The sequence below is a fragment of the Bufo bufo genome, chromosome 8, assembly GCF_905171765.1.
Source record: "Bufo bufo chromosome 8, aBufBuf1.1, whole genome shotgun sequence".
In the NCBI taxonomy this organism is placed as follows: domain Eukaryota; kingdom Metazoa; phylum Chordata; class Amphibia; order Anura; family Bufonidae; genus Bufo; species Bufo bufo.
In genome coordinates this window covers 26,655,268-26,776,578 of record NC_053396.1, presented here as the reverse complement: position 1 = coordinate 26,776,578, position 121,311 = coordinate 26,655,268, and the positions used below count along the sequence as shown (strand labels likewise).

The following is a 121,311-nucleotide window of genomic DNA, read 5'->3' as shown; positions in this document are numbered from 1 at the left end:
ATGTCACATGACCTAACCCCTCAGGTGAACGTTGTAAAAATAAATAAATAGAAACTGTGCCAAAATTACCAATTTTTTTGGTCACCTTGCACCATAAAGTGTAATAATGAATGATAAAAAAAAATCATATGTACCCAAAAATGGTACCAATAAAAGTAGAAACATAAGGATTGATTCACATATATCCACGCTGTGGCGTGTTCTATTGTATTTGGTACATGCAGTTTTATTGCCTCGTATGTTGTGCAAAATGCCACAAGGGGCCCACTGAGGATTTATTGCCCACATGAATCTGGAGCCGGCCCAGGTCACCATCCCTTGTTCCGGATCCAGTGGACATCACACCAGTGCCAGTGACACCCTGGATGAGGTAGGACCAGTTGGTTCTTTTGTTTATTGCAAGGAGTATTAGTACCGCCGTGTACCCTATGATAAATATTATTAGATGGGACTGGGTAAGTATAGTTATGCATTGGGCAGAGTTAGGCCTCTTTCACACGGGAGAGTTTTCCGCGCGGGTGCAATGGGTACTTCAATGGGGCTGTGCACATGAGCGGTGATTTTCATGCATCACTTGTGCGGTACGTGAAAATCGCAGCATGCTCTATTTTGTGCGTTTTTCATGCAACGCAGGCCCCATAGAAGTCAATGGGGCTGCGTGAAAATCGCAAGCATCCGCAAGCAAGTGCGGATGCGGATGCGATTTTCACGCATGGTTGCTAGGAGACGATCAGGATGGAGACCCGATCATTATTATTTTCCCTTATAACATGGTTATAAGGGAAAATAATAGTATTTTAGGGATAGTAAATTAGGGATGGAGGGGTTAAAAAATAATAAACAAATTTAACTCACCCCATCCACTTGGTCGCGTAGCGGATCTCCTCTTGTTTCTACTTTCTTCAGGACCTGGCTAAAGGACCTTTGATGACATCACTGCGCTCATCACATGGCCCATTACATGATCCAACACATGGTCCATCACCATAGTGATGGACCATGTGATGAGCGCAGTGACGTCATCAAAGGTCCTTTAGCCAGGTCCTGAAGAAAGTAGAAAGAAGAGGAGATCCGCTACGCGACCAAGTGGATGGGGTGAGTTACATTTGTTTATTATTTTTAACCATTCAATGGACATTTTACTATGCATTCTGTATTAAGAACGCTATTATTTTCCCTTCTAACCATGTTATAAGGGAAAATAATAAAATCTACACAACACCGATCCCAAACCCGAAGTTCTGTGAAGAAGTCCGGGTTCGGGTCTGGGTACCAAACATGCCGATTTTTCTAACGCGCGTGCAAAACGCATTAAAACGCTTTGCACTCGCGCTGAAAAATAGCGCATTTTCCCACGACGCACCCGCATCCTATCCGGCCCTCACACGCAACACCCGTGTGAAAGAGGCCTTAGAGGAGCGCAATGTTGAATCCTTGCCCCAGGTGCAGGAAAGCCTACATACATACAGCCATACAGCACACATAATACTGTCATACAGTCAGTACCTAAATAGTAGCTCAGCTGGTCCCATGGCATAAATTCAGAACTGCATGTGGCGGGAGTGACGGGATGGTACTGTACATAGCGAACACTCCACGGCAATTGTACCTTGTGACCCTGCATGCTATAAGTCAGCCCCGAGGACCTACAACTGCAGGATTAACCCGCACAAATTACCGTATGGCGCATGATCCATCATGGTAAATCTCACGTGTCATTGTCACAGTCTGGAGACGGCGGAGGACGCCCAGCATGTGTTCTTCGAGGACTGAGCACAATGTCTTCACCTGTTTGTGGATTAATTGAGTTACTTTCTAGCGGGCGTCACCTCCATTAGTGGTGACTGGTTTCTGTCTTGTCAGTGACACCTTCACTGCCCAGCCGGGCCGCACAGGCCACGGACAGCATGTGAGCGGAGCAGCTGCGACTGGCGAAGAGGTTGGATTTAAAGGTTGCTTGAAGTGTCTTTTTTTTTTTCTTAAGACCTTTTTTTTTTTAAGAGTGTTTGATTTGGCCAGATGTTAACTGAAAGGAGACCTGTCCCCTCTCCTGACAAGTCACTACTCTCATCCCCCGTGTAATAACAATTCTGGAGCATCTATTCTTATGACTCTATGGCCTCTTTCACAAGGGCGTCGCGTGTGAGGGCCGGACAAGATGCGGGTGCGTTGCGGGAAAGTGCACGATTTTTCCACTTGAGTGCAAAGCGCGTGAGAATAAATCATCATGTTTGGTACCCAGACCCGAACCCGGACTTCTTCACAGAAGTTCGATTTTGGATCGGTGTTCTGTAGATTTTATTATTTTCCCTTATAACATGGATATAAGGGAAATTAATAGCGTTCCTAATACAGAATGCTTAGTAAAATGTCCATTGAGGGGTTAAAAATAATAAACAAATGTAACTCACCCCATCCACTTGGTCGCGTAGCGGATCTCCTCTTCTTTCTAATTTCTTCAGGACCTGGCTAAAGGACCTTTGATGACATCACTGCGCTCCCAGGTCCTCAAAGAAGAAGAATGAAGACGTGCCAGGCTTCGCGAACAAGTGGATGAGGTGAGTTTAAATATATTTTTTTTAACCCCTCCAGCGCTATTGTACTATGCATTCTGTATTCAGAATGCTATTATTTTCCCTTATAACCATGTTATAAGGGAAAATAATAATGATCGGGTCCCCGTCCGGATCGTCTCCTAGCAACCACGCGTGAAAATCGCACCGCATCCGCACTTGCTTGCGATTTTCACGCAGCCCCATTCACTTCTATAGGGCCTGCGTTGCATGAAAAACGCACAGTATAGAGCATGCTGCGATTTTCACGCAACGCACAAGTGATGCGTGAAAATCACCGCTCATGTGAACAGCCCCATTGGAATGAATGAGTCCGGATTCAGTGCGGGTGCAATGCGTTCGCCTCACACATCGCACCCGCGCGGAAATCTCGTCCGTGTGAAAGGGGCCTATGTTGTGCTGTTTCTCTATTATTCCTGCTAGAAGTTTACAAATAAATTGGCAGCAGTCTGCAGTATAGTTACTGCTGGGTGTGTCTGACTCTGTTCAATCAGACTGTGCAGGGACCCCCCCCCCAACCAGTAACACCCGTCTGGACCACTACTGCAAGCTGCTGGAAATTCATTCATAAATTTCTAGTAGAAATAACGAAAAAATGGCACAACATAGAGTCAGAATTGTTTTTGCAGCAGTTTTCTATACTGACAACCTGTCCCCAGGATAGGTCATCAGTATCTGATCCAGGGGAGTAACTAGAAGTGCCTGGGCCCCACAGCAAATTTTTGCATGGGCCCCCCGCCCAATTTTTGATATATTATTTTTACCCCCACCTGTCCTTTTTATTTTTGATAAAAATCTTTTTTATTTATATGCAATTTACCTTCCTAATGTGCCCAAAGGGCTGTCCCTCCGCCCGTTTGTGCCCAGCTGCGTCCATTATCGCCAAGCCCGGTGCCGTCCCGCCATTAATTATTCAATCATTCGTCTTTTTTTTTCTTCTAAGTGTGCCGTAGTCTCGCGCATGCGCCGATGTTACTCACGTGCGGGCCCGCGCGGTGTCCTGACAGCAGCCTCAAGTAATGTAATCGCGCATGCTCCAGAAAGCGGAGAAAGCTGGCGCATGCGTGATTACCCTACTTGAGGCTGCTGCCAGGACACCGCATGGGCCCGCACGTGAGTAACATCGGCGCATGCACGAGACTACGGCGCACTTAGAAAAAAAATAAAAAGACGAGGACAGCAGTGAATAATTAACAGCGGGGCGGCGGTGGGCTTGGCGATAATGGGCGAGGCTGGGCACAAACGGCCGGAGGGACAACCTCTTGGGCACTTTAGGAAGGTAATTTGCATGTAAATAAAAAAGCTTAAACTTGACTGACACGCTGGAAGCAGCCGCTTCCCCGGTAGTTACGCCACTGATCTGATCGGTGGCGGGTCGCTTACCAAGAACAGCGTCATCCGTTGTATATTGGTTGCGCTTAGTATCGCAGCTCAGCCCAATTCACTTGAATGGGACTCAGCTGTGCCTAGGCCACATGGCTGATCAACGAAGGGTGTAACTATAATAGCAAAATAAGTTTGGGGCCCCGACCACCTAGTGAAAGAAAATGAAAACAGCAGCAGAAGTAGCAATAATAAAGGGTATGTATAATAGCACCATATTGCCTCATTCACACGTCAGTGTTTGGTCAGTGATTTCCATCAGTGATTCTGAGCCCAAACCAAGTGCGGCTCTAAACACAGAGATCAGCAACCTCCGGCACGCCAGCAAGTGTGCATGGTGGGAGTTGTAGTTTCACAGCAGCTGGAGTTCCGCAGGTCGATGATCACTTGTAAAACCCCTTTAATCATGCCATGCATCCAATGTGACTGCACAGGTCGCACAGTCCGGAGGTCAGAGCCGTAGCTAGGCTTTCCTTCACCTGGGGCGAAGGTTCAGTTCATTGCCTTCACCCTTTATGTAAATATGCTGGCACCCCCCCCCGCTGGCACCCCCCAGGTGACCAGCCCCAATTGCCCCTCCGGCTATGGCCCTGCTTCAGGTCATTTCTGGCTTTCTGTTTGCAATACAAATGTATTGACCTAAAACTCACAGCTGAGGGTTTGCTGCATTTGTTTCCAGTCTAGACAAATACACCTGCAGTGCAAGTCTTCCTCCTGTCCTGGGAATATGATACAATATATCTGTAAAAGGGCTCATTCAGACGGAGGTATGCTGCCCGCAAAAATGCGGATCCCTTTTTTTGCAGACAGTTCAGCATGTCCGCAAAAAAAAACAACGGATTGCATTCCGCATTTTTGTGGACCCATAGACTTCCCATCCTGGTTTTCACTGACAAGTATAGGACATGTTTTATTTGTTTTGCGGAGCCGTAGAACGGAGGAAAAGGGCCCCATAGAAGTAAATGGGTCTGCATCTAATCCACAAAAAAACGGATCCCCATGAGCCCCCTAAGGGCTCTTGCACACGACCGTATGTATTTTGTAGTCCACAAAAAACTGATCCACAAAAAATACGGATGACGTCCGTGTGAATTCCGTATATTTTACGGAACGGAACAGCTGTCCCCTAATAGAACAGTCCTATCCTTGTCCGTAATGCGGACAATAATAGGACATGCTCTATTTTTTTGTGGAACGGAAATACGGACATACGGAAACTGAATGCACACGGAGTAACTTCCGTTTTGTTTGTTTTTTGCGGACCCATTGAAGTGAATAGTTCCGCATACGGTCCGCAAATAACACGGAATGGACACGGAAAGAAAATATGCAGCTCGCAGGGTCTGCAATATATGGGCACCGGCCGCTTGTGCACCGCATCCTGGTTGCGGACTCATTCAATTGACTGTGGGGAACAGAGGCATGGAACCCCACGGAAGCACTACGGAGCGCTTCCGTGGCATTTCGGTCCGTGTCTCCGCACTGCAAAAAAAGTAGAACTGGTTCAAGTTGAATGAGTCCGTGATCTGGTCCCCAATGCATGGAACGGGCGGCACACAAGCCCTAAGTAACATATATTAGGATTGCCTTAAAGAGGTTTTCTGAGATTTTGATATTAATGGCTTATCCTCCGAAAAATCATCAATATCAGATCAGTGGGGGTCTGACCTCCGGCCCCCCCGACAATCAGCTCTTTGGAATGGCTGCAGCACTGACCGGAAAAAAACATGGCTACTTCAGCGATACATCCTAAATATTCCCTGTAGATACCATATATTATTTTTTATTTTTTTTTACTTTTACTTTTTTACTGGTGACCTATCCTCAGCATAGGACATGAGTACCTGATCGGTGGGGGTCCACCAACCTGCACTCCCGCCGATCAGCTGTTTGATGAGGCCACAGCGCTTCGGTGAGCTCTTCCTAGGCCAGTGACGTCACATTCATCGGTCACGTGGCCTAAGTGCTGATCAGTCCCATTCAAGTGAATTGGCCTGGGCTGCAATACCAAGTATAGCCACTAACCAAATAGGGTGGTGCTGTGCTTGATAAGCTGCGAGGAGTCCGCGGCGCTCACCAAGAATAGTTTATTAAGGCTAGGTCTACACGACGACATTTGTCGCGCGACATTTTATTGCACTAATGTCGCGCGACAATTTTTATAATGTTGCGCCCTATTTGTCGCGCGACAATAAGTCAAATGTCGTCGTGTAGACCTAGCCTAATATCCATATCTCAGAAGACCCCTTTAAGTATCTGGATGTGGTACTTAAAGTGGTTGTCCACTTTACTAAATCCATTTTCATATCCCTTATTAGACCTTATTTACACGTCAGTGATTGTGAACCAAAACCAGGAGTGAAAACTACACACATATAAGGTATAAGGCCTCTTGCACACGACAGTATGTCTTTTGTTGTGTTTTGCAGTCCGTTTTTCACGGATCTGTTATTCCGGTTTTACCGCAAAAAAATCTCTGTATGGTTTACGTATGCGATCCGTTTTTTGCGGATTGCAAACGGAAACATAACATTTGCAGTCATTGCTGTAATGTACAGTGATGTTTGTAAACAGTAAACACATGGGCAAAGTGGGCATGGATCCGCAAAAAAAACTGATGACATACGGATGTGTTCCGTATGCATTCCGTATGTTTTGCGGACCCATTGACTTGAATGGAGCCACAGATCGTTATTTGTGGACAATAATGGGACAAGGTCTATCTTTCAGCGGAACTTATATATGGGAATACGGAAACGGGATGCATACGGAGTACATTATTTTTTTTTTTGCGAACCATTGAAATGAATGGTTCCACATATTGACCGCAAACGGAATCCGCAAAAACTGAACGGAAAAAAAAACTTTGTGTGCAAGAGGCCTAAGGGAAAGATCTGCACCTGTTCTGTGTTTAGACCTGCTCACAATAACTGACCAAACACTGACTATGGGGCAACCAAGCATGTCAGCAAAGTCTGTCTTCAATTTGCGCCTCATTTATTATCCTTTCATAAATCTGGTTTGTCTTTTTTGGTTTAAGTCTGACATCTAGTGGTTGTTTTCTTGTAAGACAGATTCAAATTCACGAAACTGGTATCAATAGTATACGCACGAAGGGGGCCATAACCGTGAGCCATAACTATTTTATTTTTCCGGTCACATAGCTGTATGAGGGCTTACTTTTTGCAGGACAGGTTGTACTTTCTAATGCCACCATTAACTATGGCATAAAATGTTGTGGGCAGCGGTATAAAAATTCCAAATGGGGTGAAATGAGCAAAAAACTGCAATCCCTCCACAGTTTTACGGGTTTTGTTCCCACAGCGTTTTGTTTAAGGCATGTCCTTCATTCTCTGGGTCAGTACGATTACAACAATACCCCATATATATAGGTTCTTTATGTCTAAATAGTGTAAAAATAAATGTAAACTTTGAGTTTTTTTTATTTTTTATATCACCATATTCTAACCCCCATAACTTTTTTTTATACTTATGTCTACTGAGCTGTTTAGGGGCTCATTTTTTGCAGAACAATCTGTACTTTTAATTGATACCATTTTGGAGCATGTGTGACTTTTTGATCACATTTTATTAAAAAAATTTGGGTAAGAGAAGCAATGAAAAAATGGCAAATTATACAGAAAGGGGGGTGATTTAAACTTTTATATATTTTTTTACATTTATTTTTTGTGATCATTATGTGCCTCATATAAGAGCTTATTACATTTTTTTTTATTTTGGTTTATCAGGAATTTATTACTAGCTTATTTTCGCTCACTTTTGCTTATTTCTTATCTTGGTCTGCCATCTGGTGGCCAAAATAAGAATTGCAGTTTAAATACTGCTAGCTTTCTCAGTAAGGCCTCCTGCATACGACGTTTTTTTTTTTTTTCCGTTTACAGGCTGTTTTTTGCGTTCTGTATACGGTCCGTATATGGAACCATTCATTTCAATGGTTCTGCAAAAAAAACGGAATGTACTCCGTATGCATTCCGTTTTCCGTTTTTCCGTTCCGTTGAAAGATATGTCCTATTATTGCCCGCAAATCATATTTCGTGGCTCCTTTCAAGTCAATGGGTCCACATAAAAAAACGGAACACATACGGAAATGCATCCTTATGTCTTCCGTTTCCGTTCCGTTTTTTTGCGGAACCATCTATTGAAAATTTTATGCCCAGACCAATTTTTTCGATGTAATTACTGTATATGCCATACGGAAAAACGGAACAGAAACGGAAACACAATGGAAACAAAAAACGGAAAAACGGATCCGTGAAAAACGGACCGCAAAACACTGAAAAAGCCATACGGTCGAGTGCAGGAGGTCTAAAGCTAATAGAATTCAGCTCAACTATCTATAATATCTATAAGATCTATAATAATTTACGATTCAGAGGCATACCCGAGACGGTACCCCCAGAGCATATCCCAGAAACCATAATACAAATTTGCCTAAAACTACGAGGCCCTGCTACTATTCACGAGGTAACCCTGGAACGCGCTCACAGGGCCCTCCGCCCCAAACCGCAACCGAAAGAACCTTCGGGAGACATTATCTGTACGTTTCTGCACTTCCCAGTCAAGGATGCGATTCTTTCTTGCGCAAGAAACAACCCACAACTTGCATGGGAAAATAACACCATCACCATATACCAAGACTTAGCGCGTCTAGGGCTCATTCAGACGGCCGTATGCTGTCCGCAAAAATACTGAATGCTATCCGTTTTTTTGCGGATCCGCAAAAAAACGGATAGCATTCAGTATTTTTGCGGACCCATAGACTTCAATGGGGCCATGTCCTGATTTTCACGGACAAGTATAGGACATGTTTCATTTTTTTTGCGGATCCGCAAAAAAACGGATAGCATTCAGTATTTTTGCGGACAGCATACGGCCGTCTGAATGAGCCCTAAGTCTACTCTGAAGACACGTAGGGCGCTGAAGCCACTCACGGACTGGCTACGCTCTCATAAAATCCTATACAGGTGGCAATTCCCATTTGGCCTGACATTTATCCACGAGGGTACCCGCATGTCTATTTCCTCATTCCACGACCTGGACAGGGTCTATGAGAACTTGCAAATCTCTTAACTCCCTTTTGCTAATTGGGAAGCGATTCAGGGAATTCCGGTTTTACCTGCTGAATCACCGTGGGACACCCCTAGAGCTCCAGAACCACAAAAGGTCCAGAGGAAGAACATCCAAGAAGGCTCCCTCTGGCCGAGGACTGATGGGGAACTTGTAACTTCCACATAAGGTTCACTTCTAGCCCCCTAACAAAAACCAGTACATTGCATGATTTACAGGGCGACGTCTAAACAAACTTTAGCATATAATGTTCAGCCATAGCTTCTTCAACAAGTGTCACTTCATCCCCAACACTCATTGTGATCTATAACGTTCCCCGATGCAGACACCAGACGGATCCCATCGTTTGCATTATAGGAGCAGATCCGTCTGTGCAGACACCAGACGGAACCGCTCCGAACGCAAGTGTGAAAGTAAAAGAAGGATGAAGTCCTCGGTCTTGATGCTACAAGAGACACACTATAAATTTGATAAATATCCTAATTTATCAGACTCAACATTTTCGCAGTGGTTCCACTGGTTCCAGCGGTGTGAGCATTGGATTTCGAAAAAATCTCCTCTTCTCATATTTATTTCACATCCAAGATTCAGACGGGAGATATCTCTTATTGAAGGGAACAGTAGCTGACCAAACCTACACTTTCATCAACCTATGTGCCCCAAATGACAAACAGGTTGCTTGGCTGAGTGAACTACTCTTCAAACTAGAGCTTTATAAAGGTGGTGTCCGGGGGGAGCCTGTCCTGGACTCATCATCCAGGAAATCTGCTATCTCCTTTTAAGGCCCCTTTCACACGGGCGTTGCGGATTGGGGCCGGATGCGTTCAGGGAAAATGGTGCGATTTTGACACTAAGGCGTCTTTCACACGGGCGAGATTTCCGTGAACGCATTGCACCCGCACTGAATCCCGACCCATTTATTTCTATGGGGCTGTGCACACGAGCGGTGATTTTCACGCATCACTTGTGCATTGCGTGAAAATCGCAGCATGCCTTATATTCTGCGTTTTTCACGCAACGCAGGCCCCATAGAGTGCGGATGCGGTGCGATTTTCACGCACGGTTGCTAGGAGACGATCGGGATGGGGACCCGATCATTATTGTTTTCCCTTATAACATGGTTATAAGGGAAAATAATTGCATTCTTAATAGAGAATTATATAGTAATATAAATAATATAACTCACCTTAATCCACTTGATCGCGCAGCCCGGCATCTCTTCTGTCTTCTTTGCTGTGCACAGGTAAAGGACCTTTGATGACATCACTTTGCTCATCACATGGTCCGTCACATGATCCATCACCATGGTAAAAAAAGATAATGTGATGAACCATGTGATGAGCGCAGTGACGTCACCACAGGTCCTTTACCTCACAGATGAAGACAGAAGGAGATGCCGGGCTGCGCGATCAAGTGGATTAAGGGGAGTTAAATTATTTTGTATTTTATTTTTAACCCCTCCAGCCCTATTGTACTATGCATTCTGTATTAAGAATGCTATTATTTTCCCTTATAACCATGTTATAAGGGAAAATAATAAAATCTACATAACATCTAACCCAAACCCGAACTTCTGCGAAGAAGTCCGGGTTTGGGTCTGGGTACCAAACATGCCGATTTTTCTCATGCGCGTGCAAAACGCATTACAATGTTTTGCACCCGCGCGGAAAAAACGCAAACATGGAACGCAATCGCGGGGAAAACTGACTTGTTTTAGTGTCAAAATCGCACCATTTTCCCTGAACGCATCTGGCCCCAATCCGCAACGCCCGTGTGAAAGGGGCCTAAATCACCAAAAAATCAATTAGACTCTATCTGGGAAAGGATTAACATTAAATAATCAAATAGCTACAAACTGACATCCTCTCTTGTCCCAGATATTAAAATATAACTTTTAATAAATTGATTAAAATAGTATGAACAAGCCTATTAAACTATTACAATACTAAAAGTGAACAATATTTATGTGGGTTAAAAGTAGCTGATCCTCATTATCGGTGCCATGTAGCTGCGTGATCATACACCGTTGTTTGTAGAGGGTGGCTGGGAGTGCGCTCCCCCACACCACCACTCTGATTGTGGTGCACACCGGCACACACTATCCACTCTTTTTAACATGCGTGTGTCAGAAAATATTTCCTAACTATCTAGAGAACATTTCCATGAGAGATCAGCTTCTAAAACCTAAGTCTGCCCCCCAACATGTTTCACCAGTGATCTGGCTTCATCAGGGGTTTTGGGCAGCATTGTTGCTCCAGTCCTGGTGGAGGGAGATATTTGAGATTTCCAACAAAATATGCGACCTCCGCGTACAAATGTCGCCACAAATAGCCCTTCTATAAGGATGCACCCTCCACCCCCTGGAGAGATGCCCTCACATCTCTTTATGTCCCTATTGACTGCAGCCCGCCTATTGATTCCCAAGTTCTGGTTGTCCACTGATCTCCCACATACCAACCAATGGTTAAACTAAACGGATCAGATATATAGATTGGAAGAAATAGCAGCTTGGGAGGTTCCTCAGAATTTCCCAATTTAAAACTGGATGGCAAAAGTGGATCTCCTATCGAGGATACAAATAACACTAAAATTAAGAGATGTAATAAGTGGATCGACCTATGTTCAGAATATTCGCGCAATACCTGTTCTTCCCCTTTCCTTTTTTTTTCTTTCATTTTCATCTTCCTCATGTTGTTAATTGTATTATGTTTTTATTTCTATTTCCATAATCGTACCATGTTGGTATTTATATTTGTATACTGTTTGAAAGTACAATAAGACAGTTGATTATTAAAAAAATAAAAAATAAATAAATACATTTGTACAATGCAATAATAATAAATTAATTAATTGTCTCCAAAACGTAAAAAAATAAAAATAAATTGTATACGCATGAAAATGTGGCACAAGTAAGTTGAATTTTGGCGCACGTCTCCATGAAAGTAGGCAAATTGTGGGGCAACTCACGACTCAAAATAGAGAAAGAAAAGTACGCCAGCCCTGGGGTGGCGTTGTAACGAGGGCTCATGCACACAACCATATTTTCTTTCCATGTCCATTCTCGGTTTTTTTTGCAGCCTGCATGCGGAACCATTCACTTCAATGGGTCCGCAAAAAACCCAGAAATGACTCCGTGTGCATTCCGTTTCCGTATGTCCACAAGTCTATTCCGCCAAAAAATACAGCATGCCCTATTCATGTCCATTTTTTGGATCTGCAAAAAAAACAAACGGTTGCAACACGGATGTCACATGGATATCATTAGTTTTTTTTTTTGCGGATCCGTGTTTTGCGTACCGCGAAATACACACGGTCGTGTGCATGAGCCCTCAGTCTTTTTGCGCAAAAATGGTTAGTAAATGAGACTAAGGCCTTATGCACACGACCGTACCGTGGTGTTTTGCGGATCCGCAAAACACGGATATCAGCCGTGTGCATTCCACATTTTGCGGAACGGAACGTCCCACCCTATGATTGAAATGCCTATTCTTGTTCGCAAAACGGACAAGAATAGGACATGTTCTATTTTTATTTTGCGGGGCTGCGGAACAGATTAACGGATGCAGGCACCACATGGAGCGCTGTCTGCATCTTTTGCGGCCCCGCTGTAATGAATGGGTCCACATCAAACCCGCAAAAAATACATTTCAGATGCGGACCAAAAAAACGGTCGTGTGCATGAGGCCTTAAAAAATAAGACAGTTGTAAACAGGCTTTTTACTTTAGTAAATGTGCCCCTGTCTGATTAACGCCTTAGGCCGCATTCACACTACCGTGAAAAACAGACGGACGTTTTTAGAACCAATTGAAGCCAATGGAGCTATATTGATGGCTGTATTTTTGAACGGCCAATGAATAGCGGCCGTCAAAAAATAGGACGTCCTATTTTTGGCCCTTTTCACGATCAGACGGACCCCATTGAAATCAATGGGGCCATTTTTAACATCCGTTAGGAGTGCATCCATTTAACAGCTGTTAATTATGGGTATACTAGTGCAAAATGGCAAAAACACTAAATCACTGTTACCCACCTCATCCACTTGCAGGCGCACAGAGACAGTCGCTCCTCTCTTGATGCTGAAGGACCTGCAATCCCAGCGTGATGACATCACCATGCGCTCCCTGCAATCCTCCTGGGAGTAAAAGGCGATATCATCATGCTGGCAGCGCAGGTCCTTCAGCATCAAGAGAGGAGCGACTGTCCCTGCACAAGTAAATGAGGTGCGTAATGTTGTATTTTTTACTCTTTCACTTTTATGGAGCCATGCACATATCCTTGGCCACTATGGTGGGACATTATTACTGCTCAAGGCCACTATGGAGGACATTAATACTGCTGGAGACCACTATGGGGGACATTACTACTGCTCATGACCACTATGGGGGACATTATTAATGCTGGGGGCCACTATGGAGGACATTATTACTGCTGGGGCCACTATGAAGGACATTATTACTGCTCAGGACCACTATGGGGGCATTATTAATGCTGGGGGCCACTATGGGGGGCATTATTAATGCTGGGGCCACTATGAAGGAGGACATTATTACTGCTGGGGCCACTATGAAGGAGGACATTATTACTGCTCAGGACCACTATGGGGGCATTATTAATGCTGGGGGCCACTACTACTGCTCAGGACCACTATGAAGGACATTATTACTGCTCAAGGCCACTATGGAGGACATTAATACTGCTGGAGACCACTATGGGGGACATTACTACTGCTCAGGACCACTATGGGGGACATTATTAATGCTGGGGGCCACTATGGAGGACATTATTACTGCTGGGGCCACTATGGAGGACATTATTACTGCTCAGGACCACTATGGGGGCATTAATAATGCTGGGGGCCACTATGAAGGAGGACATTATTACTGCTGGGGCCACTATGAAGGAGGACATTATTACTGCTCAGGACCACTATGGGGGCATTATTAATGCTGGAGACCACTATGGGGGACATTATTACTGCTGGGGGCCACTATGGGGGACATTCTTACTGCTGGGGGCCACTCTTACTGCTGGGGGCCACTATTACTGCTGGGGGCCACTATAGGGGCCATTATTACTGTTGAGTACCCCGAAGTGTAGGAGAGTGTACCACGCATGCGCAGCGTGCTCTCCATTCACTGCCATGGGTCTTTAAAAATTGCAGAGCGTATTTGCAAAATTGCATGATTTCAAGAAAAAAAAAAAAAAGATTTACATACATTTTGTATAAAACATGGCATCTATTGATATTTGTAATGTGGCTGCCATAGACGCAGAAAATCCGGCTATAGCATTCGTCCTTTTATGTGCGGCCTCTTATAGAACAGCTGCTATACCAGAAACTGCTCCGAATGCCAAGCGGTAAAAGTGAAGGGATGTGAAGAAGCTGTAAAAGAGAGAAGAGGCAGAAGAGGGGCTGACGTCCCCCCACAAGCAGCTTCTCTCCCGCTCTGATCAGGGGGAACAAATGTCCCTCCCAACATTCGTTCTCAATCAAGGCCTCTTGTAAACACGGCCGGCGATCAGATGGTATACAAGCAAACGCTCGTTTGTCGGCTGGTCGCATCTTTTATGGGGGGGGGGGATAGAAATCCCCATTTGTCGTCAGCAAATCTTAACTGCGCCTCCGACAAACACAAACTCTTGTCAAACTTGTTGGGGTGCCTTCATACGTTGCGGAAAATTCTGCCAGGATTGTTGCAGATTTTTCGGTCGTTTTTTTGCGGACCCATTGAAATGAATGGTTTCGTATACGGTCCGCAAAAAAAAAAAAATGGAACGGACACGGAAAGAATATACGTTTGTGTGCATGAGCCCTAACATGGTGGAAGTCTGGATGCAACATGTGAAGGCACCCTTATGGGTATTTGATTTCTATTCCACCAGCGCCAACGGACCCCATTGACCTGTCGGGTTCTGCTGAGATGTCCATCATGCGACAGGTCTGGCGCTGCATTGTGGTTTCTAACTGCATATGTGAACAGAGCCTAATATACTGTGCTTTCCACATTCTCAAAAGCAGTTCCTGTGCATAACAAATATCTATATTGTCATCTGAGATACACTATAAGAAACAATAAAACACAAATATTTCATTTTTTTCTAAACACAGGAGGTTATTATAATTTATTATATTATAATAAAAGTTGTCATTTAAGATCTGACCACTAGAGGGAGGTAGACACAAAGCCATAGAAAGATGTACAATCAGTCTCTTCTGTAGCACCAAGGCTGTAATTTTAAAGGATTTTCCTTGCTCGGACATTCATGGCTGAGAATAAAATACCTAAACTTCCATGTATGCCTCATACACACGACCGTAAATTGTGGATCCGCAAAACATGGATAGAGGCCGTGTGCATTCTGGATTTTGCGGAACGGAACAGCGGGCCCCTAATAGCACAGTCCTATATTTCCTTGTCCGTAATGCAGACCATAATAGGACATGTTCTATTTTTATTTTTTTTGCAGAACGGACATACAGAAATGGAATGCACATGGAGTCATTTCCGATTTTTGCGGCCCCATTGAAGTGAATGGTTCCGCATACGGGTCACAAAAAAAAATGGAACGTCCAAAGGAAAAAATAAAAAATACATTCATGTGCATAAGCCTAAACCCTTACTAGTTTGCATAATCTGGCCGCTATATTAGAGGTGTTCCAATTATTTAGCTAGCTACAGAACAATGCGAGTGCACGTACTGTGTAATTTGGCCCATTTTTTTTGCGTAAGATGTGTCATTTTTCACCAATTCCACTGAAAAGTAAGCCAATTACCGCACAGCGTGTGCTGTCCACATCCGTTGCTCCGAGGCCCCGCAGAAAAATAGAGCATATCCTATTCCTGTCCGCATTTCTATTATGGGCTCCCCGTACCGTAAATTGTGGAACGCACATGGGCGGCATCTGTGTTTTGCGGATCCACAATTTGTGGACCACAAAATACGGTGCGGTCATATGAATGCGCCCTAATTGGCAAAGTTGTGATGTCATAGCAGTTATCTGCCATACACTCATGTCATAGTAGTTTACATGATTGAAACTTGTGATGTCACCACAGCTTACCTGGGTGAAACCCACTTGTGATGTCACAGCGGTTTATTTCAATTAGACCCACTTGTGAGGTCACAGACGTTGCCTCCTATTGGACTAAACATTGTCACAATAGCTAATCTGACTGAAATATTTGTGATGTCACAGCAGTTACCTGACAGAAGCACAGTTGTGATGTCACAGCAGTTACCTGACAGAAGCACAGTTGTGATGTCACAGCAGTTACCTGACTGAAGCACAGTTGTGATGTCACAGCAGTTACCCGACAGAAGCACAGTTGTGATGTCACAGCAGTTAACCGACAGAAGCACATTTGTGATGTCACAGCAGTTACCTGACAGAAGCACATTTGTGATGTCACAGCAGTTACCTGACAGAAGCACAGTTGTGATGTCACAGCAGTTACCTGACTGTAGCACAGTTGTGATGTCACAGCAGTTACCTGACAGAAGCACAGTTGTGATGTCACAGCAGTTACCCGACAGAAGCAGTTGTGATGTCACAGCAGTTACCTGACAGAAGCACAGTTGTGATGTCACAGCAGTTACCTGACTGAAGCACAGTTGTGATGTCACAGCAGCTTTCAGATAGCACAGTTGTGATGTCACAGAATAACAGAGCAGCACTTCTGGAATCCTCCAGCTGCAATTTCACAACAGCTCCCCTTCTTGAAACCAATGTGACATTACAGTAGCTTATCTAGAGGCAGACACCCCTGTGCAGGATCAATGTATGGGCTCCTCGATTCCCAACTGCTGATTGGATGAGGGGTAGTAAATTAGACCATCTCAGTCATCGCGCTCCAGAAAATAGACCGTCATGGTTGATAGAGAAAGAAACACAATGGGCAGATTTACCAAAGCCCAGTGTTTCACGTTTGGTATCCCATGCTTCAATGGAAGATGCACATAACTCATGATGAGGCACATGCCTCGTTATAAATTAGGCGCTTCCTCTGTCCATGCGCCTAACTGAACTCCATGCCAGCTCATAGCGGACAGATTTCAGTCATCATTTATGGCAGAAAACTGGTGTTGCATATGTCTGCAGTATAGGATCGCCAGTTCAGAGCACAAGGGAAACCACTAAAGGGACGTTCTTCTTGAGATCCTCCCTCCCCAATCATAATGCAAATAAAAATCTTTTTTTTTAAAATAAATCTGGAAACTGTTTTAATATCAGAATAAAAGCAAATGCCAACAAAATGTCCAAGTAAAGAAAATAAATAAAAGTGAATATTTTATTGAACCTTTGTGGCAGTGTTAGGTGAAGCTGAACGCTCAGTAGGCGCTAGGGATCAGCGGTGCACTTTTTTTTAGATATTCTCTCTGCTTGGTCCCACTAGATGGCGTGAAGCCTGCTCCATGTGGGAGCGTGAATTCCTGTAGTGAACTCTGCTGCTTAGACCGGATAGCAGTATCATTTACAATGTTATAAATCATTATAATGCCATGCGGTCTGGTTAAAAGGAGCAGAGTTCACTACGGGAATTCATGCTCTCACATGGAGCAGGTTTCATGCAGTGACCACATTCGTCTGCAACTGGGGAGCAGAAGAAAGAAGAAGAAAAAAAACACACTTCAAACTTTTTATAGATCTTGGCCATCCCTATTTTGGGACTGTCTGACAGATGGCCCTCCATGACGTTATTTGTAGCTCTAAGCTTTCCTACCATAACTTTACTCTCTGACAATCTAGTTGTGTCAACGATGGAACTTATGTGGGAAAATTGTATGTAGGTTATAAGACTAACCTATTAACAGATAGGCGCACTTTAAATTCTAGATCAGCAACTTGTATTATTAGTAATTACCTAAAATATTGGCATTGAACAAGTAGACTGGCATCTTAAGACTAGTTTCACACAGGATAGTGTTGGGTCCGGGTTAACAGTCTCCGTGTTATGCCTCATTCACACGTCAGTGATTTATATCAGTGATTTTGAGCCAAAACCAGGTGCGGCTCTAAACACAGAACAGGAGCAGATCTTTCCCTTATACCTTATGTCTGTGGAGGCTCATATCCTGGTTTTGGCTCACAATCACTGATGGTAATCACTGAACAAAACACTGACGTGTGAAAAAGGCCTTATGGTCACATTTCCAGGACTGGGCAAACTGACAGCATTATAATGATTTAGGTTGCTGTGAATTCCTGCCTGTCTACTGTACCCACACAATGCCGTGAGTACAGTACATTAGACCCGTCAGAGGAGCAGTGTTCGGTCCAGGAAATGCAGCCGGTGCATGGAGCGGCACTCGTGAAACCATAAGTGCAGGTGAACACATAAGATTCACACAAATATCCGTATGGATTTATGTGCGTTTCAGCACCAGAAAAAAAAAAAAAAATCTGATCTCATACACTGGTACTGTACTACGCTGCGGTTTTTCTGTACAGGAATCTACGGCAAAACTGCATGTATTCTGCAATGTGTGCAGGTGACCTTTCACCTTTTTTTTTGTTAAACTAAGCACCTTTAGGCTGGGTTCACACGAGCGTGTCCGGATTAGTTCCGGATGCGTCCCGGTGTGTTGCGGCAAACCCGCGCGAGTAGGAATGCAATTGCAGTCAGTTTTGACTGCGATTGCGTTCCGATGTTCAGTTTTTATCGCGCGGGTGCAATGCGTTTTGCACGCGCGTGATAAAAAACAGACTGTGGTACCCAGACCCGAACTTCTTCACAGAAGTTCAGGTTTGGGTTCGGTGTTGTGTAGATGTAATTATTTTCCCTTATAACATGGTTATAAGGGAAAATAATAGCATTCTGATGACAGAATGCATAGTAGGTGATCAGTTGAGGGTTAAAAAAAATAAAAAAATTAACTCACCTTCTCCGTTTGTTCGCGTAGTTCTCCCGGTCTTCAGTTCTTTAAAAAGATGAACTATGGGCTAAAGGACCTTTGGTGACGTCAGATCACATGCTCCAATCACAGGGTCCATCACCACGGTGATGGACCATGTGATTGGAGCATGTGATCTGACGTCATCAAAGGTCCTTTAGCCCATAGTTCATCTTTTTAAAGAACTGAAGACCGGGAGAACTACGCGAACAAACGGAGAAGGTGAGTTCATTTTTTTATTTTTTTTAACCCTCAACTGATCACCTACTATGCATTCTGTCATCAGAATGCTATTATTTTCCCTTATAACCATGTTATAAGGGAAAATAATACAGTGTATAGACAGTCACCTAGCAACCGTGCGTGAAAATCGCACCGCATCCGCACTTGCTTGCGGATGCATGCGATTTTCACGCAACCCCATTCACTTCTATGGGGCCTGCGTTGCGTGAAAAACGCAGAATATAGAGCATGCTGCGATTTTCACGCAACGCATAAGTGATGCGTGAAAATCATCGCTCATCTGAACAGCCCCATTGAAATGAATGGGTCCAGATTCAGTGCGGGTGCAATGCGTTCACCTACCGCATTGCACCCGCGCGGAAATCTCGCCCGTGTGAACGCAGCCTTACAAGCAGGGTACGCACCGCTGATGCTGCTATAACTTTTCTTTTTTCCCCCCCCAAATATCCCTAGGCTGCCCATATGCTAATAAAGAGCATCAGTACAGGGAGGAGATGCCAGCGCTTCTCAGTGGGTGTGGCGCAGTCCAGTCGCAGAGGAGCGGGTCACAGCCAGGGAGAAGATGACGCCCACTGAGAAGCACTGGTCTCTCCTCCCTGTACTGATGCTCTGTATTAGCATATGGGGCGCGAAAACAGAACGGGGGCACAGCAGGGCAGCCAAGGGGAGTTTGGGGAAATAAAAAATAATTATTGCAGCTTCAGCAGAGTGTTCCCCGCTTGTAAAAGGTACTTAGTTAAAAAAAAAAAAGTGATAGATCCATTGTCAATATATTCGGTAATTACCAATAATGCAGCCTTGGGAGGACCTACCATATCGGTGCATTACATAACCTAAGGGCTCTTTCACATCAGCAGTTCCCGTGCGGGTAAGGCTACTTTCACACTCGCGTTTGGTGCAGATCCATCATGGATCTGCACAAACGCATCCGTTCAGATAATACAACCATCTGCATCCGTTCAGAACGGATCCATTTGTATTATCTGTAACATACCCAAAACCGATCCGTCTTGAACACCATTGAAAGCCAATGGGGGACGGATCAGTTTTCTATTGTGCCAGTAAAAACTGATCCGTCCCCATTGACTTACATTGTGTGTCAGGACAGATCCGTTTGGCTCAGTTTCGTCAGACGAACACCAAAATGCTGCAGGCAGCGTTTTGGTGTCCGCCTCGAAAGCGGAATGGAGACTGAACGGAGGCAAACTGATCCATTCTGAGCGGATCCTTTTCCATTCAGAATGCATTAAAGGCAAAACTGATCTGTTTTGGTCCGCCTGCGAGATACCTGAACGGATCTCACAAACGGAAACCAAAACGCCAGTGTGAAAGTAGCCTAATCCCCTGCATGAAAGAATGCCAAATCCCGCCCCGGACAGCAGAGACACGGAGCATTAACATGATTGATAATGCCCTTTGCCTCTCTGACTTTTTTTAATACAAAATCGCGGTGACAACTTTATCTCACTGTGATTTTGTAGTAAAAAGATCACAGAGACAAAGAGCGTTATCAATCATGTTACTGCTGTGTCTCTGCTGTCCGGAACGGGGCTTGGCACCTTTTCACACAGCGGATTACCTGCACGGCCTCCGCTCATGTGAAAAAGCCCTAAGGCTCTGATGGGCACTGTGCAATGTTTTATATTGAACACATGATATTACTGAACTCTTGCTGTGGGGTTCCCCCACAGATTACAGCCAATCACTGGGGGTCATGCAGATTCTGTTCATTAAAAAACAACAACGCTGTGTTAAATTGTAATTGAGCAGAGCCCCACCGAACTCTGAGGTTGTACAGAGACCTAATACTCTCTGGCTGAATGCACACACAGAGTTTTCTATATAGTCTTTGAGCCAAGTATAGCAGTAACTGCAGAGAGAAAGGGCTTACACTTCTCTATTCTGTTTCCACTCCTTGCTCAAAAAAATAAAAAAGTGTGAATCCAGTCTTACTGGTATAGCTCCTTTGATAGCAAAGACAAAAAGTAGCTGTAATATCTTAAAACATTGAAAGAGTGCACTTGCTTCCAATATCATGGCTGCCCTGAAAGGAGTGCTCCATTTTTTTCACCATTAATCTGTTTATATAATCGGAAATCATATTTCTAATATACATTAAAATTCTGCATACAGTTGTGTTCAAAATAATAGCAGTCAGACATCACTAACCTGATCAATCAATGTTTTTGGTAGAAATTATATTTCTACATGGCAAATAATTTGCTAGCAGGTGTAGTAGAGTAAGGGCTCTTTCACACTTGCGTTCTTTTCTTCCGGCATAGAGTTCCGTCGTCGGGGCTCTATGCCGGAAGAATCCTGATCAGTTTTATCCTAATGCATTCTGAATGGAGAGAAATCCGTTCAGGATGTCTTCAGTTCCAGAACGGAACGTTTTTTGGCCGGAGAAAATACCGCAGCATGCTGCCCTTTTTGCTCCGGTCAAAAATCCTGAACACTTGCCGCAAGGCCGGATCCGGAATTAATACCCATTGAAAGGCGTTAATCTGGATCCGGCCTTAAGCTAAACGTCGTTTCGGCGCATTACCGGATCCGACGTTTAGCTTTTTCTGAATGGCAGTATACTTACTGTCCGTGCGGCTCCCGGGGCGCTTCAAAGTGACGTCAGGGCGCCCCAAGCACATGGATGACGTAATCGCATGGATCACGTCATCCATGCACATGGGGCGCTCTGACGTCATTCTGGAGCCCCCCGGGAGCCGCACGGACGGAAAGTATACTGCTCCCCCGCTCCCCACTACTACTATGGCAACCAGGACCTTAATAGCGTCCTGGGTGCCATAGTAACACTGAACGCATTTTGAAGACGGATCCGTCTTCAAATGCTTTCAGTTCACTTGCGGTGTTACGGATCCGGCGGGCACCTCCGGAAAATAGAGTACACGACGGATCCGGACAACGCAAGTGTGAAAGAGGCCTAATAGAAATCCAACAGACCCACCAGTCATGACATGCATGCTGCTGATTCTCTAATTCAATCACTTATTGAAAGGGGCATGTTCAAAATAATAGCAGTGTGGAGTTCAATGAGTGGGGTCATTCAGTCTTTGAAAATCAGGTGGCAATTATTGCCCTTATTGAAGGAAGGCAGCAAATGTTGTACATGCTGGTTACAGTGCATTTCTCTCTGAAATTCTCAGGAGTATGGGTTGTTCCAGACATTGTTCAGAAGAACAGCGTACCTAGATTAATAAGTTGATTGGAGAGGGGAAAACAAAGAAGAGCAGAAAATGATCACAAATGCTTTAAAATGGCAACCAAAACCTGAAAGACGTGGAAGAAAGCGAAAAACTACCATTCGAATGGATAGAAGAATAGCCCAAATGGCAAGGACTCAGCCAACAATCAGCTCCAGGAAGATCAAAGTAGGTCTAAAGTTACCTGTGAGTCCTGTTACAATTAGAAGACTCCTATGTGAAGCCAAGCTATCTGCAAGAAGCCCCCGCAAAGTCCCACTGTTGGAAAAAAGACATGTGCTGAAGAGGTTACAATTTGCCAAAGAGCACATTGACCGGCCTAAAGAGACATTTTGTGGACTGATGAAAGTAAGATAGCGTCATGATATGGGGATGTTTCTCAGACTACGGTGTTGGGCCTATTTATCGCCTACCAGGGATCATGGATCAGTATGAATACATCAGAATACTTGGAGGTCATGCTGCTTTATGCTGAAGAGGAAATGCCCTTGAAATGGGTGTTCCAACAAGACAACGACCCCAAACACACCAGTAAACGTGCAACATCTTGGTTCCAGACCAACAAGATTGACGTTATGGAGCAGCCAGCCCGATCCCCGGATCTTAATCCAATAGAAAACTTGTGGGGTGACATCAAAAATGCAGTTTGAGGCAAAACCAAGAAATAGAAGAACTGTGGAATGTAGTCCAATCATCCTGGGCTGGAGTACCTGTTCACAGGGGCCAGAAGGTGGTGACTCCATGCAACACAGATCTACAGCAGTTCTCAGAAACAGCGGTTATACAACTAAATATTAGTAAAGTGATTCAAAGGAAAGCTACATCTTCAAACATTTTTCAGTTTATATAGTGAATGTCTAATATTCCCTTTTCTTCAAATTTTCTTTTTAGAGGAACACCACAAATTTGATATATTTTTATTCATGTTTTGATTTGGAATAGAACGTGTAGTGTTCCCAATGCATTTGTGTGTATGGAAAGAAAAGCTATTAGAAGGATTTTGAGCTTTATTCACTTTTTTAAACACCCTGCTATAATTCTGAACACAACTGTACATACCTTACTTCTATCAGACAGATGACCCCTATATGCACAATACAATGTAGTCCTGGGTAATGTATCTGTGGCCTAAGTGGAACATTCCACCAGTCATGTGACACTTCACATCATATAATCCCTGACATTCAGTAAGCAGCAGCGTTACATGACGTACCTGTGCTGGGTCAGCACACGGGACATGTTCATTTGATGAGTAAATAGGACTAGTGGTGGAATGCAGATTTTTATTGTAGTTACTGTAGTAACCAAATTACTGTGTATTTACATGGCCGCCTGGCTCTAGGTGATTTGTAAAATGGTGGCCTGTCTTTAGGTGATGTTGTCAATAACATACATACACTCTACATGTTCTGCTCCTTAATACGCTACTATTCACTTGTTAGATACATGGGCAGTTAACTGAAAGAAAGGTCATATGATACTTGTAAGGGTCACATGACGCCATGTTTAGTCCTATCCAGCTCTCCTAGAGACGCATTTTAAAAAGGACTAAAATGGGCCAGACCTCTTTAGGGAGAGGCAGCTGTATGGATATAATAAAGGTATGCGAGCAAAATTTTACATAGATTTATATTAGAAAATTGTTCAACATCCTATTCTTTAGATAAATAAATGTAATTAGGGATGAGCGAACTTCATATTTTGAAGTTCGGGTATATAGTGAATTGCGTTATGGATTCTGTTACCACGGACCATAACGTAGGCATTCCGTGGTAATGGAATCCGTAACGCAATGCAGCATATTCCCCAAACCAAACTTCAAAATATGAAGTTTGCTCATCCCTAAATGTAATCATTAAAACCAGAATACATGTTGAAGTCTGGTGATGGCGTACGCTTCTGCTGCACTTGACCGAGAAGGTGGTCCTTTGTCTGAACATGACGCTAGAGTCATGCTTTACAGGGGCTGGTTCTGTAACTCCATGCAATAGCTAAGCCAGACCCATCTCTATTATGGCTGTTGCAGATGAGAGCTGGCTTAGCTATCGCATCGGGTCACACAGCCAGTACCTTTCATACAAGGCACTACACAGAGAAGGAGGAGAAGATTCCTATATGTGTTGGAAGACTCGGAAGCAGCAGGACTGGAGTTTGTAGTAGGACTTCAGGACAACTGTGCTACTGAAAGCAGATTAGTAGTTGCACTCAATTTCAATTTTAATTTTGTCTGGCCAGACAACCCTTTCACAGTACAGAAATAGGGAAAAAATACTGCAGTTGTCAAATACATTAAAAGGGGCTCCAAACAGCGGTGATTTACAATTAGCCAATACTATCAACCGTTATTACATTTCTGAATGTCAGGTTTCCAAAAGAGTTTTTCAGCAATACGGTCTTTAAAAAAAAAAAAAAAAATTATATATATATTTTCTCGCCAAAAAAAAAAAAAAAAAAAAATTGCAAAATTACATGGAAACCGTATGCGATTTTTTTTTTTTAAGACTAAAATAAGTTAGTAGACTTTTAAGCATTTTAAGGCACTTTTCAAAATAAAAACTTTATATACATACTTTTTTTTTTTAAACTGATAAAATATTTCAAGTTAAAAAATTACAACTTTGTCTCCCAAAAAGAGAATTTCCTGCTAGCAGATCAAAAATCTAGAAGTTAGTAAGAGGTATAGGAATTATGTGCTTCAAGCAGGACGCTGGGGCAGCTTGTTACTGTTGGGCATGACGTCTTCAAAAGTCCTTTATGTGGGAATGTGGCTGTGGCTCCTGGCCCCGTGCAGAGAAATGTGGAAAGTCCAGGATGGTGGAAGCAAATTTACGGTCTGTGGGGAAAAAAACAAGACAATCAGACTGCAGCAGCTGGAACAAAACATACTGTAAGGAGATTATACATATAGAGGGAAATAAAGCAGTCACATTTCCATGATGGAGGACAGGCAGGGCCGATGGGGGACATAAGTGCATATTGAAGTCATTGCCAAGGACGCCTCGCTCTATTATCCAGAATGATGGCTCTTGCTCTCAATGAATAAGGGCAACCATGATCTACTTATCCCCAGGACTGTGACAAGAGGACCGCCTCTATGTCGAGGGGGATTCTTCCACATGCCACAAGGTTTTATTCCTGTACCTCTTTCCCCTACCTCTTTTTTTATTTTTATTATGTTCACCATGTGGTATATGATCACTTTATTCTGCAGGTTGATACGATTATGGCGATACCAAATGTATATAGGTTTTTTTTTCTTCATGTTTTGCTAGTAGAATACCTTTTTTTAATTAAAAATCTGTTGTATTTTACAGCAGTATACTATGCTGTACAGCCTCACTGCAGGGGTTATCACGGTCTCAGGAAGACCCGACAGCTCCTGCACTCTCTCAGCCCTGGTGTTCACATGACCGTCGGGCCAAAACAGGAAGCGGCATAGCGCTTTCTTAGCTGTATAGACAGCGCTCATTCAGTGATGTGTATACAGCGTTCTAGAAGGCAGGGACACCCAGGAACGGTCCCTGCCTTCTCTCTGAGGTGCCCTGCTGGCACTGACAGCTGGCCACCAGCTCAGCAGCCGCATGATTCGTGTGCAGCTGCAATCTCTGAATGGAGCGTGCCAGAACGTCCATTCAGAGATGAGTCCCGACCACCAAGGACGTTTTTAGTCTATGGGCGGTCGGGAGGTGGTTAAATATGTGCTGCACTACTACATTTAGCCTGCAGCACAACTGAGCTGTCGCAGATGGTTTCACTTGCTGGACCTGCAGCAGTCAACACATCAACACTGAGCAAAAGGAGCAAGTGTTTCTCTAGGCCGAGTCAGAAGTGATGAATCAACCCCAATATCTTGAGAATAAAAAAAGTGATCCACGGCAAAAGAGAAGCACATTCATCACAATTTCTGTGTACAATTAACTCTCGCTTAGCATTTAATTTATTCACTCATTACGCACCAGTTCACTTTAGATTTTGATGATCGAGTTTTCGACTTTGTCGCAGATTTTGACCGACTTGACTTTGAGGTATCTTGAGCTGCTTCTTGTCCCTCCAGGCGCTGAGTAAGGGCCAATTTCTGTTGGATAGCCATCCGCAGTAAGGCATTCAATGTCTTCTTTTCATCCTCGGCTACCACGAGCTGGCGCTGCATGTCCTCTAACTGGTTAACATACTGGTCACATCTAAAAAGAGAGTCAGTTTTAGTGAGACTGTAGGTAGCCCCTATTAAGCTGCAGGGGAGGCATTTTTGCGCCATGCATCTATTGTAGAGGGGTACATTATTGTAGACACTCCAGGAAAAAACATGAGTAGAAGAAAACACTTACATAAAAAACTTTGGCTTTGTGGTGAACCTAGAAGTATTTATTAGAGAGCTGCTAATGCAAAGATGATGTTCGCCATTTTCATTCACTATAGAGAGTCTTTAAAAGGGTTTTTGAGACTTATATACTGATGACCTTTACTCAGGATAGGTCATTAGTATCTGATCGGTGGGGGTCCGACACCTGGGACCCCCACCGGTCAGCTGTTTGAGAAGGCACCGGTGCTTGCAGTAGCGCTGAAGCCTTCTCTCAGCTTCCCCTAGGCCAGGGATGGGCAAACTGTGGCACTCCAGCTGTTGTAAAACTACAACTCTCAGTATGCCCAGTCTGCCTACAGCTATCAGCCTACAGCAGGGCATGATGGGATTGGTAGTTTTACAACAGCTGGAGTGCACAGTTTGCCCATCCCTGGCCTAGGCCAAGTAAAGTCACATTCATCAGTCACGTAGCCTAGGCGTAGCTCAGCGCCATTGAAGAGAATGGGGTAAACACCTAACGGTCTACAACTATGGTAAATGTGGCAATGACAAGAAAACATTCCCGCTCTACCTGCTTGCAAACACTGAGCGCATCGATGAAAAAGTAGCAGCGTCCTCCTTCAGGGCCTTCAACTCCTGTCTCAGCTTCAGCATCATCTCCGATACCAGTGCCTTCTCATTCTCATACTTGCTCTTCAAGTTTGACATGGCCACCTCCGCTGTCTAAACAGAAGCCAAGTCCACATTAGATACACAGAGATAGAATAAATCATGTGAAGAACAGCTATGGCCTGTCCCGTCTAGAATGTACCTTAATTGCAGACTGCTGTAGATTCATTCATAGACTTCTAGCAGGAATAAGAGAGGAATGGCACAACACAGAGTCAGAGTAGATGCTTCAGAATTATTATAGGGCAGTGATGGCGAACCTATGGCACGGGTGCCAGAGGTGGCATTCAGAGCCCTCTCTGTGGGCACCCGAACCCTGAAAAAAGTCTATGGTGTACCAATATGCCTTAGACTTTTCCTGCCATTCATCAGCGCAGGGCGCACTATGAACATCACAGGCAGCGCACTGAATGCAGGCAGGCTATTATAGCTAAATGATAAAGTACATGGAAGATATACTATATTGAACTGTGGTATTCAGGGTAGTTGTGGGAGTGAGGCGCTGCCAATACTCACCTCTCCCTGCGTACATTTGATCTGAGGTCTCACATGGGGGTGGGGGAAGTCTGATCTAATATGGGGGTCTGATCTGAAGTCTGATGAATAATGAAAGTGTAGTTTTTTTTGGGGGGGGGGTTCTTATTTTCCTCCTCTAAAACCAGGGTGAGTCTTATAAAGCAAAATATACGGTATTTAAATGGTCGCCCAATCCCACCAAAATCAGAGGGTTCAGTCTACATTAATTTGGGATCTATTGCCAGTCTAAATGAAAGGGGGGTCCACGTATCTGGCAATATTTCAGTCTGGTAAGGCCTGTAATTGGACATCACATGGAGGTACGACTCCCACCCCACACACCGTACAGCTCATAGTGGGTGTGAGGAACTGAATGGATCTAATGGCACTTAGGCTCCTCTGACGGGTGTTACCCTGGTTATTCCCCACTCAAATTTATGGACTTATAAAAACTGGTGCAAAAGAAAAAGTAGAGAAGGTAAGTGTACCAACGTACGTACTTCACTTCCTTCATTTACCAAAGGGGCTTAAAGGGGTTATCCCACAAAATATTCTACATTTTTTCAAACCAGCACCTGGATCTGAATACTCTTAACTGAATGCAATTAAAAGCTTAGTATAGCCACTGAGCTATTGACTGAAATCTGTTTAGCGCCATATGCTGTTTGCTCATTTTCTAATTTCTGTGTCCGGCTCACCAAGATGGATCCACATGCTCAGTTCATCCTTCAACTGGCTCGAGCTGCCACAGAAAGGACACATCCGACCCCCGCAGGAAGGACACGCCCCCGCCGGAAGAACATGCCACCCCCCCACAGCTGTCAGCTTGATATAAATCTAGCAGAGCAATGAATGGGGAGATCTCTGGATCCATGTGAGGTACAGGGCTGGTTCTAGCTTTGTTAGAGATAATCATGTACTATATGATGTCTGATTTTAATTTTTTACTTTAATCATAGGATAACCCCTTAAAGCAGGGCTCGACAGATTTCCTTGGAATCTAGGAGTCAGCTAAAAAAGTTAGGAGCCAGGCAGAGCAGAGACATAAAATCTATATTGCAATATAATTTTAAGCATGTGCGATATATATTGTTTTCTATATTTGGGAGAGGGGGGGGGGGGTTTAAACTTTTTTTTTTTTTTACTTTTTATTTAATAACTATTAGCCTCCTTAACCACCTCCCGTCTCGCTGACGCCGAAAGGCGTGATTGCTGCAGCGCTGCCAGGTCACACTAACGCCAATAGGCGTCATCTCGCGTGAGCCGAGATTTCCTGTGAACGCGCGCGTTCACAGGAACCGGAGGTAAACGAGCTGATTTACAGCCTGCCAGTGGCGATCGTTCGCTGGCAGGCTGTAGATGCGATTTTTTTAACCCCTAACAGGTATATTAGACGCTGTTTTGATAACAGCGTCTAATATACCTGCTACCTGGTCCTCTTGTGGGCCCCGTCACTTATTAACCCCTGATCACCCCATATAGACTCCCTGATCACCCCCCCTGTAAGGCTCCAGTCAAACGTCCGTATGTGTTTTGCGGATCCACAGATCCACAAAACACATACGGGCGTCTGAATGGAGCATGACAGGGGGGTGATCAGGGAGTCTATATGGGGTGATCATCCCCTGTCATTGATCACCCCCTGTAAGGCTCCATTCAGACGTCCGTATGTGTTTTGCGGATCCACAAAACACTGACACCGCGGATCCGCAAAACACGGACACCGGCAATGTGCTTTCCGCATTTTGCGGATCCGCACATTGCCAGAACTATATAGAAAATGCCTTTTCTTGTCCGCAATTGCATGCCCATGCTGGTTGAGAGAAATCTCTCTAAAATGACAACTTTGTATAAAGAAAAAATGGGAAAAGTTGACTTTTAGAGAGATATTTCTCTCACCCTGCATGGGTATATGTAAAAAGACACCCCAAAACACATTGCCCAACTTCTCCTGAGTACGGCGATACCAGATGTGTGACACTTTATTGCAGCCTAGGTGGGCAAAGGGGCCCACATTTCAACGAGCACCTTTAGGATTTCACAGGGCATTTTTTACACATTTTGATTTCAAACTACTTCTCACACATTAGGGCCGCTAAAATGCCAGGGCAGTATAACTACGCCACAAGTGACCCCATTTTGGAAAGAAGACACCCCAAGGTATTTCGTGAATGGCATAGTGAGTTCATGGAAGTTTTTATTTTTTGTCACAAGTTAGTGGAATATGAGACTTTGTAAGTAAAAAAAAAACCAAAAAAACCCCATCATTTTCCGCTAACTTGTGACAAAAAATAAAAAGTTCTATGAACTCACTATGCCCATCAGCGAATACCTTAGCGTGTCTACTTTCCGAAATGGGGTCATTTGTGGGGTGTTTGTACTGTCTGGGCATTGTAGAACCTCAGGAAATATGACAGGTGCTCAGAAAGTCAGAGCTGCTTCAAAAAGCGGAAAATCACATTTTTGTACCATAGTTTGTAAACGCTATAACTTTTACCCAAACCATTTTTTTTTTAATCAAAGACATGTAGAATAAATTTTGAGAAAAATATATATAGAAATGTAGTTTCGTTTGAAAAATTTTACAACTGAAAGTGAAAAATGCAATTTTTTTGCAAAAATTTCGATTAATAAAAAAAGTAAAAATGTCAGCAGCAATGAAATACCAGCAAATGAAAACTCTATTAGTGAGAAGAAAAGGAGGTATTCATTTGGGTGGTAAGTTGCATGACCGAGCAATAAACCGTTAAAGTTGTGGAGTGCAGATTTGTAAAAAAGGGCCCGGTCACTAGGGGGGTATAAACCTGTGGTCCTTAAGTGGTTAAGGGCTAGAACCCTTGTCATATTCACCCTAATATAGCTCTATTGGGTGAATAGGACTTTACACTCTCCCTGCTGCCCTGTGCTTTGTGCACACAACAGCAGGGAGCTGACCATGGCAGCCAGCCTCTCATGTGCCCCCCAGCCTCTGATCCGCCCCCCCAGCCTCATGTGCTCCCCAGCCTCTGATCAGCGCCCCCCCCACTCTGATCAGCACCCCCCCCCCCTTCCTTCTGGTAACAAGCCCACCCCCCCCCCCCCCCAGTATTAATCATTGGTGGCAGTGGCCACAGGGTCCCCCTCCTCCCCTCCCATCATTGGTGGCAGTAGGCAGTTCCGATCGGAGTCCCAGCAGTGTAATGCTGGGGCTCCGATCAGTTACTATGGCAGCCAGGACGCTACTGAAGTCCTGGCTGCGATGGTATGTTAGTGAGCAGCATTATACTCACGTGCGCCGTGATCTCCTTCTCATAGGTCTGTGCGGCGCATTGCTAATGCTATAAGCATTAGCAATGAGCCGCACAGACAGAAGAAGGAGCGCCCGGCAGCCACGGCGCACGCGAGTATAATGCTGCTCACTAACATACCATCGCAGCCAGGACTTCAGTAGCGTGACTCCTGGCTGCCATGGTAACCGATCGGAGCCCCAGCATTACACTGCTGGGACTCCAATAGGAACTGCCCACTGCCACCAATGCAGACAAACATTCCCGGCACCCGACCTCTGACAGGACGCTGTGATCCGCGCGATTAACCCCTCAACTGAGGGGTTAATCGCGCGGATCACAGTGTGCAGTCATAGGGGCCGGGATATGGCCGGCACATTGGTATTCAGGCATTCATTGGTGGCGCAGAGGCCACAGTCCCTCCCCTCCTCCTCCTACTCTGTCCTCATTGGTGGTCAGCGGCAGCCGAGCACAGTGGGGTGGGAGGGACTCCTCCTGCTCCACTGTGCCGGCTCAGGAAACCATGGTGCGCGCCGAGAGCGCATCTTTGAAAACGGGCTGGCAAATACCCAAGCGCAAGGACCAAATTCTTGGTCGCCATGGCGACCTGGGATTTGTCGAGCACTGCCTTAAAGAGAACTGCAATCTGGGTGGGGGCAGAGGCCGCGCTACATTTTTTTTTCTGGAAGAGTAAAAATACTCCTTACCATTTTTGAGGAGTATTTTTAGCCGATGAGGAGTACGAAAGTTACAGTAATTCAAGTAGTTAATACGAAGGCCTACATAACATTAAGGGATTGCTATTTATGCAGGGAAACCATTACTAGTATCTAGAACTGTCTTCCATGCATAAATAGTACATTTGGACAATTTAAAAATTTAGCCGACATCATATACTAAACATAAAGACCACTGCCACATGACTGTGTACATTACCCTGCATTATTACATCACTGGGTGTACTATCCCTGCACTGTGACATCACTGTGCACATAACCCTGCCATTATTATTACATCACTTGTGCCCTGTTCTGTGACATCACTTTGCTTAGTTGAGATCTCATTTTTGCTGTGCATCAAGCAGAAAAAACATAGAAAGTATAGCTCGAAGTAATCAGACTATAACTGGGAAAACTTTAGTTCAAAAGTGAATACTTTTGGCACGGTAATGTGCTTCCCCATGGTTACTTGATACACCCTGACTTTACTGGTAGCAGTGGTGGAGCGGTCATTGCTCGGCTGGCGCCTTTCTGAGGGTTGGCGCGGCTGGCGCCTTTCTGAGGGGTGGCGCGGCTGGCGCCGTTCTGAGGGTTGGCGCGGCTGGCGCCGTTCTGAGGGGTGGCGCGGCTGGCGCCGTTCTGAGGGGTGGCGCGGCTGGCGCCGTTCTGAGGGGTGGCGCGGCTGGCGCCGTTCTGAGGGGTGGCGCGGCTGGCGCCGTTCTGAGGGGTGGCGCGGCTGGCGCCGTTCTGAGGGGTGGCGCGGCTGGCGCCGTTCTGAGGGGTGGCGCGGCTGGCGCCGTTCTGAGGGGTGGCGCGGCTGGCGCCGTTCTGAGGGGTGGCGCGGCTGGCGCCGTTCTGAGGGGTGGCGCGGCTGGCGCCGTTCTGAGGGGTGGCGCGGCTGGCGCCGTTCTGAGGGGTGGCGCGGCTGGCGCCGTTCTGAGGGGTGGCGCGGCTGGCGCCGTTCTGAGGGGTGGCGCGGCTGGCGCCGTTCTGAGGGGTGGCGCGGCTGGCGCCGTTCTGAGGGGTGGCGCGGCTGGCGCCGTTCTGAGGGGTGGCGCGGCTGGCGCCGTTCTGAGGGGTGGCGCGGCTGGCGCCGTTCTGAGGGGTGGCGCGGCTGGCGCCGTTCTGAGGGGTGGCGCGGCTGGCGCCGTTCGAGGGGTGGCGCGGCTGGCGCCGTTCGAGGGGTGACGAGGCTGGCGCCGTTCGAGGGGTGACGCGGCTGGCGCCGTTCGAGGGGTGACGCGGCTGGCGCCGTTCTGAGGGGTGACGCGGCTGGCGCCGTTCTGAGGGGTGACGCGGCTGGCGCCGTTCTGAGGGGTGACGCGGCTGGCGCCGTTCTGAGGGGTGACGCGGCTGGCGCCGTTCTGAGGGGTGACGCGGCTGGCGCCGTTCTGAGGGGTGACGCGGCTGGCGCCGTTCTGAGGGGTGACGCGGCTGGCGCCGTTCTGAGGGGTGACGCGGCTGGCGCCGTTCTGAGGGGTGACGCGGCTGGCGCCGTTCTGAGGGGTGACGCGGCTGGCGCCGTTCTGAGGGGTGACGCGGCTGGCGCCGTTCTGAGGGGTGACGCGGCTGGCGCCGTTCTGAGGGGTGACGCGGCTGGCGCCGTTCTGACTTATGAACACACTGTGGCCGCTTCCTCTAATTACAGAACAGGCCGTCTCCGGTTGCTATGGGTAACAGCTGTGCTCCTCCCGCTGCCTGCACTATAGGAGCTGTACTACAGATGAGCGCGGGACACTGAAACGTTTACACGTGACACAACACTCACCATGCTGCCGGCCGTCATTTATGGGTTACTGAACAGTTACTACTAGCAGGGCTGGTCCCTAGGCGCACACCGCAGATGAGCACCGCTATAGCTCACATGTGTGTTCATAGGGATCCGGCTCATACAGCATGTGAGGCTGGACAAGGAAAAACAAGGCGCTCAGATCTGGGAAAAACACTACACAGCAAGGCCACTTACCCCGCCAGTGACGACCGCGCACCTCCTTCCTCACTTCAGAGCGGTGTGCCATAAGCTCCGGCAGCCCGATCAAGCTGACCAATAACAAAGCTCCTTACTGTAAGGAGCCTTGTGATTGGTTGTTTCCGGTAGCAGCAGCATCGCTGCGCTGCCCTTGCTGTTCACAGCGCTCACAGCACTGATGAATGGCAGGGAAAAGTCTAAGGCATCTTGGTATGCCTTAGACTTTTTCCAGGAAGTAAAATGGCCTGAACAGGTGTCTATGACGCTTGTACAGGCGTTATTGCGACCTCTGGGTGGCGCCACCTCCCATTAGCTTTTCTACAGAATGCCATGAACAACAATCCTGACTTGTAGAATGCATTTAGTCACCATTATATTAGAGACATCACGATATAGAGGAGCAGTAATCCTCGTTAACGCCCAACACACCCGCCATAAAGGAGCCTTATTGTATTCTGTAGCGAGACACAAAGGTGACTTCAGTTTTAATAACCCTCTTTGGGGTCAGTCATATTATACAGGTGCTATATATCCGTATGACAGAAGCCACGTGATGCCCACAGGAGGAGACACGGCTGTCGATATAACAGTTTTTGTAGTTAATATAATAAAAGAGCTCTAAAAGGATCCCTGAAGCACCAGACCTGCTTGTATTTTACAACTAGGGCTACTATCACACTAGAGTTTTAGTTTTCCGGTATTGAGATCCGTCATAGGGGCTCAATACCAGAAAAAAAACTCTTCCGTTTTGTCCCCATTCATTGACAATGGGAAGAAAAATGAACAGAATAAAGCGCTCCAAAATGCATTCCGTTCCGTTTAGTTGCGTTCTCATACTGGAGAGCAAACTGCAACATGTTGTAGTTTGCTTTCCGTCCTGGGTGCGGAGGAAGACTGATCCGTCATGGCCCCCAATGCAAGTCAATGGGGACAGATCTGTTTTCTCTGCCACAATAGAAAACGGATCTGTCCCCCATTGACTTTCAATAGAGTTCATGATGGATCCGTCTTGGGTAGGTTACAGATAATACAACCGGATCCGCTAATAACGGATGCAGACGGTTGTATTATAATTAACAGAAGCGGTTTTTTTTTATGAACCCTGCCGGATCCATTAAAAAAAGTAGTGTGAAAGTAGCCTGAAGCTAGCCACACTCTTCAGATTAGAAGCCAACTCAGTTTGGTATGGTCACCATCTGAGGAAAGCCTTGAGGGCTGTAAATCTGAGACGGCCTGTGAAGATAGATGCCACCATGACTGCGGCACGTTCGTCCCCAGGTGCAGTGCTGCCTGCTATAAAGTATGCCGATAAGGAACTTACATACCATATAAGAGGCTGGTAATATTATTTTACAAGGTCTATCCCAGTTGTTTGACATTATCCCCCATCCACAGCGGTAGGGCCCCCACCTATCATGAGAATGGGGGCCCTGTACCCCCCCCCCCCCTCCTGAAATGAATGGAGCAGCCGGCCGCTCCATTCATTTCTACGAGTATTCTGGAGACAGCCGGGCACTGAACTCTGCCATCTCCAGAGCTCCCATAGAAATGAATGGAGGGGCCACACAAATTCCCAACAGGCCACTCCATTCATTTCAGGGGGATTGAAGAGGGTACGGGGCCTCTGTTTTTGGGGATAGGGAATAACGTCAAACAACCAGAATACTCTGCAGGACAGATGCAATGCCACCGTGGATTTGCATGTCGGAGATCCACAGTGTATTACAGTATCGATGACATTTCTTAAAATATCAACTACATCAATATGCTGCTTTTTTTTAAAAAACTTTAAAGTGGTTGTCCACCTTTGGGGGCTTTTCATTCGGACCTCCTCACGTTGCTGGACCTGGGGAGGGAAGCACAGTAATCTGCTCCTCAGCTCAGGGATCCGGCTTCTTCAGTCCGCCACTGCCGCCGCGCTGCCTCATTTGTCAACATCCGCTTTGATGGGAGGCATGTATGCCACCGCAGCCAGTGATTGGCCCACCATGCCTCATGTGACCCATTCAGTAAAAGAAAGAGCAGGTTTCTGCCTCGGCGCAAAATCACTGGAGAAGACCATCTTAGGGTCCATTCACACGTCCGTTTTTTCTTTCCTGATCTGTTCCGTTTTTTCAGGAACAGATCTGGACCAGATCTGGACCCATTCATTTTCAATGGGTCCTGGAAAAAAAAAAAAACAGACATTGAGCTGTCCGTTTTTTTCCAGGACCCATTGAAAATGAATGGGTCCAGATCTGTTCCTGAAAAAACGGAACAGATCAGGAAAGAAAAAACGGACGTGTGAATAGACCCTAAGTGCAAGAGTTATTCTTGGTTTAATAGAAACTGCGTTTCGGGGATTACAAACTCCCCTTCATCAGGTTTCATAATACCATGTGACCCATTGACGTGATGCATTGGGGGGGGGGGCAGGTCACTGCTGTGGCCAGACATTGGCTCTAGGGGCACCCTTCAAGCTGGATGACGACAAGTTGGACCAGAGTTGCAGTGGTTGAATGATAGAGTCGGGGCCTGGCATCAGCGAGCAGCTAAGTATGCCTCTGCCCTCAGGTCTGGCGACGTGGAGGATTCTCAGGATAGGTCATCAGTATCTGATCAGGCACCACCTTCTTGCAGGTTAGCCTAGGCCATGTGATATCACGTTGATCGTTCACTTCTATAGGGCTTGAGCTGCTCCTAAGCCATGTGAATAGTGCTGAGCTGCAATATCAAGCACAGCCAGCATACAGTGTACAGCGCCGTGCTAGCTGAGCGAAAGCCATGGCGCTCACCGGAGCACCGCTGTCTTCTCAAAACAGCTGATTGGTGGCAGTTCCGGGTGTCTGACCCTCACCGATCAGATACTGATGACCTATAGAGAGTCTTAGAAATAGTGTTATCACATAGGAGGTGCCCCTGCCAATCAGTGTTTTCATAAGCCCAGGCACTGGAACTACAGGGGTTAAGCGAGTGGGAGCGGTGGTGCAGTAACCAGGCACGGCCACTGTACCGATCTACATAGTTCTTGTGAAAACAGCTGGTCTGTATGGGTGCCAGGAGTCTGACCCTCACCGAGCCCTGGAAAGCCCCTTTAACTCTGCAGATGCATTGCTTTACATCTCGTCTATTTCCAGTAACCAGAGCTACATTCTGACGCTCCGTTTCCACGCCCGGACCACTGGTACACAGCCAAGCTGCCGGGTCACGTGCAGCACTGAAGTGGAGATAAGGCGGTCTGCTTCCTACAGCAATTTTCGAGAAAAGAAAATTACAAAAAATAAAAATAATGGTCATAAAACAGTAAAGCAAGATATCTCCAAAAGTCTTTCCATGTAGATTTTAAGGCATAAAATTCTGAATAAAGTGCGATTAGTCTTAAAAGTCCAGTATAAGTAAAGAGGAATAAGGCCTGATTGTTAAAGGGATTGTCCTGGATTAGAGAAATTGCCCTGAGCTGCAATACCAGACCCAGCTCATGGGCAAGAATGGCGCTATTACCAGAGGGATAACAAAAAAAAATAAAAAAAAAATATAATAATTTGTAATTCTGGACAATTCCTTCAAAGGGGTTGACCGGGCATACTGTACTCTCCCATCTGACATCCGGTGTGGAGAAAGACAACTTCACAACTGTCTGATGCCCAGCAAGTACTGAGCACAGGTCCTATTCTAAGGGTTGTGCCAGGATGGGGGCCAAGTATCTGATCAGAGAATGAACGGAGCGGCAGTGTGCATGCCCAACCAGTTGGCCCATTTAGATGGAAACACAGGGCCCCTGTTCTTGTGATTTGACCACCGATCAGATACCTGACCCCAATGATGAACCTTGCAGTTCCATCTCCGAGCCCAGTGTCAGACTGGACAACCTACAGACAGTATTTGAGGGGGGGTTTTCAGAGAGTCAGATACTGACGACCTCTGCTCAGGACAGATGCAAGAACTCACGTGTAGAGCAGCCCCACCGTACCTCACCGACCCCTGCAGGAACGGATCAGCTCACCCACAACCCCGGATCCACCGCAGTTGATCAGTAAGTATTCAAGCATAGGTTGACAGCAGCATGTCCATGCTAATTTATACATTATTTTTTTTTAAATTATAAATAAAGAAATTTGCATGGACATGCTGCCTATGCTTGAATACTATGCTCAGGATAGGTCATCAATAGCAGACTGGCGGGTGTTAGACACCCAGGACCCCCCCGCCGATCTGCAGTTTGTGGAGGCCAACGTGCTCTGGTGATCTATACGAAGTACAGCACCATCCAATGGATAGTGGCTGTACTCTGTATTGCAGCTCATTCCCATTCAACTGAATGAGAATAAGCTGCGTCTAGGCCACGTGAAGTCACCGGCCTAGGAGGAGGCCACAGTGCTCCTCTTCAAACAGACGATTGGACCCCTGCCGATGAGGATAGGTCATCAATATCAGAATCTCGGAAAACCCCTTTAATATACAGAAACTAGCCACAAGCAGCCCAAGGGTGTATATATGTATACAGTCTGTACACAGGAGCTGGGAGAATGAGTAAGTGACCCAATAGTCCATGCAGGGAGCAATTACCATCTAAATAGGACTTGTAGAAAACCATTTACATGCAGCAGAAGCAACCCTAATTCAGATGTATGGAATGGACTGTGAACAAACATGCCACGTGTGAATGTACAATAAGGCTCCATTCACACGTCCGGCACCCCCATAGAACTGCCTATTCTTGTCCGCAATTGCGGACAAGAATAGGACATGTTTTATTTTTTTTCCAGAGCCGCGGATGCTCTCCGCATCTAGTCCTGTCCCATAGAGAATGAATGGGTCTGCAAATTGCGGAACGGATGCGGACCCATTCTGCTGACGTGTGAATGGACCCTAATACTACAAAAGTCTACTTAAAGGGAATGTGCCATGAAAAAAATTAAAATAATTTTTTATGTTAAACGTATTTAGTTTTTGTGAATTTTCCATGTCGCTATATTTTACTATAATATATGACTAGTATTAATAAAATAGTGCTGTCTTCGCACTGGCCACTAGGTAAATAAGGTTGAGACTCCCTGTTCAGTAGCAATTGCGTTATCACCTCTATATAGACGACACAGGATCCGACATTCACAATAGGCGATATCACAGCTTGTCTGCTCCCTCCTGACCTCCGGCACAGAGCATGCCTAGAAAACTCTCCCATAGAAGTCAATAGGGTCAGCTCCTGTCTATTGTGTCTATGGCCCCTGGGGCTGCTCTTAAAGAACCTGGAGTTTGGACATATATTAAGCCTACAGGCCGGTGTGAAAACTATATTCTAAAAATAATCCTAAGCAGTTTACGAAATAAAACTACCCAAAAAAATTAAAATAAAAAACTTGATTTATGCAACAGGTCACTTTCTGATGACATTTCTTTTAGAAGCCGTGAACACCTTTGGGGGCATTTTTTTATAATCCCATTTTACTCATTTTGGGCTAAAAATCATTTATTAAAATTTTCAGCAGTCCCCCCCCATAAAGGGTTAACTCTTTGCCTCTGAGCCGTTATCTGCCAGCTATGCATATCCCTCATCTCTGAACTACCAACAGCTGGTACACTTATGTAAGCCATATCAGTAAGATAAGAACTGAGCTATAATGAATGAGGTCAGAGTGCAGAGATAAGGAGCTGTCTGACAGGAAACAACCAGAGCCTGCTACTAGAGAATCTCAAGGCTGTACAGAGAAAGGAGCTCAACATTTTTAACCACCTCAGCCCCCAGTGCTTAAACACCCTGAAAGACCAGGCCACTTTTTACACTTCTGACCTACACTACTTTCACCGTTTATTGCTCGGTCATGCAACTTACCACCCAAATGAATTTTACCTCCTTTTCTTCTCACTAATAGAGCTTTCATTTGGTGGTATTTCATTGCTGCTGACATTTTTACTTTTTTTGTTATTAATCGAAATTTAACGATTTTTTTTGCAAAAAAATGACATTTTTCACTTTCAGTTGTAAAATTTTGCAAAAAAAACGACATCCATATAGAAATTTTGCTCTAAATTTATAGTTCTACATGTCTTTGATAAAAAAAAAATGTTTGGGTAGAAAAAAAATGGTTTGGGTAAAAGTTATAGCGTTTACAAACTATGGTACAAAAATGTGAATTTCCGCTTTTTGAAGCAGCTCTGACTTTCTGAGCACCTGTCATGTTTCCTGAGGTTCTACAATGCCCAGACAGTACAAACACCCCACAAATGACCCCATTTCTGAAAGTACACACCCTAAGGTATTCGCTGATGGGCACAGTGAGTTCATAGAACTTTTTATTTTTTGTCACAAGTTAGCGGAAAATGATGATTTTTTTTTTTTTTATTTTTTTTTCTTACAAAGTCTCATATTCCACTAACTTGTGACAAAAAATAAAAACTTCCATGAACTCACTATGCCCATCAGCGAATACCTTGGGGTCTCTTCTTTCCAAAATGGGGTCACTTGTGGGGTAGTTATACTGCCCTGGCATTCTAGGGGCCCAAATGTGTGGTAAGGAGTTTGAAATCAAATTCAGTAAAAAATGACCTGTGAAATCCGAAAGGTGCTCTTTGGAATATGGGCCCCTTTGCCCACCTAGGCTGCAAAAAAGTGTCACACATCTGGTATCCCCGTACTCAGGAGAAGTTGAGGAATGTGTTTTGGGGTGTCTTTTTACATATACCCATGCTGGGTGAGATAAATATCTTGGTCAAATGACAACTTTGTATAAAAAAATGGGAAAAGTTGTCTTTTGCCAAGATATTTCTCTCACCCAGCATGGGTATATATAAAATGACACCCCAAAACACATTCCCCACCTTCTCCTGAGTACGGAGATACCAGATGTGTGACACTTTTTTGCAGCCTAGGTGGGCAAAGGGGCCCATATTCCAAAGAGCACCTTTCGGATTTCACTCGTCATTTTTTACTGAATTTGATTTCAAACTCCTTACCACACATTTGGGCCCCTAGAATGCCAGGGCAGTATATCTACCCCACAAGTGACCCCATTTTGGAAAGAAGACACCCCAAGGTATTCCGTGAGGGGCATGGCGAGTTCCTAGAATTTTTTATTTTTTGTCACAAGTTAGTGGAAAATGATGATTTTTTTTTTTTTTTTTTTTTTTCATACAAAGTCTCATATTCCACTAACTTGTGACAAAAAATAAAAACTTCCATGAACTCACTATGCCCATCAGCGAATACCTTGGGGTCTCTTCTTTCCAAAATGGGGTCACTTGTGGGGTAGTTATACTGCCCTGGCATTCTAGGGGCCCAAATGTGTGGTAAGGAGTTTGAAATCAAATTCTGTAAAAATTGACCTGTGAAATCCGAAAGGTGCTCTTTGGAATATGGGCCCCTTTGCCCACCTAGGCTGCAAAAAAGTGTCACACATCTGGTATCTCTGTATTCAGGAGAAGTTGAGGAATGTGTTTTGGGGTGTCATTTTACATATACCCATGCTGGGTGAGATAAATATCTTGGTCAAATGCCAACTTTGTATAAAAAAATGGGAAAAGTTGTCGTTTGCCAAGATATTTCTCTCACCCAGCATGGGTATATGTAAAATGACACCCCAAAACACATTCCCCACCTTCTCCTGAGTACGGAGATACCAGATGTGTGACACTTTTTTGCAGCCTAGGTGGGCAAAGGGGCCCATATTCCAAAGAGCACCTTTCGGATTTCACAGGTCAATTTTTACAGAATTTGATTTCAAACTCCTTACCACACATTTGGGCCCCTAGAATGCCAGGGCAGTATAACTACCCCACAAGTGACCCCATTTTGGAAAGAAGACACCCCAAGGTATTCGCTGATGGGCATAGTGAGTTCATGGAAGTTTTTATTTTTTGTCACAAGTTAGTGGAATATGAGACTTTGTATGAAAAAAAAAAAAAAAAAAAAAAAAAAAAAAAAAAATCAGCATTTTCCACTAACTTGTGACAAAAAATAAAAAATTCTAGGAACTCGCCATGCCCCTCACGGAATACCTTGGGGTGTCTTCTTTCTAAAATGGGGTCACTTGTGTGGTAGTTATACTGCCCTGGCATTTTCCAGGGGCCCTAATGTGTGTTAGGTAGGTAAATGACCTGTGAAATCCTAAAGGTGCTCTTTGGAATATGGGCCCCTTTGCCCACCTAGGCTGCAAAAAAGTGTCACACATCTGGTATCTCTGTATTCAGGAGAAGTTGAGGAATGTGTTTTGGGGTGTCATTTTACATATACCCATGCTGGGTGAGATAAATATCTTGGTCAAATGCCAACTTTGTATAAAAAAATGGGAAAAGTTGTCGTTTGCCAAGATATTTCTCTCACCCAGCATGGGTATATGTAAAATGACACCCCAAAACACATTCCCCACCTTCTCCTGAGTACGGCAATACCAGATGTGTGACACTTTTTTGCAGCCTAGGTGGGCAAAGGGGCCCATATTCCAAAGAGCACCTTTCGGATTTCACAGGTCAATTTTTACAGAATTTGATTTCAAACTCCTTACCACACATTTGGGCCCCTAGAATGCCAGGGCAGTATAACTACCCCACAAGTGACCCCATTTTGGAAAGAAGAGACCCCAAGGTATTCGCTGATGGGCATAGTGAGTTCATGGAAGTTTTTATTTTTTGTCACAAGTTAGTGGAATATGAGACTTTGTATGAAAAAAAAAAAAAAAAAAAAAAATCAGCATTTTCCACTAACTTGTGACAAAAAATAAAAAATTCTAGGAACTCGCCATGCCCCTCACGGAATACCTTGGGGTGTCTTCTTTCTAAAATGGGGTCACTTGTGTGGTAGTTATACTGCCCTGGCATTTTCCAGGGGCCCTAATGTGTGTTAGGTAGGTAAATGACCTGTGAAATCCTAAAGGTGCTCTTTGGAATATGGGCCCCTTTGCCCACCTAGGCTGCAAAAAAGTGTCACACATCTGGTATCGCCGTATTCAGGAGAAGTTGGGGAATGTGTTTTGGGGTGTCATTTTACATATACCCTTGCTGGGTGAGAGAAATATCTTGGCAAAAGACAACTTTTCCCATTTTTTTATACAAAGTTGGCATTTGACCAAGATATTTCTCTCACCCAGCATGGGTATATGTAAAATGACACCCCAAAACACATTCCCCAACTTCTCCTGAGTACGGCGATACCAGATGTGTGACACTTTTTTGCAGCCTAGATGCGCAAAGGTGCCCAAATTCCTTTTAGGAGGGCATTTTTAGACATTTGGATACCAGACTTCTTCTCACGCTTTGGGGCCCCTAGAATGCCAGGGCAGTATAAATACCCCACATGTGACCCCATTTTGGAAAGAAGACACCCCAAGGTATTCAATGAGGGGCATGGCGAGTTCATAGAAATTTTTTTTTTTTGGCACAAGTTAGCGGAAATTGATATTTTTTATTTTTTTCTCACAAAGTCTCCCGTTCCGCTAACTTGGGACAAAAATTTCAATCTTTCATGGACTCAATATGCCCCTCACGGAATACCTGGGGGTGTCTTCTTTCCGAAATGGGGTCACATGTGGGGTATTTATACTGCCCTGGCATTCTAGGGGCCCTAAAGCGTGAGAAGAAGTCTGGAATATACATGTCTAAAAAATTTTACGCATTTGGATTCCGTGAGGGGTATGGTGAGTTCATGTGAGATTTTATTTTTTGACACAAGTTAGTGGAATATGAGACTTTGTAAGAAAAATAAATAAAAATTCCGCTAACTTGGGCCAAAAAAATGTCTGAATGGAGCCTTACAGAGGGTGATCAATGACAGGGGGGTGATCAATGACAGGGGGGGTGATCAATGACAGGGGGGGTGATCAATGACAGGGGGGGTGATCAGGGAGTCTATATGGGGTGATAACCACAGTCATTGATCACGCCCGTGTAAGGCTTCATTCAGACGTCCGTATGCGTTTTGCGGATCCGATCCATCTATCAGTGCATCCGTAAAAATCATGCGGACATCTGAATGGAGCTTTACAGGGGGGTAATCAATGACAGGGGGGTGATCAGGGAGTCTATATGGGGTGATCACCACAGTCATTGATCATGCCCCTGTAAGGCTTCATTCAGACGTCCGGATGCGTTTTGCGGATCCGATCCATCTATCAGTGGATCCGTAAAAATCATGCGGACGTCTGAATGGAGCTTTACAGGGGGGTAATCAATGACAGGGGGGTAATCAATGACAGGGGGGTGATCAGGGAGTCTATATGGGGTGATCACCACAGTCATTGATCATGCCCCTGTAAGGCTTCATTCAGACGTCCGGATGCGTTTTGCGGATCCGATCCATCTATCAGTGCATCCGTAAAAATCATGCGGACATCTGAATGGAGCTTTACAGGGGGGTGATCAATGACAGGGGTGTAATCAATGACAGGGGGGTGATCAGGGAGTCTATATGGGGTGATAACCACAGTCATTGATCACGCCCCTGTAAGGCTTCATTCAGACGTCCGTATGCGTTTTGCGGATCCGATCCATCTATCAGTGCATCCGTAAAAATCATGCGGACATCTGAATGGAGCTTTACAGGGGGGTAATCAATGACAGGGGGGTGATCAGGGAGTCTATATGGGGTGATCACCACAGTCATTGATCATGCCCCTGTAAGGCTTCATTCAGACGTCCGGATGCGTTTTGCGGATCCGATCCATCTATCAGTGGATCCGTAAAAATCATGCGGACGTCTGAATGGAGCTTTACAGGGGGGTAATCAATGACAGGGGGGTAATCAATGACAGGGGGGTGATCAGGGAGTCTATATGGGGTGATAACCACAGTCATTGATCACGCCCCTGTAAGGCTTCATTCAGACGTCCGGATGCGTTTTGCGGATCGGATCCATCTATCAGTGCATCCGTAAAAATCATGCGGACATCTGAATGGAGCTTTACAGGGGGGTGATCAGGGAGTCTATATGGGGTGATCACCACAGTCATTGATCATGCCCCTGTAAGGCTTCATTCAGACGTCCGCATGCGTTTTGCGGATCGGATCCATCTATCAGTGCATCCGTAAAAATCATGCGGACATCTGAATGGAGCTTTACAGGGGGGTGATCAGGGAGTCTATATGGGGTGATCACCACAGTCATTGATCATGCCCCTGTAAAGCTTCATTCAGACGTCCGGATGCGTTTTGCGGATCGGATCCATCTATCAGTGCATCCGTAAAAATCATGCGGACATCTGAATGGAGCTTTACAGGGGGGTGATCAGGGAGTCTATATGGGGTGATCACCACAGTCATTGATCATGCCCCTGTAAAGCTTCATTCAGACGTCCGGATGCGTTTTGCGGATCGGATCCATCTATCAGTGCATCCGTAAAAATCATGCGGACATCTGAATGGAGCTTTACAGGGGGGTGATCAGGGAGTCTATATGGGGTGATCACCACAGTCATTGATCATGCCCCTGTAAAGCTTCATTCAGACGTCCGGATGCGTTTTGCGGATCGGATCCATCTATCAGTGGATCCGTAAAAATCATGCGGACGTCTGAATGGAGCTTTACAGGGGGGTAATCAATGACAGGGGTGTAATCAATGACAGGGGGGTGATCAGGGAGTCTATATGGGGTGATAACCACAGTCATTGATCACGCCCCTGTAAGGCTTCATTCAGACGTCCGGATGCGTTTTGCGGATCCGATCCATCTATCAGTGGATCCGTAAAAATCATGCGGACGTCTGAATGGAGCTTTACAGGGGGTTGATCAATGACAGGGGGGTAATCAATGACAGGGGGGTGATCAGGGAGTCTATATGGGGTGATCAGGGGCTAATAAGGGGTTAATAAGTGACGGGGGGGGGGTGTAGTGTAGTGTAGTGGTGCTTGGTGGGACTTTACTGAGCTACCTGTGTCCTCTGGTGGTCGATCCAAACAAAGGGGACCACCAGAGGACCAGGTAGCAGGTATATTAGACGCTGTTATCAAAACAGCGTCTAATATACCTGTTAGGGTTAAAAAAAAACACATCTCCAGCCTGCCAGCGAACGATCGCCGCTGGCAGGCTGGAGATCAACTCTCTTACCTTCCGTTCCTGTGAGCGCGCGCGCCTGTGTGCGCGCGTTCACAGGAAATCTCGCGTCTCGCGAGATGACGCGCCGGCGCGTCCAGGAGGAATGAATCAACCACCTCCAGGACGCGTCTGTGCGTACAGCGGTCCGGAGGTGGTTAATAAAGACCAACTGAAAAATTATTTTTCCGGCTCCAAATGAGTAAAATGCAATTATAATAAAAAATTGCCCTAAAAAAAAAAAAAAAAAAAAAAGTGCCCATAGCCATCAAAGCAGGCTTCGTCCACACATTCAAACACACCTAGGGGACCTTGTGGGAATAAAAACAAAAAACCCCACAAATCTTAAAAGAACTATCTTAATTTATTAAATAAGCAAAAAGTATAAAAAACATATACAAACACTAATAAAAAGGAAAAAAGACGGGAACACTTAAAAGATAAACAACATAAAACCGGGAGCCTTGATTAAGACAAAATGTACCTGCTTGTTAGCCTTCAGAACAGTCCTCAGAGTAGCTATCTGTTCCCGCTTAGTGCTCAGCAAAGCTTTCAGTTTCATGACTTCTTCCACCAAAACCTCTTTCTCCTTGTCCATTTCAGACGTAATTGATTCAAGTGACGTGTGGTGCCAGGACACTGACAGGGCACCCTGCAGATGCTTCAATTGGTCTTTCACAACTGCAATAAGGTGGGTGATGCTGAGAGGTTCTCTAGCAGGGTCTCCAAAATCAGACCCGATGGAGGAGTCTGGACTACTCAGTGGAGAGTGGTCACCACTGCGAAGGTCAGTTATCTCCAAGTCAGGGTTTACCAGAAGTTTACCAAAAAAATCGGAAGACTTTCTCTTTCTAAAATGCAACTTGGCCCCTTTGCCATCTCGGAAGTAATCGAGCATGACTCTGTGGGGCGTCAGGTTACTGCGCATACAGACGTGATTATAAAGATGGGCGAGCTCTTCTATGAAGGATAGTAGCTCGTCCTGTGCCAAGTTCAGCTTGCTCTGAAAGTCACAGTGCAGTCTCCTTGCCGTCCTCAACTCCTCCTGAAGAACAGACAAGAGTCCTCGGTCATCATTTTCTGATCTGGCAGACGTATGGAGCTCCTTGGCCACCACCTGCCTGTTCACCTCCCACTCTTGTTTTTCTTCTTGGTACCTCTTTTCAAACACTTCATGTCTCTGCTTTACTTCTTTCAGTTCCTTCTCCAGTCTTAACATGTCTGCCCCTTCTTGTCCACAGGTACATGTTGAAATTTCATCTGCATTGTCCATTTGGTGTCTACGATTACTGTCTTTCTGGAGACTCTTCACTTGTTCCACCAGTTCGGTATTTCTCTGTTGCTCATTACATAGGTCCATGCGCATCTCATCCAAGTTCCTCCCGATTTCTTGAATGTTAATCTCCATATCGGCCTTCTCCTGATCGACCTGCAGAACAGCAAGGAGTACATTTAGGATAGAGCAGAAGTAAGGAGAACATTGATTGAGGCTACTAACGTTAGCTTAAAGGATATATCGAATGGATCCCCTGCATCCTATGGGTGACATACACCACTGCATACCTATAGAGGCATCTGCTGGAGGTCAATGCTCAGAAATCCTAATTTATACCCTAGATCAGAGATCAGCAAATGGCAGGCGGGGCGAGCCTCCCTAGCGTCACCTGCGATGCTAGTCCCCATTACTGCCTGCCATTGGCTGTTTCAACCCCCCCACATCGGATGTTTTCATCCGCCCAGGGAGAGAAGCAACCGCGGTGGCGTGGGAAGTAGAACATTTTTTTGTCTCGGATAACCCCTTTAAGTGCACCAAGGGTGGGCCTAAGGTACTCTGCACCCTTATTCCTCCTGCTTCCACTGCCAGCCCCTCCATCTCCTTCAGTCTTGACAGGGCCAGACTAGATGAATATGCAGGAACCTGACTGTCAATCGAGGAGAGGAGGAAGTTGGAGGAACAAGGGTGCACAAAGTGACCTGGGCCCACCCTTAGTGCACTTAAACACTCGTTTGCATATGGATTAAAAAGTACTTTTTCTTCAGATTTCTTTCCTACAAGGCATTGTGCCTGGATTAACAGTCAATTTCCTGGCGATCGCTTCCCTTTAAGCATAGAGTGTTAGGTGTAGGATGCGAAAAGGGGCCTAAAAAGTTGTCAGGTGGAGTTTGGTCTCTAAAGACTATTAAATTTTTTTGTCTAATTCCAGATCACGGGCGATAAAGTGGTATTCGGGTTGTTTAAAGTTATCCTCTAGCCACAGGATAGGTATAATAGCTATTAGATTGGTCCCCCACCAGTCAGGAGAAAGAGGGCCCCCGTACCCCCTCTGAAATGAACAGAGGCCAGACGCATATGGGTGCGGCCGCTCTGTTCATATCTATGGGAGTTCCCTGCACACGTGTGACCGGCTGCTCCGTTCATTTCAGGGGGGCTGCAGGGGGTACGAGGCCCCCATTCTTGTGATTGGTGGGGTTCCCAGTAGTAGGACCCCCAACAGATTTAAGAATTATCCCCTATCCTGTGGATAGGCAATAACTTGAAACAACCAGAATACCCCTTTAAACTAACGTCCAAAGAGATGGGGGAAGGGGGGGGGGGGGGTCCTTCAACATGAGATTTCTCTTCTGCTTATTAGCATAGGCCAGGGATGGCCAACCTGCGGCTCTCCAGCTGTTGTAAAACTACAATTCCCACCATGCTCTGCTGTGGGCTGATGGCTGTAGGCAGTCTAGGCATGCTGGGAGTTGTAGTTTTGCAACAGCTGGAGAGCCGCAGGTTGGCCATTCCTGGCATAGGCCATTAGGATTACAGATGTCTTCGTTGGCTGTGTGGAGAATATTGTATACAGGATCAGGGAGGGCCTATAGCTTACATCATGTCTCCCACAGGAGGCAATGCGCACACAGACATTATGGTTTCCATCACTACTTATTTGCAATGGGAAGACGATTATTTGCATTGAGATAACGGAGCTCCATGGAAGAATGACAGCAGCTGAGCATACACATGAACAATCCTATGACAATACAGCGGCAGAAGAAGGTTGCTTCAGGCCAGCTTTGTCATGGCCGTTGAGGTCCAGTTACTTCTATAGTCCAAAGATATCAGCAATCTATGGATTTATCCAGGCTCCGTCTGGACACTGAGCAAAAGTGCAACGCTATGTGAATATGTGGTAGCTTTCCATGTGCACCAGGGCAAACCACCTCTGATTCAATGCCGCTTCTGATGGGTGAAACAATAGGGGTATGCTCACATGGCTGATTTTTCCATTGGAAGAATCTGCAGCAGAAATCCCAGGCTGACCCTCCTATTCCTGGATTTGCACCGGTGCATGCCGTGGATCCACACATGACTTATTCAATATTCAATGGCGCTAAGGCCTTATGCACACAACCGTATTTTGTATCCATGTCTAATCAGCTTTTTTGCAGATTACACATGCACCCATTCATTTCTAAGGGTCTGCAAAAAACAAACAAAAAAAAAAAAAAAAACAGACTGCACACAGAGGTCATCCGCATCTCCCTTCTGCAAACAGATAGAACATGTCCTATTTTAGGCTGAAAAATGAGCGCCATGGACACAGGGATGCAACAAGGACATCAGTGTTTTGCCCCCCATAAAACAGATCCAGTTGTGTGCATGAGGCCTAATTCATGTGCGGCCACGTAGCCACGTTCTGTGTACTGAGGAAGGACATTGTTTTTTTTTTTTTATTTACACTACAGCGTCAATTTCCCACTGAAAACAGATTTTAAGAACACTTGCCAAAATCAGCATGAAAAGTCATGTGTGTGAACATACCCTGGGGGTGCACCCTGCCGGTTTTGTTGCCCTGCAATTTTGCATGTGAATATACCCACATGCTTTCACAGTGAAGATTTAGTACTGAATTACGACTCATTCATATGAGTATGGCGCCGTACCAGTGTTGTGGACCGCAAACAGAGGGGTCCGCAAAAGATAGGCACTGGCCGCGTGAACGCCGTGCTGCGGACCTATTGACTTGAATAAGTCCGCGATTCACCACATACGGAGGCACAGACCCAAAAGCCCAAGAAAGGGCTTCCAATCCGTGCCTCCTCACTACAAAAGATGGGACATGTCCTTTCTTATGCCGTATGTTGCAGACCCATTCAAGTCAATGGGCCCACACCACAGCACGGAATTCACACAGCCTTTGCCAATGTATTGCAGACCAGCTGTTTGCGGCCCGCAAAACTGGCACAATGGGGGGGGGGGGGGGGGAAATAAAATAAAAATCAGCATGCTTTGAGAAATCTTAAAGGGATTCTGCCAGCTAGTTTGGGCCTATAGTGCTGCGGACAAGCGCGTCCGCAATATACATTTTCCATAACTGAGTGCTTTTATTCAATCAATATAATAGTTTTTTTGATTGAATAAAAGCACTCCGTTATGGAAAATGTATATTGTGGATGTGCTAGCGGCGATCTAGCAGCACATGTCCTCTGCTCTATAGGCTCAAACTAGCTGACAGAATCCCTTTAATGCATTTAGTTCTCATCATTGATCACATTCAACTCCATTTTGCCTCTACACATGGGTACAGACCTCTTCCTATAACTATTTGGAGTGAGTAGTACAACCCTGCTGTGGTCACTGGAGGAAGGGGAAGCCTGTAGTGACCACTAGGGAACGTTATAAATAGATAACATCTATCATCTCTGGAAAGCCTGTCCATTACACAGAACGTTTAGTATCCAATGCTTAACCACCTCCGGACCGCTGTACGCACAGACGCGTCCTGGAGGTGGTTGATTCATTCCTCCTGGACGCATATACGCGTCCTCTCGCGAGACGCGAGATTTCCTGTGAACGCGCGCACACAGGCGCGCGCGCTCACAGGAACGGAAGGTAAGAGAGTTGATCTCCAGCCTGCCAGCGGCGATCGTTCGCTGGCAGGCTGGAGATGTGTTTTTTTTAACCCCTAACAGGTATATTAGACGCTGTTTTGATAACAGCGTCTAATATACCTGCTACCTGGTCCTCTGGTGGTCCCATTTGTTTGGATCGACCACCAGAGGACACAGGTAGCTCAGTAAAGTCCCACCAAGCACCACTACACTACACTACACCCCCCCCCCGTCACTTATTAACCCCTTATTAGCCCCTGATCACCCCTGATCACCCCATATAGACTCCCTGATCACCCCCCTGTCATTGATTACCCCCCTGTCATTGATCAACCCCCTGTAAAGCTCCATTCAGATGTCCGCATGATTTTTACGGATCCACTGATAGATGGATCGGATCCGCAAAACGCATCCGGACGTCTGAATGAAGCCTTACAGGGGCATGATCAATGACTGTGGTTATCACCCCATATAGACTCCCTGATCACCCCCCTGTCATTGATCACCCCCCTGTCATTGATTACCCCCCTGTAAAGCTCCATTCAGACGTCCGCATGATTTTTACGGATCCACTGATAGATGGATCGGATCCGCAAAACGCATCCGGACGTCTGAATGAAGCCTTACAGGGGCATGATCAATGACTGTGGTGATCACCCCATATAGACTCCCTGATCACCCCCCTGTAAAGCTCCATTCAGATGTCCGCATGATTTTTACGGATCCACTGATAGATGGATCGGATCCGCAAAACGCATCCGGACGTCTGAATGAAGCCTTACAGGGGCATGATCAATGACTGTGGTTATCACCCCATATAGACTCCCTGATCACCCCCCTGTCATTGATCACCCCCCTGTCATTGATTACCCCCCTGTAAAGCTCCATTCAGACGTCCGCATGATTTTTACGGATCCACTGATAGATGGATCGGATCCGCAAAACGCATCCGGACGTCTGAATGAAGCCTTACAGGGGCATGATCAATGACTGTGGTGATCACCCCATATAGACTCCCTGATCACCCCCCTGTCATTGATTACCCCCCTGTCATTGATCACCCCCCTGTAAAGCTCCATTCAGATGTCCGCATGATTTTTACGGATCCACTGATAGATGGATCGGATCCGCAAAACGCATCCGGACGTCTGAATGAAGCCTTACAGGGGCATGATCAATGACTGTGGTGATCACCCCATATAGACTCCCTGATCACCCCCCTGTCATTGATTACCCCCCTGTCATTGATCACCCCCCTGTAAAGCTCCATTCAGACGTCCGCATGATTTTTACGGATCCACTGATAGATGGATCGGATCCGCAAAACGCATCCGGACGTCTGAATGAAGCCTTACACGGGCGTGATCAATGACTGTGGTTATCACCCCATATAGACTCCCTGATCACCCCCCTGTCATTGATCACCACCCCTGTCATTGATCACCCCCCCTGTCATTGATCACCCCCCCTGTCATTGATCACCCCCCCTGTCATTGATCACCCCCCTGTAAGGCTCCATTCAGACATTTTTTTGGCCCAAGTTAGCGGAATTATTATTTTTTTTTCTTACAAAGTCTCATATTCCACTAACTTGTGACAAAAAATAAAATTTGACATGAACTCACCATACCCCTCACGGAATCCAAATGCGTAAAATTTTTTAGACATTTATATTCCAGACTTCTTCTCACGCTTTAGGGCCCCTAGAATGCCAGGGCAGTATAAATACCCCACATGTGACCCCATTTCGGAAAGAAGACACCCCCAGGTATTCAGTGAGGGGCATATTGAGTCCATGAAAGATTGAAATTTTTGTCCCAAGTTAGCGGAACGGGAGACTTTGTGAGAAAAAAATAAAAAATATCAATTTCCGCTAACTTGTGCCAAAAAAAAAAAATTTCTATGAACTCGCCATGCCCCTCATTGAATACCTTGGGGTGTCTTCTTTCCAAAATGGGGTCACATGTGGGGTATTTATACTGCCCTGGCATTCTAGGGGCCCCAAAGCGTGAGAAGAAGTCTGGTATCCAAATGTCTAAAAAGGCCCTCCTAAAAGGAATTTGGGCCCCTTTGCGCATCTAGGCTGCAAAAAAGTGTCACACATCTGGTATCGCCGTACTCAGGAGAAGTTGGGGAATGTGTTTTGGGGTGTCATTTTACATATACCCATGCTGGGTGAGATAAATATCTTGGTCAAATGCCAACTTTGTATAAAAAAATGGGAAAAGTTGTCTTTTGCCAAGATATTTCTCTCACCCAGCATGGGTATATGTAAAAAGACACCCCAAAACACATTCCCCAACTTCTCCCGAGTACGGAGATACCAGATGTGTGACACTTTTTTGCAGCCTAGGTGGGCAAAGGGGCCCATATTCCAAAGAGCACCTTTCTGATTTCACTGGTCATTTACCTACTTACCACACATTAGGGCCCCTGGAAAATGCCAGGGCAGTATAACTACCCCACAAGTGACCCCATTTTGGAAAGAAGACACCCCAAGGTATTCCGTGAGGGGCATGGCGAGTTCCTAGAATTTTTTATTTTTTGTCACAAGTTAGTGGAAAATGATGATTTTTTTTTTTTTTTTTTTTTCATACAAAGTCTCATATTCCACTAACTTGTGACAAAAAATAAAAACTTCCATGAACTCACTATGCCCATCAGCGAATACCTTGGGGTCTATTCTTTCCAAAATGGGGTCACTTGTGGGGTAGTTATACTGCCCTGGCATTCTAGGGGCCCAAATGTGTGGTAAGGAGTTTGAAATCAAATTCTGTAAAAAATGACGAGTGAAATCCGAAAGGTGCTCTTTGGAATATGGGCCCCTTTGCCCACCTAGGCTGCAAAAAAGTGTCACACATCTGGTATCTCCGTACTCAGGAGAAGGTGGGGAATGTGTTTTGGGGTGTCATTTTACATATACCCATGCTGGGTGAGAGAAATATCTTGGTCAAATGCCAACTTTGTATAAAAAAATGGGAAAAGTTGTCTTTTGCCAAGATATTTCTCTCACCCAGCATGGGTATATGTAAAAAGACACCCCAAAACACATTCCCCAACTTCTCCCGAGTACGGAGATACCAGATGTGTGACACTTTTTTGCAGCCTAGGTGGGCAAAGGGGCCCATATTCCAAAGAGCACCTTTCGGATTTCACTGGTCATTTACCTACTTACCACACATTAGGGCCCCTGGAAAATGCCAGGGCAGTATAACTACCCCACAAGTGACCCCATTTTGGAAAGAAGACACCCCAAGGTATTCCGTGAGGGGCATGGCGAGTTCCTAGAATTTTTTATTTTTTGTCACAAGTTAGTGGAAAATGATGATTTTTTTTTTTTTTTTTTTTTTTCATACAAAGTCTCATATTCCACTAACTTGTGACAAAAAATAAAAACTTCTATGAACTCACTATGCCCATCAGCGAATACCTTGGGGTCTCTTCTTTCCAAAATGGGGTCACTTGTGGGGTAGTTATACTGCCCTGGCATTCTAGGGGCCCAAATGTGTGGTAAGGAGTTTGAAATCAAATTCTGTAAAAAATGACGAGTGAAATCCGAAAGGTGCTCTTTGGAATATGGGCCCCTTTGCCCACCTAGGCTGCAAAAAAGTGTCACACATCTGGTATCTCCGTATTCAGGAGAAGTTGGGGAATGTGTTTTGGGGTGTCATTTTACATATACCCATGCTGGGTGAGATAAATATCTTGGCAAAAGACAACTTTTCCCATTTTTTTATACAAAGTTGGCATTTGACCAAGATATTTATCTCACCCAGCATGGGTATATGTAAAATGACACCCCAAAACACATTCCCCAACTTCTACTGAATACGGAGATACCAGATGTGTGACACTTTTTTGCAGCCTAGGTGGGCAAAGGGGCCCACATTCCAAAGAGCACCTTTCGGATTTCACTGGTCAGTTTTTACAGAATTTGATTTCAAACTCCTTACCACACATTTGGGCCCCTAGAATGCCAGGGCAGTATAACTACCCCACAAGTGACCCCATTTTGGAAAGAAGAGACCCCAAGGTATTTCGTGATGGGCATAGTGAGTTCATGGAAGTTTTTATTTTTTGTCACAAGTTAGTGGAATATGAGACTTTGTAAGAAAAAAAAAAAAAAAATAAAAAATCATCATTTTCCGCTAACTTGTGACAAAAAATAAAAAGTTCTATGAACTCACTATGCCCATCAGCGAATACCTTAGGGTGTGTACTTTCCGAAATGGGGTCATTTGTGGGGTGTTTGTACTGTCTGGGCATTGTAGAACCTCAGGAAACATGACAGGTGCTCAGAAAGTCAGAGCTGCTTCAAAAAGCGGAAATTCACATTTTTGTACCATAGTTTGTAAACGCTATAACTTTTACCCAAACCATTTTTTTTTTACCCAAACATTTTTTTTTTATCAAAGACATGTAGAACAATAAATTTAGAGCAAAATTTATATATGGATGTCATTTTTTTTGCAAAATTTTACAACTGAAAGTGAAAAATGTCATTTTTTTGCAAAAAAATCGTTAAATTTCGATTAATAACAAAAAAAGTAAAAATGTCAGCAGCAATGAAATACCACCAAATGAAAGCTCTATTAGTGAGAAGAAAAGGAGGTAAAATTCATTTGGGTGGTAAGTTGCATGACCGAGCAATAAATGGTGAAAGTAGTGTAGGTCAGAAGTGTAAAAAGTGGCCTGGTCTTTCAGGGTGTTTAAGCACTGGGGGCTGAGGTGGTTAAAGAGGGTTTCCAGGAAAAATCTTTGAGACTTGAGGCGGATTTACACTACACACGTCGGGCAGACTATCGGGAACGAACATTACTATGAGAGCTCGCTCCCGGTAATCTGACAGTGCATATGTGCTGCTAAAATGATCCTTAAAGGGGTTCTCTGGGAATTAAGAAAACGAAAATAATTAAAATATATTACTTCATTTTAAATATATTCCCATATACCTTACATTAGTTATAATTAGGGATCGACCGATTATCGGTTTTACAGATATTATCGGCCGATATTCAGGATTTTTAACAGTTATCGGCATCTATTTTGCCGATATACCGATAACGTATTGGGAACACAGAACGCGCTGCTCTCAGCGCTCTCTGTGTTCCCTCCGCAGCACAGGGGAGAAGGAAGCAGTGTCTCCTCCCCCTGTGCTGCCGCCGCCAATTAGAGGAGAGAGGACAAAAGAAGGGGAGGGGCTATGGCCACTGCTCCACCAATGAAGATAAGTCTTTCATTAATTCATATACAGGAGGCGGGAGCTGGCTGCAGAATCATAGCCGGCTCCCGACCTCTATGACAAGTAGCTGCCGTCCGCGGTAGTTAACCCCTTAGGTGCCGCGGATCGCAGCTACCGCTCATAGAGGCCGGGAGCCGGCTATGCAATTCTGCAGCCAGCTCCCGCCTCCTGTATATGAATTAATGAAAGACTTATCTTCATTGGTGGTGCAGTGCGCCCCCCCCCCCCCCCCAAGTATTAATCATTGGTGGCACCCCCCACCCCCATATTAAAAACGTTGGTGGCACAGTGTGAATAGGACAAGGGTTCTAGTCCCTAAGGGGGCTAAAAGTTAGTGTAAAAAAAATAAATAAAATTATATTAAGTATAAATGAAAAATTTGCAAAAAAAATTACACGTTAACAATAAACATTAATTTTCAGCAGATTTGTGTAGGAATTTTTTTTCTTCAAAAATGAAAATTCCCAGAATATAATCGGTATAAATTATCGGCCATCGGCCTGAAAGTTCACAAATTATCGGTCCTAAAAAATCAATATCGGTCGATCCCTAGTTATAATGGCTCGTTTTGTTTAGGGAGCAATCATTAGGAGAAACAAAATGGCCACTGACCTATTAGTACACACAGAACCTGTCCTAATCACACAGCAGTACAAGTTACTTCACAACACTGAGGTAAAGAGCTGCCTCATCCTCCTCTCCTACTTGTTAGGAATCTCTGTAGGAATGGAGTTCATGAGCACATGTGGCTAATGAGCAGCACTTGTGTGCAGTCTGTCCTGTTCATCCTCTCTGTACTTCAGGTCTCCTCATGGAATCAATTCCCACAAAGATTCAGCTAAATATCATATTAAACTGTATTCAGGATCATAATCCCTGACAGTCAGAGCAGAGGAGGATGAGGCAGCTCTCAGTGTTGTGAACTTGTCCTCCTGTGTAATTAGGACAGGTTTTGTGTATACTAACAGGACAGCGGCTGTCTTGTATTTCCTAATCATTGCTCCCTAGACAAAACGAGCCATTATAACTAATGAAAGGTATTTAGGAATATATTTATAATCAAGTAATATTTACGTATTGTCATACTTCCCGAAGAACCCCTTTAATGAAGCACAAAATCACTGCTTATGGCAGCAGATCGTGCTGTGTGAACAAAGATCTGCTGCCCAGAAACAATGAATCTGAATGAGGACAAATGATGGCAATAGCCATCGCAGGTCTCCATAGTTGACGTGTTCACTGCACGTAAAAGCAGTTCACCTCCACTGATGATCACGCAGTTATCTGGAAGGAAAAGTCCCTTCCTGATCATTGCCTGCTTGCGGAGGGTCTAAATGCACCATTATCCTCAGGATGGGTCAGCTGTTGGAAAGTTTCTTCATAGTATACCAAGCACAGTGCCATATGGTGTACTATAGTTGTGCTAGGTATTGCAGCTCAATCCCATTCACATAAATGGGCACGTGACTGACATGAGGTCACAGGCCACAGTGATTGGGCAACCTCCGCAGACCCTTCCAACTGCTGATCAGTCGAACCCCCACTGATCAGATACGGATGTCTTATCCTGAGCATGTCCTCAAAATGTAAGTGTCAGAAAACCCCTAAAAACTAGACATACATTTACACAGATAATTGTTGGCAGACGCGACAACTTTGTAAGGGCAGGCCAGTCACCTAATGTGTGGGGGCCTCCCACCTCTCCAACAGCAGATGGCAGGCAAGATAAAGATTGGGCAGCTGGACTTCACCTTCCCGATCCTTTTTTATTTATTTTTTTGGTGAGAAACTCCTGCCAGAGGCTCTCTGATTCCCCCCCATTCAGGACAAGCATGCTCCACCAATAACAATTTTAAGCGCATTTCCATCCAGATTCACAGACTTTAATCACTTTAGATTAAAGGGGTTCTCTGGAATTTTCATATCGATGGTCTATCCCTGTAATGGCTAACCTCCAGCACTCCAACTGTGGTAAAACTACAACTCCCAAAATGTACACTTCTTCGGCTGTTCTCAGAACTCCACAGAAATGAATGGAGCATGCTGGGAGTCGTGGGGGGAGGGAGGGGGGGGGGCGCGACTCCCCGCACCTCCACAGATCAGCTGTATGAAGAGGCCGCGGAGCTCAGTGAGCGCTTAGGCCTCGTTCATCAGACATGTGACCTAGATGCAGCTCAAGTGAATGGGGCTGAGCTGCCATACAAAGCACAGCCGCTGTCCAAAAGGACGGTGCTGTGCTTGGTAAACTGTGATGAGACCGGTTGGCTAAGGCAAAGAGCTGACCCCAGCCAATCTCATATTGATGACCTATCCTGAGGCCATCAATATGAAAATCCTATAAAACCCACTTACATTATAAAAGTTACACTCTGCAAGGGACTAAAGAGATTTCTGCTATGCCCACTGTTTGCAATACAAAACTGGGCTACAATGATGTCAAGTACTTGGAGCGGGGCAATGTAATGTAGTCCTTATCACTAACATGTGACGGTCTCCAAATCATTATTTCCTAGACACAGAACATTCAGATGTCCTAATCGGAGACGCCCACAGACCTTAAGACTTACACTGCAGTGCTAAAACTCTTTATTGGAAAAGCACAGAGACGTAAATATTTCTGGCATTAGCACATAGTATACAACACAAATCTGCTCATAAGAGGGCTACAAAGCCTTCATCCGCTTAAAAACATTGAGCACTGTACATTTGGCAAGGGAGGAGAAAATGAGAAATACCTGCAGTAATTGCTGCTTGAGTTTCTGAATTTCCGTCAGACTGAGTTCAGTGAAGAGATCGGATGCCAGGTTAGGGCCGGGATGGAAGATGTCGCTGTGACGTGGAGTGGACATTAGGATTTCTCCATTTGACTTGTTCAGGCCACCAGAGTTATATCCGCTGTCAAACTCTTCGTTTTTGTCTTCAAAGTTGGTCTGAAGGTTCCCTATGGAATCATAGCTTAGGTATCCCGATATCTCTCGCCGGAGTTCATTTTTCTGTTCTCTTTCGCTCTTCAGCGACTCCAGGGCTTCCTCAAGCTGACGCTCGGCGATATCCTTCAACCGCACCAGCTCATCTAGCTGACCATTCAATATATCAATTTCTTCATCTCTTCTTTTCAGTTCATGTTTCATGCCTTCATAATCCACCTGTGGAAGACAATGTTATTAACCAGTGCCACCATGAAAATCAGGTCCCTGTTCACAGATCTTCTGTTGGCCTTTTGACAGTACGCAACTTTACACATGGCTAAAGCTTAAAAGTAGGTCAATGACCAAAGAAGTGAGGAAAATACATCGCAAACGTAGGTTGCGGCTTGTCTATAGCACGGATGCCCAACCTGTGGCCTTCCAGCTGTTCCAAAACTACAACTCCTAGCTGTAGGCTGTCCAGGCATGCTGGGAGTTGGCTTTGCAACAGTTGGAGGGCCGCAGGTTGAGCATCCCTGGTCTATAGCTTTGAAAGGGGTGTCATTATGACAACTTCTCCCCTATCCACAGTATAGGGATATGTTTCTGAACACTGGGGCCCCCCCTTCAATCAAGGGGCCTATGTTTCCCAGCATGAATGGAGCAGCAGTACTGCCAGAGATAGATATGCACTTGTACTCAGTTATCACTAGCAGTCCCATAGAGTCGAATGAAGCAGCAGACACATGTCTGCTGTTCCACTTAAACTGTGAGCATGGGCCTGTGTTCGGAGGAGGAATCAGGGGGTCAGACACTAAACAAACAGACCCTCATCCCCTGAAGGAGGGGATGAGTTGTCATAATGAAACAACCCCCTGAAAAAGAGAACCTGTCTGGGAAATCCGTCTGTCTAAACCAAGGGCTCCCTGGTTACAAACAGCTATGTTTACTGTGACGTGCTGCGGCCTTCCAGAGCAAATAGTTTAAAATTGAGCTGGAGAAGAGTTACTAGAGCAGCTTCCCTCCACCAGGCTTGATTGGCAGGTTTGTGTATAGAAGGAAAAATTGTCAATTAGCCTAGCTTTTTATTAGACTATAACCAAAAGTTATTTGCTGAAACCAGAATTAAAAGGGGTTGTCAAGTCCCCCCCCCCCCCCCCCCAATTTCTACTTCATGCCGATGTACCTGTGGGCAAGGGGATATTTACCGGCTTCCCGCTGCCACTCCAGCTCCCTTCACTGGTCACAGTCTGCAAACTTCCAGATGGACGGAGTCATGCGTGCCTCTGCAGCCAGTGAGCGGCCTCAGCAATGACTGTCTACAAGCGGCACGTCACTACCAGGTCACGTACTGCTTGGAGATACTGCTGGGGCCAATTGTTGGACGAGGTAACTTGCAGCTGAAGCCATCTGGACGTTTACAGAAGGGAACAGGTCGTAGGGTGAAGAGAACTGCAACAGAGCGGCAGGGGGCAGCAAGTGTGTCTTTTCCCCACAGGTAAAGTAGCATAGAGTTAAAATGTAATAAAAAAAAAAATTATATATCTTTAAGATCACTGCATATCAGAAGTCAGCCCCCTCCAGTTTTTAGATAATCACCTGGTTTTCCTTCAATACGGAGACTTGTTTCAGCAGAGAGATATTTTCTTCTTCCAGCTCAGAGAAGTCTTGGAGGTGTCTCATTTCCCTAATTTTGCACTGTTTCATTTCCTCTCGCAGTGGAACTTTCTCCTTCTCGGTGTCTTGACACTCCTATAGTATTTGTAGGAAAAATAAAATACAAGGGGTTACAATGATTATACATTTTGAAAATATGAGTATTTATTGTAAATTATTCATTTTTTGCTTAGCCCCCCTCCCCCACATAGGCTGTGTTGAAGCAGCTGGTATTCTTCCTGCAAGTGAAAAACAGAAACCTACCCGACTGATTTACAACAGTTTAGTCATTGCTCCTGCAGTAAGCGGTCGTGACATCAGTGTGACCAGAGCCGTAGAGACACTAGTAACTAATATACAGCTAAATACACTGCTCAAAAAAATAAAGGGAACACAAAAATAACACATCCTAGATCTGAGTTAATTAAATATTCTTCTGAAATACTTTGTTCTTTACATAGTTGAATGTGCTGACAACAAAATCACACACAAATTAAAAAATGGAAATAAATTTTCTCAACCCATGGAGGTCTGGATTTGGAGTCACACTCAAAATTAAAGTGGAAAAACACACTACAGGCTGATCCAACTTTAATGTAATGTCCTTAAAACAAGTCAAAATGAGGCTCAGTAGTGTGTGGCCTCCACGTGCCTGTAGGACCTCCCTACAACGCCTGCGCATGCTCCTGATGAGGTGGCGGACGGTCTCCTGAGGGATCTCCTCCCAGACCTGGACTAAAGCATCTGCCAACTCCTGGACAGTCTGTGGTGCAACGCGACGTTGGTGGATAGAGCGAGACATGATGTCCCAGATGTGCTCAATTGGATTCAGGTCTGGGGAACGGGCGGACCAGTCCATAGAATCAATGCCTTCGTCTTGCTGACACTCCAGCCACATGAGGTCTAGCATTGTCTTGCATTAGGAGGAACCCAGGGCCAACCGCACCAGCATATGGTCTCACAAGGGGTCTGAGGATCTCATCTCGGTACCTAATGGCAGTCAGGCTACCTCTGGCGAGCACATGGAGGGCTGTGCGGCCCTCCAAAGAAATGCCACCCCACACCATTACTGACCCAATGCCAAACCGGTCATGCTGGAGGATGTTGCAGGCAGCAGAACGTTCTCCATGGCGTCTCCAGACTCTGTCACATGTGCTCAGTGTGAACCTGCTTTCATCTGTGAAGAGCACAGGGCGTCAGTGGCGAATTTGCCAATCTTGGTGTTCTCTGGCAAATGCCAAACGTCCTGCACGGTGTTGGGCTGTAAGCACAACCCCCACCTGTGGACGTCGGGCCCTCATATCACCCTCATGGAGTCTGTTTCTGACCGTTTGAGCAGACACATGCACATTTGTGGCCTGCTGGAGGTCATTTTGCAGGGCTCTGGCAGTGCTCCTCATGTTCCTCCTTGCACAAAGGCGGAGGTAGCGGTCCTGCTGCTGGGTTGTTGCCCTCCTACGGCCTCCTCCACGTCTCCTGATGTACTGGCCTGTCTCCTGGTAGCGCCTCCATGCTCTGGACACTACGCTGACAGACACAGCAAACCTTCTTGCCACAGCTCGCATTGATGTGCCATCCTGGATAAGCTGCACTACCTGAGCCACTTGTGTGGGTTGTAGACTCCGTCTCATGCTACCACTAGAGTGAAAGCACCGCCAGCATTCAAAAGTGACCAAAACATCAGCCAGGAAGCATATGAACTGAGAAGTGGTCTGTGGTCACCACCTGCAGAACCACTCCTTTATTGGGGGTGTCTTGCTAATTGCCTATAATTTCCACCTGTTGTCTATCCCATTTGCACAACAGCATGTGAAATTGATTGTCACTCAGTGTTGCTTCCTAAGTGGACAGTTTGATTTCACAGAAGTGTGATTGACTTGGAGTTACATTGTGTTGTTTAAGTGTTCCCTTTATTTTTTTGAGCAGTGTAGTTCTTGTCCATAAAATTACTTTATGGTGTGATGGCCTTTATTCTGCTTCCTCAGCAACTAATCTTTCCAGATCTCCAGCATATAAACTAATGGCCAAGAGAATAGTATTTAAAGAAAGAAGCCACGCAGAAATTACCAGACACGGATCATTAAATCCAAATGCTGCCGTTTTAGCTCCTACTACACAAAGGACTGCACCTGACTATGTGAGATTCTGCAGGGAGTGATCTGTAGCCCTGTGGGTGCCTGCATACTGCGAGGTCCGGCCGCAGGATCCTGGAACACTGTACCATCTATGGGCACCAAGTTATTATTGAATCACTGCTGCAGATACAGAGACAAAATCCTACAATTCAAGGGCCTGTTTTTGCCCAGAAGGGGCTCCACCGTCTGGTATTGCAGCACATTCCTAGCGAAGGTGGCTAACCCAGCAATACTGAATTATACCCACGGACATTATGAAAATAAAAGGAGTAGATCCTTTTTCTAAAACATTTTGGGCCGAGTTCACATTTTTCCGGCAGGCTTTTCCGTCACAAACCCTCTACTTCACCACCGGATCCCCATTGACTGCAATGATGTCCAGTGGTGATCCAGCTGCTTTCTGGCATAGGCCTGTGCCTGATGCGCCCGTGCGGACTTCTCCGTTCGGCTTCATGGAGCGAAGTGCGCATGCGCCGGCACTTCGCTCAACCTCCCGATGACCTGAACACTGGCGCCAGCCTGTCAGAGGCCTGTGCGCACGCGCGGGATGTTAGAGAAGAAGGAGGGGGGAGTGAGGGAGAGCCGGAGGCGTAGCAAAGGATTCTGAGGCGGCGCTGATGACAGCAAAGGAGGAGCTGGGCACGAACGGCGGCGGGTGCGGGCGGCATCTGGAAGACATGAGCATCCCCTTGGGCACCTTTGTGAGATGAATGACAGGTTAGTTGTAATGTTTTTTAGACAAAATGAGCCTATTTCGGTTATAAGACCACATTAGGAATCGCTAGAGCTCCATGAACATAACCATATTTTTAAATGGGGGGGTAAAAAACTGGTGACAGAATCCCTTTAAGGAAATGAGGCACAAATGTCGGCCGTGCAAAAAAAAAAAGTTGCATGAAACTGGTTTTGTCTGGCTGAAACCCACATTTATGCCAGAAAGCAACTTTTTTTTTTTGCACGGCCGACATTTGTGCCTCATTTCCTTAAAGGGATTCTGTCACCAGTTTTTTACCCCCCCCCCATTTAAAAATATGGTTATGTTCATGGAGCTCTAGCGATTCCTAATGTGGTCTTATAACCGGAATCTGTAGGCTCATTTTGTCTAAAAAACGTTACAACTAACCTGTCATTCATCTCACAAAAGGTGCCCAAGGGGATGCTCATGTCTTCCAGGCGCACCCGCCGCCGTTCGTGCCCAGCTCCTCCTTTGCCGTCATCAGCGCCGCCTCAGAATCCTTTGCTACGCCTCCGGCTCTCCCTCACTCCCCCCTCCTTCTTCTCTAACATCCCGCGCGTGCGCACAGGCCTGTGCCTGATGCGCCCGTGCGGACTTCTCCGTTCGGCTTCATGGAGCGAAGTGCGCATGCGCCGGCACTTCGCTCAACCTCCCGATGACCTGAACACTGGCGCCAGCCTGTCAGAGGCCTGTGCGCGCGCGCGGGATGTTAGAGAAGGAGGGGGGAGTGAGGGAGAGCCGGAGGCATAGCAAAGGATTCTGAGGCGGCGCTGATGACAGCAAAGGAGGAGCTGGGCACGAACGGCGGCGGGTGCGGGCGGCATCTGGAAGACATGAGCATCCCCTTGGGCACCTTTGTGAGATGAATGACAGGTTAGTTGTAACTTTTTTTAGACAAAATGAGCCTACAGATTTCGGTTATAAGACCAGATTAGGAATCGCTAGAGCTCCATGAACATAACCATATTTTTAAATGGGGGGGGGGTAAAAAACTGGTGATCCCTTTAAGGCCCCATTCACACATCCGTGTGTGTTTTGCGGATCCACAAAACACAGACAGCGGCAATGCCTGCACTAAGAATATGCCTATTCTTGTCCGCCGTTGCGGATAAGAATAGGACATGTTCTATTTTTTTCGGGATCGGAATTGCAGACCCGGGAGTGCGGGTCCGCATTTCCGGATCCAGGCGCACATCGTGCGGCCACATAGAAATAATTGGGTCCGCAATTCCGTTCCGCAAAATATGGAGCGGAATTGCGGATGTGTGAATGGGGCCTAACAGATGTGAACGAGGATTACCCATTTTCTGACATACATTCGAGACATGTGCGCAGGAAATCTAGAACTGGGACCACCACTGATGGCTAGCCTGAACGGGCCAATTAAAGACAACAGTATTTTGTTTAAATAATTCCTTTTCTTTGCAATCATGCATTCACTATATGCACAAACATGATACAGCACAAACACTGTCCAGTGTCTATCTAACAATGGGCAGCTTGTCTTTCAAGAAAAAAATAAATAAAATGATAGCGCTAGGCACAGCCAACATCTCTGGGCAGCACAAAGCATACAATTCTTTCATATACTGACTTGAGATCTACACAACGTTCAGCTGACTGCAGCATTAATCCTCAACAATTCTGCATTCTGTCAATTGGTTTGTCTAGTATAGACAGGGCCGATGATTGCTGGTACCCCCACCATGCTAGAATGGGGGTTCCTCACGTCATGAGCAGTATATGGAGCAGTGGTCTCTGTTGCTCTACTTTGCTCTCAGTTCCAAACACCTAGGATGAAGCTAAAGGACTCCTGTTCGAACTGCATCTCCATTCAAACTCCTCCTTGCCGCACTTATGAAGCGAAACGGGGGACGTTGGACTCTCATTCTTTATTTTTCTTTTCAGATAAATTTGTATCATTATTTTGTAAAAACAAACTATCATTTTACAAAATTTTTGTCTCATATATTATGGGGACTCCTTCTAGTTAATTGTGGGGCTCCCGCCACTGGGACTCCCAAAGATCTCACATTTATCACCTGCCATGTGGCCAAGTGGGAAAGATTCCCTTGTAAAACACATATCCTCAAGCTTAAAGCAGCGGCATTGGAGAGTGAAGCAGCGGCATTGGATTCAACCTCTCTACAGCCTGTCGGTACACACAGTCAGTATTTTACATTGGCTTCTGTTCATCACCTATGCTATAATAGGGGATTCTTTACATATGCTGGTTTTATGGCACCAGCGCTTAAAGGGTTTTTCCAGGGGTACCTAAGTACCGGATGATTTCACCCAAGCAACGGGGAAATGCAGGGGTGCGGGCATCAAGAGCGACGCAGGTACCATTGTAGGGGTTGATCACCCCGTTAAAATGTATCCCCTATTTACATACTCAACCATTGCTCCATTCATTCTGGGAACTCAAGATTTCCATTCTTGTAATCTGGGGTAGGGGTGGGCGATATGGCCTAAAATCTATATTGCGATATAATTTTAAGCATGTGCAATATATTCTATTTTACAGGGGGGTTAAACTTTCTTTTTTTTACTTTTTATTTAACTATTAGCCTCCTTAGGGGCTAAAACCTTTGTCCTATTCACCCTAATAGAGCTCTATCAGGGTGAATAGGACTCCACACTCTCACAGCTGCCCTGTGCATAGTGCACACAGCAGCAGGGAGCAGACTATGGCATGCAGGGCTTCGATAGCGTCCTGGCTGCCATGGTAACCGATCGGAGCCCCGCGATTACACTGCTGGGGCTCCGATCAGAAGCTGCTACCCTGGGGCCACTGCCACCAATGATTTAATCGTGTGGAGGGGCGCAATTAATATAATACTTCGAAGAGGGAGAGTAGAAGGGAGGGGCTGTGGCCACTGCGCCACCAATAAATATAGTTAATATGCCCGAATACAAAACGTAGCCTGCATATGCCGGCCATAACCCATACCTGGCCTCTGACTGTGTGCCGTGATCCACCGCAATTAACGCCTCAGGACCTGAGGGGTTAATTGCGGCAGATCACAGTGTGCTGTAATAGAGGCCGGGTATGGGATATGGCCGGCATATGCAGGCTACGTTTGTGTTCAGTCCCTCCTCGTCTATTCTCATTGGTTGTCAGCGGCAGCCGCACACAGTGGGGAGGGAGGGACGCTCTTCTTCACTCTGTCGGCTCAGGAGAACATTGTGAGTGCCAAGAGCGGCGCATGCCGATATAAAACTAAATCTATATCGTTGGCCAGATTTATATCGTTTATATCGCATATAGTCTATATCGCCCACCCCAAATCTGGGGTATTGGTGGTTGCACCCCCACCGATAAGACACTTAACCCCTATATTGTGGATTACAGATTGGTTTATATCTTGAGACAACTTCTTTAAAACTATGGTATGTAACGCATGTAACCCACCTTCCAGTTTCTTCTCCATCTACAGAGTATCGCTATATACTCCTATGAATTTAGAGGGCTGAATGAATGAAAGTTGAATGCACTACTTCACCTGCTTCTCTAGGAGATCACTATGCTGGCACTGAGCATGCCTGTCCATCACTGAATGCAGAACATGGACCAGACCTTCTGGCCAAAGGAGAAATAGCAGAAAGCACTACCAGAGGGGAAATATACAAATTACATAAAAATCCTAACAATACTATTATTGCATGTATATTGCAATAATACTTCACTTGACACGCTCAATTCATTGCACATTAACACTTGTCAGATAACCCCTTTAGGCCCCATCCAAACACAACTGTGGTTTTGGTCCACATCCAATCCGCATTTTTTTGCGGATCGGATGCAGACCCCTTCATTTCAGTGGGACAGCAAAAGACGCAGGTCCACAATTTGCAGACCGCCAAGATGGCTACGGCCGTGTGCACGAGGCCTTAACAGCTACATAGCATTACCTTCCTCAGGTTCTGTATGACAAGGTTCAGACGCTCATTGTCTGCCGAGGTATTAGTCAGGAACAACTTCATCTGCCTTAGTTCATTCTGCAGCTCATCAATCTTTCCCGTGAGCTTTGCTTCCTTGGAGGCAGTTTCCTTTAGCAGACTTTCTTCTCTATTTTCCCCATCGGCAGCTGTTCTTTTCTGGTTGCTGTAGGCTTCTGCCAGCGCCTGACAAATATACATACAACAGGTCATAGACTGGTCACAACGGCCTATTAAACAGTGATTTTTTTTTTAGGCCAGTTATTGGGAACAAGTGTTCAGAGAAACACTACTTCCCAATAACTGGTCTGTGTAATCGTGCTTCAGATCGTCCGGCAAACGAAAAGCCCCTTTGGCTTTATGTTTGCACAGCCGAGCTCCCATCCCAATGATGTGCAGGAAAGTAACGTGGCTCCGTTCAGATGGGTGGACAGGAGACCACTGTGAAAAACAACGAAAGAGCAGCAGCGTTAGTGCTGTGGCCCCTTAATTCTCAGGATGAATTCACAAGCAGAGTTGCTGCAGAAGTTTATGCGGATATCCAATTCAGCTAAAGGGGTTTTGCATAAACCCACGTACTTACCTCCAAAACACAACCCCACTGGGATAAATGGAACAGATTTACAGTCACAAAAACTTCTGCAAACAGATCCACTGCTTGTGGGGATCAGATACCCTGGACCCTCCCCACCTCGATTAGTGGGATTAGACTACCTGTACCCCAATCAGTGGGGATCAGATTACCTGGACGCCCCAGGGATCACGAAAATCCAGGCAATCTGACCCACTAATAAGTAGGTCATCACATAAACAAACGCAAAAATCCTATTAACGTCTAGGAGCAGCTTAATCAGTTCAAGACCGGACCATCTCCCCCAGTTGAAGACCAGGAACTTGGTTTTGTTTTTTTTTTATAATTTTTTAGTACATATGGGCTTGAATGCCACAGTTTTTCCCAATTCAGGTACTTAAATAGTCTTTATGTTGTTTCAATATTTCAGTATTATTTTTTTTGTTTGGGAATACATACAAGTTTTTTTTTTTTGTTATTTTACACATGACCTTATGGGGGGGGGGGGGGGGGGCACGAAGACCTTTGACAGGAATTTTATCATTTTTTTTTAATTTTTGGGTTATTGCTCATTTCTCCTGTAACTGGCGCTGACATCTTGGTGCCAGTTACAGGGGCAATACAGCCTTCAAAACATGCCCTGCAGAGCTTACCTGGGCCTGCCAAGACCCAAGGGCTTCCACAACTACCCGGCAATCAAGTGACCCCTGTGACGGGAGCAGGAAGCATTATAGCCTCTTCCAAAACAGTATGCACGGCATGCAATCAGCACCATTTACCATCAGGAAGACCGGGAGGGTAATAAACCACCTCTGTCTTCTCTATGGCGAGCATGGCTATACTGAAGCAGGCTCACCTCTCCACACACTATAAAGTAACATCTAAGGCTACATACACACAACCATACTTTTGGGCCTCGTCCAATCTGCAAATAGACCTATTCATTTCTACTGGTCAGCAAAAAATGCTAACAGCACACTAATTTCATCCACGTGCAGTCCATATCCATGTGTTCGTTACAGAACACGTCATTCTTGCCACCAGTTCTAGCGGTTTATCCAGTAACCACAACTTGGGGAGGTCAAAACCAATACCATTGTGTGCATCTAGCCTAACTGTACTTTTTTGGAGAGAGGAAGAAAAAAAAAAAAAAAGTTAGTTAAAACCGCAGAAAAATGCTAGAAAACAATGTTTGCATGTCCAGCCTTAGGGCTCATGCACACAAGTGTATTTTTTTCATGTCTGTTCCGCTTTTTTTGCGACCCGTATGCAGAACCATTCACTATGGGGGCGGCAGGGAGGAGGAGCCAGCAGCTTTTCTCCATGGGTGTGTCCTTCTCCAATCGCTGTGGACCGCTTCACAGCCAGGGAGAAGAAGAGAACAGGCTATGTAAGCGAGCACAGAACTTGCTGTACTCGCATACATTGCCGCGTCACAGTCAGGGAGAAGGAGATGCCCACTGAGAAGAGCTGATGTCTCCTCCTTGTACTGACGCTATTAATTAGCATATCAGGCGCCAAAAGCAAGCAGGGATCCGTTCAGATAATACAAACGTCTGCATCCGTTCGTATTATCTTTAACATATCCAAGAGCCCAAGACGGATCCGTCTTGAACACCATTGAAAGTCGGATCCACACCAAACATGGAAGCTGTAAGTGTATTACACTGGTCATACACTTACAGCCAATGCATTACCATACAGATGTATGGTAATGCATTGTACAGGGGTTCAGACCCCCAAAAGTTATGGGAAGGGGGTTAAAATATTTTTTTTTTGTTTGTTAGGTTTTTTTTATGCAAAAAAAGTTTTCCCATAATTAAAGAGAACCTGTCAGACCCATGTCCTCAGCTCTATGCACAAAATCCCGGTGACCGGTTCCCTTTAAGTAATACAAAAAATAAAAGAAAAGTATACATATTAGATATTGCAGCGTCCATATCGACTGGCTCTATAAAAATATCACGTGATCCACCCTGCCACCCGATTCTTGTGAGCTACGGCAGGCTGCTCAGTGCCAGATCAATGTGAAAAAAGCCTATCGTTTTGCACCCCAGATATAGCTTTATAAAACAGCCAGCATTCCTCCAGCTACTCCATACCTCCTTCATCTGCTTTAATTCCAGCTTCAGCGCGTCACATTCAGCTTCTAGGTCACAATACTTCTGCTTTAGCTCTGCATTCTCCTCCAACACGGCCAGCCCGTACTGAGCAGCCTGGAACTTCTCCTCCGTCGTCTCCTGCAGCTCGGCTGACACACGATCAAGCTCTGCCCGCAGCGCTGCGACATCTTCAGTGTCCATCGTGCTCCTTCCAAACGAGGAAAACCCGCAGACAAACCTGTCGCAAAAACAGAAGTCCCATTAGATGTGCGGCCGACAGCATAACTTTCTGGTGGAGAAACTGAAAAGAGGGAGGGGAAAGAGAACCGCTTTCCCTGCCAACTAATCCAGCTAAGCAGGAGGGGAAAGAAAGGTTTAAAGTTAAACGGCAGCGTGACAGTAATCCTGTGACCTAGTTATCTGGCAAAGCAAAGAACTAAAGCAGATTCTCCTGCCGGGTGACGATTAACTGCAACCTGGACCATCAGAAGGCCCTGTACATGTTCGGGTTCAGAGCCTCGGACAGCATACCCGTCACCCTTATGGTTTATCTGATGACAAGGGTAGCACAGTAACAAAGCATACAATGACCACGATGCACCCCCATTAAGGTTAACGGGATCCATTTGGTTTGAAGGCTGATCCAGCATGGTTGTCTTGGCACTATAATAAACGGACGGCATAGGGTTAGTGTGAACAGAGCCTATACCGTGGCTGAGGGAGACAACTTACAAAGTTGTAGTTTAATGCTGGCCATAGACATGAGCTGTCGACCAAATGCTCTCTCTCCCGTTCCCCCCCATACACATGCATGCTTGGCTGAACATGCACGTGTTGCAAATGGGAGAGGGGAGAAAGCAGCTGCACTTCCACAGCAACTCTGCTTTAAAATCTCATTGTAAGACACACGTTTTGCGCACAGTGGAAAATTACAGTATACCTAAAGGCACCCTTCGATATATAGGCAGCATAAGGCATCCCATACGGCTAGAGCCAACATCAGTGCACCAGTCACCAATCCTACAACTCATTGGGGGTCATTTACAAAGACAGATGTTTTATGCCGATCCTCGTTTCCCCACATGCGCTGGCAGAAAATGGGCCTAATTTATGACAAGGCTCAGGCCTAGTTATAAATTATGCGCACTGCTGGCAGTAAAAACTAAAACAGGCCTTAAAATATGGTAACTGTGTTGGGCCCAATGCCAACACTCCTAAGTGGAGATAAACATAAAGTGGAGATAAAGAAAAAAAAAAAAAAAAAAAAAAAAAAAACACGCGCAACACCTGGCACAGCGCCTGTTGTAAATGACCCCCAATGTATTTCTATGGAAGCTTTAAAGGGCATCTGTCAGCAGATTTGTACCTAGGACACTGGCTGACCCATTACATGTGGGCTTGGCAGCTCAGGGCATCTGTGTCGGTCCCATGTTCATACAGTGCCTTGCAAAAGTATTCACCCCCTTGACTTGTTTTGGTGCCTCACAACCTGGAATTAACATGGATTGTTTGTAGATTTGCATCATTTGATTTACAGAACATTCCCACAGCTTTGAAGAGTTTTTTTTTATTGTGAAGCAAACAAATAACAAAATAACAGAAAGTCAATGTGCATAACTATTCACCCCCCTAAAGTCAGTACTTTGTAGAGCCACCTTTTGCGGCAATCACAGCTCTAAGTCGCTTTGGATAAGTCCCTATGAGCAGTTGCCACATCTTACCACTGGGATTTTTGCCCATTCCTCCTTGAAAAACTGCTCCAGCTCCTTCAAGTTGGATGTTTGCGCTTGTGAACAGCAATCTTTAAAGCGAACCTTTCACCTCATTTTCACCTTATAAACCATCAACAGTACCTTATAGATTATCCTGAGTGTGTTCTTATCCATGTTAGTGCCGCTTTCCTGGGCTCTTTATACTTCCAAAAATCGTCTTATAAACTTGACATTCTGTGCTCCAACAGTCATGCAAACAGTCAAGGGGGTAGCCCTTCCATCTCCTCTGGCCGTACCGCCCCTGCCCTAACCCCTCCTCTATGCTCCTAAACTGACAGCCGGCTCAGTCGCCGGGACGGCGCTTCTGTAACCTGCGCATGCGCCGTGCTCCTGCTTCGCCGCGCGATCCCGTCTTTCTTGATGTCAAAAGCGCGGTCATGTACGAGAATCGCGCATGCGCCTTACGCAATGCCGGCCTGTCTGCTCTCCCTCCCGTGCGCTCCACTATTGTCAGCAAGAAAGACGGGATCGCGCGGCGAAGCAGGAGCACGGCGCATGCGCAGGTTACAGAAGCGCCGTCCCGGCGACTGAGCCGGCTGTCAGTTTAGGAGCATAGAGGAGGGGTTAGGGCAGGGGCGGTACGGCCAGAGGAGATGGAAGGGCTACCCCCTTGACTGTTGACATTCTGTGCTCCAACAGTCATGCAAAGTTTATAAGACGATTTTTGGAAGTATAAAGAGCCCAGGAAAGCGGCACTAACATGGATAAGAACACACTCAGGATAATCTATAAAGGTACTGTTGATGGTTTATAAGGTGAAAGGTTCGCTTTAAAGGGGTTTTCAGAGTTATGGAAAAGATAGCACTGTAAATCTGATGATCAGCGATATATAACTAAGCTAAGCAAGTTTTGGCAAAAAAAAAAAATGAATAAAATATCTATTTCCTCATTTCCCTGGTACTTTTCTGGCCCTTTGTTTACTTGCAATAAAAACAGTCTCTGCCCCTCCCCCTGCTCTGCTAAGGGAGTGAATACAAGAGCTACCCTGAGTGACATGTCTGCCTGCTGGGAGACTCAGCAGCATGTTGTATGTGTAGAACTACAAGTCCCAGCTGTACAATGACACTGCTAATACACACAGGATCTTCCCCCTACCGGCAATGCTCTGCAGAACTTCCCTTTCAGCTCCTGTGCCCAGCATTTGTCTCCTCACTGCCTGCAACTACACAATAAACACTTCAGCTGCACAGACTTGGGGCTGAAGGGGTTAAGAATCCTGGGAGAGGGCAATAAGTAGCAGCTGGCAGTGTAGGGGGCGTGGCCAGCACAGTGTCTCTGCACAAACATTATCAGAGCAGGGAGAGAAGCTGACATCACAGGTCATGTGACCCTCAGTGAAATATGAGAAACCAGCCACTGGAGATAAAGGGAGTTATTTGGAAAACTGTTATATTTGCCTAGTAAGGCTACTTTCACACTAGCGTTCGGAGCGGATCCGTCTGATGTTTCATCAGACGGATCCGCTCCGATAATGCAGACGTTTGCATCTGTTCAGAACGGATCCGTCTGCATTAAAACTTAGAAAATTTTCTAAGTATGAAAGTAGCCTGAGCGGATCCGTTCAGACTTTACATTGTAAGTCAATGGGGAACGGATCCGCTTGAAGATTGAGCCATATGGTGTCATCTTCAAGCGGATCCGTCCCCATTGACTTACACTGTAAGTGTGGACGGATCCGCTCGCCTCCGCACGGCCAGGCGGACACCCGAACGCTGCAAGCAGCGTTCAGGTGTCCGCTCACTGAGCGGAGCGGAGGCTGAGCGCTGGCAGGCGGATGCATTCTCAGTGGATCCGCCTCCACTGAGAATGCATTGGGGCCAGACAGATGCGTTCGGGGCCGGTCGTGAACACCTTCAAACGGAGCGCACGAGCGGACACCCGAACGCTAGTGTGAAAGTAGCCTTAGAAAGATAGAAAGAATAAAAAAATAACTCAAACACCCTTTTAAGGCTACTTTCACACTAGCATGCTGCGGTTTTCTCTTTTGCCTGATCAGTCAAAACGACTGAACTGAAGACATCCTGATGCAAACTGAACGGATTACTCTCCATTCAGAATGCATGGGGATAAAACTGATCAGGTCTTTTCCGGTATAGAGCCCCTGTGACAGAACTCTATGCCGGAAAAGAAAAACGCAAGTGTGAAAGTAGCCCAAGTCTGACCACAGATTTTCTATTGGATTGAGATCTGGGCTGTGACTCGGCCATTCCAACACATTTACATGTTTCCCCTTAAACCAGTCAAGTGTTGCTTTAGCCGTGTGTTTGGGGTCATTGTCCTGCTGGAAGGTGAACCTCAGTCCTAGCCTCAAATAGGGTTGGGCGATATACCGGTATCACGATATACCGCGCTATAAAAAAAAAAAAAAACGGCGATATCGCCGTTTCCTAATTACCGCTGTATTTTGTGACATCATCAAAGCGGTCATGTGCGCTGACCGCTTCTAAATCTGCGTCCGCCTGCCCCTGCACCTTGAATAGCGCGGAGAAGTACAACACATTACTTCCTCTCGCTCCTTCTTGCTCCGCCTCCCTTACTCAAGTCTCCACCCACCATCTGACATCACCGTCCGTCACCCACCCGTGCCGGTTCTATGTGGCGACCTCTGTGAGTACTGGGTGTCTCTGGAGAGACTTTTCCTGCGGCTGCCTCGCTCGTGTGCTCTAGTGACAAAATTAGAAACGTATTACTTCCCGCAGTGGGCCGCCCCCGACTCTCCCTCCTCCCATATTCAAATCTCCGCCCACCGACATCTGATGTCAGAATCGGAGAACACAAGCGAGGCAGCCGCGGGAAAAGTATATTGTAAAGTATTATTGTACGTATGGAAGCCTGTGGCCGCAAGACTTTAGTAGAACGTCTCCTTGTGGCTGCCCCCACTACTTTAGTAGAACGTCTCCTTGTGGCTGCCCCCACACAGTAGAACGTCTCCTTGTGGCTGCCCCCACACAGTAGAACGTCTCCTTGTGTTTTTTTTCTTTTAAACGGGTATTTATCGCGATAAATTTCTCATATCGTGATCTGAATATTTTTGATATCGTCCAACCCTAGCCTCAAATCACGCACAGAGTGGGACAGGTTTTGCTCAAGAATATCCCTGTATTTAGCACCATCCATCTTTCCCTCAAGTCTGACCAGTTTCCCAGTCCCCCCAGTATGATGCTGCCACCACCATGTCTCACTGTGGGGATGGTGTTCTTTGCGTGATGTGATGGGTTTGCGCCAGACATAGCGTTTTCTTTGATGGCCGAAAAATTGGATTTTTTGTACTCACCGTAAAATCCTTTTCTCGTAGTAGGCATTGGGGGACACAGCACCATGGTATATGTCCAACTACCACTAGGAGGCGACACTAGACATAAAAAGTGTTGGCTCCTCCCCGTTGGGCTATACCCTCTCCACAGACACTAGGCAGCTCAGTTTGTACCAAAAGCAGTAGGAGAGAGAAGAAAGGCAAGGAACCAACAACTCCCGTACCGGGAAAGGTCAAGAGACCAGCCCGGAGAAGCTGAAGTAAAACATAGGGAGAGATCTGTGTCCCCCAATGCCTACTACGAGAAAAGGATTTTACGGTGAGTACAAAAAAAATCCAATTTTCTCGTGCATGGCATTGGGGGACACAGCACCATGGGACGTCCCAAAGCAGTCCCCGAGGGTGGGAAGAACAACCATGCCACCTGTGGGCATACAGGTGCGGGAGAACCATGTGACCCAACAGGAGAAAAGCACGGAATAGGCAGGAAGCCTCATAACAAGGGAGAAACTCCAAGGAGGCCACAGTGACGACTGTCAGCACCCCAGGACAAATGCCTGGGAGAAGGTCCCAAATGCAAGAAGAAGGCACCCGGACCCAGAAGGAACACCCAGCTCAGCCGAAGGCTGGAGGGAAAGTAGGACAGCGTCGCGTATCGGATCTACCCAACATCCCAATTGCCTCAGGCGAAAGCACAGACACCCTGAGGAGAACCCCTGAAGGGCCAGGGGAGCAAGGGAAATTGGAATCACTGAAGGCCAAACGAGAGAGTGAAGCTATAGTAAGGCTCACATGTGAGTGGAGCGGGTCTCCTCTCACCTCAAAGCAGGTGAAAAAATTAAATCGCCCTATTGAAAGGAAAAAATCCTAAAAGGCGCTAAGGGAAACCGCCAACCCCTGGAAGGGGAGGGGGTTGAAAGTAAAAACCAGGAAAAGAGAAAAGACAAGACCTGCATCCCCAACCAGGAGACGAGGAACGAGCCTCTGAAAACAAAATATCGCTGAGAAGCGCAAGACCGGAGAAATTCTGGCAAAACTAATTATCAGGGAAGAAGGGAACCAGATGCAAGCCCAGGAATCTCAGCAGGGGCACACTGGAGTGAGGGAAGCCATAGCAAGGCTCACATATGAAGGGAGCAGGACTCCCCCCCCACTGCAAAGCAGGTGATGAAGTTAAACGTCCTATTGGAAAGTGGAAACCCCCAAAGGCGCTAAGGGAAACCGCCAACCTTTGGAAAGGGAGGAGGTAGGAAGTAAGGGCCAGGTAAAAAGAAAAAAAAAATAAGAGAAGACCTGCATCCCAAAATCAGGAGATTAGGAACGAGCCTCTGAAAACAAAATATCGCTGAGAAGCGCAAGACCGGAGAAACTCTGGCCAAATGAAGTATCAGGGAGATGCAGGCCCAGGAAATCTCAGCAGGGACACACTGGACTGAGAGACATGGAAGGAGAAGGAAAGTACTCCCAACAGTCTAAGGAGGAAGGCTCTACAAACAGGAGGAAGTCCCTCCCGAAGGAGACCATAAGGTGGAAATGCAAACCGTAGCACTAAACCACTCAATACCAGGTGCTTGAAGTGGAAGGATGGGAAGACAGACATGAACCCCATGAGGTCCAAAAGGCTATTGGAACCCGCAAGGGGAACAATCAACCCAGGCCCCTCCCAAACAACGATAATCCTACAGAATCTGTGTGGTCAAATGAACGGGGACAGGGACTCCAGAAAGGAGTACCTGCAATGGGCTCACAAGGAACCGAACCACCAGAGGACAACAAAAACCAGAATATCCAAGAAAAAATGAAAAGAACCACCCTATGGGAAGGAATTGGCCATCGACAACTAGCCATTCAAAGAATAGTGGCTAGCAATCAGCATACATTGTCCCGGGGAGGGCAAATACAGCGGCTTGGGTTGTACCACTAAAACAACAGACGCCCATATGCATAAGGAATGGTGAAGTCGCTATAAAAGAAGCGGGAGTGACTACACGAAATGTAGAAACCAGCTGCGACCGACATACAGAAGGCTCCCAGGGGGAGAGAGTATCGGATGGGTGCAGACAATAGCAAGGTCCCAATGGACTGCCCTCTGTTAGATAGTTCAACTAAGCAGAGAATATAAGGGAACACCCGGACCCAGAAGGAACTACGGAACCCTGTCCTATGTCAGAGCAATCAGCAGAAAATTCACCTACCAGGCAGGTGTGTGGCGCTCAGTGGTTCTGTCCCCGACTCATCAGGGAGGACGTCCAGCGAGGATATGTCACTGACCCCAGGAGGATTCCGTGTGGCGGAGGACATCCAGTGATGGCCGAAAACTGCTGCAGCGGCCGGTGCTCAGCAAGCTACGTATCCCAACAAGGAGAAGATCCAGTGGAGATCACTGTACTCCACCAGGAATGGTCCGCCCTGTAATAGAAAACAACGCGATGCTCCTTTATAATATGGGGAACGCGGAGTGCAGCCAAAAGTAGTATTTGATAGGGATGGCAATAGCAACCCGAGCACAAAAACCAACAACCACCAGGCCATGGTGTAGGGAGCGTGGTTGTATGTGGACCACCCACCAGATCAGAACAGATCAGTCATATACAGTCATGTGAAAAAATTAGGACACCCTTTGAAAGCATGTGGTTTTTTGTAACATTTTTAATAAATGGTTATTTCATCTCCGTTTCAACAATACAGAGAGATTAAAGTAATCCAACTAAACAAAGAAAACTGAAGAAAAGTCTTTTCAAGATCTTCTGTAAATGTCATTCTACAAAAATGCCTATTCTAACTGAGGAAAAAGATAGGACACCCTTGCCCCTAATAGCGAGTGTTACCTCCCCTTGGCTGAAATAACTGCAGTGAGACGGTTCTTGTAGCCATCTACCAGTCTTCGACATCGGTCTGAGGAAATTTTACCCCACTCCTCAATGCAGAACTTTTTCAGCTGTGAGATGTTTGAGGGGTTTCTTGCACGTACAGCCCTTTTCAAGTCACCCCACAGCATCTCAATGGGATTCAAATCTGGACTTTGACTTGGCCATTCCAGGACTCTCCATTTCTTCTTTTTCAGCCAATCTTTGGTTGATTTACTAGTATGTTTTGGGTCATTGTCATGTTGCATGGTCCAGTTCCGCTTCAGCTTTAATTTTCTAACTGATGGTCTCACATGTTCTTCAAGCACCTTCTGATACACAGTAGAATTCATCGTGGATTCTATGATGGTGAGCTGACCAGGTCCTGCTGCAGCAAAGCAGCCCCAAACCATGACACTTCCACCTCCATGCTTCACAGTTGGTATGAGGTTCTTTTCTTGGAATGCTGTGTTTGGTTTACGCCAAACATGTCCTCTGCTGTTGTGTCCAAATAATTCAATTTTGGACTCATCTGTCCAAAGAACATTATTCCAGAAGTCCTGGTCTTTGTCAACTTTATCTCTGGCAAATGTCAGTCTGGCCTCGATGTTTCTCTTGGAAAGCAAAGGTTTCCTCCTTGCACACCTCCCATGCAAGTTAAACTTGTACAGTCTCTTTCTGATTGTAGAGGCATGTACTTCTACATCAACAGTAGCCAGAGCCTGCTGTAGTTCTCGAGATGACACTTTAGGGTTTTTGGAGACCTCTTTTAGCATCTTGCGGTCTGCTCTTGGGGTGAACTTGCTGGGGCGACCAGTCCTGGGCATGTTGGCAGTTGTTTTGAAAGCCCTCCACTTGTAGACTATCTTCCGGACAGTGGAATGGCTGATTTCAAAATCTTTTGAGATTTTTTAAATCCCTTCCCAGACTCATAGGCTGCTACAATCTTTTTTCTGAAGTCCTCTGACAGCTCTTTTGCTCTCACCATGGTGCTCACTCTCACTTCAACAGTCAGGAGCACACCAAACTAAATGTCTGAGGTTTAAATAGGGCAAGCCTCATTCAACATGCAGAGTAACGATCTACTAATTATGTGCACCTGGTGTGAGATCTGAGCCAATTTAAGAGGGAATACATGTGAGGGTGTCCTATCTTTTTCCTCAGTTAGAATAGGCATTTTTGTAGAATGACATTTACAGAAGATCTTGAAGACTTTTCTTCAGTTTTCTTTGTTTAGTTGGATTACTTTAATCTCTCTGTATTGTTGAAACGGAGATGAAATAACCATTTATTAAAAATGTTACAAAAAACCACATGCTTTCAAAGGGTGTCCTAATTTTTTCACATGACTGTACTGGGTACACCAGAAGCAGTAATAGACCGACAAGGAGGAGGTTGGGCTGGCCCACCCCTGCCAGATATGGCTACCATGTTCGTGCTGAACCAGGATGGCCGAAAAGGGAAGTAACCAATCAGCAGGAACTCTACCTGCGAAAGTAACAAGGCAGCTGGAAACAGACAGATGTAATCGCCACGGCATAGAAGCCGGCCTGTATTCTCTGGTACAGGCACTACAAAAGAACCTTTAGAGGCCGAGAAGGGGAGCCAACCCTACAAGTGGCGTTTGCCTGAAAGATCAGCTTGCCTAGAACATAGCCCCTGGATAGGGGAACCAGGAAGGTCTGTCGTGCACAGCCTACGAGGGCGTACATACCAGAGACACCGCGTAGGTGTCCCAGTTGCTAAGCACGGTGACGGCTGCCTTACCTGTGCGATAATTACCTGTGCAGGCAGGAGAGCGCCATCCGAAAGTCCACTAGGAGGGGCACCAAACCTGGGTAGGGTAGGTACCACCATGCACGTTTGACTTGACGACGCAGAGGGATTCTGCACAGTGGAAGACCGCCTGATGCTCTGTTCCGACGGAATCTGTGCAGAGGTGTCCCCAGAGGCAACTGACAGAGAAGGCTTCGTCACCAGCCTCCAGCCTGTCCTGGGGGGCCCGAGGATGCCGAGGAGGGGTGGAAGCTAGTTGAGACCACCCGAGGTTGGTCCATGGGCTACTCCTTGCGTGACCCAGTATCTGAGCGTGAGCGTGGCTCAGGGGGGGGAAGGAGACCGCAATTTGTAGGTAGCACTCCAGTGACTCCGCCAGGGATTGGGCGAGTCAGGCAAGGTTCCCATGGAACGACATGGAGGAAGCCCACTCAGGGGGGACCTACACACAAAAGGGTGGGAGGGGGGACAAGGCGACCACGTGGAAACCTCTGAAGACAACGGATGCACGTAAATACGTGGCGATCCGATAGGGAGGCTGGGAGAGGAGGCCCCATAGAGCAGCAGGGCTGTCCTATCTGACCCCGGATGTCACGTCCCCCAAGAGGTGCTGCAGCAGCTATAGAGCAGTGGAAGGGCTGCAGGAAAATGCAGCAAAAGAGGGGAGGGAAGGAAAAGAGCCTGTGGAGAAATTCAGCCAGATGCTGCCTACCAGACCCCAGTAACTGTGCAGCGCACCCCAAGCTGGAGACCAGAAGATGGCGACCGGAGAGTGCAGGAGCCGACAGCCGGAGGAAGAAACGTCCCTCAGAGAGAGAAAAGGAACCTGGGGCTGGACTGGCAGGCAGGAGAGGCCCCTCCCAGGCTCCCCCCACGGAGGGGAGGTGATAGAGTAAGCCCGGGAAGGTCAGAAAGTGGGCGGGAAGTTGCGGCCTAGTAGGCCCGAAAAGCCGGGGACTAAATTAAATTAGTGGAGCGCGGCCCGAAAAACGGCCGCAATCGCGATAGTGCCCCAGAGAAGCCGCGACGAACGGGGGCCAGGTGGAGGGGAGAACAGAAGAAGCGACCCCCAGAGAGAGAAAAACGGAAGGCCAGGGGGCTTCTGGGGCCAGGATACAGCAGAGAGTTAAAAGTGACTGTTGGGGCCTGAACCTACAACCTGCTGTATCAGAGGTAAGGCACTATCAGAGGCAAAGGCACTTATCAGAGGCAAGGCTCCCACACAGCAATGGAGCTGTATCAAATATGGGGGAAGGGGGGAGAGGAGGGAACGCACCCAGGCCCAGGAGGGAGGGAGACCCTAAACTAAAATACTCACCCTCAGACGTCTTCAGGCGCAGCAGTAACCACCCCCTCGGCGGACTCAACACGGGAACCGTGGGACTACCGGAATTCCACTGCGGAAGCAGATTTGGGGACTGGGTGGCTGCCAGGTACCTGAGTATGCGCCCGCAGGGGGGCAACTAAAGTGGAACACGATGGAGCCACCCCTGCCGCAGGCCAAAACCTGCAGAGAAAGAAAAAATGATTAAAGAAAAAAATAAAAAAGTAGCAGGATGACCTGCACAAAAAAGCAGGTCAGGTCTGCCTCCTACGGACACTAGAACAAAACTGAGCTGCCTAGTGTCTGTGGAGAGGGTATAGCCCAACGGGGAGGAGCCAACACTTTTTATGTCTAGTGTCGCCTCCTAGTGGTAGTTGGACATATACCATGGTGCTGTGTCCCCCAATGCCATGCACAAGAAAGTTCAATTTTAGTCTCATCAGACCAGAGCACCTTTCCTCCATACACTTCGAGAGTCTCCCACATGCCTTTTTCGCAAACTCTCAACGTGCCTTTTTGTTTTAGCTGAAAGTAATGGCTTTCTTCTGGCCACTCTGCCATAAAGTCCAACTCTATGGAGCGTACGGCTTATTGTCGTCCTATGTACAGATACTCCAGTCTCTGCAGCTTCTTCAGGGTTACCTTAGGTCTCTGTGCCGCCTCTGATTAAATGCCCTCCTTGCCCGGTCCGTGAGTTTTGGTGGGAGTCTGTCTCTTGGCAGGTTTGCTGTTGTGCCAAGTTCTTTCCATTTTGTTATAATAGATTTGATGGTGCTCCTGGGGATCAAGGATTCGGATATTTTTTTGTTTATTTTTTATCACCTAACCCTGACTTACTTCTCAACAACATTGTCCCTTACTTGTTTGGAGAGTTCCTTGGTCTTCATGACAGTATTTGGTTTTAGTAGTTTTATTCCGGCCGCATCGCTGCACGTTTGCCGTGCTGCTGCCGAAACTCCAGCCCGTCCCCACTATTGTCAATGGAGCGGCAGCACGGATCTGGCAGGCTGCTGCTAGTGTGAAAGTAGCCTCAGGTGTTGCAGCCTCTGGTGTGTGTATGTAATGACAGATCATATGACACTTAGATTGCACACAGGTGACATCATTTCACTAATTATGCGACTTCTGAAGGTAATTGGTTGCACCAGAGCTTTTTATGGGCTTCCTAACAAAGGGGGTGAATACATACACATGTCAATTTTCTGTTTTCTATTTCTAAAAAATAGTTTTATTTATACATTTTTCTTATTTCACTTCACAAACTTAGACTATAGTGTTCTGATCCATCACATAAAATTCAGATTAAACAAAACATTGAATTAAAGACTGTAATATAACAAAACAAAAAAATAAAACTCAAAGGGGTGAATACTTTTGCAAGGCACTGTATGTGCCCACATTGCTGAGAAAACTAATAATGAAGTTTTAATCTATGCAAATGAGCCTCTAGGAGCAACGGGGGCGTTACCATTACACCTAGAGGCTCTGCTCTCTGCAACTGCCGCCCCCTCAGCAGTTTGAGTAACAGGGGCAGGCAGTGAAAAAGTCACCGCACCTAGTCCTGTCAAAGTGCAGAGGGTGCGGCAGTTGTAGAGAGCAGATCCTCCAAGTGTAATGGTAACGCCCCCGTTGCTCCTGGGCACATATGGACATGAGACAAACACAGATGCCTTCAGCTGCCAAGTGCACATGTAACAGGTCAGCCAGTGTCATAGGAACAAAACTGCTGACAGATGCCCTTCAATCACACTATGTAGCTATATCTGACTCGCTGTATTGCTATGGACTCCAAAAGTCGCCATCATAAAATGAGAACTCTGCGGGACGCCTCGTACAGACACATATTGCAACATTCAATAGCACAAACTCTGATGTTACACACGGAGCCTGTGGGATTTTACTGATCTGAGCAGCAGTGTGAATGGGGCCCAGCTCGAGTATCTTCAGTTATTCTCAGCCTCCTTATATCTACCACGCATCACGACCGCTACAATCTCAAACCCCATTTCTCGTATCACGTATTGTTGAATGGATTGGGCAGTGGCTGAGGGACAGACAGAGGGTTGTAGTCAATGGAGTATATTCAGACTAGGCCTGCACGATATATCGCCAAAGCAATCGTATCGTGATAATCGACTATTGGGATATGGCCGACCCAAAAATGGCTGGGGGCCGGCATCTGGATTAGGAATGACAGCGAGGATTGGTGCATTCCCTGTATTCTAATGCACCGGCCCCGATTACTGTTGTAATAATCTTATCTAACCTGTATGCATTGTTAAAATATAATAATCATGTGTAATCCAGCTGTATTAGGCCTCTTTCACACGGGAGTTGCGGGAAAATGTGCGGGTGCGTTACGGGAACACAATCTGTGGATGGCACATAGCATAAGATGTTATATATGTGTCATCCACAGATCCCCCCCATAGCAGTGCCATCCACAGCAAATAGACCTCTAGCACAATTCCCTTAAAATATCGCATTGCATATAGTTATCGCAATTTCTACGGCCCTAATCACAATCGCACAAAATTCCCATATCGTGCAGCCCTAATTCAGACCAAGGTCTTGTTACCAGTGGGGTACCTCAGGGATCTGTTCTGGGACCCATATTGTTTAATATCTTTATCAGCGAAATTGCAGAAGGCCTCGATGGTAAGGTGTGTCTTTTTGCTGATGACACAAAGATTTGTAACAGGGTTGATGTTCCTGGAGGGATACACCAAATGGAAAAGGATTTAGGAAAACTAGAGGAATGGTCAAAAATCTGGCAACTAAAATTTAATGTTGATAAGTGCAAGATAATGCACCTGGGGCGTAAAAACCCAAGGGCAGAATATAAAATCTGTGACACAGTCCTGACCTCAGTATCTGAGGAAAGGGATTTAGGGGTCATTATTTCAGAAGACTTAAAGGTAGGCAGACAATGTCATAGAGCAGCAGGAAATGCTAGCAGAATGCTTGGGTGTATAGGGAGAGGCATTACCAGTAGACAGAGGGAGGTGCTCATGCCGCTCTACAGAGCACTAGTGAGACCTCATCTGGAGTATTGTGCTCAGTACTGGAGACCAAATCTCCAGAAGGATATAGATACTTTGGAGAGAGTTCAGAGAAGAGCTACTAAACTAGTACATGGATTGCAGGATAAAACTTACCAGGAAAGATTAAAGGACCTTAACATGTATAGCTTGGAAGAAAGACGAGACAGAGGGGATATGATAGAAACTGCTAAATACATAAAGGGAATCAACAAGGTAAAAGAGGAGAGAATATTTAAAAGAAGAAAAACTGCTACAAGAGGACACAGTTTTAAATTAGAGGGGCAAAGGTTTAAAAGTAATATCAGGAAGTATTACTTTACTGAGAGAGTAGTGGATGCATGGAATAGCCTTCCTGCAGAAGTGGTAGCTGCAAATACAGTGGAGGAGTTTAAGCATGCATGGGATAGGCATATGGCCATCCTTCATATAGGATAGGGCCAGGGGCTATCCATAGTATTCAGTATATTGGGCAGACTAGATGGGCCGAATGGTTCTTATCTGCCGACACATTCTATGTTTCTATCACAAGGTTTGTGGTTAGGCGCGACTCCTGTTCATTACACGCCTCTGCCCGTCATACAGGAAACCCTCACAAACTTCCCCATCACCAGTCCACAGACCGCCCGGCCTCGCTGCAACAGTCAGAGGCCGCAGCAACATCCCCTGCAATTTTCTGAATGCATAAAGTATGGTATAGACCAGGGATGCCCAACCTGTGGCCCTCCAGCTGTTGTAAGACTACAACTCCCAGCATGCCCTAAAAGCTGTAGGCTACCCAGGAATGCTGGGAGTTGTAGTTTGGCAACAGCTTGAGGGCCTCGGGTTGGACACCCCTTGTGTAGACTGTAAGGCCTCTTGCACACGGCCGTTACGATTCTCAATGCACGGGCCACGTCTGTGCGGCAGCAGTTCAATGGGTCCGTGATCCGTCCTTTCAGCAAAAAGATAGAACAAGTTCTATTTTTTTGCAGAACGGAAGCACAGATTGAAACCCCACGGCTTCCGTTCCGCCGGATTTGCCGACCTAGTCAAGTGAATGGGTCTGCATCCATGATGCGGAATGCACACAGCCGGTGCCCCGTGTATTGCGGAACCACCGTATGTGGCCTGCAACACGGCCATGGGAGCAAAACGGCCGTGTGCAAGAGGCCTAAGTACCAGCAGGTGCACCCACTAACTGCAACACTACCGACACCTGAACAGTTGGACTGCTTTCACACAGTCAGTGATTTTCATCAGTGACTGTGACCTAAAAGCAGGTACAGATGCAAACCTTTCCATTCCTGGTTTTGGCTCACAATCACTGACGGAAATGCTAATCATAACCTACGGTATTCTCTCCCATAACTGATGCCTTTCAGACAAGTATGGAGGAGATACTGTACACATCAGGATATAGTCATACTAATTTAGGATCAAAGGTTTTAGTGGTACAGCAAAAATACCATAAAAGTCAACAGGGAAGTGACCCATTTTGTAAGGTTTTTAAAGTTTCAGTGGTCTGGGCTTATTAGGATGCGTGTCCGGATGTGTTGCGTCTGCGATCAGGGAAACTCGTGCGAGTAGGTACGCAGTTGGTCAGTTTTGACTGTGATTGCGTTCAGATGTTCAGTTATCGCGCGGGTGCAATGCGTTTTGCACATACGGTACCACAGTCAGTTGATAAAAAACGATTGTGGTACCCAGACGTGAACCCGGACTTCTTCACTGAAGTTCGGGTTCGGTGTTCTGTAGATTTTATTATTTTCCCTTACACAATGGATATAAAGGGAAAATAGCATTCTGAATACAGAATGCTTAGTAAAATGTGGCTTGAGGGGTTAAAAAATAATAATTAACTCACCTCACCCTTTTCGCGCAGCCGGCATCATCATCTTTCAGGACCTGCCAAAGGACCTTTGATGATGTAATCGCGCTCACCACGTGGCGAGAGCGGTGACATCCGCGCAGGTCTGCTCAATGAAGATAGAAGATTTCTTTCTTCATTCAGCAGGACCTGCGCTGGCGTCACCACGTGGTAAGCGCAATTACGTCAAAAGGTCCTTTGGGATGTCCTGAAAGAAGAAGAAAGAAGACGAGGCCGGCTGCGTGTAGAGTTGTTGCGATACCAAATTTTTGATTCGGTTTCGATACCATGAAAAAGTATTGCGATACTCGATACCATTCGATACCACGCGAAAAAAATAAACAAAAAAAGCCACGTGCATTCCTCATTTTTAAAAATGGCGAATCGCGCAGTTTTTATTTCATTTTTTCTGTTCCGGCATTTACCACCTAGATTTTTTTTTTATATTTTAATAGTTTGGACTTTTCTGACGTGGCGATGTAATATGTTTATTTATATATTTTATATGTGAAATTGGGAAAAGGGGGGTGATTTATACTTCATATTTTAGTGTTTTTTTTTTTTTTTCACTTTTTATTTAATAACTATTTCCCCCCCTTAGGGGCTAGAACCTGGGATCTTTCATCCCTTTTCCTATTCACCCTGATAGATCTCTATCAGGGTGAATAGGACTCCACACTGTCCCTGCTGCTCTGTGCTTTGTGCACACAGCATCAGGGATGTTACCATGGCAACCAGGGCTTCTGTAGCGTCCTGGCTGCCATGGTAACCGATTGGAGCCCCAGGCTTACACAGCTGGGGCTCCGATCAGAAGCTGCCACTGCACCACCAATGAGGGGGAGTGGAGAGGTCCCTGTGGCCACTGCCACCAATGATTTTAATACTGGAGGGTTGAGAGGGGCCGGCGCACTGTGCCACCAATGATTTTAATGGGATGGGGGGATTGAGGGGGGGGGGGGGGGGGGGGGGGTGGGGGCACACTGCACCACCAATGATTTTACCCCTTTATACAGGAGGCGGGTACTAGCAGATCAGCGGCAGTTAACTGCCGCTGATCGCAGCTCCCTGTCAGGGGCAGGGTGCCGGCAATGCGATTCTGCTGCCGGCACCCGCCTCCTGTATGTGTTAAAGACTGACTACTGTATATGAGTCCAGACTTTCACTATTAGGCCACACAGAGCGGCGCCCAGCGATGTCTCAGCACTCACCATTTAGTCCTGGGCGCCGCTCCGTTCGCCCGCAGTGCCCCATTACTGTCTCCTCTCCTGCTCCACATGCTGCTGATTACTATCGGAGCGATGGGAGGAGACATCAGCTTCACTAGTGGGCGTTCCTTCTCCCTGGCTGTAGCGCTGTCCAATCGCAGCGCAGGGAAAAGGAACGCCCACTAGTGAAGCTGATGTCTCCTCCCATCGCTCCGATAGTAATCCTATCATTGGTGGCGCAGTGCGCCCGCCCCCCCTCCGCCCCTCTCTTCTCATTGCCGCCCCTCCTCCACCCCCTCTCTTCTCATTGCCGCCCCTCCTCCGCCCCCTCTCTTCTCATTGCCGCCCCTCTCTTCTCATTGGTGGCAGCGGCAGCAGCACAGGGGGAGGGAGGACAGCTTCCTTCTCCCCGTGCTGCTGAGAGAGAACATGAGCGCGCCGATAGCAGCGCGCTCATGTTCAGAGATACTAGACTGCGCAGAAGCGCAGCCCAGTATCGAAAAAACGGAAATCCCGGTATCGTATCGATACCGGGACAAAAGTATCGATTGGGTATCGAAATTTCGATACCCGCAACAACCCTAGCTGCGTGAACAACAGAATGAGGCGAGTGCATTTTAGTTTTTAACCCCTAAAGCCACATTTTAGTAAGCATTCTGTATTAGGAAGGCTATTATTTTCCAAATAACCATGTTATAAGGGAAAATAATACAGTCAATTGACTTATCAATTTACTTACATAATCTCCTGGCAACCGTGCGTGAAAATTGCACCACATCCGCGCTTGCTTGCTGATGCTTGGGATTTTCACGTAGACCTATTCATTTCTATGGAGCCTGCGTTGCGTGAAAAACGCACAATATAGAGCATGCTGCGATTTTCACGCAACGCACAAGTGATGCGTGAAAATCACCGCTCACCTGAACAGCCCCATTTAAGTGAATGGGTCCGGATTCAGTGCGGGTGCAATGCGTTCACGTCACGCATTGCACCCGCACGGAATTCTCACCTGTGTGAAAGGGGCCTTAGGAGTTATAGTTTTGCTATGGCTAAAGGGCCCCAGGTCGGAGATCACTGCAATTTTTGAAAGCCTATAAGACATCCATGAGATTTCCTTTATAACGCCCCATGCCGCCGCTCTGATCCCCACTGGGCCCGCAGCAGTCATGTGTCGTTCATACACACGTGAACGCTGAGGCCAGCGATTGGCTGCAGCGCTTAGCTTTACTGTGAATGTGACACCGTCATTACAGGTTCAACGCAGCTTGGAGAGGCAGGTCATCTTATAGGGGGATGTTTGTTGCCTTTTGTGGACTTTTCAACAGACCCACGGTGGTAATCATTTGCCCCTTTCACACGAGCGAGTTTTCCGCGCGGGTGCAATGCGGGACGTGAACGCATAGCACCGAATCCTGACCCATTTATTTCAATGGGTCTGTGTACATGAGCGTTTTTTCACGCATCATTTCTGTCGCGTGAAAAACGCAGCATGTTCTATATTCTGAGTTTTTCACGCAGCCCTGGCCCCATCCGGATGCAATGCGTTTTTCACTGATGGTTGCTAGGAGATGTTGATTGCAAACCTTCAGTTTTTTTTTTTTATTACGCTCGTAAAAAACGCATCAAAACGGATTGCACCGACGCGGAAAAAACTGAACGCAATCGCAGACAAAACTGACTGAACTTACTTGCAAAATGGTGCGAGTTTCACTTAACGCATCCGGACCTAATCCGTCACTTCTGCGAAAGAGGCCTTAGTGTTGAGCAAACTTGTATTTTCAAAAGTTAAGCTTATCTAAGAATTCTATGATAAATTCCGCTACCACGGACCGGAATTCTTAGATAACCCGAACCTTGTACGCCGAACTTAAAAACACAAGTTTATCCCTAGTAATCATACCTCTGATACCCATCACTGGGTTCTGGCTCCATCGCTTCGCTGCCAATTCTGTAGGTCCTGACGCCGAGTTACGTGACAGCTGGAGCAGTGACACATCACCCGGCGACACGACACATGGGCGACGTGTCACCGCTGTGAGCAATCCTTGGATATTCACGCAGGGAGACCCGGCGGCGATCGGCGATTTGTTTTATATTTTTACCCACTCAAATGCATAATCTTAAATGGGTTGTCCCAACTCTGGGACCAGCGCCTATCCTTAGAACGGAGCCCCCCAAAGTCGCATCGTGCATGGCCATTTCTGCCAGCCCCATAGAAGTGGCAAGTGCGGCCACCGCTCCAGTCGCTCCTATGGTGCTGGCGAGCCAGTGTTCGGCTATTTTCAGAATGGAGGCTGGCTGCACATGTGTGCCCTCCGGGACTTTGTGGGCTCCGGTCTAAGGATAGGTGCGACCCGCACCAGTCAGACACCCTAGCGATATGCCCTCAATATCCAAGAGGGCACGGAACATAGGTCCAGATAACACGGGCGCTCCAGGTACAGCACCAAGCTTCCATGGGAACTGCCATGGGCCAAACAGCGAAGGACCGGCCACAGCAGAGAAGCACTGGGCACGGAGCACCCATGTCACACCCTGTCCAAACATCTAAACGCAGGTCCCCATATAAATCTATCACGCTGACTGGAGCTCAATGGGACAACTTGGAATCATTCCCCCCCAAATATAATTTACATGCTTGCTTAACCCTTTGTGGACATCTCAATTTCAGGACATAAGCACAAACTACCCTCAACCTCTGCACTGATGTGAAGAAAAGCAAGGAATTGCCAATAGTGTTCATAGTAACCAATCACAGCGCAGCTTTCATTTTACCAGAGCAGTTTACATAGTGAAAGCGGGTTGCCTATTGGCTGCTTCATGGCTGACGCACTAATAACCCGACACTGCGCATCTTTTTCACTCCCGGGCCGCAGCGCAGAGCGGAAGTCTCCAGCTGCAGTGGAACGACAACTCCGCTCATGCGCGTGTTCGTCATGCTGGGAGTTGTAGTTCCACAACAGCTGGCGAGACTCCGGCGGCAGTGCTGAGTCTCGGTTCACGTCACACCGCTGTAAAGTACCGGACCCTAAAGTCGCAGTTTACCGCTAGGAAATAAACGGACGGGAGGGCGCAATAAACAAAACACAAGAAAAGTACTTACAAGCCGCCCGCCCGCTGCACTTACTTAGAATAGAACCACAGTAATGTACGTTATACGGCCATATGGACGACCGTGTCCGGAGATGTGTACGGACCGCTCCCCACCGTTTCCGGTACCTCAGGCAGAGAGGAGGCGACAACTGCCGTTTGGTTTCAAAAAGCTTCTCCCGCCCAATGGCTTTATCGGCTCTTCATCACAAGCGCACCTAGATTGGTCGGCCGCACCGCCAATCTCTTTGTAGTGCCCGCCCCCTCCTGAAGTTCGCGGCGCTGATTGGCTGCTTTCGTATGCAGGGTTAGTTTTAGCGGCTTGTCAGTGTGAAGACGTGGGCAGTTGTGTTGTGAGGCGATGGCGGGTCACGTATAGGTACGGCTGGTCTTGTACGGGTTTTGCGACATTCTAGCAAACGTGGTGCCTGTTTGCACTGTGGACGCGTGCAATATAGTTAGGCTAGGCGGGCGCATGTTGCAGTTCGACTGCCATTATAAAAATTGTCGCACGACAAATGTTGCAGTGTAGTTGTGCCCTATCTGTCCTGCAACAAATGTCGTCGTGTAGACCTAGCCTTAGGAAAGGCTTGTGCCATTTTCAGTACCGACCAGCTGGGGGCAGTAAAGAGCCTGTATTCACAGAGGTAACCCAAGCGTATATTCACACACTGGGGGTTTCAGTCGCGGTTTTTCACTTTTGAACATCGAGGACCAGCTCCTGGTTTTGCTCCTTTGAGTGGAGCTAAACCCTGAGCGGATACGGCCTAAAACCACCGGTCGAATGGCGACATGGCCTCCCATCGAAAACAATGGTGGATACCACGTGGCTGCTGGAAACTTGGTGCGGAATCTAAAAAGGAGCTGTGTGAGCAGGGCCCTAGGGTTTGTATGCACGTTGTATTGTATAGCATCGGACGTCAGTATTGCGTATGGCCGTCTTGACAGGAAAACGGGTATTGTTGCCCATAGCAACCGTTTACTGGGCAGCTTTCCTTTTCCCACAGCCGTTTTAAGGGGTGTTCCATCTGGACGATTATGGTATATGAATAGAATATGTTCTAAGTAGTGCTGAGCGAATCGAACTGCGCAAAGTGGAATTCCATCCGATTTTCAGGGACAATTCGTTTCACAACAAAGTTGAATTTCCTCGTGTACGACTACATGCAAACATCTGTTAAAAGTGGATCAACTGTCCATTTTACCAGACTTTTTTTTTCACTGATGTCTTTTTGAGAAACGGACGTTAAAAGCGGACCCATACAGGTGGCAGTCGGTCCGTGAAAAACGGACAAGATAGAACATGTTCTATTTTTTTTATGTCCGTTTTTCACTGACCATCAAAAAACTGCCGTGTAAATAACGCCATAGACGACCATTGGTCTTAACCACCTCCCGTCTGCCCGTTGACTATAAACGTCCGGGAGGTGGATCTCTATCTCTGAATGGACGTTTCGGAACGTCGGCAGCTGCCGAGCGGCGGGGTTGATGTCGGTGACAGCCGGGCACCCCAGTGAGAAGGCAGGGACAGTTCGCAGGTGTCACTGCCTTCTAGATCGCTCTATACACAGGACTTAACGAGCGCTGTGTATACAGATCAGGAAGTGCTATGCGCTTCCTGTCCCGACTCGGTGGTCATGAGACTTCCGGGGGAGTGCAGAAGCTGTCGGGTCTTCTACAGACCTCGATCAGCCCTGCACTGAGGCTGTACGGCCTCTCTGGGGGGTGTATTTCCCCTGTAACTGGGGCTACTATGTCAGCCCCAGTTACAGGAGAAATCAATGGTGAAGGTAAATGTCCCCCAGAGATCTTGTATGACCTTTTGGGGGACGCAAACTGTAAAATAAAAAAATAAAGGTTTCACATGTAAAAAAAAATAAAAAAAAATCCCCAAATAAGGAATAAAAAAAATAAAAATTTTAAATAGAAAAAATAAAATAGACATATTTTCTATTGCCGCGTCCATGACGGTCGGCTCTATAAATATATCACATGATCCACCCAGTCCGATAAACACCATAAAAAAATAAAATAAAAACTGTGTCAAAAAATGCAATTTTTGTCACCTTACATCACAAAAAGTGCAACACCAAGTGATCAAAAAGGCGTATGTCCCTCAAAATGGTACCAATAAAACCATCACCTCATCCTGCAAAAAATGAGCCCCTACATAAGAAAATCGCTCAAAAAATTTAAAAAACTATAGCTCTTAGAACATGGACACATTAAAACATCATTTTTTTGTTTCAAAAATGCTATTTTTGTGTTAAGGTGAAATAAATAAAAAGTAGACATATTAGGTATCGCCGCGTCCGTAACAACCAGCTCTATAAAAATATCACATGACCTAACCCCTCGGGTGAACACTGTAAAAAAAAATAAAAGCTGTGCCAAAAAAGCCATTTTTTTGTCGCTTAACATCACATAAAGTGCAACACCAAGCGATCAAAAAGGCGTATACCCCCCAAAATAGTACCAATCAAACTGTCACCTCATACTGCAAAAAATGAGACCTTAACTAAGACAATTGGTCAAAAAATAAAAAAGCTAGGGCTCTCAGACTATGGAGACAGTAAAACATCATTTTTTTTGTGCCGATGCAGTCACTGTACTCCGGCCTGCCGCTCCAGTGCTGCACTATACAAATAGAAAAAGTCTCATTTAATTAAGTGATTAAACATGCCCCCCCTTCACTTTTAATATTACCGTACACCCTAACAGCTTCTGTAGAATGCAGGCTGGGCGGGCGGCAGCGTAACTCCCTGATGTCACATGCCTGCGCAGACTTCTTTATGAATGAAGCAGGCGGCGCAGGCACGTGATGTCATGGAGTGACGCGCCGGCCGCCCGGCCTGCCTGCGCTGTACAGAAGCTGTTAGGGTGTACGGTAATATTAGGAGTGAGGGGGCATGTTTAATCACTTTTAATTGAATGAGACATTTTATATTTGTATACTGCAGCAGTGGGGGGGTAGGGGGGGTAATCTGTGGATGACAGTTTTATGGGGGACATCTGTAGATGGCACTGTTAAGGGGTGGGGGGGTCTGTGGATGGCACTGTTATGGGCTGGGGGGGTCTGTGGATGGCACTGTTATGGGGTGGGGGGTCTGTGGATGGCACATATATAACAGTGCCATCCACAGATCCCCCATAACAGTGCCATCCACAGATCCCCCATAACAGTGGCATCCACAGATCTCCCATAACAGTGCCATCCACAGATCTCCCATAACAGTGCCATCCACAGATCTCCCATAACAGTGCCATCCACAGATCTCCCATAACAGTGCCATCCACAGATCCCCCATAGCAGTGCCATCCACAGATCCCCCATAACGGTGCCATCCACAGATCCCCCATAACGGTGCCATCCACAGATCCCCCATAACAGTGTCAGCCACAGATCCCCCCTGTAACAGTATCCTTCACAGATCCCCCCATAACAGTGTCCATCACAGATCCCCCCCATAACAGTGCATCATCCACAGATTCCCCCATAACAGTGCATCATCCACAGATTCCCCCATAACAGTGCATCATCCACAGATCCCCCATAACAGTGCGTCATCCACAGATCCCCCATAACAGTGCCATCCCCAGATCCCCCATAACAGTGTCCTTCACAGATCCCCCCATAACAGTGTCCTTCACAGATCCCCCATAATAGTCCCATCCACAGATCCCCAGTAATAGTGCCATCCACAGACCACCATTAGTTCCAAACCCACCAAAAGCACACCATTTGGTTAAAAAAAAATTTTTTCTTATTTTCCTCCCCAAAAACCTAGGTGCGTCTTATGGGCCGGTGCGTCTTATAGGGCGAAAAATACGGTATTAGGTATTGCCAAGTCAGTAACGATCTTCTCTATAAAAATGTCACATGACCTAACCCCTCAGGTGAACACTGTAAAAATAAATAAAAACTGTGCTAAAAAAACTTTTTGGTTTCCTTGCCCCATAAAGTGTTATAATGAATGATCAAAAAATCCTATGTACCCAAAAATGGTACCAATAAAAACGTTAACTCTTCCTGCAAAAAACGAGCCCCTGCACAAGACGATCGGCAGAAAAAAAAATGGCGTTCAGAAAATGGAGACACAAAAACATAATTTTTTTCCCAAAAATGCTTTATTACTGAAACAAACAAAGAAAGTAGACATATTTGATATTATTGCGTCCGTGACAACCTGCTCTATAAAAATAGCACATGATCTACCCTGTCAGATGAATGTTGTAAAAAATAAAACAGCAATTTTTTGGTTACCTTGCCCCACAAAAAACATAATGTAGAGCAATTAAAAATCATATGTACCCCAAAATAGTTCCAATAAAACTGGCACCTTATCCCCTAGTTTCCAAAATGGGGTCACTTTTTGGGAGTTTCTACTGTAGGGGTGCATCAGGGGGGTTTCAAAGGGACATGCCATCTAAAAAACCAGTCCAGCAAAATCTGCCTTCCAAAAACCATATGGCGTTCCTTTTCTTCTGCGCCCTGCCGTGTGCCCTTACATCAGTTTACGATCACATATGGGGTGTTTCTGTAAACAGCAGAATTAGGGTAGTAAATATTGAGTTTTGTTTGGCGGATAAGCCTCGATGTGTTAAAGAATAAAATGGATTAAAATGGAAAATCTGCCAAAGAAGTGAAATTTAAAAATTTGATTTCCATTTTCCTTTCATTTTTGTGGAACACCTAACGGGTTAACAAAGTTTGTAAAATCAGTTTTAAGTAACTTGAGGGGTGTAGTTTCTACAATGGGGTCATTTATGGGGGTTTCCACTATATAAGCCCCACAAAGTGACTTCAGACCTGAACTGGTCCTTAAAGGGCTTCTGTCACCCCACTAAACTCATATAATTTTTTTTTGTGTACTTAGAATCCCTATCCTGCGATATATCTATACATTATGTTATTAATCATTTTCGTTCAGTAGATATGTCAAAAAACGTACTTTTATGATATGCTAATTACCTTTCTACCAGCAAGTAGGGCGTCTACTTGCTGGTAGCAGCCGCAAAAAACCGCCACCTCCTCCTGTTGATTGACAGGGCCAGCCGCGATCTCCTCCTCCGGCCGGCCCTGTCAGCATTTCAAAAATCGTGCGCCTGTGTTAATTCGGCGCAGGCGCTCTGAGATAAGGAGGCTCGCCTCCTCAGCACTCCCTCAGTGCGCCTGCGCCGATGACATCTTCTCTTCCGGTGACGTCATCGGCGCAGGCGCACTGAGGGAGTTCTGAGGAGGCGAGCCTCCTTATCTCAGAGCGCCTGCGCCGAATCAGCACAGGCGCGCGATTTTTGAAATGCTGACACGGCCGGAGGAGGAGATCGCGGCTGGCCCTGTCAATCAACAGGAGGAGGGGGCGGTTTTTTGCGGCTGCTACCAGCAAGTAGACGCCCATGGCACGCACTTTGCCTCTACCCATCTGGCAAAGAAGACGCCTCCTGCCGAAGCTTTGGTCAATAACCAGGTCCTGGACTATTTGGCTAGAGCCCGGCAGGAGGACCACTTGGACTTGTATGTCAGAAGTCTGGCCCATCATTTGCGGAGTGTGTCTCCAGAACGATTGCTGAGAACCAAAGCGGCTCTCGGAATCGTTCTGGATGCAGGCACTCCGCCAATTGACCCCACAGACATGTTTGCGGCCCTGGAGAATTGGCGCACCCATGGGCACATGTCTGGCCCCACAAGGGAACATTATGGCCAACCAAGTCGCCCTTTTTGGCCAACCATATCATGGAGAAAGTTCATATGGCCAGCCTGTCCCCTCCTCATTCCAAGCTGGACCATCTCAGCACTCTGGCACCCCCTTCACAACCCTCCTACCATGGCCCTCAGTTTCAGGGTCCCCCATCGCCACCTTTGGATTTATTCTTTGTTATTATTGACCTTAAAAAAAAACTAAAAAAAAGTTGACTACTCTGTGGTCAAATAAACAGAGTTTTATTTTTAAGATTTTTATTGTTTGTTCTCTTCATTATATACAGTGTATTATGTCGCACAAACACAAATCACATTAATAATTGTAAACGTTTAATATACATTAATATAACCCAAATACACTTACTATATAAACATGATGTCTCAATCATTTACACACAAATATCAATTTGGGTTATAAACAATTTAAACACTTTATTGAACATATTTTTAGTTATAATACATATTTTCCAAAAATTTATAAAGAAATATAATGTCCATTATGCACACGATAGTAAACACAATACAGATGGAGTTTAGTGACATGACACATGTAATGATAGTTGTATTAATTCATAATGAGGCCAACTACAACTTTATTAATGATGATGGTGAAACATGCATACATTTAGTGCTAACATTTTCACATTATATTAATGAGGTATTAGTACATATTTCACAGACCGTGTTCTAAACAATATACACTGCTCAAAAAAATAAAGGGAACACTTAAACAACACAATGTAACTCCAAGTCAATCACACTTCTGTGAAATCAAACTGTCCACTTAGGAAGCAACACTGAGTGACAATCAATTTCACATGCTGTTGTGCAAATGGGATAGACAACAGGTGGAAGTTATAGGCAATTAGCAAGACACCCCCAATAAAGGAGTGGTTCTGCAGGTGGTGACCTGACCACGTCTCAGTTCCTATGCTTCCTGGCTGATGTTTTGGTCACTTTTGAATGCTGGCGGTGCTTTCACTCTAGTGGTAGCATGAGACGGAGTCTACAACCCACACAAGTGGCTCAGGTAGGGCAGCTTATCCAGGATGGCACATCAATGCGAGCTGTGGCAAGAAGGTTTGCTGTGTCTGTCAGCGTAGTGTCCAGAGCATGGAGGCGCTACCAGGAGACAGGCCAGTACATCAGGAGACGTGGAGGAGGCCGTAAGAGGGCAACAACCCAGCAGCAGGACCGCTACCTCCGCCTTTGTGCAAGGAGGAACAGGAGGAGCACTGCCATAGCCCTGCAAAATGACCTCCAGCAGGCCACAAATGTGCATGTGTCTGCTCAAATGGTCAGAAACAGACTCCATGAGGGTGATATGAGGGCCCGACGTCCACAGTTGGGGGTTGGGCTTACAGCCCAACACCGTGCAGAACGTTTGGCATTTGCCAGAAAACACCAAGATTGGCAAATTTGCCACTGGCGCCCTGTGCTCTTCACAGATGAAAGCAGGTTCACGCTGAGCACATGTGACAGACGTGACAGAGTCTGGAGACGCCGTGGAGAACGTTCTGCTGCCTGCAACATCCTCTAGCATGACCGGTTTGGCACTGGGTCAGTAATGGTGTGGGGTGGCATTTCTTTGGAGGGCCGCACAGCCCTCCATGTGCTCGCCAGAGGTAGCCTGACTGCCATTAGGTACCGAGATGAGATCCTCAGACCCCTTGTGAGACCATATGCTGGTGCGGTTGGCCCTGGGTTCCTCCTAATGCAAGACAATGCTAGACCTCATGTGGCTAGAGTGTGTCAGCAGTTCCTGCAAGACGAAGGCATTGATGCTATGCACTGGCCCGCCCGTTCCCCAGACCTGAATCCAATTGAGCACATCTGGGACATCATGTCTCGCTCTATCCACCAACGTCACGTTGCACCACAGACTGTCCAGGAGTTGGCAGATGCTTTAGTCCAGGTCTGGGAGGAGATCCCTCAGGAGACCGTCCGCCACCTCATCAGGAGCATGCACAGACGTTGTAGGGAGGTCATACAGGCACGTGGAGGCCACACACACTACTGAGCCTCATTTTGACTTGTTTTAAGGACATTACATCAAAGTTGGATCAGCCTGTAGTGTGTTTTTCCACTTTAATTTTGAGGGTGACTCCAAATCCAGACCTCCATGGGTTAAAAAATTTGATTTCCATTTTTATTTTTTTTTGTGATTTTGTTGTCAGCACATTCAACTATGTAAAGAACAAGGTATTTCAGAAGAATATTTAATTCATTCAGATCTAGGATGTGTTATTTGTGTGTTCCCTTTATTTTTTTGAGCAGTGTATGTAAGCTCCCAAGGGTCCTCATTATCTCGAGAGTCCCTAAATAAACAATCAAAAACCAAACACAGGAACCAGCCAAACTACCAAATCTCCCCCCCAAAAAATGGAGCTGTCCAAAAAACCAATGCATGCAGGAGATATTTATTTGTGTTTCCAGTAGCAGGTAAATCTAGGGGATGAATCCGTTTTTTTTCACGTGCATTAAAAACACATGCAATCCGCATGTCAACCGTGCGGAAAAAACGCGATATACAGAACAGGCCTTATGGACCGGATACCAACTTGACCCAGATAATTGTATCTCAATAAAACATAACTTTTAATCGTCCCTCTTAAAATAAATTGTGTGAGCCAAACAAAAAAGGAATTTAAAATAAACTGTTCCCTGTCTATATTGGCTGCTGTGTGCGTGTTTTATTTTCTTGTGCCAGCAGGGGTGTGCACTCTCCCTACTAAAGGCACTAGATGACTGATAACATATCACACGTTTCCAGTTACTGCACTGGTTATAGCATAAAGCTGAAACTATCTACTGCAAGTCATTGTTTGCTGTATAACTGACAATGGCTTAGCTCAATAAGACTGGTGAACAGAGAATCTAAAACCTAAGGACTGCTCCCGACATGTTTCACCAGCTAACCTGGCTTCCTCAGGGGTTTTGGGCGGCAATGCATTTGAGCTCAGCCAACGTCGTAGGAACAAAACCCTTAAAACTGTGGAGGAATTGCGTTTTTTTTCCCCCATTCCCACTACATTGTATGCCATAATTAAATGGTGTCAATAGAAAGTACAACTTGTCCCGCAAAAAAATAAGCCCTCATAAGGATATGTGAACGAAAAAATAAAAAAAGTTATGGTTCAAGGAAGATAGGGACGAAAACTGAAAACGAAATAAACTCTGGCATCCTAAAGGTTAATACCTTCATTCATTCCCCATGTAATAACAATTCTGGAGCAGCTATTCTTATGGCTCTATGTCGTGTCCTTCTTCTATTATTTCTACTAGAAGTTAAGCTAGCAGTCTGCAGTAAGGGTACAGAGGGGTGGTAACCAGTTGGGGGGTGTACCTGCACAGTCTGAAAATGACAGCACTGAATGGATAGAGTGAGTCTGTGCAGGGACCCCCCCCCCCCCCAACTGGTTACCACCCCTCTGTACCCTTACTGCAGACTGCTAGCAATTCATTCATAACTTCTAGTAGAAATAATAAAGGAATGGCACAACATAGAGCCATAAGAACAGATGCTCCAGAATTGTTATTACATGGGGAATGCATGAAGCTATTAAAGCAGGCATGTCAGGAGAGGTGAGAGGTCCTCTTTAAGGCTACATTCACACAAGCAAGTTCCACGCATTGGACACACAACGGGTGTCAGCATTATGTCAGTGTTAACAATACATTCCAGACCTGTAAGGCCCCTTTCACACGAGCTTGACGGATTAGGTCCGGATGTGTTCGGTGAAACTCGCACCATTTTGCAAGCAAGTTCAGTCAGTTTTGTCTTGCATTCAGTTGTTCAGTTTTTTCCACGCGAGTGCAATGCGTTTTGATGCGTTTTTCACGCGCGTGATAAAAAACTTAAAGTTTACAAACAACATCTCCTAGCAACCATCAGTGAAAAACGCATTGCATCCGCACTTGCTTCCGGATGTAATGCGTTTTTCACTGAAGACCCATTCACTTCTATAGGGCCAGGGCTGCGTGAAAAACGCAGAATATAGAACATGCTGCGTTTTTCACGCAACACAGAACTGATGCGTGAAAAAAAAACCGCTCATGTATACAGACCCATTGAAAAGAATGGGTCAGGATTCAGTGCGGGTGCTATGCATTGCACCCGTGTGGAAAACTCGCTTGTGTGAAAGGGGCCTAAGGGTAACATACATCATAAATGAATGAAACACTGTGTGACCTCGTCAGTGCTGGGGGGTCGGGACTAGGGATGAGCAAATTTCAAGTTTTGAAGTTCGGGTAAATGCTAAATTACGTTATGGATTCCGTTACTACGGACCATGCCCATAGACTTCTATTGTAACGGAATGACTCTAAAGTAGTGTTGATCGAATTTTCTGTTTTAAGTTCGGCGTACAAGGTTCGGGTTATCTAAGAATTCTGATATGGATTCCGCTACCACGACCATAACTTATAGTCCGTGGTAGCAGAATCCATAACTGAATTCTTAGACCTTGTATGCCAAACTTGAAACACAAAGTTCGCTCATCCCTACTCTAACGGCATTCCGTCATGGAATTGCATTATGGTCCATGGTAACGCAACTCAGCATATACTCGAACTTCAAAACTTGCAGTTCGCTCAAACCTAGTCAGGACGGGTGCTATCCCTGACACATTTTGCGAGTCCAATGCTTGGAACTTGCTCGTGTGGAAGGGGCCTAAAAGGCTATTTTCTTCACAGGCATAATACTAAATAAGTGGTGTATTACTGAAATAAAGGGAAAAAATTACACTAATTACCAATGACCATAAATAATGTGTTCACCATATTGTACAGTTTATGATTACAGACATACCAAATACAGTTTTGTGATGTTTCATAATAAGTATGGTACAAAATCTTAAAGGGGTTGTCCAAGTTATTTTTATCGAGGATACAAACAATAGACGGCTCATAGATTCAAAATACAAAAATACAATTTATTGCACCATTCACAAAATTGATATCATATAAAATGTCTAAAACCTTCTAATTCATACCAAATACCGGTAGGTAAAGTCTCGGTCCCTTTTGACACCTGATTGCGGAGCTTACGCAAACAGGACTAAAATCAGTTCACACAGTGCGGTAAATGGTCTCTGCTTCAATGTAAATCTTTAGTTGATCTCTATATTTATTATTTATTCCTGGCCATATTAGTTCATGAGATATCACGTTCTTCAGTATGGTACAGTTAATATACAGGGTGGGCCATTTATATGGATACACCTTAATAAAATGGGAATAGTTGGTGATATTAACTTCCTGTTTGTGGCACATTAGTATATGTGAGGGGGGAAACTTTTCAAGATGGGTGGTGACCATGGCGGCCATTTTGAAGTCGGCCATTTTGAATCCAACTTTTGTTTTTTCAATAGGAAGAGGGTCATTTGCCACATCAAACTTATTGGGAATTTCACAAGAAAAACAATGGTGTGCTTGGTTTTAATGTAACTTTATTCTTTCATGAGTTATTTACAAGTTTTTGACCACTTACTCAATGTGCTGCCCATTGTGTTGGATTGTCAATGTAACCCTTTTCTCCCACTCTTCACACACTGATAGCAACACCGCAGGAGAAATGCTAGCACAGGCTTCCAGTATCCGTAGTTTCAGGTGCTGCACATCTCGTATCATCTGAAGGCAATCGTCTATGCTGTGAAGATACGAGATGTGCAGCACCTGAAACTACGGATACTGGAAGCCTGTGCTAGCATTTCTCCTGCGGTGTTGCTATCAGTGTGTGAAGAGTGGGAGAAAAGGGTTGCATTGACAATCCAACACAATGGGCAGCACATTGAACACATTTTGTAAGTGGTCAGAAACGTGTAAATAACTCATGAAAGAATAAAGTTACCTTAAAACCAAGCACACCATTGTTTTTCTTGTGAAATTCCCAATAAGTTTGATGTGTCAAATGACCCTCTTCCTATTGAAAAAACAAAAGTTGGATTCAAAATGTCCGACTTCAAAATGTCCGCCATGGTCACCACCCATCTTGAAAAGTTTCCCCCCTCACATATACTAATGTGACACAAACAGGAAGTTAATATCACCAACCATTCCCATTTTATTAAGGTGTATCCATATAAATGGCCCACCCTGTAGAACACTTTTTTGTAGCAGTAAAGAATAGTCAATGTAGCAGGATGCATATGTTGCAATTGTTGACTGCAGCAGAGGAAAGGCTTCGCTTTAAAGGATAACTGTCATATTTTCAGAAAAAAATAAATTTTAGCATATGTTACTGCTGCAGCAGCATTATGCATAGAGCCATCTTTAGTTTCCTCACATATCACTGTTTTCCTTAAGTTTCTCCCTTAGTTACGGCTGTTTTAACATTTACAATAAGAGGACCTTCTCAAGATGGCTCCTCTACCAGTTCTCTGAGGCCAAAACTGCTTTCCCTCACTTCTCATACACACTTGCTGTAGCCAGAAGCTCCCTGCCAGCCAATCAGATTGGATTACTGAAAGACACGCCTCCTCACTCTGAAGCCTAATGCAGGCATGCAGTGTGAAGGACCTTCCCTCCATCTTCCTGTCTTCTTAGCCGGAGACAGATGAGCCCTAGCAACTGTCTTTGAATATAAAATAATTATGTGTGAGAAGAAAACGTAATAAAGTAATAACTAAATTATTGTGCTCGTGAAATTGTGTACCTTTAGTGTATAAATAAGACTCAACTGCCTTTATCCCTAACTCGTGCTGTATACTGGTATATAGGGCCTCAACGTCGAGGCTTGCAATCAGGGTATTGTCGTTAACATGTATTTCCTTTAACTTTACAACTGTGTATAGCGTCAACATATGTGCTTATACCTTCACACATGTTGTTGTTCCCAGACACTATGGGTCTTCCAGGTATAGGTTCACGTTTTTTGTGAATTTTTGGCAACGCGTAAAATGTCACTGTAGTCGGATATGGTTTATACATCATATTGTATGCAGGACTTTTGTCTCCGCTCCAAAATCATCTTCTGAGCGGAAACCTAACGGACCCCATTATAGTCTATGGGGGTCTATGAGGTCCGTAGGCTCCGTTCGGCTCAGTTATGAGCCGAATCCGTCCTTTCCGTTTTCCTGCTCCTATAACGGAGCAGGAGAACGGAAAGGCTGAACGCTGATGTGAACATAGCCTTAGTTCTTTCCCCCTTGCGTCCATCAGTATCTTTTTTAATTCTTTATTGAATTTTTCTGTGGGGTAACTGTCTAACTTTTTGTATGTTGTATTATCATCCAGTAACCTCATCACCATCCCAACATACTCCTCCGTGTTCATCAGAACTATGTTTCCCCCTTTGTCTGAGGGTTTTATGGTAAGATTTTGTTGCTCGGTAATTTCTCCAATTGCTCTCCTTTCCTCTGGGGAAAGATTTTCTCCCATCTCATCTCTTTTCCTCTCTATCTTCTCCAGATCGCCTGTCACCAGATTCACAAAGGTTTGGATGTTACCGTAGCGAATTTGGCAATTTGTGGAGTATATTTTGATTTTGGGCGCATGTTGCTGAAGGGGGCGACAGGTCTTATAATTTCGCCAGCACCTTCCCTATGTAGTTCTTCTAAACTAAAGCCTCTAGTGCTATTCTTTCTCCACTTTCCATCCCGTTATCAGGGTCATTTTTTTCTTTAACCCCTTAGTGACCACCCATACGTGTTTTTACGGCGGTCACTAAGGGGCCTTAGGCTGGGCCGCCGCGTTTTTACGGCGGCCCAGTTTAAGCGCTGCACGGCTCCCCCGTGCAGCGTGGAGCGCGGACCTGGCTCTCACATGAGAGCCGGGTCCCAGCTCTAACAGCCCGGACCGGCAGGAGTGCCGATCCGGGCTGTTTAACCCTTTACATGCCGGGCGCAATGGCGCCCGCTGCATGTAAAGTGGTGACAGAGGGAGCGGACTCCCTCTGTCTCCCATCAGCACCCCGAAAATGCGATCGCAGGGTGCTGATGTGTTGGGAAGCTTACCTTGCTTCCGATCAGGGCCCCGAGCCTGTCTTCAGTTATCTCCAGCAGGCTGTGCCTCTCTGGCGCAGCCTGCTGGTCAATGTTGGAATAGCATTGCTATTGAAATGCAATGCATTATAGAGATAATGCATTACATTTTAAAAGCAATCAAAATACTGTATATTATAGTCCCCTTGTGGGACTATTAAGTAGTAAAAAAAATAGAAAAAAAATACACATTTATTAAATAAAAAAAATTCCATAAAATAAAAAAATATGCTTTTTTTTCCATTGAAAATACGCTTTTCAATGAAAAAAATTGCAAAAAGAAAATATCCCCCATATGTTTGGTATTGCCGCGTCCGTAACGACCGGGACTACATAAATATTACATAAATTATCCGCTATGGTGAACGCCGTAAAAAATAAAAAAAGACAGAATTTCGAATTTATTCTTAGTTATTAAAAAAACGTAATAACAAGCGATCAAAAAGCGGCATTTACTCCAAAATCATACCAATGAAAAATACAATTCGTCTTTCAAAAATCAAGCCCTCACACAATTCCATATAAAAAAATAAAAAAAAGTTATGGGTCTTGTGAAGTGGCAATGCAAAATCATTTTTTTGGTTAATAAAAGGTGTTTTATTGCAAAAAAAAGTAGTAAAACGTAAACAAAATTATAAGTATTTAGTATCACTGTAATCGTACTGACCCAGAGAATAAAGATATTATGTTATTTGTAGCGAAAAATGAACGCCAAAAAATGTATAATGTAAAAACGCAGTGGCAGTATTGCTATATTTCCCCATCTCCCTCCCAGAAAGAGTTAATAAAAGTTAATCAGAAAGTTATGTGTACCCCAAAATGGCGCCATTAAAAACTACAACTTGTCCCGTAAAAAACAAGCCCTCATAAAGCTATATAGATGAAAAAATAAAAAAGTTATAGCTCTTGGAATGAGACCATAAAAAAAGGAAGAAAAACGCTTGGTCATAAAGGCCCAAACAGGCTTGGTCACTAAGGGGTTAAACTCTTTGTGTAATGCAAGTTTACGGGCGAATAGATGAATGTCTTTCACCCAAGTGAAACATTCAAATTTAGGAGTTGGAGTATATGAAAGTCCCTTTTGTATCAGGGATTTATATTCTAGATTTTAGTATTACAGAGGATCTATTTATGATCTGCATTGTATTCACATTTTCTGGTTGTACCCCCATTTGTCTCGGTCCCTGAGTTGTATACCCGGCATTAAAAAAGGAACCGGGGCGTTGGATGCCAACATTGGGGGCGCGTTTGTTTGTACAAGGGATGGTGTAACTGATGCAGAAGTAGATGGTAAACAGGGCATTGACATTTGGAAATTGGTGTTTGGCTCCTGAATGTTTTGAGCACGATATTGATTCTGTTGCCATTCTTGATTAGTGTTTCTAAACTGAGGATTTTTTCTCTGTTGATATCTTCCCCTATATCTACCTCTTCCTCTCCTATTTATTTGGGTAGTACTACCTTCCGATTCAGACGCCTCAGATTCTGAGACGTCTGTGGGTGGTCTTTACTCCAAAACTCCTACCAAAATATGATGACTGACTATTTGATTTATTATAAATTTGTCCTGTCTCGAAATCTCTCTTGTCCCTGATATATTTTCTATGCTTTCTCTCTTTCACCTCAATTTGCAAATTTTCAACGTTCTTTTGTAATTTCACCTCTAGAAGACTGAATTCTGGCTGTGATCTAAGTTTTTGTATTTCTTGGGTTTCTTTCTCAAGTTGAGCTATCACTTTACTTAGTTGTTTTTTCTCGTATTCTAAAATATACGCCTGCATGCGCAATGAATTCTCAGTTACTAATGATTCCCAGCCTCTAATGAATTCGGTGTCTTCCTGGTGTGAATTAGGAATTATGTTCACTCTCATTCCTCTGTATACAATTTTTTGTTGTAAGTATGTTTCCAGACTTGTGATTTCCCAGATTGATCTAATATATTTTTTGTAGGTTCTATTAGTTTCTCGGAAAGCCTGTGTGATATCTTGGGTGTTAATGGGGAGACTTTCTGTAGAAAACACTTTATTGGCTTCTAGGAGGTAGTTTTGGCTATTTGGTTGATTCGACAAAAATCCTGCCATATCACCTTCTAAATTCAACAATGTTAGGCCTCTTTCACACGACCGTTGTGTGCACCCGTGGCCGTTGTGCCGTTTTCCGTTTTTTTCCGCGGACCCCATAACTTTCAATGGGTCCGTGGAAAAAACGGAAAATGCACCGTTTTGCAGCCGCATCCGAGATCCGTGTTTCCTGGCCGTGAAAAAAATATGACCTGTCCTATTTTTTTCACGGCCAACGGTTCACGGACCCATTCAAGTCAATGGGTCCGTGAAAGAACACGGATGCACACAAGATTGGCATCCGTGTCCGTGATCCGTGGCCGTAGGTTAGTTTTTATACAGACGGATCCGAAGATCCGTCTGCATAAAGCTTTTTCAAAGCTGAGTTTTCACTTCGTGAAAACTCAGAACCGACAGTATATTCTAACACAGAAGCGTTCCCATGGTGATGGGGACGCTTCTAGTTAGAATACACTACAAACTGTGTACAAGACTGCCCCCTGCTGCCTGGCAGCACCCGATCTCTTACAGGGGGCCGTGATCAGCACAATTAACCCCTTCAGGTGCGGCACCTGAAAGGGTTAATTGTACTATCATATCCCCCTGTAAGAGATCAGGGCTGCCAGGCAGCAGGGAGCAGACCCCCCCCCCCCTCCCCAGTTTGAATATCATTGATGGCCAGTGCGGCCCCCCTCCCCCCCCCCTATTGTAATAATTCGTTGGTGGCACAGTGTGCGCCCCTCCCTCTATTGTAATAATTCGTTGGTGGCACAGTCTGGAGTCCCTTTTATACCATCGGATCGGAGTTTTCTCCAATCCGAGGGTATATTTTAACTTGAAGCGTCCCCATCACCATGGGAACGCCTCTATGTTAGAATATACTGTCGGATATGAGTTAGATCGTGAAACCTCATTTCCGACAGTATATTCTAACACAGAGGCGTTCCCATGGTGATGGGGACGCTTCTAGTTAGAATATACTACAAACTGTGTACATGACTGCCCCCTGCTGCCTAGCAGCATCCGATCTCTTACAGGGGGCCGTGATTAGCACAATTAACCCCTTAAGTGCCGCACCTGAAGGGGTTAATTGTACTATCATATCCCCCTGTAAGAGATCAGGGCTGCCAGGCAGCAGGGGGCAGACCCCCCCCCCCCCCTCCCCAGTTTGAATATCATTGATGGCCAGTGCGGCCCCCCCCCCCCTTCCTCCCTCTATTGTAATAAATCTTTTGGTGGCACAGTGTGCGCCCCCCCCCTTCCTCCCTCTATTGTAATAAATCGTTGGTGGCACAGTGTGCGCCCCCCCCTTCCTCCCTCTATTGTAATAAATCGTTGGTGGCACAGTGTGCGCCCCCCCCCCTTCCTCCCTCTATTGTAATAAATCGTTGGTGGCACAGTGTGCGCCCCCCATCGCCCCCCCCTCCCTCTATAGCATTAACAACATTGGTGGCCAGTGTGCGGCCTCCCATCTCCCCCCCCCCCCCATCATTGGTGGCAGCGGAGTTCCGATCGGAGTCCCAGTTTAATCGCTGGGGCTCCGATCGGTAACCATGGCAACCAGGACGCTACTACAGTCCTGGTTGCCATGGTTACTTAGCAATAGTACAATAGTAGAAGATTCATACTTACCTGCTGCTGCGATGTTCGTGTCCGGCCGGGAGCTCCACCTACTGGTAAGTGACAGCCTCAGGTCTGTGCGGCGCATTGCTAAATGAACTGTCACTTACTAGTAGGAGGAGCTCCCGGCCGGACACGAACATCGCAGCTCCCAGGTAAGTATGAATCTTTTACTATTGTACTATTGCTAGTAACCCGCTGCCACCAATGATCGGGGGAAGGGGGGGGGGGAGATGGGAGGCGCACACTGTGCCACCAACGATTTATTACAATAGAGGGAGGAAGGGGGGGGGCGCACACTGTGCCACCAACGATTTATTACAATAGAGGGAGGAAGGGGGGGGGGCGCACACTGTGCCACCAAAAGATTTATTACAATAGAGGGAGGAAGGGGGGGGGCCGCACTGGCCATCAATGATATTCAAACTGGGGAGGGGGGGGGGTCTGCCCCCTTCTGCCTGGCAGCCCTGATCTCTTACAGGGGGATATGATAGTACAATTAACCCCTTCAGGTGCGGCACTTGAGGGGTTAATTGTGCTGATCACGGCCCCCTGTAAGAGATCGGATGCTGCTAGGCAGCAGGGGGCAGTCATGTACACAGTTTGTAGTATATTCTAACTAGAAGCGTCCCCATCACCATGGGAACGCCTCTGTGTTAGAATATACTGTCGGAAATGAGGTTTCACGATCTAACTCATATCCGACAGTATATTCTAACATAGAGGCGTTCCCATGGTGATGGGGACGCTTCAAGTTAAAATATACCATCGGATTGGAGAAAACTCCGATCCGATGGTATAAAAGGGACTCCAGACTTTACATTGAAAGTCAATGGGGACGGATCCGTTTGAAATGGCACCATATTGTGTCAACGTCAAACGGATCCGTCCCCATTGACTTGCATTGTAATTCAGGACGGATCCGTTTGGCTCCGCACGGCCAGGCGGACACCAAAACGACTTTTTTTTCATGTCCGTGGATCCTCCAAAAATCAAGGAAGACCCACGGACGAAAAAACGGTCACGGATCACGGAAAAACGGGACCCCGTTTTGCGGACCGTGAAAATATACTGTCGTGTGCAATAAGCCTTAACAGCAATTGTTGAGGTCTATAATTTTTTGGGATGTGTCCCTATCATCATTTTAGGTTATTTTTTTCTCCTTTTTTGACCTCACAGTACAAGTTAACGTTTTAGTATTTTAATTTACTAACTGGTGGTCACTCAGGACCTGTTTACGTTTTTGGATCATGTACTGTCTTATAAAATTAAAACTTCACTTTTATTTGTTATTTTTAACATATATATATATAATATTATTACACTTAGAACATAACTGCTAAACTATAGACATTAAAACTCTCAGTGATGCGGTCTTATTCACTTTGTTCTACCTGTATGCTCTGTATTTCTCTGTTATAGCTGGCTTGTATCAATGGACTGAACAGCAGAGGGGTTGGAACTTGGGTGGGGGGGGAGGGGAAATGGAGGGGGTGAAGGATAGGGAATTGTGACGGATAGTGAATATAAGTGAGGTCCTTTATAAATAGGTTTATAGGTGGTGTTGCTTTCACTTTCGTTTGTAATTATTACAGCACCTGCCGCTCTTATTTTTCCTCCTCCTGCTCAGCTGCTGCTCCTATTTCTCCTCTTCCCTCTCTACTGTTATATCACTTGTCCTATATTTTCTATTACTGCTGCCTGCTATATGACTCTGTCGATATGCCCATGTATTTGAGCGTGCTGCCGCTATGTCACTGCCTAAAACCTAAACACTCCTACACTCTGCTTCCCGACATGTTTCGCTGTGTAACCAGCGTCTTCAGGGGATAAAGCATGTGTGAGTGTTGGGGGCGTGAACCATCATTTAATCACTCCTATTTGGTCACATGTTTCCATGCTCCAATGATCTACCAGATCATCATTTCCCTCCCCTTTTGCTACCGCGCCTCCTTTTCCCTAATAGGCCACAGAGGATCGTTGACATATGATGCATTTTGACGCGGCATAGTGATGGAGATTTGCGCATGCGCCCGAACTTTTACTTCTTTCTACTCGCGATTATTCCTGCGAGTTTACTACGTGATTGGCCCATGCGTACGGACTTTGTTCATTATTTCCAGACTGGATATTCTCGCGATACTTTCTTCCAGGGCTCCGCGCATGCACTTATACTTAGTGTGTCTGCAGATCCTGGTTTGCCTATTCGATGGATTATGGGCTATGCAGGCGTAGGGACTTATTGAATTGTTTCTTTCTTCTCTCATATACACTCACCTAAAGAATTATTAGGAACACCTGTTCTATTTCTCATTAATGCAATTATCTAGTCAACCAATCACATGGGGGTTGCTTCAATGCATTTAGGGATGTGGTCCTGTTCAAGACATTCTCCTGAACTCCAAACTGAATGTCAGAATGGGAAAGAAAGGTGATTTAAGCAATTTTGAGCGTGGCATGGTTGTTGGTGCCAGACGGGCCGGTCTGAGTATTTCACAATCTGCTCAGTTACTGGGATTTTCACGCACAACCATTTCTAGGGTTTACAAAGAATGGTGTGAAAAGGGAAAAACATCCAGTATGCGGCAGTCCTGTGGGCAAAAATGCCTTGTGGATGCTAGAGGTCAGAGGAGAATGGGCCGACTGATTCAAGCTGATAGAAGAGCAACGTTGACTGAAATAACCACTCGTTACAACCGAGGTATGCAGCAAAGCATTTGTGAAGCCACAGCACGCACAACCTTGAGGCGGATGGGCTACAACAGCAGAAGACCCCAGCGGGTACCACTCATCTCCACTACAAATAGGAAAAAGAGGCTACAATTTGCACGAGCTCACCAAAATTGGACTGTTGAAGACTGGAAAAATGTTGCCTGGTCTGATGAGTCTCGATTTCTGTTGAGACATTCAAATGGTAGAGTCCGAATTTGGCGTAAACAGAATGAGAACATGTATCCATCCTCTGATGGCTACTTCCAGCAGGATAATGCACCATGTCACAAAGCTCGAATCATTTCAAATTCGTTTCTTGAACATGACAATGAGTTCACTGTACTAAAATGGCCCCACAGTCACCAGATCTCAACCCAATAAAGCATCCTTGGGATGTGGTGGAACGGGAGCTTCGTGCCCTGGATGTGCATCCCTCAAATCTCCATCAACTGCAAGATGCTATCCTATCAATATGGGCCAACATTTCTAATGAATGCTATCAGCACCTTGTTGAATAGATGCCACGTAGAATTAAGGCAGTTCTGAAGGAAAAAGGGGGTCCAACACCGTATTAGTATGGTGTTCCTAATAATTCTTTAGGTGAGTGTACACTTACATTAGTATCCCTTTCTCTTTTTTATATAGATTTACTTTTGTACTCTGTTTACCTGCACCGTTATTTTACTATATTATATATAGCATAATACAATATAGTGCACCACTATTCTACTACACCATATATCGTGGCTGTATATTTATACATATTCAGGTTATCTGTTACTACACTGCTCAAAAAAATAAAGGGAACACAAAAATAACACATCCTAGATCTGAATTAATTAAATATTCTTCTGAAATACTTTGTTCTTTACATAGTTGAATGTGCTGACAACAAAATCACACCAAAAAAAAATATGGAAATCAAATTTTTTAACCCATGGAGGTCTGGATTTGGAGTCACCCTCAAAATTAAAGTGGAAAAACACACTACAGGCTGATCCAACTTTGATGTAATGTCCTTAAAACAAGTCAAAATGAGGCTCAGTAGTGTGTGTGGCCTCCACGTGCCTGTATGACCTCCCTACAACGCCTGTGCATGCTCCTGATGAGGTGGCGGACGGTCTCCTGAGGGATCTCCTCCCAGACCTGGACTAAAGCATCTGCCAACTCCTGGACAGTCTGTGGTGCAACGTGACGTTGGTGGATAGAGCGAGACGTGATGTCCCAGATGTGCTCAATTGGATTCAGGTCTGGGGAACGGGCGGGCCAGTCCATAGCATCAATGCCTTCGTCTTGCAGGAACTGCTGACACACTCCAGCCACATGAGGTCTAGCATTGTCTTGCATTAGGAGGAACCCAGGGCCAACCGCACCAGCATATGGTCTCACAAGGGGTCTGAGGATCTCATCTCGGTACCTAATGGCAGTCAGGCTACCTCTGGCGAGCACATGGAGGGCTGTGCGGCCCTCCAAAGAAATGCCTCATTACACCATTACTGACCCAATGCCAAACCGGTCATGCTGGAGGATGTTGCAGGCAGCAGAACGTTCTCCACGGCGTCTCCAGACTCTGTCACGTCTGTCACATGTGCTCAGTGTGAACCTGCTTTCATCTGTGAAGAGCACAGGGCGCAAGTGGCGAATTTGCCAATCTTGGTGTTCTCTGGCAAATGCCAAACGTCCTGCACGGTGTTGGGCTGTAAGCACAACCCCCACCTGTGGACGTCAGGCCCTCATATCACCCTCATGGAGTCTGTTTCTGACCGTTTGAGCAGACACATGCACATTTGTGGCCTGCTGGAGGTCATTTTGCAGGGCTCTGGCAGTGCTCCTCCTGTTCCTCCTTGCACAAAGGCGGAGGTAGCGGTCCTGCTGCTGGGTTGTTGCCCTCCTACGGCCTCCTCCACGTCTCCTGATGTACTGGCCTGTCTCCTGGTAGCGCCTCCATGCTCTGGACACTACGCTGACAGACACAGCAAACCTTCTTGCCACAGCTCGCATTGATGTGCCATCCGGGATAAGCTGCACTACCTGAGCCACTTGTGTGGGTTGTAGACTCCGTCTCATGCTACCACTAGAGTGAAAGCACCGGCAGCATTCAAAAGTGACCAAAACATCAGCCAGGAAGCATAGGAACTGAGAAGTGGTCAGGTCACCACCTGCAGAACCACTCCTTTATTGGGGGTGTCTTGCTTATTGCCTATAATTTCCACCTGTTGTCTATCCCATTTGCACAACAGCATCTGAAATTGATTGTCACTCAGTGTTGCTTCCTAAGTGGACAGTTTGATTTCACAGAAGTGTGATTGACTTGGAGTTACATTGTGTTGTTTAAGTGTTCCCTTTATTTTTTTGAGCAGTGTATATTGGTGCATTTACAGATTTCTTTTTTGTCATCATGTTAACTTCCTCTTATGGTCTTTATTGATAAGTGAATGAGGATTACATTCTTTTCAATAATTTTCACCATCTTCCTTGTGGATCTTTAAGAATTTATACCAATTGACATTTAACTGGATCTTTATTATTCTGAATTTTATTTGAATTGTTTTCTTCATTGTTTTATCTAGTGAAGTGTGTCCAATATTTTTCACCTTTTTCAACTTTATTTTCGTCAGATGGCATATTTCTATCTACTACATTCCCCCCACCCGGTGAACTCCTCGCCCTCCAGTTTGGAATTTTCTCATAATCAATGGTAAGTATCACTTTTCAAGTTCAATTTTTTTTTATAAAAGTTAATGTTCTGTTCAAATGTTATATAAAGTTAATGTTAATAAATTTATTGCATTGCGGGCTGTTTTTTTTTTTTGTTTTTTTTTACCTTCTAGGTGGACCAACTGATGAACGAGCTGCAGCACTGATGTGCAATCTGACAGAAGCATTGCGCTGCTGTCAGATTACAACTTTGTATAAAAAAATGGGAAAAGTTGACTTTTAGAGAGATATTTCTCTCACCCAGCATGGGTATATGTAAAAATACACCCCAAAACACATTGCCCTACTTCTTCTGAGTACGGCGATACCACATGTGTGACACTTTTTTGCAGCCTAGGTGCCCAAAGGGGCCCAAATTCTAAAGAGCACCTTTAGGATTTCACAGGGCATTTTTTAGGCATTTGGATTCCAGACTACTTCTCACGCTTTAGGTCCCCTAAAATGCCAGGGCAGTATAAATACCCCACAAGTGACCCAATTTTGGAAAGAAGATGTGGCGAAAATAACCTCGCCACTGGGTTTTGGAGGGGCCTAGTTGCCAGCCTCTTGCCTTAGGATTATGGGCCCTCTCATCAGCCCATGCAAAACTTAAACCCCATGGCGATTTGACTGTGTTTGTGGCATCTGAGCGCTCAGATCCAAGCCATATGGAGATATGTGGGGTTTTGAGGTGTGTGGAATTGTAGTGTATGTTATGTGAGGGTACCCAGATAGCTAATTTTATTGTATTCATGTAGTCTGAGTGCTCTTCACCTAATAATATGCACTCAGACTTGAGCTATCTGGGGATATGTTAAATGTCTGTGTTTATTGTAAGGGTTGTGACATTGTATGTTTAAATGGTGATTTCTGTCCTGTTGTCCCCACATGTGTATTGGCGATTTCCCTTTGTCCTGAGAGATAATTGAATTACTCCTCGGGTGTCTCCAGGGCAGAGAGGAGGAAACCATGATGCATTGTGGGGATGTATTGTGTCTGTGTATCCTGAATTGCTGCATATCTGTCCTGTGTCACAGTCTTCCATCTGGTCCCCTAGGGGAGTGTCCACCAGATGGGGACCTGCATAAATACGGGCGGGTAGCCCTCAATAAAGAGTTCCTGTTTTACACTCAACATAGAGCCTCATCTCATGTGTGTGGGGATTGCTATATGTGTATACTCCCCTGGCTATTACTCCTAGCTCTTGTAAGAGCTGTTCTTGTACCTGGTTCCTGTGGTGGTATCGGTGTCGAGTGGAGTGCTTGGAGTCCTCGGGAGGCACTGGGAGCATTTATCAACGGAGGTACCCGGTCGGGGTGCTAGGAGATCCGTTTCATTGGTGGCAAGCGGCGGGATCGTTCCCACAGCTAGAAGGACAGCTACAGGAGACACCATTCCATGGATTTTACAATTTGAGGGCAACGCATGTCCTAGTACAGCGACCCTGACAGCACCAGAATGGAAACAGCAGTGGAGTACGATGAGGGTGTCATGGATGACCGAGATGCAATCCGCAAAGGCATCTGGTACCAGGTACTGGGTATTGTGGAGTATATGCGGGACGAGAGACTCCCCACAAAGGAATTGGAACTCCTAGCATGCCAGGAGCTGTGGCTGGAAGATGCCTACCAGGCGCTCTGGTGGTATGGGGCACCGTACCTACCCAGGACAGCTGAGCATGACAAGCCGGAGGGAGAGGAGTTTGATGGTCCTGGCTTGTTATGGGAGACTTTTTCAGAGCTGGAGTTTGGGAGCCCTACACAAGCCCGGTTCCGTGATCTCTTGGAGTGGAGGGAGAGCAGGTATGACTGGGACAACACTCAGGAGATTGAGCAGGACAAGGTCCACCTGGTGACCCGGGAGATGGAGCTGGAACAGGGCTACCAGCAGCTGTTCCACTCCAGTGAGAAGGCTCAGCAGGAGAGCAGAGTGTCAGACCCAGGTCCAGAGCCCTTCAGCTGGGAGGATATTGTGTATGTTTACTGGGAAGAACCCCAGGTGGCCGGTGGAGATGGGACCGAGGTCTCTCCACTGCTCCTGCAGGGAATTGGGAGCCCAGTCTCCATTCCCCAGCGGCAGGCTGAGTTACAGGGGGCAGAGACAGTCCGTCCTGTCCCCCAGCGGCAGAGTGTCCTACAGGGAACAGAGAGCCCAGTCTCCTTTCCCCAGCAACAGCGCACTGTATTGGGAGCGGAAACAGTCGGTCTCCCTCCCCAGAGGCTGGAAGTATGCATGGGAGAGGAGCTTGTTACCCCCTCTCCCTATTGGCAGTGTGAATTGCAGGGAATTGGGAGCCCAGTCTCCATTCCCCAGCGGCTGGGTGTTTTACAGGGAATTGGGAGCCCAGTCTCCATTCCCCAGCGGCCGTGTGATTTATTGGGAATTGGGAGCCCAGTCTCCATTCCCCAGCGGCAGGCGGAGTTACAGGGGGCAGAGACAGTCGGTCCTGTCCCCCAGCGGCAGAGTGTCCAGCAGGGAATAGAGAGCCCAGTCTCCTTTCCCCAGCAGCAGGACACTGTATTGGGAGCGGAGACGGTCGGTCGCCCTCCCCAGCGGCTGGAAGTATGTATGGGAGAGGAGCTCGTTACCCCCTCTCCCCAGCGGCAGTTTAACGCACCAGGGGGAGACAGTAAGCCCCACAACAGTGCAGATGGGACCGTGGTCTCTGCACTTACAGCACAGGGGGTAGGGACAGTCGGTCCTGTCCCCCAGCAACAGGGCTGTTTAGCCAAAGGGGAGACAGTCGGTCTCCCCCTCCAACAACCAAGCTCCAACCAGGCTTCTTCCACGCTGGCACCAGGGCAGAGTACCGCTGATCCCTGCCCACAAAGCAACCTCCACTCCAAGCCAGGGAGCAACACAGAGACCGGGAGTACCAGCTACCAATATAACCTTGGTGGATTCACTGGACAGAGACAGGCTACCAAATTCAACAGGTCCAGTATTTGGTTGTGGGTGGGCTGCCAGACTAACTCAGGTACCGACCGACGTGAGGTCAGGTATCTGGTTAGTCTTCCCTGGGAGGGGGAGATGTGTGGCGAAAATAACCTCGCCACTGCGTTTTGGAGGGGCCTGGTTGCCAGCCTCTTGCCCCAGGATTATGGGCCCTCTCATCAGCCCATGCAAAACTTAAACCCCATGGCGATTTGACTGTGTTTGTGGCATCTGAGCGCTCAGATCCAAGCCATATGGGGATATGTGGGGTTTTGAGGTGTGTGACAGAACCATCTGTCTGTCGAATTGTAGTGTATGTTATGTGAGGGTACCCAGATAGCTAATTTTATTGTATTCATGTAGTCTGAGTGCTATTCACCTAATAATATGCACTCAGACTTGAGCTATCTGGGGATATGTTAAATGTCTGTGTTTACTGTAAGGGTTGTGACATTGTATGTTTAAATGGTGATTTCTGTCCTGTTGTCCCCACATGTGTATTGGCGATTTCCCTTTGTCCTGAGAGATAATTGAATTACTCCTCGGGTGTCTCCAGGGCAGAGAGGAGGAAACCATGATGCACTGTGGTTTGTGTCTGTGTATCCTGAATTGCTGCATATCTGTCCTGTGTCACAGTCTTCCATCTGGTCCCCTAGGGGAGTGTCCACCAGATGGGGACCTGCATAAATACGGGCGGGTAGCCCTCAATAAAGAGTTCCTGTTTTACACTCAACATAGAGCCTCATCTCATGTGTGTGGGGATTGCTATATATGTATACTCCCCTGGCTATTACTCCTAGCTCTTGTAAGAGCTGTTCTTGTTCCTGGTTCCTGTGGTGGTATCGGTGTCGAGTGGAGTGCTTTGAGTCCTCGGGAGGCACTGGGAGCATTTATCAACGGAGGTACCCGGTCGGGGTGCTAGGAGATCTGTTACAGAAGACACCCCAAGGTATTTCGTGATGGGAATAGTGAGTTCATGGAAGTTTTTATTTTTTGTCACAAGTTAGTCGAATATGAGACTTTATAAGAAAAAAATTAAAAAAAATTCCGCTAACTTGTGCCAAAAAAAAAAATAATTCTAGGAACTCACCATGCCCCTCACGGAATACCTTGGGGTGTCTTCTTTCCGAAATGGGGTCACTTGTGGGGTATTTATACTGCCCTGGCATTTTCGGGGACCTAAAGCAATTTGGAATCCAAATGCGTAAAAAATGCCCTGTGAAATCCTAAAGGTGCTCTTTAGAATTTGGGCCCCTTTGCGCACCTAGGTTGCAAAAAAGTGTCACACATGTGGTATCGCCGTACTCAGCAGAAGTAGGGCAATGTGTTTTGGGGTGTCTTTTTACATATACCCATGCTGGGTGAGATAAATATCTCTCTAAAATGACAACTTTGTATAAAAAAATGGGAAAAGTTGAATTTTAGAGAGATATTTCTCTCACCCAGCATGGGTATATGTAAAAAGACACCCCAAAACACATTGCCCAACTTCTCCTGAGTACGGCGATACCACATGTGTGACACTTTTTTGCAGCCTAGGTGCCCAAAGGGGCCCAAATTCTAAAGAGCACCTTTAGGATTTCCCAGGGCATTTTTTAGGCATTTGGATTCCAGATTTCTTCTCACGCTTTAGGTCCCCTAAAATGCCAGGGCAGTGTAAATACCCCACAAGTGACCCCATTTTGGAAAGAAGACACCCCAAGTTATTTCGTGATGGGCATTGTGAGTTCATGGAAGTTTTTATTTTTTGTCACAAGTTAGTGGAATATGAGACTTTGTAAGAAAATTAAAAAAAATCATAATTTTCCGCTAACTTGTGACAAAAAATAAAAACTATGAACTCACTATGCCCATCGGCGAATACCTTAGGGTGTCTACTTTCCGAAATGAGGTCATTTGTGGGGTGTTTTTACTGTCTGGGCATTGTAGAACCTCAGGAAACATGACAGGTGCTCAGAAAGTCAGAGCTGCTTTAACCACCTCCGGACCGCTGTACGCACAGACGCGTCCTGGAGGTGGTTGTTTTATTCCACCTGGACGCGCCGGCGCGTCCTCTCGCGAGACGCAAGATTTCGTGCATTGCCGGCCCGCGCATGCGCATCGCGGGCCGGCAAAAGTTAAAGAAGTATTTCGTCACCAGCCTGCCAGCCACGATCATTGGCTGGCAGGCTGGCGATTTTCAAAAAATCAAATCAGAAGCCAGATAACAGATCATATTAGTAAATATGATCTGTTATATGGCTTCTCTGCTCCTCTGCTGGTCCTTTTCGTCGGTTGGATCCAGCAGAGGAGCAGACATCACTGTGAGTACACATCACACACTACCCTTAGCCCCTGATCACCTTCCATCACCCCCATCATCCAAATTAACCCCTTGATCGCCCCCTGTCAATCACTTAGTGAAAGACAAAAAGTGATCAGTGTAAACTGACACTTTTTTTTTTCACTAGTATTGGCTGTTAGGTTTAGGATTAGTTTAGGCCCCTTGGTTAGGTAGTTAGCGATCGGTTAGCGCCCAGCCCACCGCACCGCAGTCACTGATTCGCTGATTAGCGTATCGCTAATCAGCATTTGTACTTTTATAGTGTCTGTAAGTGATCAAAACTGATCACGGTCAGATCTATAATAGTATTAGTGTCACCTTAGCTCGCCCTCCACCCAAAACGCAGTGTTTGCCCGATCAGGCCTGATCGGTCGCCCACACGTGCGTTCACCCACGCCCGCCCCACCGCAGTGACAAAAAATAATTTTTTTTTGATCACTGCACATTCACTTTACACGCTCTGCGGCGATAAAAAAATCAGTTTTGATATTTTTTATCAACCGCAGCGGCCTCCGGTACTTCGCTAGCCTCCCCTTTGTAAGACAGGCTTGCTTTTTTTCTTGGGTAGTCTCAGGGAATACCCCTAAATTTAGTAGTCCAAAATGTCAAACGGGGTATTCTTCTGAAGAGGCCTACAGGATTCTGACCCAGTCGGATGAGGAGTGGGAACCCTCATCTGACGAATCTAGCGGGTCAGAATATGAACCTGTAGAAAGCAGTGGCTCTCTGACCCAAAGTTCGGACGAGGAGGTTGAGGTCCCTGGCAGCACCAGGCGTACCCGGCCCCGTGTCGCTAGACCACAGGTTACGCAGGATCCGCTTCAAGAGCAGCAGAGTGGGGCTGTCGCTGCCGGATCACGTGGTGATGCATACACCAGCAGCGCAGCCCTCCCTGGACCTAGTACCAGCACTGCCGTACAACATGGTGAAGTAGCGAGCACTAGAAGGGCAGTTGAAGCTGGTACGGTGGCACGTGCAGTAGTTACCCCGTCGCAGCCACCGCACAGACAGGCCCATAGAGCCCCTAGAATCCCTGAGGTGCTGGCAAACCCTGATTAGCAGTCACCAACTTCAGCCGCACCATTAGTTCCCCCTTTCACCGCCCAGTCTGGAGTTCGGGTTGAGACGGCTCAGATCAGTACGGCCCTGGGATTTTTTGAGCTGTTCTTGACTGCGGAGCTCTTGGACTTAGTCGTGGCAGAGACAAACCGGTATGCCACACAATTTATAACCGCAAACCCGGGAAGCTATTATGCCCAGCCTTTCCGGTGGAAACCAGTCCAAGTTTCCGAACTTAAAATTTTTCTGGGCCTTCTCCTCAACATGGGTCTAACCAAAAAGCATGAATTGCGGTCATATTGGTCCACGAACCCGAATCATCACATGCCCATGTTCTCTGCTGCTATGTCCAGGGCACGTTTTGAGACCATCCTGCGTTTCCTGCACTTTAGCGACAACACCACCTCCCGTCCCAGAGGCCACCCAGCTTTTGACCGGCTCCACAAAATTCGGCCCCTCATAGACCATTTCAACCAGAAATTTGCAGATTTGTATACCCCTGAGCAAAACATCTGCATAGACGAGTCCCTAATACATTTTACCGGGCGCCTTGGCTACAAACAATACATCCCAAGCAAGCGTGCCCGGTATGGGGTCAAATTGTATAAGCTCTGTGAAAGGGCCACAGGCTATACCCACAAATTTCGGATCTATGAGGAAAAAGATCAGACCCTGGAGCCGGTCGGTTGCCCTGACTACCTGGGGAGCAGTGGGAAGACAGTCTGGGACTTGGTGTCACCCTTATTCGGCAAGGGGTTCCATCTTTACGTGGACAATTTTTACACAAGTGTGGCCCTCTTTAGGCATTTGTTTCTAGAAAGGATTTGCGCCTGTGGCACCGCACGAACTAGTCGCGTGGGCTTCCCCCAACGGCTTGTAACCACCCGTCTTGCAAGGGGGGAGAGGGCTGCCTTGTGTAACGAAGAACTGCTCGCGGTGAAATGGAGAGACAAGCGTGACGTTTACATGCTCTCCTCCATTCACGCAGACACGACAATCCAAATTGAAAGGGCAACCCGTGTCATTGAAAAGCCCCTCTCAGTCCACGACTATAATGCGCTCATGGAAGGGGTGGACTTCAATGACCAGATGTTGGCTCCCTATTTAGTTTCCCGCAGAACCAGACGCTGGTATAAGAAGGTGTCTGTATATTTAATTCAAATGGCGCTGTATAATAGTTTTGTTCTCTACAGTAAGGCTGGGAGAACAGGATCCTTCCTCAAATTCCAGGAAGAGATCATCGAGAACCTCCTTTATCCAGGAGGTTCCGTGGCCCCATCCACCAGTGTAGTTAGCCGTCTACACGAGCGACATTTCCCCAGTGTCGTTGCTGGTACCTCAACCCAACCGCCACCCCGAAAAAAATGTCGTGTCTGTAGCAGGAGTGGAATAAGGCGTGACACCCGCTATTTCTGTCCTGACTGTCCTGACCACCCTGCCCTATGCTTAGGAGAGTGTTTCCGGAAGTACCACACACAGGTACACCTAGCATAGGGATCACATCTCACCAGGACAGGCACACAGGGCTATTAGGGCCCATTCACTCACAGCTGCTGCAAACGTCTCCTTTCACCTGGGATAAAGTGCATAACGTACTTCGCCACATCTTTGGGCGATTTGCGCTTTGCACATTGTCCCATGGGGAAGGAGAGGTTTGTTCTATAAAGGTAAAAAAAAAAAAAAACACCAGTAAGCAAAAAGGTTAATGTTCAGTTCAAAAAGTTAAAGTTTAGATGTTCTGTTCCAAAGTTAATAAAATTATTGTGTTGCTGCCTGGTTTTTTCTTTTTTTTTTTTTTACCTTCCAGGTGGACCAACCGATCGACTAGCTGCAGCACTGATGTGCATTCTGACAGAAGCATTGCGCTGCTGTCAGATTACACGCAAGTCGGTGTATGCGGCGCTGCAAGACGAGATTTCTCCTCTGCAGTAAAAGATACGTTTGCCGAGGCATATGAGCTGAGGAGGTGGCGGTGTTCATATACTTTGGCAAACACTTTGTATATATAAAAAAAAAAATCCCGGCAATGATTTATTCATCCACATCGATTGATGTGAATGGAGAAATC

General features: G+C 46.0%; 1 protein-coding gene across 2 annotated transcripts; it reads right to left on the bottom strand.

Annotated features, from left to right (window-relative positions):
- Positions 1-23,390: 23,390 nt before the first annotated feature.
- Positions 23,391-90,332, bottom strand: LOC121009582 (protein bicaudal D homolog 2-like). Of its 2 annotated transcripts, none has more exons than XM_040442801.1 (10): positions 90,169-90,332; positions 70,000-70,237; positions 67,300-67,512; positions 60,457-60,609; positions 58,687-59,097; positions 46,319-47,263; positions 27,269-27,420; positions 26,354-26,578; positions 23,797-25,230; positions 23,391-23,759 (listed from the first exon to the last, which is right to left on the bottom strand). In XM_040442801.1, coding segments are annotated over exons 2-9 (2,301 nt in total). In that variant the 5' UTR covers positions 70,201-70,237; positions 90,169-90,332; the 3' UTR covers positions 23,391-23,759; positions 23,797-25,229. The 2 variants fall into 2 exon arrangements, with proteins under 2 accessions (XP_040298735.1, XP_040298736.1); XM_040442802.1 differs by having other exon boundaries at positions 90,193-90,332.
- Positions 90,333-121,311: the final 30,979 nt, after the last annotated feature.

Bases quoted from the DNA above. Each gene is read 5' to 3' on its own strand.
- LOC121009582 (XM_040442801.1), bottom strand. From the start codon at position 70,200: ATGGACACTGAAGATGTCGCAGCGCTGCGGGCAGAGCTTGATCGTGTG. The intron at 27,421-46,318 runs GTACATTTTGTC...GCTTCTGTTTAG, and splicing joins TTCTGAAGGCTAACAAGCAG to ACAGCGGAGGTGGCCATGTC. The intron at 26,579-27,268 runs GTAGAGCGGGAA...CTCTCTTTTTAG, and splicing joins CGCTCAGTGTTTGCAAGCAG to ATGTGACCAGTATGTTAACC.